Source organism: Plecotus auritus, assembly GCF_963455305.1.
Source record: "Plecotus auritus genome assembly, chromosome: 1".
NCBI lineage: Eukaryota > Metazoa > Chordata > Mammalia > Chiroptera > Vespertilionidae > Plecotus > Plecotus auritus.
In genome coordinates this window covers 187,631,354-187,752,407 of record NC_137770.1, presented here as the reverse complement: position 1 = coordinate 187,752,407, position 121,054 = coordinate 187,631,354, and the positions used below count along the sequence as shown (strand labels likewise).

The 121,054-nt window shown below is 42.0% G+C and overlaps 1 protein-coding gene and 1 pseudogene across 2 annotated transcripts; one reads left to right on the top strand and one right to left on the bottom strand.

The window, feature by feature from the left end:
- Positions 1-43,807: 43,807 nt before the first annotated feature.
- Positions 43,808-107,194, top strand: HERC6 (HECT and RLD domain containing E3 ubiquitin protein ligase family member 6; the record flags this gene model as incomplete). The annotated part of the gene is made up of 23 exons (XM_080661057.1): positions 43,808-44,000; positions 49,043-49,202; positions 50,714-50,790; positions 56,868-57,095; positions 58,404-58,498; positions 64,201-64,328; positions 66,002-66,138; positions 66,686-66,753; positions 69,945-70,066; positions 71,661-71,720; positions 75,488-75,581; positions 78,591-78,780; positions 80,760-80,914; positions 88,141-88,254; positions 88,616-88,723; positions 95,031-95,156; positions 97,190-97,333; positions 99,147-99,313; positions 100,719-100,785; positions 102,102-102,172; positions 103,497-103,680; positions 103,768-103,870; positions 106,453-107,194. 23 exons carry the CDS (start codon positions 43,808-43,810, stop codon positions 106,677-106,679), a joined length of 3,018 nt encoding a protein of 1,005 aa, XP_080517183.1. The 3' UTR covers positions 106,680-107,194.
- On the bottom strand, positions 62,248-64,114 carry LOC308255688 (eukaryotic translation initiation factor 1-like; annotated as a pseudogene). The gene is made up of 2 exons: positions 64,085-64,114; positions 62,248-62,589 (listed from the first exon to the last, which is right to left on the bottom strand). The product of its transcript is annotated as a eukaryotic translation initiation factor 1-like (transcript).
- Positions 107,195-121,054: the final 13,860 nt, after the last annotated feature.

Here is a 121,054-nt window from a genome sequence, read left to right as displayed (position 1 = left end):
CACCCCAAAATATGCCTTTTGATATAAAAAATTATTTTGAACTGAATGAAAGTGATTAAAAAGCAGCAAGTAGCCCAGCCCACATGGCTCAGTAAGTTGAGCGTCGACCTATGAACCAGGAGGTCAAGGTTCAGTTCTCGGTCAGGGAACTGACCGAGTTGTGGGCTCAATCCCCAGATGGGGCGTGCAGAAGGCAGCCAATCAATGAGTCTCTCATCATTGATGTTTCTATCTCTAGCTCCCTCTCCCTTCCTCTCTGAAGTCAATAAAAAATATATTTAAAAAAAAACACATAGTCCCTATCTCTCATGGAGTTTACAGTAATTCTCTCTCCATGAACAGTAACAACAATAACTAATACATCAAGAGTATTTTCTATATGCCATCCACTCTTCTAAGCAATTTACATTTATTAACTAATCTTAACACAACTATAAAGGTATTATTTTCACCATTTTGTAGTTGAGGAAACTGAGGCACAGAGCGAGTGAGAAATGCGCCCAAACTCACACAGCTACAGTGGTGGAATCTGTATACTATTTGCCTCTCCTTTACTGTACTTACTCTCCTACCAATGTAGATGTCACTTGAGGTGTTACATTAATCCATTCATTTATTACTTTATTCACTCACCACTCTGCTATTAAACATCTTTGATGTGCCAGACATGTGGGTTAACAAAGAATTACATGTTTAAGGATCTGTCATTGAGTAGATTACAGTTGATTGAGAAAGTCAGATCCTTAAACATATAATTCCAGCATAACATGTTAAGTACAAAGGAGGAGCTATGTACCAATTAAAATGGAAACAGAGAGGAGGAAATGACTAGCTTTGCCTGGGGTTGCTGAGAAAGATTTTACAGAAGAGGAAATCTTTTATTAGTGTCTTTAAAGCTAAATAGCCACTCATTAAAGAATAACAGGCAGATCAATCCAGAGAAAGGAGAGAACACATGGAAAGGCCTGGAGTCGTGCCAGTGCAAGGTATGGACTGGCTATGATGATGTAGGTGGATGGGAAAGAGAAGGATTTAAGGATAAGAGGTTGAGCTTGAAATAGAGTGGCTGTTTAGGCTGAAGATTTTAGAGAATCTGGCACCATTTGGAAGAATATCAGGACTAAACGATCCTAAGGACAAGGTAGAACCAGTTGGCGGCTATTACAGCCATCTAAGCAAGAAAGTCAATGAATCAACTAAAGCATTGAGAGAAATGAATGGATTTGAGACATATTGAGGAGGATGAAGCAACAGAACTTAGTGATTGCTTAAGGCTGGGCAAAAGGAGTGATTAGGTGACAGGGCGAATAGTGATGACAACTAAAGAAGTATCTCAAATTCTACAAGATTATTTCTGAGCCACAATCTGCTCAAGTTACATTCAAACAGCATCAATTGGATTATGAAGACCCAGAAAAATAATAGCTAAATCACACATAGATAGCTATGTAGCTCTGAGAACATAGTCAGGCATTGTTTCAATTATGGAGCAGAATTAATTCCATTAATCCTCACAACTTCTGTAAAGTAGGCATGACCATTTCAGCATTTTTACAGATGAGAAAAATCAATGAACAGAGAGGTACACTGACTTGCCTAAAGCAATCCAGTCAGTAAATGGAGGAGTCAGATCTCAAATTGGCAGTCTGTTTTCATACTGCTTTGTTGGGGGGTGCAGCACATTACAAGGCAAACTTTCCTATAGACCCCCTTTAAACAGCTCTCTCTCTTCCCAAAGTTTACACTCACTGTGGCTACTAATCTCTTTCTCCTCTGCTGTAGGGGGCTACTGCTGCTACACTGCTCTTCTTTTTTTTTTTCTCCCCTTTTTATTTATTTACTTATTTAATATATATATATTTTAAATATATATATATATATATTTCAGAGAGGAAGAGATAGAAACATCAATGATGAGAGAGAATCATTGATCAGCTGCCTCCTGCACGCCTCCCACTGGGGATTGAGTCTGAAACCCGAGCATATGCCCTGACCAGAATCAAACTGTGACCTCCTGGCTCATAGGTCAATGCTCAACCACTGAGCCATGCCAGCCAGGCAGTATTTTTCTTTTTAATTTTTGACAGTATTACAGATGTCCCCATTTCCGCCACCCTTTGCCCCCCTCTATCCAGCCCCTACCCCACTCCAGGTCTTCACCACACTATTGTCTGTGTCAATGGGCTATGCATATCCTATCTAATAAAAGAGTAGTATGCAAATTGACCATACCTCCACTACACCCACAAGCCATGCCCACCAGCCAATCAGGAGCGAGTATGCAAATTAACCCAACCAAGATGGCTGCAGCTGCAGAGAGAGCAGAAGGCTTGGGTTTCCCTGGCAATGGAGGAAGCCAAGCTTTCCGCCTGCCCTGGCCTGCCTTGGCCTCCGCTTAAGGCTACAAACTTTCAATTATAGAAGATAAATAAATCCCAACAAAAATGTCTGCAGCCATGGAGTGAGCAGGAGGCTTGGCTCCACTGAAGGCTACAAAGTTTCAATTATAGAAGATAAGTAAATCCCAGATACCAGGGCCTCCGCTTGGGTCGCCGGGTGGCGTGGCCTGCCTGCAAACCACCACAGGCCCCTTGCCCAGGCCACCCCATGCCCCAAGGGAACCCCCACCCTGATCCGGGACACCCTTCAGTGCAAACCAGCTGGCCCCCACCTGTGCACCAGGCCTCTATCCTATCTAATCCTATCTAATAAAAGAATAATATGCAAATTGACAATCGCTCCAACACACAAGATGGCTGCCCCCATGTGGACACAAGATGGCCACCACAAGATGGCCAGCAGGGGAGGGCAGTTGGGAGGGACCAGGCCTGCAAGGCAGGTCAGTTGGGGGTGATCAAGCCTGCAGGGGAGGGCTGTTAGGGGTGACCAGGCCTGCAGGTGAGGACAGTTAGGGGTGACCAGGCCTGCAGGAGAGGGTAATTAGGGGCAAAGAGGCTGGCAGGGGAGCAGTTAGGCATCAATCAGGCTTGCAGGGGAGTGGTTAGGGGGTGATCAGGAAGGCAAGCAGGCGAGCAGTTGGGAGGGTGCAGGCTGGGCTGAGGGACACACACCCCCATGCACAAATTTTGTGCACTGGGCCTCTAGTAAGTATATAAATTCTTCAATTAATCTCTTCCAATCCCCCTCCCTGCCCCTCTGATATTTGTCAGTCTGTTCCTTGCCTCTGTGCCTCGACCTATTTTGTTGGTCAGGAGAATACTATGCTAAGTGAAATACCAGTAAGCCAGTCAGAGAAAGGCAAATATCACGTGACCGCACTTATCTGTGGAATCTACTAGTAATGTACACTGATCTTGAGAGCTTCCTCCTTCTGCCTGGCAGTTGATGTTTCACTTCGTTTTGAGAATGTAACACTCTTGGCCTCGAAACCCTCCTGGAGGAAGTGAAATCCTTTCCAGAGCTGACTGTTTTTTTTTTCTGGAGAGAATCAAACCCTGCTTTTCATTTCAGAGGAAGGTGGGAAGAGAAGAAGTCTGGGAATGTGAAGAGGCTAAGATATTGGATTGGATTTGGGGCCTGTTTTGTTTATGGTGTCTCAAGGATATTCAAGTGGAGATGAGAAAAGGAACCACAAGGAAAGAAAGTCAGAAGTTTGAAGTTCTTCTTTGGAAAATACTTACCAAGTGTTTGGTTTCAGACATAATAGTTGAACAGCATCTTCCTGGTCATTACTTCTAGTTTTTGTGAAGCAACCCTGTGCATAACTAAATATTTTTTCTAAATAACTTTGAAAAAGAAATTAAACCAAGTATGCATCAATGGCCAAGGTTGTGAGGCCTATTTTTTTTCACACAGGTTTTTTTCTGAAGGTAGTTTATAATTCAAATTCTGAAATTTTCCATTTGCTCATGAGTAAAGACCCACATAGGAACATGTGTCATAATATATGTATGAAAAATGTGACGAATACATGTATGAAAAGGTTGTCATTTTATTTTTTAAATTTTCCTAATTATGAAAAAATGCATGTTGGCCATAGAGAATATAAAATACAGAAGCCAAAAAGTTCATCTTACTGTTAAATGCAAGTATCGTGAGCATTTTAAATGTATTCTCTTCCCAGCTGTCTTCTTTTTCTTTCTTTTTGATTACTGCATTTCTTTTGTTTTATAATTACAACTAATGGCCCAGTGCATTAATTCGTGCACATTGAAAGAAAATTAATTAAAATTCCTGGGGTGGCACCGCAGCTGGAAGGGCGTCTGTGGAGTGTGTGTGTGTGGTGGGGGCCGGGGGCCGAGAAAACTCATGCTGGAGTCTTCTGGCTCACAGCGCTGGCTCTAGTGCAGGGACTAATGCAGGCGGTCCCAGGTGGTGGCCGGCAGGGCAGGACTGGGCGAGAGGGGCCGGGCATGCCCTGGAGCCAGCCTCCCCCAGTCCCTCCCCAGCCACCAGTCACACCTGGGGCTGCACTGCGGCTGGAAGGACATCTGTGGAGTGAGCAGGGTCCCTCTAGCAGGTGGGGTCCCTCAGTCTGGCCTGCGGGGATTTGGGCAAAACTGGCTCTTCAACATCCCCTGAGGGGTCCCAGAGTGCAAGAGGGCACTCTGCAAAGTTGCTGTCTTACAGGGTACGGAACGCAAACGCAAGTGTGCAATAAACCAGATTCAGGGCTGACAGGGCCCCAGCAACAACATAACCCACAGCCGAAGGTGGAATTGTGCAGCTCCACTAGGAATCGGGCTCCCTTCTCTCTGGTTCTGAGATGCTGTGGGAACCCCTTTCACGTCCCGCGTGGTTCAGGGTTCCGGTTCAGGGTTCGGGTTCTGGAGAAGGCCGCACACAAATGAAAAGAGACTTGGAAAAGAGTTAATTTGGAAATATTGGGGGGCCAGGCGGGAGCCCACCTCTAGTGGGAGGACTACCGCTAGGCTCTGGCCTTGCTATCCCTTTTATTGAGGCTATGGGATACACCCATTACCCTTAAGCAGCTTTGGGAAACACCCATAGCCCTTAAGCAGGTAATAAGCGGATTATCATATCAGTAAGGATTTACATGATTACAAGATGGGGAAGTTGCCTCAATTACCATTGTCTCAATTAGATAGGGAGTGGTTGGCTCTGACCTTTCAGAGCTTCAAGGTTGACCAGCCTTCCAAGGTTCCTTGTCCACACCTTTCTGATTAGTGAGACAATGATCGGTTTCCGGCATCTCCCCCGTTTCTTTCCTTAAAAGAAAATCTTGCATTTGCAGACTAGGAATAAATGTATGAGAACAAAAATGTTTGAGTCCCAATTTCAATGTCCAACGGTTCTGAGTCCCAGTTTCAATGTCAAACAGTTCCTTATGTGTACATGTCAGCAATGATTATTTCAGTTCTGGATGGTGGACAAATGGTGTTAATGCAGGTCCGACCCTCTCTGGTTTGGTCCTGGGCAACCTGCAGCGACGCACAGCTGCTGACTGCTAGCATGGCAAGCCGTCGTCAGCATCTTCCATCTCTGGACTGTTTCTCATCTTGTCTTCGTGGTTGGAGCAGACCTGTCAATTCCTCTCTGTTGTAGGAATCCACATGGTCTTGGAGTTGTTTTCTGAAAATATACAAACATATTCTCGACCAAAAGTTAATAAAGGTGTCTTTTCTATAAATTTGACTTGGGATCCTTTTTATTTTTTGCCCAAATGATTTTCCTTTGGCCTATTTTGATACCATGTGTGTTTTTCATGGGTGTCTTGCTGTTAGCATTATAAATGAAAATTAATTTTCAAAGTAAAAATTTTTCTAGATGTAATTTACTTACAAGATTTTTCCTTACATGCTATTTTTCCACTATCCCCCCCTTTTTTTTTTTTTGATTAATGGAGGCTTTTAGAAATTTTATAATGCAGTCTTGATAACTTTAAATTTTAATTTTTTGCACAAAAATATGACTGCTTTAGGTTCTTTGCATGTTAAGCAATTTTACCATGAGATGAACTACCAATAGAAATTTTAGTTAATACTTTAGGAACAACTTTTTGTCCAGTACAATTAAATTTTCTTGAATATTCACTTATTTCAATTAGCCAATTTAAATTAATCTGAAAACTTGACTATTTTACTGTCAAATTTAATACTTTAACAACAATTTTAGTTAATGGAAAGGATTATATGCATCCTTGAGAAAGCCCTGAGCACTCCTGGATTTAGGCTAGATTTAGGTATAGGGCAGCTGCCATCAACCACTTCTCTGTTGCCTGGGTCTTAGTCTTAGCTGGGCCAAGTCTCTTGTTGCCTGGGTCCCAATCTGAGCTGGGCATGGGAAGCACGAAGCAGCCATGGGGCAGGAGACCTCCCTCAGAAGGGGCGAGTGTTCAAACCCCTGTAATGTTGGGGGGGTGAGGATCTGTGCCACACCTCTGTTGACCCCCAAGTTCTCTCCTGATGGCCCCCTGCGACTGTGCCTGTCTTAGGTTGCCCCTCCCTTGAGGAGTCTTACCCGTCATTGACTAACCAGCCATCCTCCGGGGCCAAGCAGGGTTCATTTCTATCTCCTTGGTAGTCTGCCCCCGTGGCCTCCACGCCCAGCACCTGCCTTGGGATCCCCTCGCCTGCTGGCGGGGTCCCGGCACTGATCACATATCTTGGGGAACCCAGGTTTCTTCTCCAGAGAGGGCCCAGATCATACCATTGTGGGAGAGACAGATCCATGGTACCAGCCACTACGAGGCTTCGACCTAAAGCTCAGGCAACAGCTGTGGGCAATTGGATTGTGAGAAGAGGGTCCCTCTTGGCAAAACGGCCAGTATAGAATGCTCAAGTGCCTTCCCAGGGAGGCCTCAATTCCTTTCTGGAAGGGATTAAATCCTTTCATGTCCTTTATATTACTGCCAATCATTCAAAGAATTAGTTTGTCAGTTTGTTTGGAACAATTGTACAACATGCTGTTGTAAAATATCAAAAATTATGATGACATTGTAGAATAATATCACGTAAGGATATTCTTTGCTCTAGGCCATGGCAATTCAATTTCAAACTGGCTGTCAATTTTTCTTTGTATAGACAAGGTCTAGTTACATTTTCTGCACCTCTCAAATTTCTCCTTTTTTATTAAGCTGGAATTTTATTTTTTAAGAGTATCCCCATTAGCTAATTTGCATATACAGAGGGATCATGGGAAGCCTTCAGTAACTTTCTTAGAATACTTAATCAAATTGCTTACAAAGACATTGGCTTATTCCAAAGGAAAGGGTTGGCCCCTATGGCTTCCAAGGAGACCAGCAAGCCATGTGGCCATCATGGTGGCTGTCTAATCTGTTCTTTTAAAAGACAGTCAAATTTATATTGCAGACAAACAAAAATCTCACTAGCTGTTTCTGGTCTTTATTAGAATTGTTTATAAAAATATTGGCTTTTCATTTAGCTGAAAAGCTTGATTATAATTTAAAAAGCTAAATTATTTAATTAAAGTAGGTATCTTCATTTAAAAAGCAAAGCAAATTTAGTAAATGTTTATGTCTGATTCACAAGCAGCAAATGTTGCCCCGCCTCTTAGCTTAATTAAGAATGCAAGCGGCTATGGGCTTTTTGTCATTTTAAATTCTGCTGTTGGATTATAAGAAATATTTAGTTACTTCATTTTGCCCTTCTTAGAGGACAAAACCTTCATAACATTTAAAATATATTTTATTAATTTTTATTTGATAAGGCTTTCCATGCAATTTCAAGTATATTAGATCTGTTAAATTTAAAAAGATTTCCTTTAAGAAGAGAGAATAAATTTCTTGTATTACTCCGGGCCCTTAGAGTTTTCCAAGAATCATCTAGGTTAAAGCCTTGAAATTTTAACATGGAAAAAAAACCATCAAATATATATATATCCATATATGATTTAAAGATTATAATACTTTTTATAATTATCTTAAGATATCAATTAGATTTTAAACTAGATTTTGCCTAGAAAAATTTGAATTAATCCTTTTCTAATTAGACCAATAATAAGCAACTTATTTTGAATTCCTAATTATTAGAGAAAACACAACATTTTATTTTCTCAAAAATAAGTTCTTATACTTTAGACATTTAATTACCACAACTATATAATTTCTCCCAATTTAATTTGCACTTTGAACTTTTAAAGCTGGCAAGTCAAATATATTTAGTATTTCCTAGATTAATAACACTTTACATTTTTAAGAAAAAATACAAGACATAATCAATTAATAGATTCAATTCTGTCCTCTAGGTTTTTTATGAGGCAAATTTAAACTTTACTTTTTATTTGCCAGTAGCTCTGTAAAACCCGGTTTGGTTTATTCTAATATAAATTACCACATTTTTCAAAGATGGTTCCTGGCAGGAAACTAGATTACCTGTCTGCTGGGGGAAGGGCGTCTACCCCTTCCTCCATTAACAAAGGGCGTAGCCAGTTACCTGGGCTACTTAGCTCTTTATAATTAATACATTATTTATCTATATTTCAACAATTTCTTTGAGATTCTAGAGTCAATTATAATTATTTTCAAGCATTCACTTTGGATAAATTCTATAACAGAGACAAATTTACTTATTTTCTTGAAGGCCTTAAAAGTTAACTTTGACCAAGGTTCATTAGCATTTTAAAAACTACTGTTGCTGGAATTAGCTTGAATTTCTTTCGAGAAGACTTTTTCGCCATTTTTCTTAGGAAAAAAGAACCAGTTCTGGGTTTCTCATTTTCTATAGCTTTTGCAGAGAGATTCCAGCTGAAGACAATCTAAATGTCCGAAATCGGACCATGCGCGCATTCTGTCTTATAGCTAGGTTCTCTCCCCACAAGCACAGAAATTCCAGACACATTTCTAAATTTTTAAGACTTTTTCATGGCGAGAAAGGAAACTTTAAATTAGCATACTGGGAGAGTGGGCTTCCATATTGGATCTCCACGTGTCTCCCTTCCCCCACGTCCTGCTTACTTCAGGGGAAGTTTCAGCAACAGATCTGGCCAAATTTCTTTTCATGCCTAAAAGATAGACAGATCTTAAATTTTTTCTTTCTTTTTCGCTTTCCAAAGTAATAACTAGCACCCAATTTGGCCAAGATTTGCATTTCCCTGCAAGTTCTTTTATAATTTTTAAAAGAAACCTTAAGTAATCTCATTGCGGGAGAGCGGATAGCCCTGCCCTCTCCTGCCACCTTTGAATTTCTCCACACCAGAGGTGGTTTTAGCAGTGGAGTTTCATTTCTTATTACAGATTTTAAATTCCAAATACCAATTAAGATTTTTATTTGAACAAGAAGCCACATTATTTTATAACCTAATTCTTCCCCATTAGCCTGGCTGAAAAAGACGTTCCCACCCTACTTACAGTTCGCGACTCTGCAGCTAGTCCGTGGGCTTTGCGTGCGGTGAATTTCCCTCACCTTTTTCTGGTGAATTTCCACACCTTTTCTCGGTGTAATTTTTTTCCTTCCTTCGCTCTTAGGCGAAAAATACCTTCTCCTCCAGAAATCCCTCGTTGAAGGCGCCAGATGTGGGATCTCTTAACATGTTGGGCGCCAGATGTGGGAACCCCTTTCACGTCCCGCGTGGTTCAGGGCCCACTCAGGGTCTGGTTTCTGGAGAAGGCCGCACACAAATGAAAAGAGACTTGGAAAAGAGTTAATTTGGAGATATTGGGGGGCCAGGCGGGAGCCCACCTCTAGTGGGAGGACTACTGCTAGGCTCTGGCCTTGCTATCCCTTTTATTGAGGCTATGGGATACACCCATTACCCTTAAGCAGCTTTGGGAAACACCCATAGCCCTTAAGCAGGTAATAAGCGGATTATCATATCAGTAAGGATTTACATGATTACAAGATGGGGAAGTTGCCTCAATTACCATTGTCTCAATTAGATAGGGAGTGGTTGGCTCTGACCTTTCAGAGCTTCAAGGTTGACCAGCCTTCCAAGGTTCCTTGTCCACACCTTTCTGATTAGTGAGACAATGATCGGTTTCCGGCAAGATGCATCATCCAAGAACCTTCGCTGCCAAGTCATCACAGTTCGGCAGCTCCTGCACTGAGCATCTGCCCCATGGTTGTCAGTCCGCATCATAGATACCAGCTGGTCGGACAGTCAAACGGTCGCACAGTTGCTTAGTCTGTTTATAGATAGATAGATAGATAGATAGATAGATAGATAGATAGATAGATAGATAGATTTCTGGTGTTCCATTTCAAATGTAGTTATTTCTTCCACATGGTGAATAACTTCTTACCTTAAAAAATTATATGATACATTCCATTGTAAAAAGATTTTTTTTAAATCATGCAATAACAAGTATCTCTAGAGGCAAAAGTATGCTACCTGTCCTTTCCCTGGTCCATTCCTCACAGTCCCTTAAACAACAGCTTGATTAAATCTACAAGTTTTTCCAAAAGTAAAACAATTCTTGGGGTTATTTATTCCCTCTCATAACTATAATCTAAATAAAAATACAGATAGTTTCTCTAAAACATTTTAGTGTTTTTTAATTTGTTTTTATTGACTTGAGAGAGAGAAACATCAGTTTGTTGTTCCACTTATTTATGCATTCATTGGTTAATTCTTGAATGTTTGAGAAGTTCCCTGATGGGGCATCAAGCCCACAACCTTGGCCTATTAAGATGACGCTCTAACCAACTGAGCTACCAGGCCTGGGTTTAGTGGGATGTTTTTTTATTAATGGTTTTTCTTTTTCTTTTCTTTCTTTTTTTAAACAAGAAATTTACTTAAACAAGACATTTGACTTGAAGGGGAAACTATCTAGAATTCATTTCTTTTAGAGTAATTTAGCCCCTACTTAGAGCCTGCCCTACATACAAAAAAAGTTATAAAATTGTCGTTGGTTTTATAATAATGGATGAAAAACATTAAAATTCTCCAATCAAACAAGGCATACAAGGATTTTTATGTGTGTTTTTTTTTAAACAGTGAGAACAAAATAACTTACTGGAATATAAAATAAGAGCGACATGAGCATGCCAGTAATGGAGAAAGGGGTATTTTCACAGAACCAGTATTTCCCACATTCACCTCTATTTACTGTCGATCAAAACATTGGCCATTGACTTTTAAAAAATGCAAATGCTTGTGCACATACATCAATTACTTTATGCACAATACAGGAACGGGAAGGGAAAAGTGAAAGAATAGGAAAAACCAGTACAGTAGTAGTCGGGATGCAGTGGAACAGATTACGGTGTTCTAAATGAGAATGTCTTCTTGGTCTATAGGAACCAGGTTCTGGAGTAAAGTAGCAGGCTCCTCCTTTATCAGACACCACCTGCCTGCTGCTGGAACACACCATCCTCCATTTCCAACTATGCAGGTGTATCTCTTTCATTGATTGGAAGGCAGTCAAATCATAATCTGATCTGCATCATTGACAAACCCTGTCATTCGCAACAGACTTGCATTAGTTTACTAAATGGGTATGTGTCTTAATCTTTTTAAAACTTATTTTTAATATTTTTATTGATTTCAGAAAGGAAGGGAGGAGAGAAAAATAGATGAGAATTATTGATCAGCTGCCTCCTGCATGTCCCCTAATGGGGGCGGAGCCTGAAACCCATGCATGTGCCCTGACCAGGAATTGAACCATGACCTCCTGGTTCATAGGTCAACATTCAACCATTGAACCACACCAGTTGGGCAAAAGTCAAGTATTTCCACATCTGCCTTGCATCATCATTTTGTATGTGTATGTTTATGTGTTAACACCTTCTAGACACATGTTTCTCAAATTATTGTTCAGGAATCACCTGTATTAGAATCACCTACCTTAAAACAATGAAGATTCTCAGACGTCAGGGCCAAAAATTTATTTAATAAGTCTGGAAGAGGCCCCAGAATCTGTATTTAAGATCCTAAGGGATATTATACATATTAAAGTTTGAGGGCAAAGTTCTAATCTAGACAGTTGCTACATAAGCAGTAGGTGCTGTGTTTGTGTGTGAAAAGCCATGTCCTGCATGGCTTAGGGTTCAGGATCTGGAGAAGGGCCTCGGGCAAATGATGAGACAAGACAAGAAATAATTTGGAAACTGGGGAGCCAAGCAGAGAGTCCAATGCAAGGGGAAGGACTTCACTGGTGCCCAGGCCTTGCCAGCCTTTTATTAAATTTTGGATACACATATTGCCCTTAGTCAGGCAGGCAATTCCGGTAACAGACAGACTATCTTAAAGATCAGTAAATATTAGTAAATATTTTCTTTGAGACTATTTGGTCAGGAAGTTGCTTGAGCCACCATTGTCTTGACTAAACAATTGGTGCATAGCTCTGGCCCTTGCCAGAGCTCAAGGTTCACCAGCGTTCCAGGCTCCTTGTTTACACTTTTCTGATAGTGAAGACAATGGGTAGCTTCCAACATTTGTGTCCTGCTTGTCTTCACTCCCTGTGAATTAAATGATAGCAATTATGTTTAGGGCTGTCTATGTCATAGATGATCCCACTGTGAAGAATTTGCAAATAAAAAGTACACGTGGTAATATGAATAGAGATCATTTTTCTTGTGTTGTCAAATAGCAGTTTACCCCCAGTCTCCATATATGTTTTCTCTTTTTATTTCTATTACTATTACTAGAAATCATATGGGCTTACTTACCATCTTGTAAGCACTGATTTCCAAGTGGTCAATTAAGATAGCATAGTGCCCTAGCTGGTTGCTCAGTGGTTAGAGCGTTGGCTCATGGACTGAATGGGGTTCGATTTCCTGTCAAGGGCACATACATCATTTGTGGGTTTGATCCTTGGCCCAGTCAGGCGAGTGCAGGAGACAACTAATTAATGTTTCTCTCTCCTTCTCCCCACCCGCTCCTCCCTTCCACTCTGTCTGAGAATCAATGAAAAAAATATCCTCAGGTGAGGATTAAAAAAAATAAATAAAAAGATAGAATAGTACTGTACCCAGACACAAGGGTTTTCCAGCAAACAGCAATAAATAGATAGAAATGCTCTAAGATTTCTTTTGTCTTTGGAATTAAAATTCAGGAATATCATACTTCATTGTGTTGATAAAATGCAGGAGGTAAATACAGATAGAATTATAGTCAACCTCATTTATCCAGTATACTTTTTTTGTAATGTTTATTCACAATGGCCCACAATTAGAAACAATTTTGATGTCTCTCAACTGGTGAGCTGTCAAACAAACTGGTAGGTCCATACCATGGAACACTGCCCAGCAACAGAAAGGAGTGAACTATTGATTCATGTGACAATCTGGATGAATCTCCAGAGAACCATACCAAATGAGAAAGCCAATCAGAATATGTTATATACTGTATGACTCATATTTGTAACATTCTAGAAATGGCAAATTTATAAACATGAAGTAGAGATTAGTGGTTGTCAGGGGTTAAGGAAGAAGTGGGTATAGAACAAATGAGTGTGGCTTGTCCAGTACACTTTTGATAATTTGTTGTGGATTACAATTTTTAAAACTGTTTTACTTATGAATAACATATGTATGTACACATATATTTATGAATATATATAAACTAGAGGCCCGGTGCATGGGTGGGGTCCCTCAGCCTGGCTGGCAATCAGGGCCAATTGGGACTGCAGGAGATTGGCTGGCTGCGGAAGGTTGGCTGTGGGAGCGCACTGACCACCAGGGGGCAGCTCCTGCATTGAGCATCTGACCCCTGGTGGTCAGTGTGTCATCATAGCTACTGGTCAACCATAACAGTCGCTTAGGCTCTTATATATATACTAGGGGCCCCGTGGGGAGCGGGCCTAAGCCACAGTCTGGCCTCCCTTTGTGGGAGGCGACTAGGCTGATCAGGGAAAGGCACCAGCCCCATCACCCCGCTGCTGCAGCCACTGCCGGTCACCACAGCCACCAAGGTGTTTTCATCAACACGGACTCCGGTCCCTTCACCATGAAAAAATGACAACTTTCTTTAGGCATTTTCAAGATGTGTCTTTCATAGGATAGGACATTTCTTTCTCTCTTTCTTTCTTTCTTTTCTTTCTTTCTTTCTTTCTTTCTTTCTTTCTTTCTTTCTTTCTTTCTTTCTTTCTTTCTTTCTTTCTTTCTTTCTTTCTTTCTTTCTTTCTTTCTTTCTTTCTTTCTTTTCTTTCTTTCTTTCTTTCTTTCTTTCTCCTCACCTGAGGATATGTTTCCATTGATTTTTAGAGAATGTGGAAGAGAAAGGGAAAGACAGAGAGAAACATCAAAGTGAGAGGGACACTTTGATTGGTTGCCTCCTGCATGAGCCCTGACCTGGGCCCCAGCCAGGGAGGAGCCTGCAACCTAGGTACATGCCCTTGATCAGAATCTAACTCGGACCCTGCGGTTGGCAAACCTAGGCATTATCCACTGAGCCAAACCGCCTAGGGCAGGATATGACATTTCTTAGCCCTCCAGCAGCGGACCTTCATTTTTTTCTCCAGTAGTGTGGTGGAAAAGCTCTAGATCACCTTTTGGATTCTTATACCCAAGTTACTAAGAATATTACCAGTGGCATACAGGGAGCTTAGCCAATGAGCGGTAAGAAAAGGTGTTTCCTCTATAGTTCACACCTATCTCCTCCGATCTCCGGCTCAACCCCTGCCAAGGCCTAAAGCCTCAGGGACTGGGCAGGGGCCCCCCAGTAACCTCCAATCACTGGCTCTGTCCCTGCCAAGGCCTAAAGCCTCCGGCCCTGGGCGGGGGACCCCCAGCTCCCTCCAATCGCCCGGCTCAGCCCCCGGCCAAGGCCGGCAAGGGCAGGCGGAAAGCTTGGCTTCCTCCATTGCCGGGGAAACCCAAGCCTCCTTTCTGCTCTCTGTGCCATCTTGGTTGGGTTTATTTGCATATTTGCTCCTGATTGGCTGGTGGGCGTGGCTTGTGGTTGTAGTGGATGTACAGTCAATTTGCATATTACTCTTTTATTAGATAGGACTAGAGGCCCGGTGCACAAAATTCATGCATGGGGAGGAGGGTCCCCTCAGTCCAGCCTGCACCCTCTCCAATTCGGGAACCCTCGGGGAATGTCCGACTGCTGGTTTAGGCCAGATCCCGGAGATCAAGCCTAAACCAGCAGTTGGACATCCCTCTCACAATCCTGGACCGCTGGCCCCTAACCACTCACCTGCCTGCCTGCCTGATCACCCCTAACTGCCTCAGCCTGCCAGCCTGATTGCCCCTTACTGCCCTCCCACCGGCCTGGTTGCCTCTAACTGCCCCCCTGCCAGCCTGATCACCCCTAACTGCCTCTGCCTGCCAGCCTGATTGCCCCCAACTGCCCCCTCCCCCCCCACTGGCCTGGTTGCCCCCAACTGCCCCCCTGCCAGCCTGGTAGCCCCATGCAGCCTGTTCAGTCGTCCGTTCTGTTGCAATGGTCACTTAGGCTTTTATACAGATAGACATGTGCACAAGTTGTTAATCATAAATATGCAGTTCAATCAATTTTTAATATGTATATGTACACCCAGGTAATTTTCATTCAGATCAACATGTAGTCCTTCATAAGATACAACTTTTATTTCATTTTAGAATAATATATTTAAATTATAATTAAAATAAATGAAACATATTTAAGTATTTGACTTGTTAAAATATTTAAATAAAATGTGATCACACATTACAGAAAACTTGAAAAATTAAGAGAAGAAAATAATCAACCATGTTTTGCCACCTTAATAAAAATATTTTAATTTCCAATAACTTCATTCAAGTCTTTTTTCATATAAATGTACATATATATACATGTATATACACATATATACATATATACCTATTTCTTCAATTGTAAGCAGAGCAATATATATAAATTTTCAAATGCTGTTTTTTTATCTAACATTATAAATATGCATTTTTCATGCTGTTTTATGATTCCTTGTATTCGTAATTATTTGATCCTGCATAATATTTCATTGAAAACATACTATAATTTTCTTAATTATTCTTCAACTATTAGAAATGAAGCTTGTTCCAAGATTTTGCTCTTTGCTGTGAATACCTTTGTGTATTCACAAATTTTTCAATTTCGTAAATGGGTTTTCAAATATCCATTTTACTAAAAACAAACAGTCTTTCTTTTAGTACTATAGGGCAGGAACAAACTTTCCTCTACCCTCAAGGTACTTTTGACTGGTCTAATAATAAAATAGACATGAACAGATTAACAAGAGAACATGACCTGATTTAATACATACATATGTATGGGAACTCCACATATGTGAGAGAGTCAGAGATTCCCACATGCAACAGAGGTTCAGAGACAGAAGTAGAACATAGGACATTTAGAGCTAGGGATGAGGTAAAGCACCTTGAGCTTCAGAAGGTAATTGCAGGGAGAGTACTTGTTTTGCATGGCCAATGTTTAGTGCTACTTCTGCTAGAAGCACCTCAATTTCCTTGTTTCTCTTTAGAAACTACTCCCTCCCAGTATTACATTTTATAATTTAGATGGAGTTAAATCTACTAGCTCTAGAAGTGGGCCATAATTGTGAAATCATATTTGCATATTTAACATTATCATGGAGAGCTAGAGAAAGCCCAAGACTCAAAAGTTATTCACTCACAGTACCAAGTGGTATCAGGCAGCATAAAAGATACATGTCAGGATTCCTGTTGTAAGGTGTGATCCAGGCACTCAAATGATGTCCTCAGAACATTGTCTTTCCCATCCATCTCTAGCCTGTACTTTTCTCTTTTCATTCTCAGGTAACTATGAAGTGACTTCAAGTTATAAGAGTTTAGTTTAGCAACACCAACAGGAAGAGCTCACCATAGTGCTAGCACCCTCTTCTGGCCTCTCCCAACCCCGTTTCAGCTTGGCTTGTACGGTATGCACACCTCTGAAAAAATAATTGTTTCCAGAGTTGTTACTCTTCCAAGGCTGGTCTGGATAACATTCCCACTTCTAGAGCCAGTAGATTTAACTCCATCTAAATTATAAAATGTAATACTGGGAGGGAGTTGCTTATAAAGGGAGATAAGGAAATTGAGCTTGTAAGGCAAGTCGCTTACTTCCCTGATGTATAGAAGATAGGTGCAAAGTTATTTCTGGTGATCACTCCTATCCTGGGCCAGGCTCCTAATTCAATTCTTCTAGGTAAGGTTGGGGGCAGGGTCTTGGTGGCCTTTACCTCACAATAATCCACATACCACTGAGGCACATCTTGGGGTGGCTCATTCTGAACTTCTATAATACCCTGGCCACGACATTGACTTTCTATTCAACAAATATAGGATCACAGTACAAAAGTCTGAAAAGTACCAGTTTTGCCTAATTTCTATAAAATTTCCTAGAGATGGTATAACAGAGTGAAGTGCTCTGTCTCTCTGATTCCATCAAGTCTGCTTCATTGCCCGGACTTTCAGGCTAATAGCTCTTGTGTAGACATGCTAATTGTTAGAAGAGTTCTGCTTGGGGCTTGAATTTTTACAAAGATAGGCCATCCCATGTTCCCTTCCCTTGACATAAAAGAAGCCTGAACTCTATACTTTCTTAAGATGGACCTGAGGAACTACTAGGGCTCCCATCTTTTTGGTTGGAATGGTTGATCTTTCTCAATCAATAAAACTTTCTTCCTCCAAACTCCGATGTTTTGAGTTTTGGCTTTTCTAAACAGTGGGCACACAGACTTTGGACTGGTAATACCCAACTTTAGTATGATCACTCCACTGGTTTTAGGATTTCTATTGCCATATTCATCATGGACACATAAAACTAATGCACAAGTTTTTGAGCCAGCCTCTCTGGCTTCCTTATATGAAACCATTGCAACCACCCCACCCCCATTCCAGTAACTTTTATCCACTTATTTTAGTTATTTATTTACCATTCTTCCTCTTTGTACTCACTGTGTTCCGTTTCTCTCTGGTTCCTCCCCACCCTTCTCCACCCTGCTTTCTGAAGCCCGAGGCTGGCCTGGAAGTACTAAATCAGCTCTTGGCTGATGGGGCTCCCAGTAAGGAAGGCATGTGAAGGGAGGGTATTTACTCTGCCGGTGGTCTCCCTGCAGGATCATTTAAAGCTGGCTGTGTCCTTCCATTAAAGGTGATCTTCTTCACAAAACTTTTTTGAGTTCCTCTTTCTGGGTTTGGTTAAGTGATCTCGCACAAGTCCCTTCAGACCTAAGAGTAATAGCTTCAGGGTATTGCACTGTTCTTGTCCCTTTAACAATCAATTTGGACTATCTTAATTTGAGCAAGCCATCTGTTTCCTGTTTTCCGCTGGGATGTGTCTGATTTACTCTACATACTCCTACTAAATGTAACCAGATTGTCACAAAACTGGAGTTATGACTACTTGCCTGGTTGATAACTGATAGTTGAAGGGTCCAGAGCACACTGGCATGGCTCGCTCTGCTCACCTCTAATATTCACCACTGCGTCGCTAAGTTAATTCACAATTCTCTGTCAGAATGAAAAAGAACCTTCACTGAACCTTTTAGATGATAATGTTAATCTTCAATGGCTTATGAACTTAAAAGAGTTTGCATTACTTTCCTTTAAAGCTCAGATTTTTATCTTATGAAAATTTTTACGTTAGATAAGTATCTGTGCCTGAGCTATTTGAATAATAGCATGAATAGATGGCATGAGAGATAAATGTGTATTTTTCCTTGGTGAGTGTTCAGTGCCTAACGGGCTATGGATAAAGCAGTAACTCTGGTAATCACAACTTGGAAAAAAAAAAAAGCCAACTTCTCTGAGTGCTCCAGTTATTCCATATCTGTAAGACACCCTCCTGTAGAAACTGATGTAATTCTTCCAAGCCTTTAGTGGAGCATTATTTGGCAAGTTACTTTTTGGGCATGCTTAATATAAGTTTTCATTTTATAGGGAAAATGTTTTTAGTATTAAAGACATACTAAAGGGATCAAGGCATACTAGCATTGCTAGGTTAATTATTTCCTTTTAGAAAGAATGCTTGAAATGGATAAAAAGAAGCAACTGAAGATATCTCAAGTGTTAATTCATTATGTCATTTTCTTGATATGGTTCTTCTTCTGATTACCAGTTGGACTTGTTTTGTTCTTACCGAAGAGAGGGTTTGGATTAGTGAGTGAAAAAAAATACATAAAGGGCTGAGTCAAGGCCAAGGAAAACTTGGCTTCCTCACTGTGTATTGGGCAATCTTCTCTTCTCACTCTTTCCTTTCCTTACTAAATCTCACCCATTTCCATGTCTCCAATTACCACTTATTACAGACGACTCCCAAAATAAATCTCAGCACAGACCTATAGGAGCTCCAGACCCATAAATATAACTATCTTCTTGACATTGTCAAGTGGAGGTATCTCAAAATACCTCAAATTCACAGACTTCATTCCCCCATTCAGGTTTGCTTCTCTTTCTGTGTTCTCTATGTCAGAGAATGACATCACCATCTACCCAGTTACACAGGCCAGACACCAAGGAATCACCCTTGACACATCATTATCCTCATCCCCTCATCACTCTTCATCCACTTTCTCCCCAAAGTATATCTCAAACACATCACCTCTGTCCTCCGGGGCCAACTCCCTAGTCCTGCTACCATGACCTCTTGCTCTTGCCCAGGCAACAGTAGTCACCTCCTTACTGGTTTCTCAATATCTACTCTTTCTATCTTTCCAACTAGTTCTCATACTACAGCTTGAGTGATTGTTTTGAAATGTAACTATGTTCTTGTTACACACACACACACACACAGCTTTTCTCCTTCATTTGTACTCAATGATTTCCTTTTACTCTTATCATAAAAATAAAAAATTTTAATGTGGTTTATAAATCACTGCATCTTCTGTTCCTGTTCTACTTCTCCAAACGAATCTTACTTCCATTCTACCACTTACTGACTGTATAACCTTGGATAAGTTACTTCTTTGTGCCTCAGTTTCTTCATGTGTAAAATGAGAATTATACTAATATTTCCACTTAGGATTGTTGTAAGGATCAATGTAAAGTGCTTAGGACTTACTTAGTAGGTATGTAACAAATGTTAGCTCTTATTAGCGTATCTTAACTCTTTCAGTCACTCTGAAATGAGAAAGAACCTTCACTCATGAATTTAAAAGATAATGTTTATCTTCAATGGCTTATGAACTAAGAGTTTGCTTTGCTTTCCCTCAGGAGTGTTATGCATCCTTTCACCACAGGACCTTTGCACAATTGGTTCATTGTAGGTTTTATTTAGGCACTAATCCCTTCCACATAAACTGGCATCATTTCCTCCAGGAATTCTTCATGATCTCATTTACTAGATCAAGTCATTCTATTACATGATTTCAGAGCAACAACACCTTTCCTTAATAGCACTTATCATGGTTATATTTTTACATTTATTTAGGTAACCACATGACTAATGTCTTTCTCTCTCTCTTGATTGTAAGTCCATGAGACAAGGGAAGATGGGATCATTGTTCTCTTTTAATGTTGTATCCTTAGCCCATAGCATCTTGCCTGGCACTGAATAGTTATTAAATAAGCACAAATTCAATGAATGGAAAAGAATCGTATTGTACCCTGAGAGGAGTTCAAGGCAAGGGGGCTCTCTGACATGGTCCACGGCTGCCTTGCCCTCTGCCAGAAAGCAGCACTATAGTGAGTAAGAATGGGTGTTTCTCAAGGAAGCTCTCCTGACCATAGACCCCTTAAGTTTCTCCAGGATGTTGATGATTATCCCCTTCCCTATGTGTAGGTCATCCCTAAGAGGACTATTTATAGTAGACATATGGTTCCAAAATTATGCCTCTTGATAAGGCCAAACCTAAATACACAAACAGTAACATCCATTTGAAGTGTCTCTGTAGGAGAGGTTAGCCATTGAAATCTGTCTTGAGCAGGAGATGTCCGACAAGTGGTTGTACTGGCACCTTTGATTGCCTTTTTCTCTGGCCTGGTGCTAGTCTGCTCCATTTTAACTTGCTCCTTTATAGACCTCCTCAAGGGTGAAATAATAACAACAGCTTACACTTATTGGGTGTTGGTGTTTGCTATTGCTAGGCAGTATGCTATGCATTCTCTATGTTATTTCACTAATTCTTAATTGGAGAAAGGAAGCCTCTCAGGTAAATGCTATTATCCTCATTTCACAGTTGAGAATGTGGAAGTTTGGAGAGATGAAGAAACCTGCCTAGCCCTAAACCTTGGTTGCGGGCACATCCCCAGTAGGAGGTGTGCAGGAGGCAGCTGATCGATGTTTCTCTCTCATCGATGTTTCTAACTCTCTATCCCTCTCCCTTCCTCTCTGTAAAAAAATCAATAAAAAAAATATATATTTTTGAAAGTATTTTTTTAAAAAAAGAAACCTGCCTAATGCTAGAGGGCCGGATTTTGAACCCAGGTAATCTGATGCCATGGCCTGCACCTTTATGTGCTGCATCGCACCGCTTAGCTACAGAGAGTGATGGCTTACTGACCTTAACTCATTAGCCTCTCATCCAGTTGGGTAAGCTCCACAGATCATTTAAATTACCTTCCTAAACATCCACACACATTGTGAACACGAACATCATACACCTTTGGGTCAGATGGCCAAGTTACCCAGATTCACAAAATAAATCTTGGTCTGTGATTGGTATATCACGAGTGCTGGCACAATATAGGCACTCAATAAATATTTATTGGATGAATAAATGGATCATACTGTTTATACTGCTACACACCCTTTAATTGGGTTATGAATATTTTCCCATACAATTTCTCCACAATTCAGAGTCCTCTCCTCTCCAAAAGTGTTAAATGAAGGATTTTCTTCTTAATTTATTCTCTATATTCCAGACAATCTGATCATAACTGCAAAAACTTGATAACCATCCATCAATCCATTCCACAACTATTTATTGACCAAGATACAGTGGTATGTCCTGCTTTTGCCTCACTAGAGAATGGACTCATTCTTCTCTGATGACTATGCATCCTGGCATCCCTTCTGTCTTCTCTCCTCTCATAGTCAAGCCTGTCCAGTGCTTCTCTCTGTGATGGTCCACACAAGCATGCAAGTTTCACCTGTTATTGTTACTGTTACTACTACCCAAGCCCTTCTCTCTCAAGTCTGACCTCTATTCTACCGTAACAGGTACCTTGCTGTAGATTCCATAGTGACTATTAGAAACCATTTCCACCTGAAGTAAACTCATTGTAATAAAAAGTAGTCCTTTTCTCTTATTATGATAAAAATGTATTCATTGCATAAATTTAAAAAAAAATCCTTATAAGCCCCCAAAATGACTATAATATAGATAATATTTAAAGAGCCTGTACTATATGTTAAATACTGAGCTAACAAAATGACATTACTATGCCAGTGTTACAGAAAATCCACTTAAGGATAAAAAGACATCCTTAAGGTCCTTAGCTGGAATGTGTGAATCTGGATTTACATTCGGGTCTATCCAGTTCTAATGCCAACAATCTCACCACTGACAACATCTTTTTAATGGTCAGTTTGTATTCTGTTGTATAGCTGTACCAAATACCTAGCACTGTCTTCTCTATTATTGGATTTTCGGGTTGTTTCCAATTTTTAAAGTATAGCACTTGATGAACATGTTTGAAGTAAAAATAGTATTATTGTTGTTCTTTCAGGAGTATACAAGTAAACTATGCTAACTGTAAAAAAAATCAAGAAATACATAAAGTTATACAGAAGAAAGTAAACATCATTTGTAATAGCTACCCATTAGCATTTTGCCAATCACAGTTTTTATGTCACACATGTACACCATATATTATTATCTCTATATATAAAGAAGTAATATGAAAATTAGGCTGGGACTCTGTAACGGGTCACGACCAGACAGGAGGTGGTCGCCCGCACAGGTGAGGCCTGGAGCAGAGACAGAGACAGAGGCACGGGGGCCTGCCCGAGCCTGCATGGTGGCTCAGGCGGCCCCAGAGCGGACACAGGTGGGGGTCCGGCGCTGCGTGGCGCTGGGCTCACAGCAGCCATGGACTCAGGCAGCTGCGAGGCCCATGGCTCAGGCAGCCGTGAGCTCAAGGCAGCCATAGGCTCAGGCAGCTGAGGGTTCAGGCAGCTGTGGGTTCAGGCAGCTGCGAGGCCCAGGGCTCAGGCCTTGCAGCCCCTGCGGCTTGCAGTGGCAGCAGCAGCAGCAGGATGATGGGGGCGGCGCCTTCCCTGATCAGCCCGGTTGCCTCCCACAGAGGGAGTCCAGACTGTGGCTTTGGCCCAATCCCTGAGCTGTCAGTAGGACAATCCCCTGAGGGCTCCAGGACTGTGAGAGGGAGCAGGCCGGGCTGAGGGGCCCCTCCCCTCCAATGCACAAATTTTCATGCACCAGGCCTCTAGTTTTACATATGTCCCTGCTTCTTTTCACCATTCCTTATGACTCCAATAAATCTTATGTGTGAAAGTAGACAGGAGGTTCATTATTTATTTTAGAAAACTTGGATTGTTTATTTTACAAAAATCGGAAAGAGGAATCACTTCTCTCCAATTTGCTCTTCTCACTTAAAGATATGTCATGACAATTTCTCCAAAAATACTGGTTTAGATCTAACTCACTTGTTTTAATGACTCCATAATCATTTTACTGTGGCATGTATTCAATCATTCCTCTATTAAAACAAATTTCACTTCGTTTTTTTTCTCCTGACAATCCAAAGAAGTTTTAATTGACATCCTTATACAAATATCTTACTTAAAAAATATGCCTTTACTTATATGGGATAGATTCCCTAAGATTATCATCTTGTGTGACTTCTAAAACTAGGCAGGGCTTGACAAACTTTGGCCCATGAGTCAAATCTGGCCAGCTCCCCACTCCCCCATTTCTGTATAGCCTGTGACCTAGGAATGGACTTTTCTTTTTTTAGTCGTTGAAAACAATAACAATAGAATAATATTTTGTGACACATGAAAGTTATTTAAAAAGTAAATTTTAGTGTATAAATAAAATTGCATTGGACACAGCAATATTCGTTTATTTATATACCATCTGTGCTATTTCCATGCTACCATGGCATAGTTGAATAATTGTGACAGAGAATGTAGGACCTGCAAAGCCCAAAATATTTTCTATCTGGCCCTATATCTGACTGAGCCTCAGCATATAGAAGTTTACTGACACTTGACCTAGGCAATTAATATTTTTCTCTTATTGTTATTAAATAAGGGCAGGGTAATCATTTAAAAAATTTTTAGGGCAGGAGAGGGAAAAATTAATAGCTAAGAAGTTTGGGAATATATTTAAGGCCATATTGCAAAAGTATATATTTTAATTATTCCCTCTGTATAAAAATAACTTTAATATTCAGATTTTAATAATTATCAGCATAGGAATAACATGTAGAGTGATGGGAAGGTACATTCTTTGAACAGGTTGCAATTAGGAAAAAAAGACCTTTGTTTCTTTAATTGTAAGATTAAGGACAGAAACCTTAGAGGCAAGTTTGGTTTATTTGTTCCTTCTTCCTGTCTACCCGACCCACAATGCTTTTTACCTGCCTGGGAATGGGCAGGCATTCATCTGCTACTTTGCACATCAGGCTAAAATAAGCAGGGGCTCAATGTGAGAAGGTGCTGTTGAAAAGTGTAAGCTAGCAGGCTGGCTGACTTACAACTGACTGAGACGTGGCAGAATCACCAAGAGGATACTGGAATGCAGATGGATTTCCTTAGCTCTGGACACAAAGGCCTGCATGATAGCGGAGCCAAGGAAAATGCCAGCAGGGGAAAAACATATTTTTTATGGCTAAACAGAAAAATAACTGATTTTCCTTTTCTGCAGAAGTGTCTCTCAGGTTGGCTGTTGTGATTAAAGTTGCCCTTAAAAAATGCAATGGAAACTAATACAAAATAATACTGAATGTAAGCTGTAATTGAAAAATAAAATTTTAAAAAGGGAAAGCAATTAAGTTAGGATTTTACAGAAGACATGACCTCCAGTTGAGCCTCAAGCTGGACCAAAGCAATCAGAAGCTCTTCACTTCCTTTTGAAGGATGCAGCCCTGAGAGACCAATGTGCTGTTAAGACCATTGCACTATATACATAACTGAACCTCTTTAAGGCCTCTAAATAAACTCCTGAGATTCTGGGTGCAGAGATCTACTGTCTTGTGGTTGTCCAATACAAGCCTCATATGTAAGTTCCCTTGCTTTTTTTACAAAATTATTAATCCTCAACCAAGGATATTTTTCCACCAATTTTCAGAGAGTGGAAGGGAGCGGGAGAGACAGAGAGAGAGAGAGAAACATCCATGTGACAGAGACACATCAATTGGTTGCCTCCAGCACCCCAACCAGGGCTGGGGATCTAGACTGCAACCAAGGTACATGCCCTTGATCCGAATCGAACCTGGGATCCTTTAGTCCAGCCGTGGGCAAACTACGGCCCGCGGGCCGGATCCGGCTGTTCTATCCCATTCTCTTGCTCTCCCCTCCGCTCCTTTACTTTGAATTTATATTAGTTCACACAAACACTCCATCCATGCTTTTGTTCCGGCCCTCCGGTCCAGTTTAAGAACCCATTGTGGCCCTCGAGTCAAAAAGTTTGCCCACCCCTGCGTTAGTCCGTTGTCCTCTGAGCAAAACCAGCTAGGGCTTCCTTGCTTATTAAACCTGCCACCTACCAAGTCTGGAGTGGCTGCCTCTTTCTTCAGTCTCTCCTTGCCCTCTGTGGGTGCAGGATCTAGTTTCAGATTTTAGCTGGGAAGCTCCCAAGGTTGCAAAACAGCACAGTACAGCCTTATTAAATTTGAATTTCATGTCATTGTCATGAAATAGTATTCTTCCTCATAACCCGTCCCCCCCCACCACCAATCATTGAAACATGTGAAAATCATTCCTAGCTCATGGGCTGTACAATACCAGGGGCAGATCGGGTGGGGAAGCCTAGATCTAAACAGTGGATGTCCTGAGAAAGCTCTTTCAAAGTACTGTTTTCTTACTTGTAGTTGCTCAAGCACCTCCAGGTTACTACACTGAGGGCAAACTCAGGGTCTCTGTGCTTTGGCCCTAGCTTTCCTCTGAAATGGTTTAGCCTCTCTTTCCCCAAATACGTACTCTGTGTGGCATCAGACCCAACAAACCAGATTCATTGTTTGCTACTTGCTTATGACCTTGTGGCTCTTTCTCTTTAACATCCACCCCTCCCTTCTCTCTCCAGCATCCCTACAAGGCCATATTTCTTTTCTGACTCTACTGGCCTCTTTTTTTGAACTCCTACAGCTGTTAGCAGTAATACCCCCATTTAGTTCTTAATTATAGTGTATCTTTATTTTCCTGTTTTACACATGTGAAGTGTGTTCCACATGAGATTCCTATCCTCTGTAATTCCTTTAGAGTGCCTAGGCCAGAGCTGAGCACATGGTGGGAGCTTGATACTCAGAAACTGACTAATACTCCCTAGTATTATCATGTCTGCTCTTAAAACTGAATAGTAGAACGGGACTACTGACATTCTTGGCACCCTGAATTTGGGGCGTGATTATTTGATTGGGTGCAGATCATCTATGCTCTTTCACCTCCTTTACCCTGTGATTAGTGGCACTTTTGTTTTTGTCATTTATAAGATTGCTATCACATCGCCTTCATACCACCTACTTTTCCCTGACTCGCCAGTTGACAAAAGGAAACATTCAGATGAAACAGAGACCTGTTTGACCACTTTCAGTTAATACTCAAGGAAAAAGGGAGAGTGGTGGATAGGAAATGAAACACTCAGGAGGCAACTGTAAAGGAATTTTAAGAGCTTTAACCTCTTTGACAGGATTGAGGAAGTCAGCTCTTTTCCTGTATTTGCCTGGTCTCTGTATCTCCCCCTTCCTATCTTCACTCCTACCAAACCATCTAAAATCAATGCTGCATTATGAGATAACTAGAGGGCAGTTCCCCGCCGCCCCCTGGTGGTCAGCACATGTCATAGCAAGTGACCGAACTCTTGAGGGGACACTTTGCATATTAAGCTTTTATATATATAGACTAGGGGCCTGGTGCACGAAATTCATGCATAGGTGGGGGTCCCTCAGCCCGCCTGCACCCTCTCCAACCTGGGAGTCCTCAGGGGATGTCCTACTGACAGCTTAGGCCTACTCCCCATGGTTCTCTGCTCTCTGTGGACCTGCCTGCTTGACGCCACCACAGGCCCTGGTGTCTGCTCTCTGTGGGGGCCCTGCGGGGGACTGCTTGCCCCTCGCTGCCACGGCCAGGGGCAAGCAGGGCCCTGCTGTCTGCTCGCTCGCTGCGTGGGACATTCCCACCCCACCCCCGGCCACTTGTGCGCACACCGGCTCAGAGCGCCTGGGCCCCAGGGATGTTCCCACCCCGCCCCCGGCTACTCCACACCTGCGCGCATAGGCCAGGAGAGGCCAGGGGTTTGTTCCGGGACCCCAGCCACTCCGGGACCACGCGCAGGCCTACAGGCTCAGAGCGGCCTGGCTCCTGAGGACTCCTGTCCCCGGGATGCAGGCCACTTGGTGCCAGCATGCGCACAAGCAGCCACCCTGTCCCCAGCCACTCCATGCCTGTGTATGCAAATTAACCCGCCATCTTTGTTGGGTTAATTTGCATACTCACTCCTGATTGACATGTGGGCGTCACGGAGGTATGGTCAATTTGCATGTTTCTCTTTTATTAGTGTAGATGTGTAAAGCTCACAGCACAGTCTGACACATGATTCTTACTCCAAAAGTGTTGTTTTCTCCTTCTTAATCTCTTCTACCTCTATCCCCCAACCTCTACATACCTCTTTAAAGTTGAATGGCTCTTTAAAAGCCATATCTAAATTCTAACTAATATTATGAGTTATCAAATTACATTTAAGGTAGAAAGTCAAAAGGGCAAATATTTAAATGTATGAGCTCCAGGGCATGTAACCTAGAACCTGATATTTGCTCTGCAAATTCTTGCAGAACTACATTGGCACTTGAGAAATTTCTCTAGATTTCAATGTAAAACAATCAGGTCTCATTTGACTGAATCATGGTGTTCTTGTGTTCTACTCCTTTCACCGGTTCCCTACAGTTTAACAAGTTCATTTTGAGGCCTGGCCTGTCAAACCTACCATGGCCTCTTCTCTTTCCAGCTGGTCACCCACACTTCATAATCATTCTCGGCCCCAGGTAAATTGGTCTAGTCAACCTCTTCAGACAAAAGGGTTTAAAGTTCTTTGACTGTTTTACTTTAAAGCATAAATTTATTTAGGAAAACACTCTATGTACCTCACCTTATCTGTTTCTTTGTTTATGCTATTTCTCCATTTCTAATTCCTTTGCATTCATTTCTGTCCGTTGAAATCTTCTACATTCCCTAAGGCACTTTGCAGTGGCAACATTATGAAACTTAACCTGATTTCCTGGGCAGAAAGTGATTTCCCCATTCCATATCTAAGTGTCCAGACCTTTTGTTTGCTCCCCAAACATGACAGTCTTCTCAGATAACCTTTACTATAGTTATTAGTGTCCATATCTCCTCTGATCTGTTAGATTTAATCATCTCGAAGCAGAAATTCCTTAGTTTCTCAAGTGGTATGTTGTATGAGTGGGTTACTCAGCAAATGACCCTATATAATGAAAGCCTAATATGCTCAGTGTCCTGTCATCTGTTCAACCAATCAAGCATAATATGCTAATGGTATGCTAAGGCCACTCAACCGCTCGCTATGATGTGCACTGACCACCAGGGGGCAGAGGCTCCAACTGGTAGGTCAGCTTGCTGCTGGGGTCATCGATTGGGACTGAGATGGGCCAGACATGCCCTGGAGCCCTCCTGCACTCTCTCCCTGGCTGGCCAACTTCCTGTGTCCCTTCCCGGCCCCAATTGTGCACCAGTGGGGTCCCTCGGCCTGGCCTGCGCCCTCTCGCAATCCAGGACCCCTCGGGGGATATTGGAGAGCTGGTTTTGGCCCAATCCCATAGGCCAGGCCGAGGGACCCCCCCACACTGGTGCACAAATTCATGCACCAGGCCTCTAGTAATTAAATGAATGAATGAATGGAGAGTGAACACAAGAATGATGTTGGTAGTTTACTCCCCCTTTTAGAGAAGACATTAAACTACTCTATAAACTACTTATAGGCAATACTTCCTTAAGCAGAGAGTGATATGTGTTTTTTTAGCTAGGAAACAATTTTTGATGGAACCTGAAATTTGGAGGTAAATATATATTTTTAATATTTTATAAATTTGCCCTAGCTGGTTTGACTCAGTGGATAGAGCGTCGGCCTACAGACTGAAGGGTCCCAGGTTCAATTCCAGTCAAGAGCACATGTCTGGATTGCAGGCTCGATCCCCAGTAGGGGGTAGCCGATCAGTGAGAGGAAAGGAGAGGGAGAGAGAGAGAACTGAGCGACATCAGCCTGGAAGGAGGGAAATATTTTAAAGTTCAGCTGAGAAAGAAGAACAAGTGTCAATCAGTTTATTAACTGCAAATATTTCAATAAGCAAAGTTACCAATTGTAGTGCAGCTTATCAGAACACAATAGTATTTGAGTCCTTAGCATTACTCCTAAAATGGAAGTGATGAGTAAATATTAATGAGACCTCTGCTTCAGCTGGGGGGGGGGGGGGGGGGAGGGTCTTAGAATAAATAATCTTCAGCTTCTGATGTAACAACTTAAAAAAAATAAAAAAACAAGGGTGTTGGGGAAAATGTTTTAAGTAAATTGAGCTCTGATCACAAGGTGGGTGGCTAGTGGTTGTTATATATAACTCGTTTATTTTTTATTTTATTGCTTTGAGAGGGAGAAGGAGGATGGAGAGAGAGAGAGAGAGAGAGAGAGAGAGAGAGAGAGAGAGAGAGAGAGAGAGAACTTGTTCCATTTATTCATGCATTCATTTGTTGATTCTTATACGTGCCCATGTGCCCTGACCAGAATCAAACCTGAAATATTTTTTTTACTTTTTATTTATTTACTAGTGGCCCGGTGCACAAAATTCGTGCAGTGGGGGGTGGTAATCCCTCAGCCCAGTCTGCACCCTTTCCAATCTGACCCCTCGAAGGATATCCTACTGCTGGTTTACAGGGAACAGGCCTAAACTGGCAGTCGGACATCCCTTTCACAATCCGGGACTGCTGGCTCCTAACCACTCATCTGCCTGCCTGCCTGATTGCCCCTAACCACTCTGCCTGCTAGCCTTCTCACTCCCAACTGCCCCCCACCACCATCCTGCTCTCCCCCAAATGACCCCCGCCAGCCTGATCACCCCCAACTGTCCCTGTGACAGTGTGCTCGCCCCCAACTGCCCCCCCACTGGCCTGCTCGCCCCCAACTGCTCCCCTGCTGGCCTGCTCACTCCAAACTGCGCACCCCCCCACCCCCCCGCTGTCCTGATCATCCCAACTGACCCCCACTGATGGCCTGCTCGCCCCCAACTGGCCCTCCTGCTGGTCTGCTCACCCCCAACTGCCCCCTCGCTGGCCTGATCAACCACAACTGCCCTCCCCTCTTGGCCTCTAACCACCTCTACCTTGGCCCCGCCACCATGGCTTTGTCCAGAAGAATGTCCAGAAGGTCTCCTGGAAGGTCTCCCAGTCTAATTAGCATATTACCTTTTATTAGTATAGAGGCCTGGTGCATGGGTGGGGGCAGGCTGGTTTGCCCTGAAGAGTGTCCCAGATCAGGGTGGAGTTCCCTTGGGGCGTGGGGTGGCTGGGGCGAGGGGCCTGTGGTGGTTTGCAGGCCAGCCATGCCCCCATGGGGTGAAGGTCCCGCTGGGGGGGTGTGGCCAGCCTGGGTGAGGGGCTGAGGGCTGTTTTCAAGCTGGCCACACCCCTTTCAGGGTAGGGGTTCCCACTGGGGTGCCTGCCCAGCCTGGGTGAGGGGCTGATGGCTGTTTGCAGGCTGGCCATGCTCCCCAGCAGAGACCCTCACCCAATGGGGGCATGGCTAGCCTGGGTGAGGGGCTGATGGCTGTTTGCAGGCTGGCCATGCTCCCCAGCGGAGACCCTCACCCCATGGGTGCCTGGCCAGCCTGGGTGAAGGACTGAGGGCTGTTTGAAGGCTGGCCACACCCCCTTCAGAGTAGGGGTCCCCACTAGAGTGCCTGGCCAGCCTGGGTGAGGGGCTGATGGCTGTTTGAAGGCTGGCCAACCTCCCCAGCAGGGACCCTCACCCCATGGGGGCGTGGCCAGCCTGGGTGAGGGGCTGCTGGCCATGCTCCCCAGCTACCCAGCCCCTCCTTTTTTTTTTTTTTCTCCAGCCCCTCCTTGAGCAGAGGCCAGAGTCACCTGGAAGCTTGGGTCACCCCCAGCTACTCATTGAGCGGGGGCCAAGGCGGTCGGGAAGCTTGGCTTCCTCTGTCGCCGGGAGCAACCCAAGCTTCCTGCTCACTCCAGCTTTGTGGCTGCCGCCATCTTTGTTGGGTTAATTTGCATACTCACTCCTCATTGGCTGGTGGGCATAGCAGAGGGACAGTCAATTTGCATGTTTTTTATTAGTGTAGATTTACTGTCTAAAGTTTTACATGTCTTTTTTTTCCCCAATTGACCCCCCGCCAGCCATTCCCACCCTGGGCAAGCCCCACCGCCCCAGTGTCTGTGTCCATTGGTTATGCTAATATGCATGCATACAAGTCCTTTGCAAACCTGAAATCTTTGCAGGATGACACTCTAACTGGGTCAGGGCCTATATATAACTAGTTTTAAATGAGTCCTTAAATCGAACCTTACTTCTTTCTTAACTGTCCTGTAAGCAGTTTCTGACTGAGAGTGTGAAAATGACTTGTGATCTATTCCCAGGAAAAGTCCAGGAGAATAGGAGAGAAAATGGGAAGGGGAGGCCAAGAAGAGATAGATATTGAGCAAAGTCCTATGGAGGGTAACTGTGGCTCAATCCCCTAAGTCCTGGAGACAAGGCAAGCCACATATGTCATTTTTAATGTTGAACTATCCAAATTCAAAAAGGTGAAATTATTTTAATGTTTTACTTAACCCACTTATATAAAAAGCATTATCACTTCAATGTCTAATCAGCTAAAAATTATTGACGAGATGCTTTACATTCTTCATACTAATTCTTTGAAATCCAGTCTGTGTTTTATACCTTCTGCACATCATGATATGGACATTTCACATTTCAAGTACTCGGTGGCCACATATGCTGGCTACTGTATTGGACAGAACAGGTCTAGATGATTCCTCAATTATCCTGATCAGGTTATAAGGGAGCTGAAGTCTTTTCATCGCTCCAGTCCTTGGTTAAGGGCAGCCCCTGGGCATGCAATCCCAGGTACTTCAGTGTTCTTTGCAGGCAGACCATCTGAGGTAAGTCCTACAGCCTAGGAGAAATGAGTACTTCTCTACTAGCTTCAAGTTTTTAAAATCCCAAGGGAAAAATACACACACTCTGATTGGCCTGATTTGGGTTTTCTGTTCATTCTTTGAACCCAGCTAAAGAGGCCAGGAGAGTTAGCATCATAATTTGTTCAGTGGGTCTCGTAGTCATGTAAGGAAGAATACTTTTCTCTTTATCCTCCTGAGCTCTTAGCTGAGACACCTGTAGCAAAAGACATATTCACGAGAGAAAGACAGGAAGTTATTAACAGGTACACTTCATATATACATGGGAGATACCCAGGGAAAGATGAGTAACTCTCTGAGGTAGTTTTGAATTCAGGCTTAAATACCATCTTAATGGGAAAAGAAAGTGGGGAATGTAGGCATCTTAAGGGAGAGCAAATGAATTTTAGGGAACAAGAATGGGCCCTTAGGAGACTAGATGGAAGTTATGATAGTTTGTGGCAAGATTTGCCTAGGTGTGGTGTCTTCTAGTCTCCTCTCCTGTGATAAGAGTCAATCCTCCCTGGTTGATGAAACTTCAGGGAAGAGGATTTAAAACAACTGAGTTCCCTTTGGAGGACCTGTTTTTAGGCAGATAAGGGAGTTCAGAGAAAACCTCTCCATGCATTTGCTGTTTTTCATGTGCCTACAGCTCAAAATAACATGCCAAAGGGCCATATATTGAGGTGGCATGTCCTGAACTCCTAGTCATGTTTTGGGGTGGCACATTCTACTACTCTTCACTCACTTGTAACCAAGAGAAAACAGTGTTATGCTGATTATTACTGAGTTGAAGTCAGAAGGCATAATATAGATATAGTCACTGAGGACAATTATATTATCTACACACCCATCCCAATGTGTTCGCGTCTAATTTTTTCTTAAACAGAATATCAGAAATCCATTATTTTATATAGAATTATACAGTTCAGGCTTAATTTTATACAACACAGCTATTGGTGTTTGAAAGACTGATTTGTTTTTGAGACACATAGGAACATTTCTATTCTGAATTCATATTTATTTCATGGGTGGTAGTTCTTAGTGTGTTTTGTTCTTTTTTAAAGAAATTCCCAGAAAAATAATGTAATTTTTACGAAACTAGAAAGACAGGATTTTTAGGCAGTTACATATCTGTCTCTATTATTTCAAAGTTACTGTAGTTTCGTGGGATCCATAGTCCCTTTCTGGTCTTCCTGCAGTCCAAAGCTCCCCAGACGTTTGATGATTTAAGTGCATCTTGAAGTTCACACTTTCACGGAAGTCCCCATATATTTAAATTGTGACTCATTTATCACTCTTTTCTTATGGTATGATTTTATATCCATCAAATACCTCTGCAAGTCTTTAAGATTCCATTGCAGTCAAGTCAATGCACTAATGGAAATATGTTCTGTAAATTTAATTTAATTATAAATAAATTCCTGCGTTTCCTTGCAAAGAGTAGGACACTTTACGTGTACCAAGAGTGGAGGTTCTGGAATTAGACTGTCTGGGATAATATACCAGCCATGCCACTTAGTTGTGCGACTTTGGGCAAATTACTCCTTAATGTCTCAGTTCCATCTTAGGTGAAATAGGGATAATAATTGTATCTACTTCCTAGTGTTGTTGTGATGATACAACAGGATATTTCATGTGACTCTCTAATGACAGTGCCCGTCACTTAGAAAGCACTTAATAAGTATTAACTAGTGGGCAGAAGTAAGATGTATCATGGTTTGAGTTTCTCAGACTTCAACAGGAGGCAATTTATTATATCCCTTAAATGATTTTCCATTAACTCGACTATCTGAATTTCTGATTCAACTTCTCTTACATGTTAGAAACTGGTGGTAAAGGACACAAGTGTGAAGAAAATTCTCATAAACTTCATGACACAATGATGAACTCTCCTGGTGAACACTATATTATGAACAACCTTTTATTTCAAGTTGAATACATTGCTTTATCCTTTCCCTTCAACCTTTTATTATAGTTCCCGTAATGACAAAGGACTTGGGCGAGTGGAAAGGAAGAAAAACATCTAGAAAATACAGTATTTACCTGAAGAACAACAGTTCAAACAAGAAGAGATGGAGAATGTAAAATGATCAGTTTAAGATCCCTGCCCAAAAACTAGCACAGAAGCTTGAGAATCAATTTAGGGAAGTTCTAGAGAATAAATTGTTTTGCAGTCTGACTGAATTTTTAAACCCTGCATCAGTGCTAACTTCATAATTTGTGGGGCCCAGCACAAAACGAAACGCAGAGCTTCTTGTTCAAAAAATAGGGCGGGGGGGAAGGAAAGTAAAGGTACTAAAATGTAAAACTTTTTCTTTTCTTCCAAGATCTCAAATTTGTCATGGTGTTATTGCTTCTTAATGTTGTTCTAACTAAAGAAAATTAGAATTTTAAGATATGAGCATAAATTTTACCATTCATCGTTAAATTGTGCAATGCAAATTTTAAATGCAAACAAGCTATTAATTCATAAGCAAAAGAATCAAAACCATGTAATTTCTATTTTGTAGCTCTTATATTCACGTGTATTTAATTCTTACCAGAATGGTGGAGACACTGCACAAAACTAACCCAACTATTTTATTCCACTTCTTGATACCTGCATGTTCTACTAACACTCTAATTTTAGCCTAAGGATAAGAAAGGACTGAAAGGGAAATGAATTATGGGTTGCCCTAACTTTCCTTTTCTTTCTATATCATTTTCAGTACTACTTGTTGGCTAATACTGAGAAAAATGAGGACTAAGAAAGGGTCTGATAGGGTTCCTTGCTCATCTGTGTTTCTTCGAATGCCATTGCCTTCTTTCTGGATTAGAAGCCAAGTTCTGGTTCAAACGGAAAGTGTGGCCTCTAGGGGCTGTCAATGTCCTAGTTTACTCAGTCCTAGATGTAACCTACTTACCTTATCCTAGCTTTGAGCCTCATTGAACTCTCACACACCACGGATCCAATGGAATTTTATGCTTATGGTGGCATCTGGAATACCATATGCAAATAGGGTGGCAAGCAATAGCAGACATATTGCATGTATCTCCTCTGCTCTCACAATACTCCAGTGTTCCAACAAACTTCACTTACAAAACACAGGTTCAAAGTGAAAATTGTTAAGGATTTCAAGACAGAGACAGCAGCACATTAAACTAAGTGCAGGCCTTCTGAAAGAGCCCTATGCAACTAACTGCACTTGTCACACCCTGGTGACGCCGCCCTCCCATATGTAGGAACCAAACATCTCAAATTCCTTGCTGGTTGGGGAGAGACCGCTCAGTGCAACCTAATAATTCACTCCTTCCTTGGTAACAGAACTCCAATTTTATTTAAGTTTTCCAGCATCTTCTGCAGCTACTATAGCCATGTGATTAAGTTTTGGTTAATCAGACATATGAGAAAGTGTTGTATGGGTTCTGGGAATAACCACCTCATTCCTCATTTCTAGCTGCCTGGAACAGAGTTGTGATAATACAACTCCAGTAGTCATCTTGGAATGTGAAGATTTGCTGTTAGGTTTTTGAAGATGACCTTGAAGATGGAAGTTAAGTTCCCAAAAAAACTGATAAAAGGTGCCCGAGTTCCTGCCACATGAGCCTTGGTTGCTTACCTCAAAGACTTTTTAATGTGTGAGAGAAGTAAACTTGAATCTTGTTAGCCATTATTATTTGACAGCATCATTGCATGCAGGTGAAATTTTCTAATTTACAAGAGAACACTCCACTAGCTCACATAGGCTAGCAAATTAAGTTAAACAATCCTATCTAATAAAAGAGTAATATGCAAATTGACCATCACTCCAACATACAAGATGGCTGCCCCCATGTGGTCAAAGGTGGCTGCCCCCATGTGGACACAAGATGGCCACCACAAGATGGCCGGCAGGGGAGGGCAGTTGTGGGCAATCAGGCCAGCAGGGGAGGGCAGTTGGGAGGGACTAGGCCTGCAAGGGAGGGCAGTTAGGGTTGACTGAGCCAGCAAGAGAAGGGCGGTTGGAAGCAACCAGGCCTGCAGAGGAGGGTAGTTGGGGGGAACCAGGCCTGAAGGGGAGGGTAGTTGGGGGCAACCAGGCCTGCAGGGGAGGCCAGTTGGAGGTGACTAAGCCTGCATGAAGAGCAGTTAGGGGCAACCAGGCCTGCAGGGGAGGGCAGTTGGAGGGGACCAGGCCTGTAGGGGAGGCCAGTTGGGAGGGACAAAGCCTGCAGGGGAGGGCGGTTGGGGGGGACCAGGCCTTCAGGGGAGGGCAGTTGGGGGGGACTAGACCTGCAGGAAAGGGCAGTTGGGGGCGACTAGACCAGTAGGGGAGGGCAGTTGGTGGGACCAGGCCTGCAGAGGAGGGCAGTTGGGGGTGACCGGGCTGGCAGAGGAGGGCAGTTGGGGGCAACCAGGCCTGTAGGGGAGGGCAGTTGGGGGCAACCAGGCCTGCAGGGGAGGGCAGTTGGGGGAGACCAGGTCTGCATGGAGGGCAGTTAGGGGCAACCAGGCCTGCAGGGGAGGGCAGTTAGGGGCAATTGGGCCAGCAGGAAAGCAATTAGGCGTCAATCAAGCTGGCATGGGAGTGGTTAGGGGTGATCAGACTGATAGGCAGAAGCAGTTAGGGGCAATCAGGCAGGCAGACAGGCAAGCGGTTGGGAGCCAGCAGTCCTGGATTGTGAGAGGGATGTTCAACTGCCCATTTAGGCCCGATCCCACCCCACCGGGATTGTGCCTAAATGGGCAGTCGGACATCCCTCAAGGAGTCCCAGATTGGAGAGGGTGCAGGCTGGGCTAAGGGACACCCCCCCCCCCGTGCACGAATTTCGTGCACCGGGCCTCTAGTGTTTAAATACAAGTCTTGGCCTGTCCTCAATTTATTACTGGGTAGCATGTTTAGAAGCCCCTGGCTGGAGGGGCAACCATTTCTAAGATTCAGTTACTTTTTCTTTTTTTCCCAGTTCAGGACTATATTCTGGAGCTTGGAGATTGCTGACAGACTCCAGATAAAAGCAGTGCTATAATGAAATGTCTTATGACAATAATGTAGTAATAATATAACATGTGAATATAACATTTTGTAGTTTCCTAAGTAATTTAACTATCAGTATCTCTAATAAGCATGAAAAAGAAAATCATAAAAATCTTTATGGATAATTTTAAGAATACATATAGAAAAGAGATGTCAACCATTAATCTGTCAACATAAAAAAAAAAAAAAATAGGTCAAGTTGTCTCCTAAGATTAAAGAAAAGAGCTTCACAGACAACAGTATGGTGACTGCCAGAGGGAAGGGGATTTGGGAGAGATAGAAGGTAAAGGGGGGATAAATGGTGATGGAAGGAGACTTGACTTGGGGTGATAAAAACACAATACAATATATAGAATTATATACCTGAAACCTGTATAATTTTATTAACCATTACCTCAATAAATTCAATTAAAAAAAAAAAAAAAAAAAGACTTCAAGTTGACTAATACCGCCATCTAGAGTTAAAAATCAAAATTACTATTTCTTATCTTGTAATAGGAGACTGAAAGGTTGGGTCTTGAACAGGTCTTTTTTTTTTCTCTCCCCCAACTTGTACTGGCTATCCTACCTATCTTGTCCATTTGTGGAGAACCGCTGGATGACATCTGCCATGGGGCCATCTGGAGGTAATTGGGATGGCATATGGAGTGTCCTCATAAAATTATACATGAAGTGCATTCCATTTGCCATTTGTCCAGTCTACGGGCTGTCCTGGCTAAGTAGCACATAGGATGGGCTTTGAACTCAGAAGCGGGGCTAGGAAGAGGGTGGTAGAGAAAAGCAACATAATTACAAGGTCTCTACTTCTTCTCACATGTCCTTCCAGCTGATCCTCAAGGATTGACCTCAGATCTAATTCTTCCCCTTCTGTCTGGTTTATTCTCTTTCCTCAAACCCATGTGATCCACAATGACCTTCTATAAGTTCTCCCTCTCTCTCATCCCCTTTCCAACATCCTTCTCACCTCGCTTTGAGTCAGTGCTGTTTGGTGGAAAGCAGGCAGAGAAGGTTTGAACCTGGGGTTCCCCCATTCATCTTACCATTTTTCTTTATCAAATCACTATGATTTTCTGAGACTCGAGTTATTCATATCTGTATGCAATATGGAACACAGAACTTGCAGGGTGGTTACAAAGCTTAACTGGGAAATGTATGGTAAAAGAAACCAGCATGTGGTGGCTAGCTAGAAAATTTTCTTTTCTTTCCCTTCTCTCATTCTCCTGTCCTCCATAAAACAGTTAGGAAAATTTAGTAAAAAAAGAAAAATAAGCTCCTTGCATGAGATATTAGCTATCAATAATCTTCAAAGTGTGATTTCCTGGATATGATGACAGTCCATTTTTATTGCTTCCTGTTTTTTACCTGAGAGTTCTCTGAGAAAGGGAAGCTCATCAGACATGGTTGCATAGTGCAAAGAAAAGCCATGGGCTGTTGCACGTACTTGTCATTTGAGACCAATCACTTTCACCCTCGGAGCCTGAGTTCTTCATCCCTGAAAAAGGGGTGGTATTCCTTCTCATGCCCACCTCCTCTAAGCTTAGGAGGTTAAAATAGCTGAAAGGATTTTGTAAAGCCTAAAGCGTGGTCGGCAAACTGCGGCTCTTTGGCCCCTTGAGTGTGACTCTTCCACAAAATACCACGGCCTGGGCGAGTCTATTTTGAAGAAGTGGCGTTAGAAGAAGTTTAAGTTTTAAAAATTTGGCTCTCAAAAGAAATTTCAATTGTTGTACTGTTGATATTTGGCTCTGTTAACTAATGAGTTTGCCGACCACTGGCCTAAAGTAAATATTAATGTGAGCAATTATTACATTTTGTTTGCTTCATGTCTTACCCATAAATGGACATTCAGTAAGGATTTAAAAATATGTATTAATCGTGAGTTTTACCTAATTAATTTATCTCATAGTCACTGAGTGCTGATTATCTCCTAAGCATCCTTCCCCCATGTCTTCCAGCAAGGCACTCTATTTAGCATGTTTTGTGTAAGAGATACTTTGCTAGGCTTTGGTGAGGCTATAAAGATGATTAAGGTCCCTCACAAAGTTGGTTAGCAAAGCCAGAACAATACAGCAATACAGAGTGTAATTAGTACCATGTCGAGGAGCATGTGCAGACTAAGGACATTGTTTGCTGTAGGAGCTCAGAAAGGAGTAATTGATGTGCGGAGTCCAAGGCTTCACAGAGATGAGGTATTTGAGACGTTATATTTTTTGTAAACAGAATTGGGGCGGGGGGAATCTAGGCAAAGATACAGAATGACAAAGGCATGGATATAGGAAAAAGCAAGTAGGAAAAGGCAAGTTGTTCATTGTGACTGGTCCCAGAGTGTGTGTGTGTGTGAGTGAGTGATGCCTATAATTGTTGGCGAAATGCAGCTGTAAAGATCAGTTAGAAGCAGATCATGGAGGGCCTTAAATTATACACAAAGGATTTTTTTCTGTAGTAATAAGCCTACAATCATTACAGAAAGTATGTGATGTGATCACAACTGTGTTTTCTGCAGATAACTCTTAGAATATAAAAGACTAGAGGCCTGGTACACAAATTTGTGCATGGGTGGAATCCCTTGACCTGGCCAGCGATTGAGGCCTATTGAGGGGGCCGAACAGCAGGGGGCGGGGAAGGGGAAAGGGAGGGGCCCGGGAGGTTAGCCGGCTGACCCCACCATCAGGGCGATCAGGGGGACCAGCCAAGATGGGGGGAGAGGGGCTGTGGGAGATTGGCTGTGGGAGCAAACTGACCACCAGGGGGTAGCTCCTGCATTGAGCATCTGCCCCCTGGTGATCAGTGCATGTCATAGCTACTGGTCAACCAGTTGTTCCGGTGGTAACAGTCACTTAGGCTTTTATACATATAGATACATTAGATATACCAGATATTAGAGATACAGACATGTGAGAGGTTATTGCAAAAGACCTGAACTAGGGTAGGAGTGGCAGAGATATAAAGAGAATAAAAAATAAGCTGCTGCTGATATGAGCCTACATCCTTCAGCAGCTAATTGGTTAGGGGAGGTTTTTCAATGGGGAGGAAATATAAGATGAACTGGAATTTTCTAGATGGAATAGTTGTGAGGATGTGCCGTTAACCTGAAGAGGACACTCAAGGAGGCATCAGGGACTAAAGAGTGGAAATTAGATAGGCTTTCTAGTCAAATTGACTAGCGTTAAAATTCTGCCACTTACATGCCATGTAACTTCAAACAAGTTACCAAGGCTCTTTGAACCTTGATTCCGTACCCACAAAACGGAAATTATATTAATACTTATTCTACATGATTGATGTAGAGGATACATGTTGCTTATCTCCTCGGCAGAAAGATCTACCAGGTGATTGACTCCATCACCTGGCATCCACAGTGACTGGCTCAGGGGTAGACCTGTGACCCAGATTTGGCCACTGAGGACATCACGACTAAACTTGCCACCTCAGAGGAGATTCAGGAACCGTGGAGTACACTGTGTGGAGCCTGAAGAGGAAGCCCTCATAACAAGAGGCAGAGTAAAGGGATACAGAGAAATGGAATCATTAGGACATTAAGTCATTGTTGGCAGGAAGCAATCCCTGCCAATCATCCATGCTGACAGACTTTCAGTTATGGGACTGTCAGAAGAGGCTAAATTATGTTATTAGAGCAATAATACCTTCCTCTCCCCCAAATCTCAGGACCTGACAGCCACAAAGATTCATTTCTCACTTTTGCTTCATAGATTAGCTGCAACTCTGCTAAATTACTGTTTTAATCCGGGACCCAGGATGATGGAGTAATCTCTATCTGGAAACCACCAGTTGTTGTAATAGGGGGGAAAGGGTGGGGAAAGAGAGTAGGAGAGTAAGTACTGGCTCTTAAACCATCTGCCTGGAAGATGCCTCCTGTTTGCACATCATTGGCCAGAATAAATTCATGTGCTCAGGCTTGATGCCATAGGAAAGAGAGGGGCAGCAAATATTTTAGAAAAATAATAATGCGATCTATCAGTAAACTTCTGATTAAGCAAGTTTAGGTCATATTTTCTGTCACTTGCAATCAAACCTGTCTTAACTGAAAAAAAAAAAAAAGCAGAATAAAGAATTAAATTAGACATCCCATCTAATAAAGAGGGAATATGCAAATTAACCATCACACTGTCACAAAGATGGAAGCGCCCATAGCCACAAGATGGTGGCGCCCAGTCCCCTCATTCCTGCCAGAGTCCCCCAGTCCTTTCAGCCTGCTGGGGGGGCAGGAGTTGCAGGGGGGGGTGGCAGGTGCGTGGTGCAGCTGAACCCGCCCTCAGCACCCCAGCTGCCCAGAGCCGGCCCAAGGCACAGGCAAGCCTCGGAAGTTGGCTGCCCAGCCAACACACAAGGCGCAGGCAAGACTTGATGTCTGCTGCCCAGCTGACGCCTGAGGCATAGGCAAGCCTCAGATGTCGGCTGCCCAGCTGATGCCCAAGTTGCAGGCAAGCCTCAGATGGTGGCTGCCCAGCTGCCCAAGGCTCAGGTAACCAGGGCCAGCTGAGGCTTGCACTGCCGGCAGTGGCAGCAGCAGAGGTGGGATGGGGGCATCGCCTTTCCCTGATTGCCGGGTCACCTCCTGCCCCTGAGGGCTCCCAGACTGTGAGAGGGGGCAGGCCAAGCTGAAGGACCCCCCTGCTCCAGTGCATGAATTTTCATGCACTGGGCCTCTAGTTTTATATAAAATTGTCAACACATGGTAAGCATTCAATAAATGGGAGCTACTATTTCCAAGTGCATGAACACAGCTGAATGGATAATTATATCTTTCTCAAGCACTAAAAGTACAATCAATTTATTTAATTTACCTTTTATTCACTTAACTCACTAACATGTATTGAGTTCTTTTAATGTGGTAGACACTATACTGTGTGGTAGTGACACAAAATGAGCATAATACATTTACATTGTAGTTCAGTAAATTTTTTAAAAAGTAATAACTTAATACGAGGGCTCAGTGTCTTAGGCTGATAATATCAAATTCTCACTGTTGTGTCAGAGGAAAGTACTACACATTTGGGAAATTTCTGTTCAGAAAAGGGTAGATAGTAAATGGCATATTGTAAAATGGAGCCAGAAGTATGAATGCTAATTCATTTACTTACCACACATCAACCCATTTGTCCAATACCTGCCTTCTAGCATCTACTATGTGCCAGGCACTCTTAAGAGCGAAAAACGTTTATTCTCATCTTGAGAGAACTTAAAATGTAGTAGTAATGAGAGGTGAGCTGAGAGTACTATAAAGAATACTATACAAATAAAACAATAATGCTGATGATGGCGAACACTGTCAGTCACCAATGACCTCCATTTTTGCCAAACCTAAAGATCAACTTGCTGGACAAACAATACACGGAGTTGATCATTCTCTTCTTCACTTGCTTCTCACACACCAGCCCTCCTGGGTTTCTTCCTAGGATCTATTCTCTGTTATATGCTAGCCACACCCACCCCCTGGGGCTCTCAGTCAGCCAGCCAGCCATCTGGCTTCCAATATTATCTCTGCACTGAGGACTGCCAATAGCAGGGCTCCGCCCCGACTTCTCTCCACAACTCTGAACTGGCTTACCTTATTGCCTCATTTTATACCAAGCATCTCTCAGTTATTACCAGACTGGACTCCTGACCCACCAGTCCCAAACTGGCACCTCCCTGAAGGCCCCCCCTCCCAGTAAAGGCTACCACTGTTCACCCAGTTGCTCAAGCCAACCTTGCAGAAATCCTAATTCTTTTCCTTCTTTCCTCACATTTCCAATCCAGCAGCAAATCTGTGGACTCTGGCTTTCAAAACATCTTGACTGTGATCATTTCTTCTCTCCTCCCCTCCAGGACATCACTTTAGTGCCAGCATCATCCTCGTGACCTGGACTCCTGCAGCCACCTCTCCCAACTGGCTTTTCTGCTTCCATGTTTATTCTCTTATCTTCTACCCAGCAGCCAGAGTGATTCTTTTAAAACTACAGTCAGACCATGTCACTTCTCTGTTCAAAACTTTTCAATTGCTCTCCCAGCAACCTCTGCCCTTACATAGGAGCATGATTCATTTCCCAAGTTCCATTTTATACCTTCTCTGATATCTTACCAAAAACAATAGTTCCTTCTGTCCCCACCTTCTATTGCTTTACTGTTTTATTTTTCTTAATGTTGCTAAGTAACATTAAGTTGTTTGACCTTATGCTAAGTATTTATCTGTTTATAAATAGGGGAATGTAAGCACCATGAGGATTTTGCATTTCTATTGCCAAAAACAGTTGAAGGTTGGCACTCGGAGGCTTTTATGAAAGCACTCTAGTAATTATTCTAACACGTTACTAATGAGCTATTAAATTGTCCTGACGTATTAGATTTGCTGTATTACTGTCCACATTTCATAGACACGGTAGGTGAGGCACAGAATCGTTGTCACCTGCCCCAAGTCCCACAGCTCATAAGCGGCTTAGCTAGGATGTCAATCTGGGTGTTTTTCCTCTCTGAGAAAAGCGGGGAAGTCCCTCTCTGCTCCTGGGCACTTGGGACTCCTGTTTGAAACCCGAAAAAATGTATGGGGAGGCGTCGGATGACGTAGTGCTCCAAGACAGCCCTCGTTGGGGCGAGTTCCACAGCTGGCTGGCTGAGACCAGAGTGGGGCTGACCTCCGGTCACTAACCTCTGGGAGCCGGAGGAGACCTGGCAGATAGACCTGGGCAGGCGGCCAGCGCGGGAGCGGAATGTACTTCTGCTGGGGCCCGGGCCCCGGGAGGCTGCAGCGCCGGGAACTGTCGGGCAGAGCCGAGCTGCGGCAGGCGGCCAGCGGGGAGCGCCACTCGCTGCTGCTGCTGAGCGATGGCACCGTCCACGCGTGCGGGGACAACAGCCGGGGCCAGCTGGGCCGGAGGGACGCGCCGCGAGGGCACGGGCCAGGTGAGCGCGGGACACAGGTGAAGGCGCGGCGCCGGCGAGTGGGGGCGCTGGGAAGCCTAGGTCCTCTGCGCAGGAGCCTGGAAACGGCGCCCTGCGCCAGCTGAGCGCAACTTCATCAGTTTCGCTTTTCCAGATGCGCCTCGGTTTAGTTTCGGTTTCCAATTCCTCTTAAAAGATAAATTGAAAGCGAAACCGTAAGTGGAACTAAACTGGACTGCTCTCCTCTGAAGGGTGCTGTGGTCCCGCCCACTTTTCTTTCGAGACCAATCCTTGTCTGCGTGAAGCTCTCAGGAACAGTGACCTTCCAAATGTGGTTTTTTGGGTTTGATACCTGTGAGTCCCTCAGCAATGCCCTAGGGCGTCTTTTTTCTTAAAATTAAAAAAATATGTAATAGCATTTTTACCATTACTAATTGTTGTAGAAACACAGGGGAAGAAATAGCCGATAGTTCCAATACCCAAAGACAACTACTAATACTTTGATGCATTATCTTTTTGCTTTTTTTATATATTATGTATTTAATTTTTATTAAGTCATGTCATTATTCCGTTTCGTAAACCCAGTATTTATATAATTCTGTAAATTGCATTTTCACCGAACATAATATCATGAACTTAATTGCCTTTTTATTGCATATTTTTGAAAATACATTTCAAATTGTAGCATAACATTCCAGGTTCTTACATTATTCTCCTTCTGTTGAAATTAGTATGTGTTGTTGGTTTTTTTTCATTAAGGGCTTTTATAAATAATACTAGAGGCCCGGTGCATGAAATTTGTGCACGGGGGGTGTGTCCCTCAGCCCAGCCTGCACCCTCTCCAATCTGGGATCCCTTGAGGGATGTCCGGCTGCCTACCAGGATCGGGCCTAAATGGGCAGCCAGACATCCTTCTCACAATCCAGAACTGCTGGCTCCCAACTGCTCACCTGCCTGCTTTCCTGATTTTCCCTAACTGCTTCTGCCGGCCAGCCTGATCACCCCCTAACCACTCCCCTGCCAGCCTGATTGATGCCTAACTGCTCCTCTGCCAGCCTGATTGCCCCTAACTGCCCTCCCCTGCAGGCTTGGTCACCCCTAACTGCCCTCCCCTGCAGGCCTGGTCACCCCTAACTGCCCTCCCCTGCAGGCCTGGTCCCCCCTCCAACTGCTCTCCCCTGCAGTCCTGGGTCCCCCCCAACTTCCCTTCCCTGCAGGCCCAGTCACCCACAACTTCCCTCCTCTGCCGGCCTGGTCACCCCTAACTGCCCTCCACTGCAGGCTTGATTGCCCCCAACTGCCCCCCCTTGCTGGCCTGATTGCCCACAACTGCCCTCCCCTGCTGGCCATCTTGTAGTGGCCATCTTGTGTCCACATGAGGGCAGCCATCTTTGACCACATGGGAGCAGCCATCTTGTGTGTTGGAGTGATGGTCAATTTGCATATTACTCTTTTATTAGATAGGATAGAGGCCTGGTGCACGGGTGGGGGCCTGCTGGTTTGCCCTGAAGTGTGTCTTGGATCAGGGTGGGGGTTCCCTTGGGGCGTGGGGCGGCCTGGGCGAGGGGCCTGTGGTGGTTTTCAGGCCGGCCACATGCCCCAACGACCCAAGCAGAGGCCCTGGGATCTGGGATTTATTTATCTTCTATAACTGAAACTTTGTAGCCTTGCGCAGAGGCCAGTGCCTGCCAGGAAGTTTAGCTTCCTCCATCGCCATGGAAACCCAAGCCTCCTGCTTGCTCCGTGGCTGCAACCATTTTTGTTGGGATTTATTTATCTTCTATAATTTAAACTTTGTAGCCTTAAGCGGAGGCCTGGGCTGGCCAGGGTGTGCAGGAAGCTTGGCTTCCTCCATTGCCGGGGAAACCCAAGCCTCCTGCTCGCTCTGTGGCTGCAGCCATCTTGGTTGGGTTAATTTGCATACTCGCTCCTGATTGGCTGGTGTGCATGGCTTGTTGGTATAGCAGATGTATGGTCAATTTGCATTTTACTCTTTTATTAGATAGGATTATGATTGACATTACTGTAGATATTATTTGATGAAGTTTCTGATTCCTTACTAAGAATAAATTCTAAGAGTTGTGTTTAGGAGGAAAAACTTTTCCTCTACCCTCTTAGTCGGGAGGATCTGCAAACTTAGACAAGAGAAGAAGCATGCAATTTTATCAATAGTTTTGGTGCATAGGAGTTCACAGGAAAGAAGTTAAGAAGTCCTGATATTCAGGGACTTATATGCAATTTAAACAAAAATAAAGCATTTGGGCTTTGAGGGATATTCAGTTGTGAGGAAGTGACTTGGTAGTATATGGGGGGGAACTAATGGAAGGCAAAGGTTAATTTAGTAAGGGTTGTTTATTCAGACTTCTCAGTGCCAGCTCCGGTGATGAGTCGCTCTTGTGAAGGGGAACACCTTCACAAGGAAAAATTTACGCCTGCTGTTAGGTGGATAAGGGGAGGGAAGAGAACTCTTCCTGCATCTGCTGATTTGCAGTTGCCTTCTGCTCAAAATAATCCTTATGCCAAAGCCGCACATTTTGGGGTGGCACATCCTGATTCCCTTCAGGTGGAAACGAGGGGCAACATGATACTTAATGCCCAGGTGTTATTCTGGAAGGTGGTACTGATTCAGGTTATTTTCTTGAGCAGGATGCAAGGGTAATTTCTTTCTCGGGTCCTTGTCCAGATGGATTTGAAGAATGAAGCCACTGGACAAAAGGTGGTAAATGAAAGGGTGGAAATTTATTGGAAGCAAATACAGACTCCCACGTAGGAAGGGGATAGCAAGGGGGTAACCCACTAAGCTCCTTTTTTTTAAGGTTCATAAAGGCTGTAGTTCTTTGTTTCTTCATACTGCCTTCTAATTGGCCACTCTTTTGCAGAATATCAGCTTCAAATCCTAAAACCCCATGTAGTTACCTCTCCCCCTTCAGTGGTAGAATTCTCTATCCCCTGTGAACATCTGTTTTCCTCTTTCTCCCATTTTTCGGCATTTCTCTATCCTCTGTGAAAGTTTGTTTCCTTTTTTCCCCATACCCTGTGGCTTTTCCCTATCTTCTGTGAATGGATGTCTTCCTCTCCCCTTATCCTGTGGAATCCTTTTTTTTCCCCTCTGTGAATGTATGCCTTTTGGCAGCTCCAAGCCCTCACCTATGCCTTCTGCCCCCATGAACCCTCTTTATTCCTAAAACTTCCTAAACCTGCCTATTTTATCCCTAAAACTCCTTTCAGAACCAGTTTTTACCTCTGTGAGTGTATCAATCTTAGGGAAATTTTTAAATTGTTGTGTAGTTTGAAAGTAAATCATTGAAAAGGATAAGATCACAAAGATTTTTACAAAGAAAACTTGTGTTAACAAAAACTTCACTTATAATTATTCTACTTAACTCCAACCCTTTGATAATTCAGAGACAACACTTTGGGAAAGAATCTAGATTGGCTTGCAGGGAAATGTGATCAGGTTTTCATGTGTGGGCCCAGTTGGCCCATTTAGAGGCATATCACTGCACTCTTCATTGTGTGATCTGGCTTCTGCCTCCCACACTCATGAGACAGGCTCCCTGCTTTTTCCTCCTGAGCAAGGGATTAATTCCCTGTTTTCACTGTTCAGGTCTGGGGACCCAAAAGAGTAGAAGCAATCCATCTTCTTTCCAACTCCCTTCATTTTGCTGGGTTTTGCCACCACCATCATAGAAAAAAACATTAGCTCAAGTGTCATAGTTCCTACAGGTTCCCCTCTTCTGCGATTCCCACCCTTTTGAATACCAGTTATCCTATCTAACAAAGAGGGGATATGCAAATTGACCGTCACACCGTCACAAAGATGGAGGCACCCACAGCAGAGGTGGGTTTTCTGTGACACAAGATGGCTGCACCCACAGCGAGTTTCTGTAACGAGCCTTAACAAGCAATCAGCAGGGACCTGAGACTGCGCCCCCCACCTGGTGGGGCTTGATGGGGGACCTGAGGCCACACCCCCCACCCTGGCTCCAGCCTGGGGGACTTGAGGACCCACCCCCCCGCCCGGTGGGGCTTGACAGGGGACCTGAGGCTGCACCTCCACCCGCCGCGGGACCGGGGCCCTGAGGCTCCAGCCCCCACCTGGCGAGGCTTGACGCGGGACCTGAGGCTGTACCCCCCTCCCAGCGGGGCTTGACAGGGGACCTGAGGCTGCACACCCCTGCCCGGCGCCAGGCTGGGGGAACCTGAGGCTGTGCCCCCTGCCAGGCAGGACTTGACAAGGGATCTCAGACCGTGCCCCCCCGCCTGGTGGGGCTTGAGGGGGTACCTCAGGCTGTGCCCCCCGCCTGGCGGGGCTTTACAGGGGATCTCAGGCTGCATTCCCCACCTGGCAGGGTTTGACGGGGGATTTCAAGGCACACCCCCCCACCCCAGCACTGGGCTGGTGACCTCAGGCCGTGCCCCCCGCCCGGCGGGGCTTGACGGGGGACCTCAGGCCGCGCCCCCACCCCAGTGCTGGGCCGAGGGACCTCAGGCCGCACCCCCCGCCCCGGCTCCAGGCTGGGGGACCTGAGGGTGCACTGGGGGACCTGAGGCTGTGCCCCCCACCCAGTGGGGCTTGACAAGGGTGGGGCCGGCCGGGTCTGGATCTCGCCCAATGGGGGCAGGGCCGGCTGGGTCTGGGTCTCGCGCGATTTTGAGGCGCTGCGGGTGGGCTGGGACTTGACTCTCTGTCCTGCGGCACACCCCAGACTCTGACAGGAGGAACATTTTCATATACATTTTACTAATTTTCTTTCATCTCTGCACTTCTATTATAGATAAAGGGCAAATAGCAATATTAAAATATTTCCTCTAATTAATCCCCTTTTAATGTGCGCGAATTTTGTGCACCGGGCCACTAGTATTCCCATAAAGATAGTATAACACACATTGAGCTATTTCCTTCAGACCTTTAACATGGATTTTAGGCGTGATTTAAAGGCCTGATGGAAGAGACAAGCAATCTGAATGACCCTTCTTTTTGAAGAAAAGTATTGTCTTGAACTTTCTGTTAAATTAATAATCTGTGGGGGGTTTGTTTTGCTTTGTTTTTGTTCCTAAAGAACCCATTAAGGCACTGGAAACTCTACACGTTGGTTTCGTGAGCTGTGGAAAGGAGCACTCCCTGGCTATTTGTCACCAAGGAAGGGTCTTTGCATGGGGAGCTGGTTCTGACGGACAACTGGGGATTGAAGAATTTAAGGAAATAATTTTTACACCTAAGTAAGTATTTCAGTTCATTCATTCATTCATTCATTCAATATTTTTTAGTTCCACCTGCCAGGTACCATGCAAGATGCCAGGGTACAAAGATGACTATGCCAACAAACACAGTCTCTAACCTCAACCATTACAGTGTATTGCAGGGAGGAGGCAGGGAAAAACTTATAACACCAATTATTATTTAAAGTACTATGAAGGAGAAGGGCATGGTGAATGCAAACATGTGACCCTTCGGTCTTAATCTAATCTATTGGAAATACCTATACAACTTGGACTCCCTGAGTTGGCATAAAGATTAAAGTAATCTGCAACTGTTAATTCTCAGTTGCCTTCAGCTCAAACATTTGAGCTACTGAAGATGCAGAAATCAACTTATCTGAATTTTCCTATCTGACTAAAGCAGTGCCTCCTAAAATTCAGCTACCATTCACCCTCCTAGCAAGGAGTTCCCTGTGAATTCAGCTGCCCTATCAGCACCAAAAAAAAAAAAAGAAAAAGAAACTTCCATACTCTTCCATTGAAGTTCTAACTGTTCCCCCCCCACCCCAAACCCTGACTTTCGTTATGTTGATATATATAAACTTTTACTCTGGCTATTCCACAAAGTTTCTATTACTGGGAGCTCCCATGTGTACATATAAATAAGCCATGTTTTTTCTACTGTTAATCTGTCTATTGTCAATTAATGGCAGGTCCTCAAATCACTGCACCCAAATTGGAAAAAGAAGTTTTTCTCTCAACATAACCTTTTTGTTATAATCACTGGCTCCTAATATTTTACTTAGTAAAATGGAGAGGTGAAATCATATCCTCACAAAAAGTTTTCTAGGACAAATGATATGACAGGCAGTCTGAATTTTGTGTTCATGAATTACACGCTTTGGAAATGTTCAAGAGCATGTTTTCTAATACTAGGAAGTTACCTTATTACCCCCTGTGGTCATTAAATCATGTGAGAAATTGCTGTGGCTTGAGGAATGATCATTGAACTTGAAACAAAAAGACCAAGGTTTGAGTCTAGTTCTACAACTTGAAACATATCTGACTTCTTTGAGTTCTAGGTTCAACCATGTGAAATTGCCAATAGTTACGTTTTGATCCTGTGGAGGCAATTCAACCCAATGGTTTATTTTTCTCACAGGGATTAAAATAGTATCCTATAAATTCTAAAGCCCTGTGCTATATGTGTGTGAAGAAAGTTATTTTTATATCAATAAGTATAGAATAAAAGTTGACACATTATATAATGCATTAAAAGTCCAGTAAAAATCACTTTTGCGTTATATACTGTTTTGAATTCTGCCCTGCACCTTTGTACATGTTGATGTCATGTTAAAAACAGTTCAGAGCTTTGAAAAAAAGACACTACAGAAATACAAGAACATTACATTGTTTTTCTAAACCAAATGTATTACCTGGGATGTTTTAAATATCTGTGGTCCTCTTAGTGATACATTCTAAAGAACAATTAATAGAGTTTGTATATTTTTTATGTCTCATTTTTATTACAGGAAGATAAAAACTCTGAATGGTATAAAAATAATACAAGTTTCCTGTGGAGACTACCATTCCCTGGCATTATCGGAAGGTAAAAAAGGCTTTTTCGATCTCCTGTTGGCTTTTAAGGCATTGGGGTTCACTTTAATGCATTTAGAAGTTTTTAGCTCTCCAGATTTCAGAAGAGATGTTGTTTTCATATGTTTTTTCAATTTTCTTTGTTCTTATTATACTCTAAGTATTGCCTAATTTATATTTCACTGCCATAAAGACTATCTCTGCTTACCTGATCTGATTGGCTGACTCTCTCAGAACCCAGCAGTGGTTTTATTTCCAGCATTTTGCCTTGTTGAATGGCTTGTCTTCAATGGCAAGTTCAGGTAGACAAAGAGGCCTATTCTCTTTTTTACTTAGATCAAAGAAAGAAAAATCAAAATCATGACTCTACTTTTTTTTTTTTTTTTTTTTTTTACCAACATCCTCAATCCTTTGTCCATCCTCCTGCCAAATTTCAATGGGAAGTGTCAGGGAGGAAAAACTTTTCCTTTACTCCTTAGTTTCAGTACCTGGAGGGCTACAAACATAAGAAACGACAAATTACTAAGAAAAAAGGCACATGATTTTTATTGATACTTTCATGCATGGGAGTTCACAGAAAAGAAGTGAAACCCAGGAAGTGGTTAGATTCTGGGGCTTATATACCATGTGAACAAAGGAAAGGAGGTTTGAGCTAGGAGAGAGAAATTGTGGGAAAGTGACTTGGAAATATGTGGAGGGAACTAATGGAAGATGAGGGTTATTTTACTAAGGGTTGTTATGCACCCTAATGTCAATGCTGACTCTCCATCTCTGGTGATGAGTCCCTCTCCCATTCCTGGTACAAAGAGGATGTCTTCACAAAAGGAAATTTATGCCTTGCCTTTGGGTGGATAAACGGAGGGCAGAGAACCCTTTCTGCAACTGTTAATTCTCAGTTGCCTTCACCCCAAATAATCTTCCAAACGTGGCATATTCTGATCCCCTTCAGGAGACATCTGACATCTGTGTGTCCTCTGGTGGTTTCGTGTGCATAACTGCCATTGTGACACCGGGGCCAGGGGCAGCCAACATTTCTTAGTTGCCTTCTATGTGCTCCTCTTAAATGCTTTACATGTGTTGTCTCATGTAATTGCCTAAAACACAGAAGCTAGGGCCCTGGCCAGTGTGGCTGAATTGGTTGAAGTGTCGTCCTGTGCACCAAAAGGTGGTGGGTTCCACACGGTCAGGACACATACCCAGGTTTCGGGTTCGATCCCTGTTGGGCCACATGCGTGCGGGAAGCAACCGATCAATGTTTCTCTCACACATCAATGTTTCTCTCTCTCTTTCTCTCTCTAAGATCAATAAAAATTTTAAATAAATATAAATAAAAACATGCAACCTAGATATTATTCGTATCCTTATTTCAGAAATGAGGACATTTGGGCTCAGAGACTTTCACTATGTTTATATCCCAATCTTAAATTCTTTTTTTATTTTTTATTTATTTATTTTTTTTAAATAAATCTTTATTCAGATTATTACAATTATTTCTCCTTTTTCCCCCCATAGCTCCCCTCCACCCATTTCCCACCCCACCTTCTGCCCTTACCTACCCCCCACTGTCCTCATCCATAGGTGTATGATTTTTGTCCAGTCTCTTCATGAACCCCCCATACCCCTTTCCCCCTGAGAATTATCAGTCCACTCCCTTTCTATGCCCCTGATTCTATTATATTCACCAGATTATTCTGTTCCTCAGGTTTTTAATTCACTTGATTTTTAGGTTCACTTGTTGATAGATATGTATTTGTTGTTCATAATTTTTATCTTTCCTTTTTTCTTCTTCCTCTTCTTTAAGAATACCTTTCAGCATTTCATATAATACTGGTTTGGTGGTGATGAACTCCTTTAGCTTTTTCTTGTCTGTGAAACTCTTTATCTGCCCTTCAATTCTGAATGATAGCTTTGCTGGGTAGAGTAATCTTGGTTGTAGGTTCTTGCTATTCATCACATTGAAAATTTCTTGCCACTCCCGTCTGGCCTGCATAGTTTCTGTTGAAAAGTCGGCTGACAGGAGTATGGGTGCTCCCTTGTAGGTAACTAACTGTTTTTCTCTTGCTGCTTTTAATATTCTCTCTTTGTCTTTTGCTCTTGGCATTTTAATTATGATGTGTCTTGGTGTAGTCCTTTTTGGATTCCTTTTGTTTGGGGTTCTGTGGGCTTCCTGGACTTGTAAGTCTATTTCTTTCACCAGGTGGGGGAAGTTTTCGGTCATTATTTCTTCAAATAGGTTTTCAGTATCTTGCTCTCTCTCTTCTTCTGGCACCCCCATAATTCTGATGTTGGTATGCTTGAAGTTGTCCCAGAGTCTTCTTACATTATCTTCAACTTTTTGGATTTTTTTTTTTGCTTTTTGCTTTTTCGGTTGAGTGTTTTTTGCTTCTTTGTATTTCAATTCTTTGACTTGATTTTTGTGTTCCTCTTGTCTGTTTTTGGGTCTCTGTATAATATTTTTTATTTCAGTCAGTGTATGTTTAATTTCTAGTTGGTCCTTTTTCATATCTTTGAGGGTCTCGTTATATTTATCGGCCTTTTCTAGGATATTCTTAAAAAGCCTTATAACCGTGGTTTTGAATTCTATATCCAGTCGTTTGTTTTCCTCCATTTCTTTCGTTTGTGAACTGATTCTTTCACGCCGCATTTTCACTGCTTCCCTGAGTTGGTAAGCACTTTCAGTCCTCCGCCTCCCCCGGCTCCCGAGTCTCCGCCTGAGAGTCCAGACTCCCCCCACAAGAGCGTGGGTCCCCAGGGGCTCGCCTGGAACTGGGGTTCACTGCAGTCAGAACTGGGGCTCACTTCAGTCAGAACTGGGGCTCAGTGCCGTCAGGAGCCTCTGACTCCCTTCCACTAGGGAAAGCCTGTGGCAACCTCCGCAGCCTTTGTGCGCACTGGCGCGCGTGGACTTTCAGTCCTCCTCCTTCCCCGGCTCCCGAGTCTCCGCCTGAGAGTCCAGACTCCCCCCACAAGAGCGTGGGTCCCCAGGGGCTCGCCCGGAACGGGGGTTCAGTGCAGTCAGAACTGGGGTTCAGTGCAGTCGGGGGCTCCCTTCCCCCTTCCGCCAGAGAAAGTCAGCCAGGCTCTCAGCCGCCCTTCCTCTCTGCACGCACAAAGACCCTTTGCCGTACCTCCAATTCTCTGTGAGCTTTTCTCTATCCTTCTAGTTGTAGAATTTTCACTCAGCCAGCTTTCCTGTGGTTCTGGATGGTGTCCGTTCTGTCTTTTAGTTGTAGTTTTGAAATTGTTGTGCGAGGCAGCAGTTTAGGTGTTTACCTATGCCGCCATCTTGGTTTTCCTCAGTAATCCTTAAATTCTTTTTTTATTTTTTAATATATTTTATTGCTTTTTTACAGAGAGGAAGGGAGAGGAATAGAGAGTTAGAAACATTGATGAGAGAGAAACATCGATCAGCTGCCTCCTGCACACCTCCTACTGGGGATGTGCCTGCAACCAAGGTACATGCCCTTGATCGGAATCGAACCTGAGACCTTTCAGTCTGCAGGCCAACGCTCTATCCACTAAGCCAAACCGGTTAGGGCCCATTCTTAAATTCTTAATCACTGTGCCATGTAGGCTGTGCAACCAAGACCAGGGTATAGTGTGCTTCCTTCTACCTACCACTTCTAGCTATTTGATCTAAGGCAAGTTATTTAACTTCACTGAGTCTCAGTTTTCTCATCTGTAGGAATATTGATGAATAACTTAAAAGCTGTTTTAGAAGATTCAGTGAGAAAAGGTACACAATTTATCCTGAACAGTCCATAGCATATAGGGCACAATGAATATTAGTTTTTTTTCCTTGCTTCTTTTTCTTCTTTTCTTAAAATTAGAAAATGTATGTTTTTATTGTGGGTATAATTGACATACAACATTATTTAGTGTCAGGTGTACAACATAATGATTAATATTTGTATACACTGTGAAATAATCACAATAAATCTAGTTAGCATCTGTCACCAAACATAGTTACAGAATTTTTTTATTGTAATGAGAATTTTTAAGATTTATTCTCTTTGCAACTTTCAATTATGCAATACAGTATTATTAACTCTGGTGGCCATGCTATACATTACATTCCCATGACATTTATTTTATAACTAGAAGTTTGTATCTTTTGACTCCCTTCACCCATTTTATCCCTACCTCCTGGCAACCACCACTCTGTTCTTAGTATTCATGAGTTGTTGGTGTGTTTTTTTTAAGATTCAACATGTAAGTGAGATCATACAGTATTTGTCTTTGTCTGCTTGTTTCACATAACATAATGCCCTCAAAATACATCCATGTTGTCTCAAATGGTCCTTTTTTTTTAAATGTTTTTATTGATTTCAGAGAGGAAGGGAGAGGGAGGGGGAAAGAGATAGAAACATCAATGATGAGAGAGAATCAATGACCAGCTACTTCCTGCATTCCCCCTGCTGAGGATTGAGCTTGTAACCTGGGCATGTGCCCTGACCCGGGAATCAAAACATGACCTCCTGGTTCATAAGCTGCTGCTCAACCACTGAACAAATGGGCCTCCTTATTTACGGAAATGATTTGAATTTTTTCCATGGAGCATTGATTTGTCTTTACATTGATCTGGAACATAAAAGCTGTGTAGAACCCAGCACTCAATGCATTTGCTATGGTGAACTGTGAGTTCTCATACACTTTCATGACACTTTGACATTTTGCAGCGTGTTCTCAAAAATTATTTTCAGTGATAGGAATAACTTAGAAGAGTTCAAAATAAAAGTTAGATATAATAATTTAAAAATCTGAGATGTGTGGCGTTTCTCTGGACAAATAATTAAGCATTAGAGCAACTTTTTAAAAATTTGATATTAATTTTCCCACTCTGGTAAAATTCAACATAAAATGTTGGTTCCCACCCCCTCCCCACCATGGAGTCATTTCACAAATATTTACCAAGTGCCTGCAATGTTTCTAACAAAGGAATATAGCAGTGAACGAACCTAAGACCCTGCTTTCAGGGAGCTTATATTCAGAAGGGAAGTAGGAGAAGAGACCCTTAAACACAGAGACAAATAGCTATGTAGTATAACAGATAAGGATAGGGGTCTGAAGAAAAGTGAGTGAGGGTAAGGGGACAGAGAGCAAGTGCTTGGGTGAAGGAAAGGGGTCTTTCTATTTATACAGGAAGTCAGGGAAGCTATCTCTTATTAGGTGACACATGAGCAGAGACCGAAAGGGAGTGAAGGAGATATGATGCTAAGGTGATGATCCTGAAGAATGATCCCAAAACAAAGGCGATGAGGTAGGGGGCATGCCCAGTGGTGTGCTCAGCAAGAGCAGGGGGTATGGAGAGGCATGAGTAAGGGGAAGATGAGGTCTGAGAAGTGGTCGTGGGAAATACTGGGCACGAGGGGCTTGTGAGTTGTGGTAAGAATCAGTCTATTATTGAGTGACATAGCAAGCTCCTAAAGGGTTCGATCTGACTCATATTTTAAAAGGTCACTCACTCTGGCTCAGGGGTCCTCAAACTTTTTAAACAGGGGGCCAGTTCACTGTCCCTCAGATCGTTGGAGGGCCAAACTATAGTTTAAAAAAAAAACTATGAACAAATTCCTATGCGCACTGTGGGCCCGGGACGAGTCGGCTGCTAAGCAGGACAGGCAGCGGCACCGCCATAGTTTGAGGACGCCTGCAACAGACTGCTGGGGGCAAAGGTGGGATCTGGGAGTCCAGCAAGGTGCTGTTGTAATTTTCCAGGACAGAAATGATGGTGATTTGGCCACTGAGGAGCTAACAGTGGGGAGGTGAGAAGTAGTTGGATTCTGTATAAACTCTGACGGTAGAGGCTTTGGGATCTGCTGGGTTGGAAGATGTAAAAGAAAGCGAGGAGTCAAGGATGACTCCCAGATTTTTGGCCTGAGCACCTGAAAGAACACAGTTGCCCTTTACGTGGAAGGAGAAGAGGAGTGGATGTTGTTAGAGGGGACTTCTGAAGGCGATCTTGACCATCCCCTTTGCCTTTAACCAGAATACTTTAACCTTATTTAACCCTGTTTTATTTTGTAAACATTTTTTGAATTAGGGTGGCAGTTTCTACTTGCAATTCTGAATTTCTCTTCTTTATTTCTGTAGATGGCCAAGTGTTTTCCTGGGGAAAGAACAGCCAAGGTCAGCTGGGCCTGGGGAAGGAGTTTCCCTCCCAAGCCAGCCCGCAGAGGGTGCGGTCCCTGGAGGGGATCCCGCTGGCTCAGGTGGCTGCAGGAGGGGCCCACAGCTTTGCTCTGTCTCTCTCTGGGACTTCATATGGCTGGGGAAGCAACAATGCAGGGCAGCTGGCCCTCAGCGGGAAAAATGTCTCAGGTAAGGAGATAATCTTGTTCCTGCAATAAATTCTTTCTTTCCGGTTGGAAGACCAACTCTGCAAAGGGCAGTCTCAGAGGTTAGAACAGTGTTTCCCAAACTTTATGGCACATTAGAATCACCTGGGGGCTACATTAATTTTTTTATGGTTGCTGTAACAAATTTCCACAAACTTAGTGGCTTAAAACAGCACAGTTGTGTAATCTTATTGTTCTGGTGGTCTGAAGTCTGGTGTGGGTCTCACGGGGCTAAAATCAAGGTGTCAGCAGGGCTGTGTTCCTTTCTGGAGGCTCTAGGGCAGAAGCCATTTTCTTGCCTTTTCCAGCTTCTAAAGACCACCTGCATTCCTTCACTCAGCCCCCTTTCTTCTTCAGAACCAGCAATTGCTGGTTAAGTCTTTCTCAAGTCACATTATTCTGACATTGACACGTCTGCCTCCCATTTCTTCAGTTAAAGGACTCTGGTGATCTCCCTGTTTTAAGGTCAACTGATTAGCAGCTTTGATTCCATCTGCTTCCTTAAATCCCCTTTGACATGTACCCTAACAAGTTCTCAGGCTCTGGAAAAAGGACATGGCCCTCTTTGGGAAGCCATTACTCTGTCTACCAGTAGAGCATTTAAAAATCCCAAAGTCCTGGTTGGACCCTCTACCAATTAAATCAGGATGTTTGGGGATGGAAGTCAGGCATCAATCATTAACAAAGATCCCATGAGTGATTCCGTTGTGCAAAATTTTGGAACCACTGGAACCGCTGGATTAGAAGCCTGCTAGCAGTAGGAGAAATAACCAGTTCCTTTGGCAACCTTTAAACAAAACTCACTGTGAAGTCTTCCCCATGGACCCTGTCCTCCTCTGTTCAATTTTTTACATTCAGCTAACGTGTCTTTAGCAACTGTTCAGCGCTAGTACCATGCTGAGCACTTACATCTATTTTCATTTAACTCTGTCAGCATGAAGTAGGTTCTTTTATTTTGTTAACTACTATTACATATTTGCAAAATACCTACTGTGTGACAGAAACGAACACAACATGATGACACTATAATTAGAATGAAGGTCTTAAAGCTTAGCTTTCCGGGGCAATAGACTCAGGCATTACCGAAGATTAAATAGTTTCCAGAAATACATGCTAAAAAGACTGCTTTTCTTTCCCCAAGCAGGGCTTTCCCTTTGTTTTATAATACCTCTGGTTATTTATTCACTTCTAAAAATTACGTTAATTAATTATAAGGTAATAAAATATTAAAAACTATAAAAATATAAAAACTTATGATAACTGAGTCTGCTTCTTATACTTCTTTCAACAGTGCAAAGCTACAAGCCTTTTTCAGTTGGTAAACTGAAGAGTCTAGATGTGATTTATATCAGCTGTGGTTATGAACACACTGCAGTGCTTACCCAGGTAATCCAAAATGTCTTGCTATTTTTCAAAATCAAATGTTACCACAAGGTTCAGTTACTAATTATTGTTGAAATCAAGAGGTGGGTCAATATCTCAATATATCCATTCAGTGTACAAATCTTTAAAAGGAGAAGTTACCCAATATTAACCATGAAATTTTCAAGATCCTATAACAAAAGATAATTTTAGCTTTAGGATATAGTTTTAGATACCCACTAAATTAGATTAATAGGGGAGAATCCTTTTAGCAACTATTCATAATGTGGTTCTACATATAAAAATTATTATAGAAACACAGAGTAATTTTTACAATTTTCAATAACCCACATTACAAACTAGAACATATATTGTTCCACTTCTTGCTTGGTACAGATATGAGCTGGTTTCCTGAATGTTTTCCTCCTCTTTTTATACTGGCTATATAGTACATTCCTTTGTGATGAACTTTTTCCATAGCCATAAGTTATAGACTTGAAAACTGTGGTTGAAATTTAAAGACTAAATATCTAAAATAATTTTTACTATTTGTTTGAAAAGCATATTTGAATTATATCATTCTTAGTTGACAAGATAAATCTAGAATCGTTTTAATCAAGAATCATCTTTTGGAGATACCTAGAGGCAAATGAAAAGGAATACACAATGACCCAAAATTTATGGGACATGGTCAAAGCATTTCTAAGAGGGAAATTCATAGCAAAACAGACTTATTTCAAGAAACAAGAAAAATCTCAAATAATCTAAGGTTACATCTAAAGGAATTAGAAAAAGAAGAACAAAACCCAAAATGAGTAGAAAGAAAGAAATCATAAAAGAACAGAAATAAATGAAATAGATGCTAAAAAACAAAAAAAGAAAACACACACACAATAGAAAAGATCAATGAAATCAAGAACTGGTTCTTTGAAAGATAGATAAAAGATAAAATTGATAAACCAGACTCATTAAGAAAAAAAAGAGAGAGAACTCAAATAAATAAAATCAGAAATGAAAGAGAAGTGAGTTAAAATGAAATATAAAAATCATAGGATCATATCAATAGATGCAGAAAAAGCATTTGAAAATATCCAACATCCATTTATGATAAAAACTCTCAACAAAGTGGAGATAAAGGGAATATGTCAACATAATAAAGACAGTATATGACAAACCCACAGCTAACATTATAGTCAATGGTGAAAAGTTGAGAGCTTTTTCTTTAAGAACAGGAACAAGACAGGAATGTCTACTTTCACCACTCCTAATTCATCATAGTAGTGGAAGTCCTAGCCACAGCAGTCAAACAAGAAAAAGGAAATGTATCCAAATTTGAAAAGAAGTAAAACTGCCATTATTTACAGATGATATGATACTATAGAGAGAGAACCCTAAAGATGCCTCCAAAACACAATTAGTACTTAAATGAGTTTAGTAAAGTAGCAGGATACAAAATTAATATTCAGAAAGTGGTTGCATTTTTATACACCAATATTGAGCTTCGTTGTGCTGTGCCAGCACAGCCAAGGGTTCAGCAAGCCTGAGGGAGGGCGGCGAAGGATGTAGAAAAGACAGACAAAGAGGATAAGCTGGATCTAGGTGGATCTCCTGTGCCTGGCTAAGGCCACAGAGAAAAGATCCAGATGGCAAGCTGATGCTTTATTTTATAGCCAGAGGTAAACAAGGTAGTGGTCAACATAGTTACAATGTTTTTGTGAGTTCACTTGTTTTGGCAGCACTTGCTGCACCTCTCAACCCATTAGCTACCCAGGAAGGATCTAGGGAGTGTCATAAGGTCAAGCTTAATTATGCTAAGAGGGCTGTGCCCTCTAAGCTGGGACTTGTTTGTGGCTTTGCCAACGGGTCAGTCCAAGGCTTAACCCTATAGCTTCTCCCTACATCTCACCCTTTTTATTATTTTTAAACTACCATAATGAAAGTAAAACTTAAACATTAAGGACAAAGCTCTGACTATTAATAACAAAACAATGTCAATGCAAACCCCAGTAACAAAACAATGCCAATGCAAAACCCAAAACACAGACATGTTAACATTTTAAAACTTAAACATTGAGAGCAAAACTCTGGGCTATTAACAAAACAATGCCAATGCAACACAACAATAGAGAAATCAAACTACAGTAACATTTTCCTACTAAATGAAAGTTTCTTTTGCTGCTTTACTCAAGAGTCCTCGGACTTGGCTGCACAAAAGTTTGCAGAAGACTGGCAGCTAACCAATGCTAGCATGGCCAGAAACATGATTGAGGGAGTAGCTTCCACTTCTTTTCTGCCATCTGCTGGGCCTCGGTTGTTAACTTCTTCAGCTGACCCCATGTTGGCACCTCAGTCTTTTGTGGAGCCTTCGTCATCTTCCTTTTCCACTTTGCTGTCATCAGGGCAACTCTCAGTCTTTTGAATGAAGGGACAAGGAGCTTCTCTGGGTCCATTTGGTGATGCACGTAATTCTCTGGCACCCATATTGGCTGCTCTGCTCCTTCTGGAAAGATACAAAACACAACCTCCTCCCCACATCATTACTAGCCTTTCACCGGGCTAACCTGGCAGAGGCTATTGTACAGGCAGCCCGATGAACACATAACATCCTTCTCCCTCCCCCCTTTTTTTTCTGAAGTATCTTCCCCAGCCTGCCTGGCCTCATGCAGAGTTCCCCGGAGTAGAGACAAAGGCACCATTCTTATTTCTGCTTGTTTAGGGGGTAAAAGGAGAGGCTTATGAGCAAAAGTAAGCTTCATCCCAGACCCTCTGGCACTGTTCCCTTGCTTCCTCCAATCCTCGGTCATATTTGGGAGGAAGTGCATCGTCCGGAGGGCTCTCTCCCACAGGAGCTGTAGCCCCAGGGACTGGAGGAGGCAGCGGAGGTGCCGATGGTGGAGTCAGAAGCCTCTGGCAGCCTTCCCCCATCTGTCTTGATTCCCCTGCCACATTTATCCACTCCCTTTCTGGAGTGGGCTCTAGGCAGTCCCGAATCAGGGTCCACAGAACGAAAGTAGAAGCAGGCATTTCCTCTGGACCTTCAGCAATATAATGATCTCGAAGTTGTTTTCCTACCTTCTCCCATGCCTCTATATTTATCTTTCCTTCCTCAGAAAAACATGGGCAGGTTTTACTCACAAAATCCAACAAATCGAAAAGCTGTCCATACCTCACAGAACAGCCCCATGCTTGGAGAATAGCCTTAGGCATGGATCCGTATACATTCTTTACCTGTGATCCTGAATTTCCCATGTTTTACACCTAGTTATATCACTAAACTTCGCTCCTTACCTTCCTTTTTGCTTTCTGCACGTGCTTCACTGGAGCTTCCTTTCACCTGACAACTGTAGTTCCCCCGAACTCAGCCCCACATTGGGCGCCACATGTGCCATGCCAGCACAGCTAAGGGTTCAGCAAGCCTGGAAGTGTTATAAGGTCAAGCCTGGGAGTGTTATAAGGAGGCTGTGCCCTGTAAGCTGGGACTTGTTTGTGGCTTTGCCAACAGGTCAGTCCAAGGCTTAACCCTATAGCCACTCCCTATACTTTGTAAGAAAGAGAAATTAAGAAAACAATTGCATCAAAAAAATACCTAGGAATAAATTTAACAAAAGAGGTAAAAGACCTGTACTCAGAAAACTATAAGACACTGAAGAAAGAAATTGAAGAAGATCATACCCCCCCCCCCTTTTCTCTCTCTCTCAAATCAATTTTACAATTAAACTTGTGAAAAGGGTTGCAAGGAAATTCTCACTTAAGCTTCAGTGAGCCACAAGCACTTAAAACCCATGAACCTTCAGCTGGTCATCCTTAGCCAGTGCACTCTCTATGAAGAATTGGCGTATGTTCTTGTACTGGTCCTCCTGTAGCTGAATTACTTATCTGTATCTTGGATGCTCAATTACAGTACTATTGCAAGCAAATTTCTTCTTAAACACCTTCACTAGTTTCTCTTTATCGTAATCATCAGTGATCCCTTGGACAGTAGTAAGGTTCTTCCTGCTATTTCTCTGTTGAATTCTTATATGGACATAATCCTCTGTGCCAGCAGGAAGCAGATATTCACCCTTACTTGCTTCAGCAAAGGGGTTGAAAGAGTGGAGGCTCTGGATAGCAAACACCTAATATGATTTCTTTTCCTGGGGGTGGGAGAAGCAGGAGCGGGGGACTGGGTGAAAAAGGTGAAGGGATTAAGAAGGTATAAAATTAGTTATAATTGCCAGTTATAAAAATAGCCATGGGGATGTAAAGTACAGCATAGGGTATATAATCAATAATATTTTGTGTTTGGTGTGAGATGGGTAGTAGACTTACTGGGGTGATCACTTTTTAAGGTATATAAATGTCTAATCATATGTTGTACATGTGACACTAAAATAATATTGTATGTATACTGTAAAAATATAATTAAAATATTGAAAAATAAAATTAAAAAATAATTCTTTTGAAAAGAGATTATTTTCAGAAGAATGCACAAATAAATAAAGCAACCCCATTCTACATGTTAGTGTAATTTTTAAACCAATTAATTTGTCCATCCATTCGTTGTACAAATATGTATTAAACTAGGGGCCCGGTGCACAAAATTTGTGCACTGGGGAGGGGTCCCTTAGCCCAGCCTGCCCCCTCTCACATACTGGGAGCCCTCAAGGGATGTCCTACTGATGGCTTAGGCCTGCTCTCCGTTGGGAGTGGACCTAAGCCGCAGTCTGGCTGCCCTTTGCGGGAGGTGACCAGGCTGATCAGGGGAAGGCACCAGCCCCATCACCCCGCTGCTGCAGCCACTGCCAATCACCGCAGCCGCCAAGTTATTTTCATCAAAACGGACTCCAGTCCCTTCACCATGAAAAAATGACAACTTTCTTTAGGCATTTTCAAGATCTGTCTTTAATAGGATATGACATTTCTTTCTTTATTTTTCTTTTTATCCTCACCTGAGGATATGTTTCCATTGATTTTTTTCCCCTTCCCTTTGATCCCAGGCTCGGTCCCTGCCCAAGCCTAAAGCCTCCACCCCAGGCTTTAGGCTTGGGAAGGGGTTCCCTCCCAACACCTCCGATCGCAGGCTCAGCCCCTTCCCACCCCTCCAATTGTAGGCTCGGCCCCTTCCCAAGCCCCTCCGATCACAGGCTCGGCCCCTTCCCACCCCTCCAATTGTAGGCTCGGCCCCTTCCCAAGCCCCTCCGATCGCAGGCTCAGCCCCTTCCCACCCCTCCAATTGTAGGCTCGGCCCCTTCCCAAGCCCCTCCGATCACAGGCTCGGCCCCTTCCGAAGCCTAAAGCCTCCACTTGATGGTCGGCTGGGAGTGACCTGGGTGCCGAGGAGGTTCCTGGGACCCAGGTATGTATGCAAATTAACCGCCATCTTTGTTGGGTTAATTTGCATGCTCACTCTGATTGGCTGTGGGCATAGCAGAGGTAAAGTCAATTTACATGTTTCTCTATTATTAGGTAAGACTAGAGGCCTGGTGCACGAAATTCGTGCACGGGGGTGTGTGTCCCTCAGCCCAGCCTGGACCTCTCTAATCTGGGACCCCTTGAGGGATGTCCGACTGCCCATTTAGGCCCAATCCCGGTAGAATCAGGCCTAAATGGGCAGTTGGACATCCCTCTCACAATCCAGGATATTTCACATAGTGCTCTCATATACCTCTTATGATACGTAGTCTTTAACTTTTTAATTACTTTTTTTTTTTACCTGAAATTAGTTCTATTTCTCCTTTTTTAAACAGAATGGCAAAGTGTTCACATTTGGAGACAATTGCTTTGGACAGCTGGGACACAGCCCCACTGCTAAGAAGAGTGGTCCACAAGAAGTGGAAAGAATTGATGGCCTAGTTTCACAGATAGATTGTGGAAGGTAATAAACTCCCTTCCTTCCTTCCTCCCTCCCTCCCTCCCTCCCTCCCTCCCTTCCTTTCTTTCTTTTGTGTGTGTATATATATATATATACACACACACACACACACACACACACACATATACACACACACTAGAGGCCTGGTGCATGAAATTTTGTGCACTGGGGATGGGGGGGTCCCTCAGCCCGGCCTGAGCCCTCTCACAGTCTGGGACCCCTCTGGGGATGTCTGGGAACTCTTGCTCCTTACCGCCAGCCTACAGCAGAGGCAGAAGAGACTCCCACCACTGCTGCTGCGCTTGCCAGCCATGAACCCGGCTTATGGCTGAGCAGCACTCCCCCTGTGGGAGTGCACTGACTACCAGGGGGCAGCTCCTACGTTGACTGTCTGCCCCCTGGTGGTCAGTGCACGTCATAGCAACCAGTCATTCAGCTGTTCGGTTGATTTGCATATTAGGGTTTTATTATATACTGGAGGCCCAATGCACAAAATTTGTGCAAGGGGCTCGGCCCTCACAGCTGTAGTGGCTGCCTTGGCCCTCGCAGCCCTGGCTTCGTCCAGAAGGTCGTCCAGAAGAACATCCAGAAGGTCATTCAGCTGTCTGGTCTAATTAGCATATTATGCTTTTATTATTATAGACTAGAGGCCTGATGCACAAAATTTGTGCAAGAGTAGGCCTTCCTACCCCTGGCTGCCGACACTGGCTTCCCTCTGGCACCCAGGACCCAGGCTTCCCTCGCAGCCCTGGCTTCGTCCAGAAGGTTGTCTGTCCTTATTAGCATATTACACTTTTATTATTACAGAGGATATGACTTAGATATGACTCATATGGTCCTGGCCATTGTGGCTCAGTTGGTTGGGCATCATCCTGTGCACCAAATGTTTGCCAGTTCAATTCCTGGTCAGGGCATATGTGGAGTTGTGGGCTCAATCTCTGATAGGGGACATGCAGGAGGCAACCAATCAATGTTTCTCTCTCATATCGATGTTTCTCTGTCTCTAAAAATCAAATAAAAATCTTTAAAAAAAAAAGAAATAACTCATATGGGATGTTATCAAAGCTTACAACCCTAAAATATGACAATTCTTTTTATAGATCATTTTCTTTTCTGAAATTTACTTTTTTCAAATATAGGTTAATTTTTTCATTATTTTATTTTTCATCCTAGGCATTTATTTTATGGGGATTATTTTGAAGTTTACTGTGTAGAGACCACCTAACTAGGTGCTGGAGGATGGGGAGTGTATAACAAAAACAGTGGTACTTGGTAATCTCATGCTCATGCATGTAGAAGATGATGTATATTTGTATGTATATTCAGAGTTTTGCATAAACTAGTTATGAGAACACTTTGAGTATCATTTACCTACTAGTAATTCATAAAATAAAACACTTGCATTTAAAACACAAATTATAGAAACCATAGTAAAGATCCATCAATAATATTCTATGTTTAAGGTTAGTAATGTTCACCTCCCATTTGTTTAGCCACATCATTTGGTACCCTCTAACACTGACATTGTGATAAGGGATCTGCATAGTTAGAGTAAGATAAATCTGTGTGTGTGTGTGTGTGTGTGTGTGTGTGTGTGTGTGTGTGTTAAGAGACATCATCTTTCTCAGAAAGCATGAGTATCCTGACCTTCACTATATGTGTTCTCTCTCCTGCAGTTACCACACCCTGGCGTATGTCTACACCACTGGTAAGGTGTTGTCTTTTGGCCATGGATCAAGTTGCACAAGCAGCCCACCTCGTCCGGAGGCCCAGACAGAAAACTCTGACATTAGCTGCCTGATTTCTGCTGATGGTATAAATGGTCCCACTAACCCATGATTTTCTGTTAATTGATGCCACTGAGGAAAAATATTCAGCATCCTCTCAAAGGAGGGTACAGAACTATGGTTCATCTAGTGCTGTTATTTTTCATTTGTACAATATGCATTTTTTCTTATGTAGTGATTCCTAGAGTATTTGATAACCTTTTCTAAAGATTAAGGTAATACAAAAGAAGATCCCAAATCAGTTACTTAAGCATCAGAGCAATACACTTTTATATATTTAATCAAACCTCTTGTAAAGCACATTAGCCTGGCTTCTTGACTCAAATGCATGTAAAATTAAATGTTCAGCCAAGTGAATATATGACATGTAACCTGTTCAAAATTAATCTTTTCTTTCATTTGTAGTCAAAATCCATTTAGAAGATTATAAATTGCCTATAAGTAAGTCAATTTAGCTTGGTAATAATCAGATTTTTTAAAGACTATTTTTTAAGAGACGTTTTAGATTTACATCAAAAGATTTATTTTTTTGCTTATAAAAGCAATAAGCATGGATTTATCACTTTCTTTTAGACCTTGTGGATGTTCAAGTCAAACACATTTTTGCTGGAACACATGCCAACTTTGTGACAACTTATCAGGTATCTATTAATTTTGTTTATTTAAAAAACATTTTATTCCTCTAGATTTCAAAGCAGTATTGTATCATTTGTGTATATTCAAATTTCTTAGAATGCTTTTTTAAAATATTATGTAATTCTCACTTCCTCATTTGGTTTCCTAATGATGAGACACCCCCCCCCCCAAATTCATTGCTTTCCCATGTACTTTTTATTATTAAGTAAGAATTTGAGAATGACAATAACAGTAATGACTAATGTCAGTTGTAGTCATTGTTCATTAGGCACCAATTCGAGTACTCCAAGTGGATCAACCCATTTAATCTTCATATCAACTCCAGTTGGCATTGTTTCCTCCACGTTACAGATGAAAACAATGAGTCTCAGAGAGGTGGACTCGCCCAAAGTTGCGCTAAGTAGCAGAGTTGGCCCTAACCAGTTTGGCTCAGTGGATAGAGCGTCGGCCTGCGGACTGAGGGGTCCCAGGTTCGATTCGGGTCAAGGGCATGTGTCTTGGTTGCGGTCACATCCCCAGTGGGGGGCGTGCAGGAGGCAGCTGATCGATGTTTCTCTCTCATCAATGTTTCTAACTCTCTATCTCTCTCCCTTCCTCTCTGTGAAAAATCAATAAAGCATATTAAAAAAAAAATAAAGAAGTAGCAGAGTTGGATTCCAACCCAGGCAATCCAACCAGCTTCAGAGCTCACACCACTGTCCACCATGCCGATGCCTGCCTAATTGTTAACAGAGAGGGTTTTATTATTTTACTTCCGGATGAGTTCTGAAATGTTTTGTGTGGAGGGAGACAAGCATACATAGTTATTTTTCTAACTTGTACTTTTCTCTATTATCAGGGATGTTTTAAACTTGACATCCATATAGACTCTTACTGTGCTGTCTGGGGCAGAAAATGGTGAAAGGCAAAGGTCTCTGTGTTGCTGGGCTAATCAGGAGGTTGTTCTTGGTTGCTCTGTCATAGCCATTCAATCAGCCAGTCAACAAACACCTCCTGTGCCTCCTGCACAGCTCTTAGCACTTGAGATGAAAGTGAATAATACAAGGATTCTATTATTTGTATCCTAGAAGGTTTCCCTCATTCATGGTGTTTGGAGTCTACAGAGAAGGAAAGATAATAAACATAGAAATAAGATTTTGTTAGAGAGTGAGAAGTGCTCTGAAGAAAACCAAACAGGTCTTTTGAGGTGGGCTTCTTTCGAAATGTCAGTCCGAGAAGGCCTGGCAGAGGCACTGACATCGGAGCAGCTTAGAAACAGAGAAAGCATTTCAGGTAGAGGGAACGACGGGTAGAAAGCCCTGGTGCATGAACACTTTTACCCGTGTGAGGAACAGAAAGAAAGCCAGTCAGACAGAGCTTGGTAGGAAAGGATAAAGAATCCTCTGAGATGGAGCCAGGGACGTAAGGCAAGGTCAGTTATGTGAGTGGGGCCACTTTGAAATGTCCTTGGAGCGGTGATGCGGAGTTTAGTTGGATGTCTGAATCTGGAGCGCAGGGAGGATGTCAGCGCTAGGATATAAACATGGTTTCAAACTCTAGATGGTATCTAAAGCCAGGGGCCTGGATGAAAGGTCACCTAGAGGGAAAGTAAAAATGAAGAGAAGGGGGATAACATCCAGGTTGGAGGGACTTCTCCATTTAGAAATCAGGCAGGGAGGAGGAGCCAGGAGAAGAGGCTGAGAAGGACCAGTTTCTCTAGCAGAAAACCAGGGAGGGTGCCTCATCAGGCCAACAGAAGAAACTGTTTCTAGAAGGAGGAAGTGGCCAATTCCATCACATCCTGCTGAGAGGTGAAGTAAGATGAACACAGAGTTTGTTTTTGCTCTGTTAAGACTGAGTCATGGGGGGTGGAGTGGAGGCGGGGGGGGGGGGGCGCGGGACGGGTGATGACACCTGATTTAGTGGGATAGACAGAGAATAGGAGGGGAACAGGTAGAAATCATGGCTGTGACACGTTGGAGTTTTGTTGTGAAGGGGAGTAGAGAATTGTGGGAGGGTTTTGCTATTGTCTAGAGAGGTGAATTAAGGTATGTTTGTGTGCCAGTGAGAATGATCCATTTTATATGGAGAAAGTAATGCATGAGAAAGAGCGATTAATTGTCATAACTGCAGTGAGACATGCATGGTGGGGGCGGCTGCTACTGCCATACAGGGGGTAGAGGCCAGGGATGCTGCTCAACATCCTACAGTGCACGAAACGGTCCCTCACAGCAAAAAATTATCTGACTCAAAATGTCAGAAGCATTGGTTTAGAAACCCTGATTGAGGGCATGAGTGGCTGAGGTGGAGCAGAGGAAAAGTCTGGAGATGAGATCAAGAACTAAGAGATCAAGGTGGGAAATAAATTGTGTTAATTCTGAAGTTGCCAAGAATGACAGGAAGAAAAATGACAGGCGTGGTGGTGCTGAGCAAGACAGTCAGCAAGGTGCCAGAGTTGTCAATGATTGAAGGGTAGTGACTAGGACATTGGGAGATGATTATAGAAGAAAAGGAGGCAGAGTATACAGTCTGATGTCATGCCCTTCAGAGGAGTCGGGATCAATTGCATTCACAATGTTGTAGAATGCAACTATCAACACTATCCATCTCCAAAACTTTTTCATCATTCCAAACAAAATCTGTAAACATTAAATATTAACTCCCCATCCCTTCATTATTCCCATCCCCAGGTAACCCCTAATCTACTTTTTGTGCATAATTTGCCTTCTTTATATAAGTGAAACCACAATTTGTCCTTTCATATCTGGTATATTTCACTTAGCATGTTTTCAACATTCATCCATGTTGTAGCATGTATCAGAATTTCATTCCTTTTATGGTTAAATAATATTCCATTGCATGTATATACAGCATTCATCTGTTGATGCTGTTGGTGGACATGGGTTGTTTATGTCTTTTGGCTATTGAGAATAATGCTGCAATAAATATTGGCCTACAAGTATCTGTTTGAGTTCCTGTTTTTAATATTTTGTATTATCCCATTTTTTAAGTGCTAAATTAAGGCTCAGACCAAGCAAAGTGGCCAAAGTTAGGAACGGGACCAGACCAGTCTGATGCCATAGCTCCTCCCACCAAACCCCACTGCCTAAGAGGGCTGGTCCTATCTACAGCCTGTGCCACAAGCTCTGTGGGATTGCCTGTTACTCAGCATGTGTGTGTGTTTTCCTGATGGTTCTTTTATTTTTCTTCCTTGAAGGATACTGGTTCCACAAATGTTTCCAAGAAAACCTTGCCAGAAATAAGCCAAATTAACCAGTCCCGGACAGAACAGTGGATGGCAATGACAAGTAGAAGTAATGAATGTGAAGCGACTAAGAGGTGGCTCTGTCTAATAATTACCTAACACTTTTATTTGGTTCTGCAGCCATGGTCACTTTATCCTAAACCTAACAATGAGGGTTTGGCTTTCTTGTGAAGGCATTTGCATTTTAGCCTTCTCTTCTGCCACCTCTTACTTTGAAGAAGTGATTGATTGATTTATTGATTCATTGTCGACTTAACAGATGTATACAGGGTGGGGGGAAAGTAGGTTTACAGTTGCTCATATGGAAAATTAATACAATAATTAATAAATAATGCAAGAATAAACTCTGTTTCATGAACTCACAACTATAAACCTACATTTTCCCAACCCTATTGAGGACGTACAATATTCCAGACACCTAGATAGGTGAGGGAGATGTAGAAGTGATTTTTATATCTTCACTAGAGACCCAGTGCACATATTCATGCACTAGTGGGAGTCCCTCAGCCTGGCCTGCGGGGATCGGCCAAAACCGGAGTCCAACATCCCCCAAGGGATGTAGCAGTGCTCGAAGCAGCAGGCGGCCAGGGAGGAGCCCAAGCCCCACTGCGCCTGCCGTTGCCGCTCAGTAGGCTCGCTGCTGCTCCGCTATGGTCTCCCCGCACCAGCCCTAGGGCGACACTGGCGCGCCAATGACCGAAGAGCAGCCGCGGGTTCATGCCCAGTCAGTCACGATGCCGGTCCCGATCCCAGTCCCAGTCCAGATCCCAGTCCCAGTCCAGATCGGTGAGGGGCACAAAGGGGGAGTGTCCATGGGAGAGGTTTGCGCCACTGCAGCTGCGCTCCCCAGCCATAAGCCCAGCGTCTGGTGCCTGTTGGTCAGCTGAGCGGCACTCTCACTGTGGGCGCACACTGACCACCAGGGGGCAGCTCCTGCATTGAGTGTCTGCCCCCTGGTGTCCAGTGCTGTCATAGCTACCACTTGACCAGTCGAATGGTCACTTAGGCTTTTATATATACACTAGTGGCCCGGTGCATGAAATTCATGCACGGGGGGGGGGGGGGGGGGTGTCCCTCAGCCCGGCCTGCACCCTCTCCAATCTGGGACCCCTTGGGGGATGTCCGACTGCTGGTTTAGGCCCGATACACAGGGACATCCATCTCACAATCCGGGACCGCTGTCTCCTAACCACTCACCTGCCTGCCTGCCTGATCACCCCTAACCACTCTGCCTGCTGGCCTGATCACCCCCAACTGCCCTCCCCTCCTGGCCTGATCACCCCTAACCACCTCTGCCTCAGCCCCACCATCATGGCTTTGTCTGGAAGGATGTCCAGAAGGTCTCCCGGAAGGTCTCCCGGTCTAATTAGCATATTACCCTTTTATTAGTATAGATAGATAGTTTATTCTCTGGAGTTCCATAGTTTGTGTTCAGAAGGATGGATTTATTAAACTCTAGATTACTTGATCAAATCAGCTATGAAGGCTGTTGATAAGTTGTAGCAGTCACATGCACAAAGCATAACCAGCATTTGGAGGACTCTTAGAAGAATCGTTATTTTCGTTAAAAATGATTCCACATCATCAATTCTATATTCAGACATGAGATAAAAGGAGGCATGCTTTTCTGTATGTTATGACTTAACCCTTATGTTATTGCTTTTGCAGTGAAATTAGGAAGATATTTTCATCTCCTGCTTGTCTGACTGCAAGTTTTTTAAAGAAAAGGTAATATTTACATAAGATTTACCTTCGTTTAAAACACTGGGGAATTTTTTAAATGAAGTCTTTCAAGTCAGTCATTTCAATTTGTGAATTTTGTTATCTATGAACAAAAAAGTCCAACATAGAAAACTCCATGAGTTGTTACAGAATTCTTCCATTTTGTAAAGTAATTTTCTATTAATAGTGGTAAAGTAATTTTACTACTATTAAGTTGTAATTCCTATTTTACATTGTTTACTTCCTTGACCCTGCCCTCCTCTGTTCTCTGACTGGGAGGAATGGCGTTTTTTTCTGGATCTTTGTTTCCATGAGTATTATCTCATTGCCTTTGTACTTAGAGGCCAAGGCTGTACTTGGCAGTTCTTATTGTGGTGGGATCAGTAAGGAAAACGGATCCTATTTATCTTATCTTTAACGAGTGTCTCTACTGCAGAGGAAAATCTAACTTTATATTTGGTTTGACACTTGGTCTGACCTAGTAGTTTAAATAATCCCTTTGCAACATACTCAATATTTTGTCTTCTATTTCTTTCCCTCCTTCTATGCTCAGCAGTACTGTGACTAAGAACCATGAAAAGATAACCTAGGCTTTTTAAACATCTTAAGAGTTTACTTGAACAAATATTGATTCAAATGGGGTAGTGCCAAACTGGAAGTGGTTAGAAGCGTACTGCAAACAGGCAGCCAAGGGAAAGACTGACATAGAGAAAGTGCAGAAACAAAGAAAGGAAATTATTGATTGGCTATAGCTTTAAGCCTCGTTGGCTGTTTGTGAATGCTTGTCCTTAGGTTTTGATTTCATAACTTTGAGGCATTTATAGGCTTCGAGTTTGTTTCTTCTCCATGCCATTAGAGCCACCACAGTTCAATGGCTTTCCTGTTAATTAAACAGTATACAAAGAGAGGTGAAGGTACAATAGCAACATGAAGGGACCCTTAGGCTGCTCTCTGCTTTCTCTGGAGGAGGGTGCCCTGGAGTCTATTTGCAGCCAATAGAACTCATTCCAGTCCTTTACTAGGCCAGGTCCCATCCCTCCCCTTGTTGAGTTGGCCTCAAGTTGGCTCGCTGGTTCAGAAGATACTGGGTGTATACATCTTGTAACCCCTCCTGGCCACTAGGTGGTGCTTGCTTGACCCCAGCTGCAGGTATTCCTTGCCCCTGCACAGCTCGGTTGTTCCATTGGTTCATTTTTTCTTTTTAATTTTTTCAATTACAGTTTACATTCAACATTATTTTGTACTATTGTCCCATTGGTTCTTAATCTAGCTGCACTCTCAGCCACTCCAACAACTTCACCTGGGCACCAGAGCAGCCCAGCGCAGTTAACTGGCATGGCTTCCCACTGGCATCTCATTAGGCAGTATATTTCTAGAGCTCAAAAAAGCATTCCTGTTCATCTCTATGCACATGGACAGCGGTGGGAGAAGAGAAGTCGGGACATTGCTTCTCCCTGCCGTTCCTCCCATTCGCTTTCCTCTTCTTGCCGTCCTTCCAGGCTGAAAGTGAGGGACTCTGCCGTACAGTGTATCTTCTTTCTTCCCCACTCTAGTCTCTTCCACACTAAGAATAGCTTTTTTTTTCCAGTTCTTTTTATTTATTTTTTAATATATTTTATTGATTTTTTACAGAGAGGAAGGGAGAGGGATAGAGAGTTAGAAACATCCATGAGAGAGAAACATCGATCAGCTGCCTCCTGCACACTCCCTACTAGGTTTGTGCCCGCAACCAAGGTACATGCCCTTGACCAGAATCGGACCTGGGACCCTGGAGTCCGCAGGCTGATGCTCTACCCACTGAGCCAAACCGGTTAGGGCCAGTTTTGTGTGTTTTTTAAATCTATTGTTGACAGTATTACAGATGTCCCCTATTTTCCACTCCTTTCCTTCCACCCAGCCCCCACCGCACCCCAGGCCTTTCCTCACACTATTGTCTGTGTCCATGGGCTATGCATATATGCGTATATGTTCTTTGATGAAACTCTTCTCATTCCCTCCACCCCTCTGCCCTCTAAAATCTGTCATTCTGTTCCATTCATCCAGAGGGGGAACTCAGGGACATGGGCACCGGGCCTCGTGTGTGTGTGTGTGTGTGTGTGTGTGTGTGTGTGTGTGTGTGTGTGTGTATTTTGTTGTTGTTGTTGTTATTGTTGTTGTTAATCCTCACCCAAGGATGTTTTTCCATTGATTTTTAGAGAGAGTAGAAGGGAAGGGGGAGAGACAGAGAGAATGAAACATCGATTTGAGAGAGACACATCTGAGAGAGAGACATCGATTGGTTGGCTCCCGCATGAGCCTGACCAGGGGCAGGGATCGAGCCTAAACCAGCGGTACCTGCCCTTAACCAGAATCTAACCTGAGACTCTTCAATCCTTGGGCCAACGCTCTATCCACTGAGCAAAACTGGCTAGGGCTATAAATATTTTTTTTCCAATTAGCCATAATCATGCCTCGGATAAACCTCATTGGCTACGATACTGCCACTGCACAAAGCTATATATATATATATATATATATATATATATATATATATATATATATATATATATAATTTTTTAAAGTGGAAATGTATCCTTCCAGGAGTGATGAACCTCAAGGTTTTGTCTTAAGATGTCAAAGGCTGGCCCTAGCCGGTTTGGCTCAGTGGATAGAATGTTGGCCTGTGGACTCAAGGGCCCCTGGTTGGATTCCAGTCAAGGGCACATGCCTGGGTTGCAGGCTCAATTCCCACTAGGGGGCGTGCAAGAGGCAGCCAATCAATGATTCTCATCATTGATCTTTCTATCTCTCTCTCCCTCTCCCTTCCTCTCTGAAATCAATAAAAATATATTTTAAAAAAATAAAAAATATATATCAAAGGCTGAAAAGAATGTACCTTACAATACTTTGATTTAGTACTTGCATAATATTTTTAGCCTTTTGGTTACTATTGATTTGTTAATCCAGCAAGCATGAAGTGTTTATTGATAGAACATAAAGACAAACTGTTTGGCAGAATGCATGTTCCTCAATATCACCAACACAACCCAGGGAGGCAGGACACCTTTACAGGGCTTTGATAGTGCTTCTGAGGGGAAAGCCAGGTTGGAATTTATTAAGAACTGGCAGTTTGGTTTAAGGCAAGTTTTTCAGTCTGGAAAGGGGACTTGGTTATGATTGGGAAAAGATACAAGGATCTTGGATGGATGGAAACTGCAAGGCAAGGATTCTGAGGCAAGAGGTTCAAAGAACTTGCATAAACTATCTGTTGATGCTTCCCATGGGAGAGGTCATGGGTCTTTTCAGGAAGTTCCTATAATGAACAATCAAGCCATTTGCTTGGGCAGTGTCTCTAGGAATAGTAAAATCATGCTAATGAAACAGTAGAATCCCAAAGTAATGTAACTGTAGATGGTAAGGAATGTGTGTATATGTGTTCATGTGTGTGGGGGGTGGGGATGGGAGGAATATGTAGTTTCAGTTCCCTGTGTACTGGCTGAGTGGGGGTAAATGCTATCAGTTCTCAGACGCAGCATATAAAACTTTGCTATTACTGCAGCCCAAATTTGTAGCTACTCTAGAGATAGTACATTGTTACTCCCCTCTTTTAGGAGAACATAAATTTCATGGCGTTTTTTATGCCAAGGAAATGGATTATTTTTAAAGGAGGCAAGCTTTAAGAGAAAAGTTTATATTTCATATGTACCAAAATAAACCTAAATAATGTTATATGAAGTTTAGAAATGTTCCTTTCCATTTGTTTATGCGTGTTTTTGCATTTCTTGTATCCGAAGAGAATCTGGAGAAATGAATTCCATTGATGTGGACTTACAAATGGCAAAAGATACCTTTGAGAAGTTAACAAAAAAGGAATGGATTTCTTTCACGGTAATGTTATCAGTGAAAGTGGTGGATCCCATTTCCCACTGGGTGCTGGGGGTCAGGTCCTTACCATATCTCGAGAAAAAGAATTTTCTGAGACTCACACAGGAGGATGAGTGGTTTTTATTTGGATGAATTACACCCTTGGGTTTGCAAAGTCCCACTTCCCTTAATCCAGTCCTGAAAGATATGCAGCTGGAGCTTGGGCAGAGCTAGAAGCAAAGCCAGAGTCCAAAGTTCCATCCAATGGTGGAGCTGGGTCTGGGACAGCATTAGGCTTGTTGCAGTCCATTAGTCCATTGTGTGTGGGGTCCACATGGCTGTGGGCCCTGTGGGCGAAGGCAAAGGAGCCGAGGGTGCGCCCCCTGCAACAAGAGTCCCAAGAGCAAAAGGGAGACAAGAGCAATAAGAGAGTGAACTTCTTTGTTTAAGAGATTAAGCACCTCAAATCTTCCTGCTCTTGCAGTGTCCATGTCTACTCTAGCCAATGACCTGTTCCCAGGTATGACTGACAGACAAGTACCTTCCCTATTTCACCCAGACCTTACTGGGCACGTGTCCTCTCCCTGTCCAGTCCCTTCCCCCCGTGGGGACAAACCAGTGGCTTCCTGGGGAGTGTTAAACCACAGCTTTCTGGCAAAGCTGTACAAATGGCAAGCCGATACCATCTGACCTTCTCTTTGCTCCTTTCCAGTTATTAATAACGGGGCTAAATTATAACGGTATCAGTAAATGTCAGTATTTACTTGGGAAACAGAGCAATAGAATTTCCTTACAGGAACCATTATGATTGCAGTTTTTGTTGGGAGTTGAGTGAGGGGGACCTGATGGAGGGAGAGGACAATGTTCATTTTGTGGTTATTATATTTCAGATGCTGTATTAAGCACTGTCTCTTACTTTCTCTTTGAACACTTAAATGTACAATAGATGACAATACTTTAATTTTCTTTCTTTCTTGATTATAAATTTTATTTAAAACATATTTTTATTGATTTTTAGAGAGAGGAAGGGGGAGAGAGAGAGAAACATCAATCATTGCCACCTGCACAGGCCCCAAATGGGGATCAAAGTCGCAACTTAAGGTATGTTCCCTGACCGGGAATTGAATCTGCCACTTTTGGTGTACAGGATGATGCTCCAACCAACCAAGCAGGGTAACAATATGTTTATTTTCAATATGAGAAAACCATTACTTGAGAAGTAAATAACCTCTATCATGTTTGGGAAGCAGGATAATCCTGGACTAAGAGACCAAAAAGGCTGATCTCAATTTTTTTAGATGAATTTCAAATCTAGGTGTGGTCACTCTGCTACTGATTCATCCCTTATCCTGAGAAAACTAATTGTAAGAACACGGATATAATAATAATAATATATAGTACTTTACAGCTTATTGTTGCATATATCATCTTACTTAACCTTTATGTCATGTAGAGGCAGACACTATAGTTAAGAGTATCTAAGATCTACTAGATAGAATAAATAATGCTAGCTGTTATCACAAACAACTTCTAAACCTCAGTGGCGTAATACAATGAAGATTTATTTTCCACATCATAGTTCCATGAGGATTGAAGATATGAGGTACCTATAGGGAGAAATTGTTTTCCCCTCTATCCATCTTAGTTTCACTGGGTGAGACCCTACAAAATAGACTGAGAAAAGGCAGGTTAGTAGGTGAAAAACAAACCCAAGTTTATTTACGTGTGCATCCTTCATATACACTCAGTGATGAGAAATTTAATGGGGTGGTTAGAACTTGGGCTTATATAGCATCTTAGCAAAGTACAATCGTTTTGTAGAGAAGTGACCAGACAAAGGAAAAGGACTTTGAGCTTCCCAAATTGTGGGAAGGCAAATATATGGGGAGATGAATGGTAGAAAAGGGCCAGTTAGTAAGATTTGTTTGTGTGGATTTTCTCAGTGCCAGCTCATCTCTGCTGTAAGGTTGTTATCCTCTTCCTGGTACAGAAAGTTGGGGGCAGGAGGACACCTTCACAAAAGAAATTTATATTCAGTTGTCGGGTAAATAGAGGGGAAGCCAGAAAGCTTGTTCTAGTCTGTTTTTTTCTTACTTGCCTTCAGCTCAAAATGATACTCAAGCCCAGCCAGCATGGCTTAGTGGTTGAGTGTCGACCTATGAACCAGGAGGCCACAGTTCAGTTCCCAGCCAGGGCACATGCCTGGGTTGCGGGCTTGATCTCCAGTGGGGGGAGTGGGGCTTGTGCAGGAGGCAGCCGATCAATGATTCGCTCTCATCATTGATGTTCCTATGTCTTGCTCCCTCTCCCTTCCTCCCTGAAATAAATTAAGTATATATATTTAAAATGATCCTTGTGCCAGAGGGGCATATTTTGGGATGGCATAGTCTGCTACCCTTCCAACCTCTGCATAATAACAACAGTTGAATTCAGGAGTGGCACAGGCTCCTTCTTTCTGGGTTCTGGGGCCATGAAATCCTCCAGCAGATGTTCTGAGTTTGGTTGGCAGGTTAGGAAAGAGAGTCTGTAAGGTCATGTGAGAGGTCTCAGGGGGGGCATGCCTCGAAGTGTCATACATCACCTTCACTCACATTGCATTAGCTAGAACTCAGCCACATGGCCCCACTAACTGTGGGGGAGGCTAGAAAATACAATCTTCCTGCGAACCCAGGAGGAAGCTGCAACAGGACTGGAGAAGGTAAGACATGGCATTTTCTCTGCTGGGGCAGATTTTAGCCCAGACAGATCTGGGTACGGATCCCTGCTCTGCCACCTTCTAATTGAACAGCCTCCACAAGTCGCTCAGCACCGACAAGCACATGTGATTCACTTTTATTTCCTTGTGCACCCCAATATAAAATCAGAACGATGGCTCTCACATACTACTTCAGGGGCATTTGGGATGCAAGGAATGATGAACAACAGGTTTCAGGAAAACTAAATGGTTATTCTAATTGGAAAGCAGTGGAATGAAACCCCTGGTCCCAAAACTTACCCTGGGCCTTTCTTTCTCTGATCCCGTTTCAACTGCAGATAACTACATGTCTCAGGGATAATCTACTCGGAGCTCTTCCATGCCGTTCTCCACACCAAGAAGCGTTATCAGTTTTCCTTCTGCTCCCACAATGTCCTGTGATGCATGATCCTAGGAACTGGGAAAGTCTGGTGGTTCCGTTTGCACAGGCTGTTTGTAAAATGAGTGACCGATCTTTACGAGTCCTGAGTAAGTTTGATTACTTTCATGTTACTTTATTTGAACTCTCAATAGAGTCACTGTCTGAAGTAGAAGTTGTAGCAAGTTTTGAATAGGTTTCAAAATATGCAAATACTTAAGTACATGCTATGTGAATTATTGAAAAGATAAACCTAAAGCAATTATAATCATTACTGTTACACAAGGCATGTATAATTCTTAGACTTGGACATGGCTTTGACATCAGAGTTTAGTAACCGTAGAGGATCCAGTCATGATAAATCCATTTTAAAACTTTTTGCTCGTGCTGTTTTAAAACTTTAGACATTTTAACCAGAGGGGATGAAAACAAATGGTAAGCTTTGTGTTCTTATTGTTTATTTTACTCACTACAATAGGATGTCTTTTTACAATTTTAAGCTAGTGTTCAAGGTCCAAAACTTAAAAGGAACAAAGGATATATACAGTGAAATATAAGCCACCTAGTTCCCCTCTCAGAAAGCAATTACTGAATATAGTTTCTTGTGTAACCTTTAAAAGATATTATGTATAAAAACATATAGAAAAGCATTTTTTAATGGTAGCATACCATTCACATTCTTTGGCAACTTGCTTTTCCCCATTTAATAGTATATCATGGAGAGCATTCTGCTGTTGGACCTATAGAACTGCCTTATTCTATGTAATGTCTGAATAGTTTCTATTGGGAATATATACTATGAATAGTTGTTTCTAATCTTTTGCTATCATAACAGTGCTAACATGCATTTCTTTGTACACATATAAATGTACACAGTCAGGGAAAATTCCAGAAAGCAAAATTACTAAGTCTAATTGCATATGCATTTTAAATTTTGAGAGATTTTGCCAAATGACCCTCCACGGAAGTCTGGGCCACCAGGTAGCCCACCATCCATACTGTAGTCTAAGTAAAAGGCACCCCTGGAGTTGGGCAAAGTAGCCACCAGGACAGAGGAGGTTTCAAACTATATGGCAGCTAATCCTTTATCAACAATATGAGTTACACATTTTTTCTTTAGGTTATTAAAATGGATTTTACTTTGTGGTATTTTTGCCATGCATGATTATTCTTAAACATGTTTATGAAAGCCTACTATATTAGCATTTTCCTTTATGGTTTCTGAGTTTGGGTCAGACTTCAAAAAGACTATCTCACTCTCAAACAAGGAAACAAAAACATTCCCATTCTCCAACTAGAATTTTTATTGTTTCATTTTTATGTTTACATCTTTGATCCATATGGAGTTTATCTTGATTAAATTTTTTTCTAGATCAGTTTCCACTTGTCCCCAGACATTTATTGAATGATCTGTTTCATTTCCATTAATATGCAATGCCACCTTTATCATATACTAACCTCTCATGTGCATTTGGATACATTTAAGGAATTGTGCTACATTGATCGGCTTTTCATGCATTTGGGTCATACTATTTTAATGACATTACTTTGATAATATATTGTAACATTTGGTAGCTTTATTTTCTGAGAATTGTCCTGTAAAGGTACAATCTAGATTGTAACCTCAGTAATATTAAAATATTGTTATTGATATAATTTTATATAAAAATATATCCGTATATACCAGGTGTGTATAAAATCTGAAGACATAGATATTATTTTTTACAGATTAAAAATATCCTTGATGACATTGTATGTGTATGTGTATTCACCTATGTATATTCTCAGACTTTATAAATAACCTATAGAACTTTCAGTTTGAAAATCATGAAATCAATCAAGTAATCAAGCATAAATATGAACTATCAACACATTTCTTTAGAATCCCGAATTTGAGTTTTTAATTCCAATGATAGTTAATCAGGGAAAATATTTTTTCTGTAGTAAATGTTGTCCAGGATGATATCCTTAGAAAACATACTTTATGGATTTTATAATCATAAATGGAAAATATCTATTTCTCACATTAAAGAACCCAGTAGAAACTGAGGGAGTATATATTTATCATGGCTGATTTTGCATCCCTCAGAGAAGTGTTGGGCATCTTTGCAAGTGTCTTCTCTCAACACACTGGTCCAGATGCTTAAATCAGCCATCATTGCTCAAATGACTTATTGGAATGAAACACATCAGAATAACTGCAATGTTAAAGCTCTTCTAGAAATGATGAAAGAAGTGTATGAGGTAAGTGTGCATTTAAAGGAATGTATATACCATCTTGCTAAATACAAATCTCTTAGGTCTCAGCCAATTGGAGTCTTGTTCTGTTATGTTTTTCATTACAGAAAGAGAATATTTTATTCAGCCTTAATAATTCAAAATGTTACTTGTTTTGCTAACTGGATAGACTCTGGAGGAATATATTACATGTAATATATTAGATGCACAAACACTACTCAAATATGAGAGTGGTTTAGTATTTTCATTAGAGTGCACAGCATAATCTAGAAATAACCTAAGGTTAGGCTACTAACAAACTTAATATTGTTAGGGGACAGGAGAGGAGCCAGAGCATTTTCAATAAACAAGAGAATTCAGTTGATATCATTCCATTAAAAATTAGCTAAAATAGGAATCTTTTACAAATAAATTGCTAAATGGCAATCAGAGCAAAGTTCACCATAAAATATCAATCTCAATAGGAGAAAATATTACATACAAGAGTTAATGCTTTTCAGAAGTCCTATTATAGTACTATTTCTAAAGTAGTATATTTCTTTTTTTTCCAGCTTTATTGAGATATAATTGACATATAACATTGTGTAACTTTAAGGTGTGCAGTGTGTTGATTTGATACACTTTATATATTACAAAAATGATTAACACCATAGCTTTAGCTAACACCTCCATCACCTCATGTAATTACTATTTGTTTATTGTGGTGATGACACTTAAGATCTACTTTCAACTTTCAAGAACATAGTATAGTGCAGTTGACTGTAATCACCATGTTGTACATTAGATCCACAGAACTTATTCATTTTATAATTGGAAGATTGTACCCTTTGACCAACATCTCCCCTTTTTCCTCACCCCCAAGTCCCTGACAGCCATCATTCTATTTTCTGTTTCTATTAGTTCAGCTTTTTTAACTTCCACATATAAGTGAATTCATGCAGCCTTTGTCTTTCTCTGTCTGCCTTATCCCACTTAGCATAATGTCCTCAAGGTCCATCCATGTTGTCCCAAATGTAAGGATTTCCTTCTTTTTCATGATTAAATAATATTTCATTATATATGTGAAAAGAAGTGTATAAGATAGATGAATGAACATCACATATTCTTCATTCATTCATCCACCCATGGATGCTTAGGTTGTTTCTTTCTTAGCTACTGTAAACAAGACTGCAATAAACATGGGGGTGCAGATATCTCTTTGAGAGAGTGATTTAATTTCCCTTAGATATATACCCAGAAGTGGGATTACTGGATCATATGATAGTTCTGTTTTTAATTTTTTGAGAAACTTCCATGTTGTTTCCATAGTTCCCTTTTCTTCACATCTTCACCAACACTTGTTATCTCTTGTCATTTTGATGGTAGCCATCCTAACAGGTGTGAAGTGTTATCTCCTTGTGGTCTTGATTTGAATAGAAATATCTATTCAGTTCTCTTCTCATTTTATTTTTTAAATAAATTTTTATTGATTTCAGAGAGGAAGGGAGAGATAGAAACATCAATGATGAAAGAGAATCATTGATTGGCTGCCTCCTGCATGCCCCCTACTGCGGATCGAGCCCACAACCAGGGTATGTGCCCTTGACTTGAATCAAATCCGGGTCCCTTCAGTCTACAGGCCGATGCTCTTTCCACTCAGCCAAACCGGCTAGGGCTCCTCTGCTCATTTTATTTTTTTACATTTTGAAATTTTATCTTTATTGTTGAAAGCTTTACAGATGTTTCCTTCCCCCCACCCCACCCCTTTGACCCTTTCTAGCTCATACCCACCCCCATCCTCAGGCCTTCACCACTCTATTGTCTGCATCCATTGCTTATGCTTATATGCTTACATGTTTTTACTTTATTTTTTTCTTTAGGATCACAGTATATTTCTTTTAATTCTTTATTGTTTAAAGTATTACATATAGTATTACATATGTCTCCTTTTTTCCCCACTGACCTCTGTCCAGCCACCCCCATCACCCAGCACATGCCTTCACTCCCCTAGTGTCTGTGTGCATTGGTTATGCTTATATGCATGCATACAAGTCCTTTGGTTGAGCTCTTACCCCCCACCCTCACCCTCCTTTGCCTTCCCTCTGAAGATTGCTGGACTGTTTGATGCTTCTATGTCTCTGGATCTATTTTTGTTCATCAGTTTATGTTCATTATATTTCACAAATGAGTGAGATCATGTGATCATTTTTCTCCAACTGGCTTATTTCGCTTAGCATAATGCTCTCCAGGTCCATCCATGCTGTGTCAAATGGTAAGAGTTCTTTCTTTTTTACAGCAGCATAGTATTCCATTGTGTAGATGTACCACAAGTTTTTAATCCACTCATCTGCTGATGGACACTAGGTTGTTTCCAAATCTTGGCTATTGTAAATTGTGCTGCTATGAACATAGGGGTGTGCAAATGTCCTTTATGAATGGTGTTTCTGGTTTCTTGGGATATATTCCTAGAAGTGGGATTACTGGATCAAATGGGAGTTCCATTTTTAATTTTGTGAGGAAACTCCATACTGTTTTCCACAGTGGCTACAGCAGTCTGCATTCCCACGAACAGTGCACAAGGGTTCCTTTTTCTCCACATCCTTGCCAGCACTTGTCGTTTGTCAATTTGTTGATGATAGCCATTCTGACAGGTGTGAGATGGTATCTCATTGTCATTTTAATTTGCAACTCTCAGTGACTTTGAGCATGTTTTCAGAAAAAGCATTTGACAAAATCCAACACCCTTTCTTGATAAAAACTCTCAGCAAAATGGGAATAGAGAGATCATATCTCAACATAATAAAAGCTTTATATGACAACCAACATCATAGCAATGGGAAAAAACTAGAATCATTTCCCCCAAGAACAGGAACAAGACAGGGATGCCCACTCTCACCACTACTGTTCAACATAGTACTGGAAGTGCTAGCCATAGCCATCAGACAAGAAGAAATAAAAGTATCCAAATTGGAAAAGAAGAAGTAAAACTGTCACTATTCGCAGATGACATGATATTGTACATTGAAAACCCTAAAGACTTCATCAAAAAACTACTCGATTTAATAAATGAATTCGGCAATGTAGCAGAATACAAAATTAGCACCCAGAAATCTACAGCATTTTTATACACCAATAATGAACCCACAGAAAGTGAAACACAAACACACTCCCATTTACCATCACAGCAAAAAAATTAAGATACCTAGGAATAAACTTAACTAAGGAGGTAAAAGACCTGTACTCGGAAAACTACAGGACATTGTAAAAAGAGAGAGAGGAAGACATAAACAAATGGAAGAATATACCTTGTTCATGGACTGTTAGAATCAACATCATTAAAATGTCCATTCTACCCAAAGCAATCTATAGATTTAATGCAATCCCCATTAAAATACCAACAGCATATTTTACAGACCTAGAAAAAACTCTCCAAAAATTCATATTGACCAAAAAATGACCCCGAATATCCGCAGTAATCTTGAGAAAGAAGAACTATGTTGGAGGATCACAATACCAGATTTCAAGCTATATTACAAAGCCACTATTCTCAAAACTGCCTGGTACTGGCACAAGAACAGACATATAGACCAGTGGAACAGAACAGAGAACCCAGAAATCATCCCAAGCCATAATGCTCAATTAATATTTGACAAAGGAGGCAAGAGCATACGATTGAGTCAAAACAATTTCTTCAATAAATGCTGTTGGGAAAACTGGACAGATACATGCAAAACAATAAAAGTAGACCACCAACTTACACCATACACAAAAATAAACTCAAAATAGATACAGGACTTAAATGTAAAATGGGAAATCCTCTGCTCATTTTATAATCAGATTGGTTTTTTGCTCATTTTTATGAGTTCTGTATATATTTTGGATATTAATCTCTTATCACATACATGATTTGCAAATGTTTTCTCCCATTCCATAGGCTGCCTTTTCATTTTGTTGACTGTTTCTTTTGCTGTGCAGAGGCTTCTTCATTTGATGTAGTTCATTTATCTCATTTGCCTTTGTTGCTTGTGCTTTTGGTCTTATATCCAAAAAATCATTGCCAAGACTAATGTCAAGGACCTTTTTCCTATGTTTCCTTCTAGGAGTTTTATGGGTTTAGGTTTTATGTTTAAGTCTTTAATATATATGTATATATTAGTAGCCTTGCGCACGAATCCATGCGCCAGTAGCTCTCTGTGGGGCCTGGCTGCTCCACGCCCGCTGCCCAGAGGCTCTCCGCGGCCCTGAGGCTCTCCACGGCCGAAGCAGGATGCTTGCTGCAGTGACGAAGCAAGCATTCCACCAGGCCGCTCATGCTGCCCACTCTCAGTGGCCTCCCTCCCCCAGGACTGTGGGACTCCAGTGGGGCTGAGGGGACTGGGCACCGCCATCTTTGTGACAGAGTGACAGCTAATTTGCATATTACCCTTTTATTAGATAGGATGACCCTAATATGCAAATAGACTGAATGGTGGAACAACTGAACCACCGAACAACCGGTCGCTATGACATGCGCTGACCACCAGGGGTTGCACATGGAACATGGCAGACGTCAGCCATGGCAGGATGGTGGAGCAAGTGAGCAGGGGCACCAGACCAAGGCGCGGTGCCAGTTGCTGTCATCAGGGCAAGCCTCTGGTGGTTACTGAAAATTCTTTGCTCCCATGTGCCATGGTCCTGCCTGGCACTCGCACCTGTTGCTGGCGCCGGCCCTGCTCACACCTGCTGGCGCCAGAGCCACCGCTCGCACCCGCTGCCAGCACCTGGCGCTGGTCCCGATCGCTCGGCACCGTCAGCAGGTGCGAGCAGCAGCTGCAGGTCCCAATCACCCCTCAGGGCTTCTCCCCTCCCCCTGCTCCTGAGGGGTGATCGGGACAGCAGCCGCCGCTCCCACCCACTGACGGCGCCAGTCCCGCTCACACCCACTGCTGGCACTGGCCCCAATTGCTCCACCATCAGCGCATGGGAGCGGTGGCGGCAGGAGCGGGGCTGCCAGCAGACAGGGGACCGGAGGCCGTGGTGGGAGGGGATGGGCAGGGGCACAGAGGATGGGCCGAGACTGCCCCTGTGCCCACCATATCCTCATGGCCCACAGTTCCTTGCAAGGTGCACGAATTCATGCTCTGGGCCCCTAGAATGTATGTGTATGTGTGTGTGTATGTATGTGTGTGTGTATCTTTATTGATTTCAGAGAGGGAGGAAGGGAGAGGGAGAGAGAAATAGAAACATCATTGATGTGAGAGAATCACTGATTGGCTGCCTCTTACATGCCCCTCACTGGGTATCAAGCCCACTACTTGGGTGTGCCCTGACCGGAATTGAACCATGACCTTCTGGTTCATAGGTCGAAGCTCAACCACTAAGCCACGCCAGTCAGGCAGTCTTTAATCCATTTTGAGTTAATTTTGCTGAGTGGTGTAAGATAGGGTTCTAATTTTATTCTTCTGCCCGTGGTTATCCAGTTGTCCCTGCTGCATTTGTTGAGGAAACTATCCTTTCCCTATTGAGTATTCTTGACTCCCTTGTCAAATATGCAAAGATTTATTTCTGGGTTCTTGATTGTGTTCTACTAGTCTATGTGTCTATTTTTATTCCAGTGCCATACAGTTTTGATTACTATAGCTTTGTAGTATAGTTATAAATCAGGAGGTGTGATACCTCCAGCTTTGTTCTTCTTTCTCAGGAAAGCTTTAACTATTCAGGGTCTTTTATAATTCCATACAATTTTAGAATTTTTTTTCTACTTACGTAAAAAATGCCATTAGAATTTTGAGAGGAATTGCATTAAATCTATAAATGACTTCATGTAGAATGGACATTTTAACAATATTAGTTTTTCTAGTCCATGAACACAGGATATCTTTCCATTTCCTTGTGTTTTCTTCAACTTCTTTTTATCAAAGTCTTATAGTTCTCAGTGTACGGGTCTTTCATGTGCTTGGCTAAATTGATTCCTAAGTATTTCATTGGTTTTGATGCTATTGTGAATGATCAATTGGAATCTTAAGAAGACAAATATGAATCATGTGGAGTTGTAATGTATAAAAGGGGAATGTTTGGCATAAAATAATTGATTTAACAAGTGAGAAACTTTATGAGGACTTAAAGATGTTTTGTAATGGACCTCTCTCTGTGATGTGTACTTTTCATTTCCAATATTGGTTATTTGCTTTTTCTTCTGGATCAGTTTTACCAGGAAGCTGGGGGTCTGTTGTTGTTGTTTGTTTTTAAAAACCAACATTTAAAAATTTATGTATTTATTATTTTAAATTATGGTTACATTCAATATTATTCTGTATTAGATTCAGATGTACAGCAAAGTGGTTAGAAAAAGAGGGACTTTACAGAGTAGTTCCTCCCTCCCCCACCCCCGCCCCTGCTGCTTCAAGTACCCAAGAAACAACCATTTTATTTGTTGATCCTCACTCCTGTACATCTGGTTTCTCTCTCCCTAATTTATGTTCTTAGATTCATTTCCTGCCTTCCATCTTTTGAATTCATTCGATTTGATGGAGCTTTATTTAGATTACTGATTTGCCAACATGTCTTCTTCTGAAAGACCTTCTTGAACCCTTTAATTCCTTCTCCAATGAGAAACTGTATCCCTGATGCCTGATTACTTGTTGTTTTCACCTACTACGTCATGGATCACCAGTTGGCTGTTTATACCCATGGGCAGCTTATTGAAACACATCCACACTCACTTGTTTACATATTGTCTATGACTATTTTGTGCTATAAAATGTCAGGGTTGAATAGCTGCAGCAGAGACTGTATAGTCCCAATCTCAAAATATTTACTATCCAGATTTAAGAAAGGGTTTGCTAACTATTGTACTAGACAGTAAGCTTCTTGTAAGCTAGGACGATTTTTACCTTATGTTTTCTCCCACACCTAGCAAATAGTGTGCACTAAATTATAATTCATTAATTAATGGAAAAAGGGCTGAATTTTTATGGTGCTTTTATTCTCAAGATCTGGGAACTGTTTCCAGAAAACTTGTGCCCTAAGAATTGCTGTACTATCTCCATTGCCAATTGGAGAAATTATAGATTTTTTAAAATGGAAGTTTTATAGAATTCTACTTCATCATTAATAAATGCATTGGGTTTATAGAGCTCTATTCTGATTATCTATGTAATAGCTCTCTCTCTCCCATATATATACAGTGTGTGTGTGTGTGTGTGTGTGTGTGTATGAGAGATTACATCATTTGTTAATAGAAAATGATATTCACAGGTCATATTATCTTTAAGGTAAACAAAGCTACTTGTCAACTACCAGAGAATACTTTCATCATAAATGAACTCTCCACTAAGTTGAACTTTATTGCAGAAAGAAGAAGAATGTCCCATAGAGATAACAACCTGGTAAGAGAAACATTTTTCACTTCTGAGTGAAAATACCAAGAGGGCTCTGAATATTTTCATACTTTAAAGGGGGACACATTAGTAGCTATGTAGGTATGTCAGTATCACGTTGACAAATCAACATTTGAAAATGTCCTTACTGGAATGTTGAATATGCTAAGTTAGATAATCATTGAAAACTTAAACATCTTTCACTCACAGAACAAATGCATTTTCTTAGAAATTTGTTTCTAAGTAATTTGGATTCTTAAAAACAGATTCTAGAAAAATATAGAGGGAAATAATTTAAGGTGATGAAGTAAAGGAATGACATTTTTCTCTTCTTTTAATTATCAAAACTGTTACCTGTTTTGTTTCTTAGATAACTGCAGGAAACTTCAGTCCCATTATTTTCAGTGAATTTCCATTTATCTTTAATTTGCTATCCAAAATTCAATTATGGCAAGCTGATTGCTTTATGAAAAAACTGGTATGTATGCCTTACATTTTTATTATGTAAAATTTCAAACATATACAAAATAGAAATAATGGTGTAATGAATCCCATCACCAAGTTTTAGCAGTCATCAACATTTTGCTATACTTTTATTTATTACTTTTGTTGTTTTGTAGTTGTCAGTATTTTTGCTGAATTATTTTGAAGCAAACCCCAGACCCACCTTCTTCACCTCTCCATACTTCAGTGCATTATTTCTGGTTGTTTCACTCTTATTTATGCTGAGATTCATCAGTGGGTTCAGTTGGTAACCACATGGTATTTCCATTGTAATGTTTCCCATTAACCTTGTATTTAATTATTCCATCCATTGTTTTGGTTAAAGTTTGCAAAACAGCAACATTTCTAATGTTATCATTTCTTCCAAAGTTATGAACTGCAAAGAACATTTACTTTTTTACTTTTTCTGTAAAAAACTTTTTCTCATCAATCAGGGCTATTTGACTCCCCTGAAAAATCATCCATATAGGAAGGTAGACCAATGCTTAATCCTTTACCATAAATAGCAGTTGTACCAATTTATGTTACCACCAGCAATGCATGAAATGCTTCTTTTACACTATAACCAATGCAGAAAAGCTCTGTGATCTTTTCCAATTCGATGGATTGCCCATGATATTCCAATTTAATTTTTTTAATTATGTTTTTATTTGTTTCAGAGACAGGAAGGGAGAGGGAGAGAGAGAGAGAGAGAAACATCAATGATGAGAATCATTGATTGGCTGTCCCCTGCACACCCCACACTGGGGATCAAGCTTGCAACCCAGGCATGTGCCCTGACCAGGAATCAACCTCTTGGTTCATGGGTCAAAGCTCAACCACTGAGCAACACCAGCCAGCTCAATTTAATTTTAATTTACGTTTCTCATCTATATATATAAAAGCCTAAGTGACCGTTACAACCAAATGACCGGAATGACTAGAACGACTGGTTGACCAGTTGCTATGACGCACACTGACCACCAGGGGGCAGACACTCAACAGAGGAGCTGCCCCCTGGTGGTCAGTGTGCTCCCACAGCCAACCTCCCGCAGTCAGCCAACCACCCCCGGTCCCTCCCTGTGGCCAGCCAACCTCCCGTGGTCCTTCCCCCCAAGAAGCTGCAGTCCCTCCCCCTGTTGCTTCCCCTGGCCAGCAGGCCCTGATTGGCCCAGCCCTGATCAGCCCAGCCCCGATTGGGACTGAGTGAGATGGCCCTGATTGCCAGCCAGGCCTAGGGACCCCACCCATGCACAAATTCATGCACTGGGCCTCTAGTTATTATATAATGGGGAGGCCTCACTTTCTTTAGCTAATATCCATTGTTTTCCTACTATGAGCAATACTGAAATGATCAAATAAATGCTCTTTTTCTCTCCTCTACCCAGTTTTAGTAACTATACTAAGTTCTTAGTTGTTACTCTTTGGATTTTCATATCTGTTTAAGAGTCTTGGAGCTTGAGCCCTGGCCGGGTAGCTCAGCTGATTAGAGCATCATCTCGATAGACCAAGATTGTGGGTTCGATCCCCAGTCATGGCATATACAAGGAGCAGTCAATGAATGAATAAATAAGTGGAACAATAAATCAGTGTTTCTCTCTCTCTTTCTCTCTCCCTCTTTCTCTCCCCCCCCCATCCTCTCTCTCTAAAATCAATAAATAACAATTTCTTTAAAAGTCTTGGAGCTTGATTTATAAGCCCCAACTGATATTCTTTTATTCCCAGTGAATTTATTCTGTTTTCCATTTATTCCCTTCCTTCTTTTCTTTTTCTGATAGTTGTATTATGCCCACAAAACACTTACATGGTATTTTTTCTCTCTTGTCACCATCAGCCTTAGGTCTCAGTTATACTCACCACACGCACCGACGTTATGCTAAAGATTTTCCAAACATTTTTTGATAGCTGAAGCTTGTTTTCTAGGCCATTCCTCAGGAAAGATTTGTATCTATTTTCTACAACATTTATAGAAAGAATGTAAGAGCCCTAGCCAGTTTGGCTCAGTGTGGACCAAAAGGTCCTGGGTTTGATTCTAGTCAAGGGCATGTATCTTGGTTGCAGGCTCCTCCCCAGCCTGAGAGGAAACCAATTGATGTGTTTCTCTCTCTTCTACTCTCCCTAAAAATCAATGGAAAAATATCCTCAGGTGAGGATTAGCAAAAGAAAAAAGAAAAAAAGAAAGACCATAAGAGAGACTTTAAAGACTTATAGGAATCAGAAACATACCCATTACTTTTGCTAATAATTCAAAGGAGATGGGCCATCTAAGTGAAAAGTCTGGGACATCACATGCACAAAAGGAGTCATTTCAGTAATAAAATATTTCCTTTTCATTCCCTATTAATTATAGAGCTTATATGACACTTTCCAATGAGCCATGCCTGATAAATCCATAAATACCACATCCTATATAATAAAAGCCTAATATGCAAATCAACCAAATGGTGGAACAACCGGTTGGTGGGGCCAGTGAGTGGGTGGTGCCAGACCAGCCAAAGCGGGTGCCAGCAAGCAGAGGGAGGGGACGGTGATCGGGGGTCGGCAGCGACTGGCAGTGGCGGAGGGGTGATCAGGGGCAGGGCCAGCAGTTCGCCAGCCAGTGCTGTCCCCCAATCGCCCTGCCAGTCACCTCCCACAGAGGGAGGCCAGACTGTGGCTTAGGCCCGCTCCCCAAGGGACATCCCCTGAGGGATTCCAGACTGAAGGCACAGGCCGGGCTGAGGGAACCCCTCCAGTGCACAAATTTACATGCACCAGGCCTCTAGTTTATTAATAACTAGAGCCCCAGTGCACGAAATTCATGCACGGGGGTGTGTGTCTCTCAGCCCAGCCTGGTGGGATCGGGCCTAAACGGGCAGTCGCACATCCCTCTCACAATCCAGGACTGCTGGCTCCCAACTGCTCACCTGCCTGCCTTCCTGATTGCCCCTAACCACTTCTGCCGGCCAGCCTGATCACCCCCTAACCACTCCCCTTCCAGCCTGATTGATGCCTAACTGCTGGCCTGTCAGCCTGTTTGCCCCTAACTGCCCTCCCCTGCAGGCCTGGTCACCCCCAACTGCTCTCCCCTGCAGGCCTGGTCCCCCCCAACTGCTCTCCCCTGCAGGCCTGGGTCCCCCCCAACTGCCTTCCCCTGCAGGCCTGATCACCCCTAACTGCCCTCCCCTGCAGGCCATCTTGTGGTGGCCATCTTGTGTCCACATGGGGGCAGGATCTTTGACCACATGGGAGCAGCCATCTTGTGTGTTGGAGTGATGGTAAATCTGCATATTACTCTTTTATTAGATAGGATAGAGGCCTGGTGCATGGGTGGGGGGCAGCTGGTTTGCCCTGAAGGGTGTCCCGGATCAGGGTGGGGGTTCTCTTGGGGCATGGGGGGGTCTGAGCGAGGGGCCTGTGGTGGTTTGCAGGTTGGCCACGCACCCTGGCGACCCAAGCGGAGGCCCTGGTATCTGGGGTATATTTATCTTCTACAATTGAAACTTTGTAGCCTTAAGCGAGGCCTGGGCCAGCCAGGGTGTGCGGAAAGCTTGGCTTCCTCCATCGCCAGGGGCAACCCTAGCCTCTTGCTCTTTCCAGCTCCATGGCTGCCGCCATTTCTATTTGGGTTTATGTATCTTCTATCATTGAAACTTTGTAGCCTTGAGTGGAGGCCCAGGCTGGCAAGGGCAGGCAGAAAGCTTGGCTTCCTCCATTGCCAGGGAAACCCAAGCCTCACTCCTGCTCTCTGTGGCCGTAGCCATCTTGGTTGGGTTTATTTGCATATTCGCTCCTGATTGGCTTGTGGGGGTGGCTGGTGGGCGTGGCTTGTGGGTGTAGCGGAGTGATGGTTAATTTGCATATTACTCTTCTATTAGATAGGAGGATAATCAACCTAGAGGGACAAAGTACATCCTGCTAAAAGCATTACATAGTTAAGGATGCTCCCTTTAGTTACTGCTATTAGTGTCTATCATCAGATTGACTTGGTTATCTCTTCTGTTTCCCAGCCACATTTTTTTTTTTCAATTTTCCTGACATTCCTGGTAATGGGAGAAAATAGATTAAATCTTTCCTTCCTAAACCTAACTTTCCCTTAAGTTCCCTATAAGCAAAATTTTCCCTCTACATTATTTTCTTCTATAGAAATTTTCTGTCTAACCTGTCTACTCTGTTAGTGAGGGTCGAGTGGATAGTGGACCCAGGCAAGTTACATACCATGAAGGATTGGGAAATGTTTGAGGACAAGAAAATTCTTTTTTTTTTTTTTAATATATTTCATTGATCTTCTACAGAGAGGAAGGGAGAGGGAGAGAGAGCAAGAAACATCGATGAGAGAGACCTCCTGCACACCCCGCACTGGGGATGTGCCCGCAACCAAGGCACATGCCCCTGACGGGAATCGAACCTGGGACCCTTGCGTCCGCAGGCCATCGCTCTATCCACTGAGCCAAGCCGGTTAGGGCAGGACAAGAAAATTCTTAGTTGTAGTTGTCATGGGTGAAGTCACAAAGCAGGTTCCACAATCCTGTCCTCCAGAGGAGAGATGATGGACATAGTCAAAATTGTAAGCTCCAAACTAGATGATCAATCCAAATGCACAAATGTAGAAATGGGAAACCAATACATGGAGAATCGGAGTAGAGAAACTGGAAAATAAGATATACAGGTTTCAAGTCCAATTCTTGGGTAGGTGAGAGAAGCCTGGGCCGACACCAGGACGCATACACCTTTCCCTGTTATAGTCAGTGCAGGGTATTGCTGGCCCCTCCCTGTCACTCAGAGCCACAGGACATGTAGCTTTGCAGTCAATATGCTGCAGTGTCCCAGACCTGCAGATTCCAAGGCCACAGGAGGAGATGACCCACCACCAGAAAGGACTAGAAATGGCACTTGTTCCATCTCCCTACAAATGTGGAGCTTCTTGTTTTTTTTGTTTGTTTTAATATATTTTTTATTGATTTCAGAGAAGAAGGGAGAGGGAGAAAGATAGAAACATCAATGATGAGAAAGAATCATTGATCGGTTGCCTCCTGCACATCCCCTTACTGGGGATTGAGTCTGTAACCCGGGCATGTGCCCTTGACCGGAATTGAATCCGGGACCTTTCAGTCTGCAGGCCAACGCTCTATCCACTGAGCCAAACCAGCTAGGGCTGTGGAGCTTCTTTACAACAAAGATCTTAGGGGAAAACCAGAAGAATCTAGTGGAATCACATATAATTTCTCAGTATATAGTAGTAGCAGAGATCTGGGATAGGGCTTCCCCAAGCCCAGAGCCATATGCATGCATTTCTCTGAGATGCTTGTATAGAGTGCTAATATGGGTAACCACACGCAGTCTGGAAACCTGGAATAGGGTAGTTATTATCCACCTGTCTTGCTGTCGCAATGGTGGCATTGGTTTATGAGTCCTAAATACTCTTTCATTGTCCTTGTAATATAGCAGAAGTCCTAGAGGAAAGTTAAAGGTCAAAGCAAGGATAGTAATTCCAACACTAGATTTCTAATCCCAGGGAGTTCAGCAGAAACAAGAGCAGGGAGCTGAAATGGTGAGGGCATGCTGAGAATTTAGAAAAGCTTCATGGAAGTACTATGTAGGGTAACAGAGAACAATTTTCTCTGAGCAACTCTTTCCTCTAGTCTGTTCCTACATCTCACATTATCCCTGAGCTTCTAAACTGCCCTTATATTTTTGAGAATTATTATGCTAACACTCTTCTTAAAAACTGGTGGGAGGCCCTAACCAGCTTGGCTCAGTGGCTAGAGTGTCGGCCTGCAGACTCAAGGGTCCCAGGTTCGGTTCCAGTCAAGGGCATGTACCTTGATTGCGGGCATATACCCAGTAGGGAGTGTGCAGGAGGCAGCTGATCGCTGTTTCTCTTTCATCAATGTTTCTCGCTCTCTATCCCTCTCCCTTCCTCTCTGTAAAAAATCAATAAAATATATATATTAAAAAAATAAAAAATAAAAAATTTAATAAAACTGGCGGGAGAATGTATCTGCATGGTGATCACCACTATTACTTTTAAGGATCATGTTTACTAAAATAAGTGATCAGAGATAACTTTTAATTACTTAGCTGTACATCCACGATGATTAACCCCCTGTACAAAATTCCTAGATAGCAATTTCACAGATTCTACCAGCTTTTTATCTTCAACAGTGTACATATGATGCTCTTTTCCTTAAATACTGTAATTACAATATGAGCATATATAGCAATGATAGGCATAATTATGTGTTAGACAAAATGGGTTTATCTGAAATGTTAAATATTTCCTAATATTCCTGTGAAGATTCCTAAAATATTTCTTTTTCTAGGAGTCACAAATTATGCATATGATTTCACCCAAATTTTTATTTCGAGTCAGACGAAGTCACCTAGTTGATGATGCTCTGCGTCAATTAAACCAAGCTGAAGTCACTGACCTTCGGAAAGGATTGGTGGTACGGTAAAAAAAAAAAGTCTCATTGGACATTTTTACTAATGTGGGAGAGAAGCAATTATTTAATGTAGCCAAGGAAGAGCCTGCATTTGCAACTATAGTTATCAGCCTTATGATTTCCAGAATTCCTTGCTTACTCTTCAGAGAAAAGCAATGGGATGTTTAATTGAACACTGGGATTATAAATTAACTAGTTACCTATGGCTATAATGAACCATCCCAAAGCTTAATGACTTAAAATAACAACAATTTATTTTATCTGCAGTTCATTTGAAGACCTCCTGATTTAGGTTGAACTTATCTGGGTGGTTTTGCAGATTTTGTATGCACCTGTTGACATGTTTGGGAGTTGGCTAAGGATAGACTGATCTAGGTTAGGCCTGGCTGGGGAAGTTTGGCTCTGCTTCCTGTTTTTCATCTTCTTCCTGGGACCAGCAAGATGTTCTTCTCACAACAGTGCCAGAGGTACAAAATAACAAGCCCAGTCACACAACAAACATTGCTTTAGTCAAAGCAAGTCATATGGCTGAACCTACATCAAGAGCTGGTGAAATATACTCAGCCTCTTTAATGGGCGGAACTGCAAAGTCACATGCAAGGACTTGGGTCAAGGAGGGGCGAAGAATTGGGGCTGTCAATGCAATCCACAAGCAGCAGGTGGAACAGACACTTCTCCTACATTTTGGCTCTACTTTTACTAGCAGCTATAGAACTTCCACTACTATATTGGTTCTAACTATCCTTCCTTCATCCTTTGTGGGCACCTGTAGGAATTTTATTGTGTGGTACCTCAGATTATTAGCCTTATTGAGGCCTTAAAATAATGACTAACTCTAGATTCTAGCAGGAGTCTGTTCAGAAAGGAGTAGATTTTCTTGATATCAGCCGTGAGGGGAAGAGTTAGGTTCTCAGAGAAGAAACCAGAACCTAGAGGATGAGACTCACACAGGAGAGGGATATTTCTCAGCATGGGAATCCAATGGGAAACAAAATATTCTATAAGCCAGACTTTCTAGTTGTATGTCTCCCTCTGTACCTACTTTCCTTTAAATCTTGATTATGTGGAAATGAATTGAAAATGATTCTGCTACAGGAGATGATAAAGAGGTAAGAACGTAAGAGAGATCTGATCAAAATATAGACCCTGAACAAGGCAAGGTCCATGATGAGTGTGTCCTGACCCCGGCAGAGGCAGACTTGCTAGGGTAAATGAGCAGAAATGAGAAAATCAGAAGTAAGCTTAATTTGTTATTGGGATATCCAGATGGAATGGGAGGCAGGCCCTTGGAGATGACCATCTAGGGCCAAGGAATCAGTTGATCAAAGTGGCAATAGATAAGATCTTCCAGGCAAAAAGAGAACTCTTAGTCAAGCTTAATGATGCTTGTATTAAAAAGATAAAAAGAAATTATCCAGAAGTAGAGAGGGAGTAGTTAGAGAGGAAATGTGGGAGTATACTCATCCACAAAGTCCAAAAGTGGACTTTAGAAAAGAGGGACTCGTTCATATTGATTTCCCACACAAGGGATATGGGCAGTTAGATCTCATGGTTCCTGGAAAGATGCCATGCCCAAGCTGACTGTAAGGGCTTTTATCAAAAGTCCTAATGAGGGGAGAGGTGGGAGAAATCTAACAGTTGTTGATTGGAGCCAAAGCTGTAAAGTCTGAATGATGCAATGAAGACAGATAACATAGAAGAATCAGAGGATTTAGTGGCCCAGAGGAATAAAGCACATAAAAATTTGGCTTAAGACACTGGTCAACATAATTGGTGAATGCTGAGTCTTGCTAGAATCCTCTCCACTTGGTTCATGTGGCAGTGTAAAGGCCCCATGCACTCAGTATACAATAATCTAACAATAAATAGGTTCATGGCAGCTGCTGCTCAGTAGCAAATTGAGGGAGAACAAACAGATTGCAGTGAAGTAAGGGATGTGAGATTCTGGGAATTCTGGTGACTGCAGGAGGTTTGAAACTTTTCTACAAAAGGTCAAGGCATTATATTTTAACTCTGGGAGTGTTCTCTTTCCTCAGATTGAATTTATTAACGAAATTCGTTCTATGGGTGATGGGGTAAAGTCTGAATTCTTCTACTTCATATTTGAAAAGATGACCAAGACAGAATATGGAATGTTCATATATCCTGAAGAGGGTTCCTACATGTGGTTTCCTATCAGTGTAAGTCTTTTATTTATTTTCTTATGTTTTTTTTTTCAGAACAGAAAAAGTATACCATATACTACAACACGAGAACCATACATAATCATGTAAAATTAGGTCCCGGACAGTGGGGCTGAGTTGGTTGGAGCATCGTCCATGCACTGGAAGGTCATGAATTTGATTTCCAGTCAGGGGTAATACCTAGGTTGTGGATGCCATCCAAGTTAAGGCATGGTCAGACATGTATGGGAGGCAACTAATCCAATCAGTGTTATCTCTTTCACATTGATGCCTCTCCCTTCTTTTCTCCCTCTCTAAAATCAATTTTTAAAAGTGACACTATTTTAAGTAAATAAATAATGTAAAATTAGGGATTCTTTATTAGAGAGAAAGTAATCAAGGGGAACTGACGTAATTGGAGAAAGTGTAATGAAAAAGTGGAGACCTGAGGTTAATGTTGAAGGATAGGGACAAAATAGATCAAAGAGATGCAAGCAGGGGATGTACTGTTGACCTTTGAACAACCTGGGGTTTAGGGGTGCTGATCCCTTTCTTCCACACACAATGGAAAGTCTGTGTTTAAATTTTGACTCTCCAAACATAACTAATAGCATACTGCTGACCCTTTACATCAACTCTGTGAGGTAGATAGTTTGTCCCCATTTTACAGATAAATAAACAGGTTCAAAGAGAGAGGGAGAGAGAGAAAGAAACATCAATGACGAGAGAGAATCATTGATCGGCTGCCTCCTACACACACACCCCACTGGGGATCTAGCCCAAAACCCAGGCATGTGTCCTGACCAGGAATCAAACTATCACCTTCTGGTTCATAGGCGGACACTCAACCACTGGACAACACCAGCCAGGCCAAACCCCTTACTCTTAAGCATTGTGTTATACTGCTGGATAGAAAACAAACAAAAGTCTGATTCACGTATGGCTCAGTGAAGAGACTAAATCAACTAGAACCAGGGGACACATTACAGATACAGGAAATAAAAACTGAACAGGTTAAAGGAGGCTACCTTTGGAGTATACTTGCATTGTTATTTTTAACTCATTTTCAAAAATCAAGGACATTTTAACATTTATCCTCACAATTACTCTAAGAAGAAAATAGGACAAGTAGATTGTGGTCCAGAGTCATATACCTACTAACAGCAAGGCTGTTGCTGGAATAGAAATCTTAAAAGAATTAGCAGGTTAATGATCTCTTGGTGGGGCTGTAGTGAGACTCTGGCCCGATGTGGCCAGTGCAGAGAGGAGAGTGAAGCCAATATCATCAGGACTCTCACCTTCCTTCCACTCACCTTTTCTGACCTGTATGCTTGTCCGTGTAAGGACACCTTGGTTGAGGGTTATATTGCCCAAGGGCCACCACTCATCTGACACACATCTGGCATGCCTGATGCTGGCTCAAAGTATAGACAAAGTTCACCCTTTCTTCCACAGTGTTGTTTTTCTACATGAATTTGAAGGCAAAGACTGTAAAATTAAATATGGAAAATCTTAGTTTATAAGGTTATCTGAGCATATTTTTAATATTCTAGATATGCTATTACTAACAAAAAGTAAATTCATTTATTTAATATTGTGAATTCTTAATTTGTATTTTAACTTACGGAAGAACTTTGAACTGTAATGCAACCAGAGGAAAAACCTTCAATTTTTATTTCCTTGAAACCCCTTTTGTTTCTAATTTGTGATCTTAGAAAAGGGAACCAAAAACATTTTTTGCTAATCTAATTTCCCAGTGATTATTGATTATTTATAATACATTACGGCTGATTGTTTGTTTTGTTTTGTTTTTTTCCTTCTTTCTTTCTAGCCTAAATTTGAGAAGAAGAGATATTTCCTCTTTGGGATGCTGTGTGGACTCTCCCTGTACCATTTAAATGTTGCCGATATTCCTTTCCCACTGGCTCTGTTTAAGAAACTTCTGGACCAAAAACCATCATTGGAAGATTTAAAAGAACTCAGTCCCCTTTTGGGAAAGTAAGTAAATGTTTCTCCAGGACTTTATCTAGTAAGTCTTAGTTGTCTCGGCATAAATGATGTCCCACACAGAGACACAGACACACAAAAGGCCTTCAATTTCAATAAATGTATGCTGTTTAGATGAATTTGAATTTTAGCATGACTCATAATCAAGTAAATCTTCAAAAATGGAAAAAGGCCAAATGTTCCTCTAATTATTGACCAGTACAATAAACAACGCCTGGTGTCTTCAGTTTATCCAGATGGAAAGTTGCTTTAGACAGTACACAGTATTCTTAATGTGAATCATACATACTATATTTATTTTGAATAAATTGTATTTAATCATATTTATTTTATTTAAAGAAATCAGCATGTCATCAACTTTATTTTTAAGGGTTGAAAAATGCTGGTTCTAAGTTAAAAGTAAACTATATTCTGTGAAGAAAATACTGGCAACATATGATAGACAAAGTATTAGTATCTCTGATGTATAAATATACAGAGGTGGGCAAAAGTAGGTTAAATTACCAGCCATCATTATCTAAAAGATAAATCAAAAGTAAGGATACAAAATAATAACAATAAGACAATAATAAATAAACTCAGTGTTTCACATACTTACAACTGTAAACCTTCTTTTGCCAACCCATGTATATGTGTCATCACACATATGTATATACTAGTATATGGTTAATCAAAAAATGAAAATATGCTCAACCTTACTAGCAATCAAGGAAATACAAATGAAAATGAAATGTCATTTTTCGCTTTATAGATTGACAGCTATCAAAAGGTTTTTCATAAAATACAGAGTTGACAGCCAGATTGGGGAAAAGGATTCTCCTCTCATGTACTGTTAGTGGAAGAACAAACTGGCTAGATTTATACTGTATGCCCTGTATTGTCAATGTAGAGCAGGGGTTGAGAAACCCCTGGCATTTTTGTCTGGATAATCCTTTGTTGTGGAAGGCTGTCCTGGGTATTGTAGGATGTTGAGCTGCATAAGGGCTTACTACCCACTAGATGCCAGTAGCAACCCTCTAATTGCTGTTTTGTTTTGTTTTGTGACCCTCCTCTAATTATGACAACCAAAGATGTCTCCAGATTTTTCCAAATATCCATGGGGGGGGCGGGGGCGGGCGACAAAATCACCCTAGTTGAGAATCACTAGTCTAGAGGAAGGGGCTTTTTATTGTAACTTATACCAAGACACAGCAGTGTCTGTGTTGGCAGTGGTTCAAGCAATCAAAACTATAAATAGAGGTTAACTCTAGGAAGAGGGAGTGGGAAGGTGCAGGAGAGGAAATTTACATGGCATTTTATATACTTCTGTAGTGCCCCCAATTTTTCCATTGAACATTTATTACTTTTCAAATGTTATGATCAATAAATAAAAATTTTAAACCAAAATTTTCATTAGGAATTTGCAAGAAGTTCTAAATTATAAGGCTGATGACATTGGAGAAGCACTTTGCATATATTTTTCTGTGAGTACTGTCAACCCATGGTTATTGGCGTCAATTCAGTGCCAACAGGAATTCCCAACTTGGTGTGCATGAAGGAAACTATTCAGTGCAAAACAGCTCAACTGATACAGCACAGCTGTGAAAACAGCATGGCTTTGAGGCAGCCCTGGGGCCAGGCCCCTCTCTGCTAGACAGCTCTGCTCTGCTCTGCTCTCCTCCTCACTGGTTTGCTCTGCTCTGGTCTGCTCCTTGCGGGTCTGCTTTGGGCTGGGCTACTCTGCTTTGCTCTACTCTGGTCTGCTCCATTCTGTGCAGTCTGTTTTTGTCTGTGCTGGTCTGCTCCGCTCCGCTCCAGTTAGACATCTTTGGTGTTCAGCTCAGTCTGGGAAACATAGTCCTGCCTTCAGTGGAAAGGAAAAGTACACTCCCGCAGCCAGAGAGGAGCTGGCTTATATAGACAGAAGTCCCCAACCCCGGTCCCTGATTAATCCATCCTCATGCAAATGAGGACTCTATATGCTCACAGTTTGCTTGGTCCAAAAGGCATTGCCCTGATTGGTCCGTGAACATGTTGATGGGGATATTGTTGTGTTGCTCCAATTGGATGGAGAAAGCCTCAATCCTATTGGTTAAAAATAGGATTCCAGGAACTCTTTTAGAAGGGCTGGTTCAGATGACAGAAACACTGTGTAAGCAGGTAGTTCAGTGCAAGCTTCTTCCTTAGGTTCAATTTGCATGACAGGTCCCTGTGTAGAAACAGCTGATAGGCTGTTTTTTTTTTTAAATTTATCCACAAGGAGCCCTTCTTAGTAGGCATCTTCTTTCTCAGGATTCACAGTACTAGTGAACACCAAATTATATTTTAGCTTTAGTCCTTTTAAAAAATAATTTTATTATAATATCTCAAATATGGGATTCCTTTTTTGAATGGTACTTTACTTCTGTACTGTAAGACTTTCTCCCTACCTGCTCCTCATTTTTTATCTATGTAAATAACTAAATGGATCAATGTATGCTTAAAAGCAATTTACAACTTATACTAGGGTAGGTTTTAAAATGTTTTATGTATTTAAAAGGCTAAACTGCATAAGTAATTATTTAGCACCCAGTTATTTAAATTCTGTTAGGGAAGAACACAGAGTGTCCCAAAAAATGTATACACATTTTGAATAATTATTCATTCCAATGGGGTAAATCTGAAAAGAAAGCAACATCAGTTGAGCTATCAGCTGTTAAAGTGTGTATGCATTTTTTGGATATCCTATAAATTGGCAATAATGGTAATATGGCTGATTATTAAGACTTTCTTTCTTGTTTGCTACCTGAATATATTACAGCTACGATGGGACCAACATAATGTTGATTTAATTCCAAATGGGATCTCTATACTTGTGGACCAAACTAACAAGTAAGTTTTGAGACCTAGAATATATGCTTTGAATAAACATAAAATGTTTATGTCACATTATAAATGTATTTTAGCTTCTCAGATGATCATTTTAGTTCCTCATCTTTTAGAAAGATAAAACAGCTATAGGGTAAGAGAAGAGGAGAAAGGAGTCAGAATTAAATATTTCCTTTGTAGCACTTTTCACTAGTTATTCATTTAACAATTATTTTGATTTCCTACTATGTACTAGACCATATTCTAGGAGCTGGAGATATAGCAGTGAAAAAGACAAAATATAGAGCTTAAATAGTAGGACTGAAAGACAGTACAAGAATAAATTATTATGTAATGGAATGTCAGATAAGGATAAGTACTCTGAAGAATATTAAATCCAATTATGAGACTAGAGTTATAGGCTGGAGGTATGCTGGAGGCAGCTGGTACCAGCTTGTGAGAGCTGATGGATTGTTAAATTTTCAAAAATGTTGAGAGTTTATTATTAAAGTGTTTGTAGCTTGAAATCAGCCATAGTGGGAATATTTAGACCACAGAAATTGGCAAATGCTACCAATGAGCATTTCCTTTTTCGCTTTCCCTTCGGATAACTGATTTTTAAACATTTACCAGCATGCCACTGGTTACAGGGGAGGGCAGAGAGGGATTGATATAGATAGGCTAGTCCAGGAAGGATGCTCAAGGGATGGGAGACTATCATGTTTCTGGTGGAAATACCTCCAGTAGCAACCCTGCCATCAGGAAATTCTTCATGTAGTGGAGAGGACAGGCTTTGCATAAATAATTTTCACACAATGACATGCAAGTGTGGAGGGAAAGAGGAACAGAGGACCAACCCTGAGAAAGACATACTCATATTGATGAGTGATAAAAGCTGTAGGAAAGGGGAAAGCACCGCATGCTGTGGCCTAACTACAAGACAGTGAGGCCAGAGATTCAAATAAAAGTGGGAAGAGGCTGGAGGGTAGGGTAACGGTCAGATTGTGGAGGGCTTTCTGATCCTGCTGTGGAGGTTGTGCTCAGCCTTTGAAACTTTGCAAGCAGGAGAATGGAATGTTTTAGTGTTTTTAAAATATGATCCTGTCTGCAGCTAGGAAAATGGCAGTAAAACAAAGTCTTAGTCCTTCTACTATATGCTCCAAGGTTCCTTCTTTTAGCTGATCAGATGTTTTTATATCTTAGAGTAGTACTGGGTTGTATGCTAAGCAGAAGGAATTTACTTTTCTTTCTTAATAGAAATGGTAAAAAGGGCAAAATAAAGAATATTTTAGGCACTTGATAAAGTATGTTATTGGACTTTTTTTTTTTTTTTTTCGTTTCCTTCAAGGACCGACTATGTTTCTCAGTGTGTTGATTACATTTTCAACACTTCTGTAAAGGCCGTTTATGAGGAATTTCAGAGAGGATTTTATAAAGTCTGTGACAAAGAGATACTTAGACTTTTCCACCCTGAAGAACTAAGGACAGCAGTAGTTGGAAATACTGATTATGACTGGAAACAATTTGAAAAGGTCGGTAATAACTAACTGCCCCCAATTCTTCAGAAATACGTTTATATGTTCTCCCCTAAAACCCATTTTCTCCCTCTTTTTCTCAAGAATTCAATATATGAGCAGGAATACCATGAATCACATCCTACTATACAGATGTTTTGGAAAGCTTTCCACAGATTAACTTTAGATGAAAAGAGAAAATTCCTCTGTAAGTATTATGGTAATAGAAGGATCTATAAATATATATATATATATTTTAAAGATAAGTATCTTATTTGTGGTGGATCAAGTGTGTTAACAGGGGTTATAACCCAACTTCCTTCTGGACCAATGGTTTTTCTCTTACCTAAGCCTGTTCCACATTTTTAAAAATTATAATAAAGATATCACTATTTTACTACCTTCTCTACACTGACTCTAATCCCACCTCCAATTTTAGTTTGCAACCACTTTCCTCATTCTAGTTGGCTCCTAATCAAGCCTTTTTATCTTACCTTCAGTTAATAATCTAAGTCCTATGGAATCAGGACAATGTAAACTGCCTCTAATATTATTTTAGAAATAATAATAGCAATGACCAGTGATGATGATAACAGCATTTATTGTGTGCTTACTCTATGCCAGCCATTGTACTGATCACATTGTATCTATTAACACCCTTTGTCCCAATAGCAACCTAATGAGGAGGTACTTATTTTCTCCATCTGAGGAAAAAGAGGGTTGGAGCATTAGTAGCTTCCTATGTTCAGATACCTGGTTAGTGTCAGAACCAGAATTTGAACACTGCAGGCTAATCCAAAGCCCAGGCTATTGACCACTAAGCTCTGTGTCCTTGGGCTATACAAACTTTTCCTCGTGGGAACCCTAAGGTTTCCCTACAACACACAATGACATTCTCTCACCTCCTTATCCCATTTTTCAGCTCCTCTTTCTTCTTGCTATTTTTGTTGCTACTGAGGATGCTGGAGGACAATTACAACTTCTCCACAAACCCAACCTACTTTTCCACAAACCCAAACTACCTTTCCAGTATGCTCTCTTAATGGGAAACATGTACTTCAACCCAGTGGTTCCACTACCTGTACATTCAGGTCTGTACATTCAGTGAGTTCATGTACATCTTCCTATTTCAGGCATTCTTCCTTAGGATTCCTTCCCACCCCACTCAACTCTTCTCCTTGAGAATTAACTAGCCAGATGTGACCTCTGTGAAGTCTCCCTAGGTACCCCAGCCTGGCCCTTCTCTCCCTGCCCTCAGTCTTAGGGCTTTCATCAGGCTCTTCACCTCATACTTCTTGGTTGTGCTAAAATAAATTTCCCTGTACCTTGCTATTATCTTTCCATGTGCTGTTGGCCCTTGAACAACCTGGGGGTTAGGGGCACTGATTCCAGCCCACACATACAATGGAAAGTCTCTGTATAACTTTTGACTCCCCCCAAACTTAACTACTAATAGCCTAATGTTGACCAGAAGCCTTACTGATAACATAAACAATCGACTAACACATACTTTCTATTACATACACACACACACACACACACACACACACACACACACACACAGACCCACATAGTTCAAACCCATGCTGTTCAAGTGTCCTATATGTAATTTCCCACCAACTAGACTATGAACTCACTGAGGACAAAGACCAAATGTCATGATTTTTCTATGCTCCGCATAGTCTCAGGTAGTTCTCTCCACACAAGAGTATTCAATAAATATTTACTGAATTAAGTGATTAATTTCTTCCTTTTCATTTTAAACTAGAGGCCCAGTGCATGACTCAGGGGATGTCCGACTGCCGGTTTAGGGATTGAGCCTGTGAGATCGGGCCTAAACCAGCAGTTGGACATCCCTCTTGCAATCCGGGACCACTGGCTCTAAGCACTCGCCTGCCTGCCTGCCTGCCTACCTGCCTGATCGCCCCTAACTGCCTCTGCCTGCCGACCTGATTGCCCCTGCCAGCCTGATCACCCCCTAACGGCTCCCCTGCTGGCCTGATCGCCCCTAATTGCCCTCCTCTGCCAGCCTGATCACCCCTAACTGCCTCTGCCTCGGCTCCTGCCACTGTGGCTTTGTCCAGAAGGATGTCCAGAAGATGTCCAATCTAATTAGCATATTACCCTTTTATTAGTATAGACTAGAGGCCTGGTGCACGAAAATTTGTGCACTGGAGGGGGGTCCCTCAGCCTGGCCTGCCCCCTCTCACAGTCCGGGAGCCCTCAGGGGATGTCATACTGATGGCTTAGGCCTGCTCCCCACAGTCTGGCCTCCCTCTGCAGGAGGCAACTGGGCCGAACAGGAGAAGGCGCCACCCCCATCACCCTGCTGCTGCTGCCACTGCCGGCCGCAGCGGCTGCGAGGCCTGAGCCCTGGGCCTCGCAGCTGCCAGAGCTCATGGCTGCCTGAGACCCAGGCCTTGCAGCCGCTGGGGTTCACGGCTGCCATGAGTCCCAGGCCTCGCAGCTGCTGTGGCTGTCTGGATGGATGTCCACCCTAATTAGCATATTACCCTTTTATTAGTATAGATTTTGCTCTTCTAAGGAATATCTTTTTTTTTGAATATGTTTTTTTATTTCAGAGAGGAAGTGAGAGGGAGAGATAAAAATATCAATGATGAGAGAGAATTATCAATTGGCTGCCTCCTGCACACCCACACTGGGGATCAAACCAGGCATGTGTCTAAACAGGAATCTAACCATGACATCCTGGTTCATAGGTCGATGCTCAACCACTGAGCCACGCCAGCTGGGCACTATGGAATATCTTAACCAAAGATTCCTTTCCAGTTTTTCTTACAGGAAATGATAGGCAGACTGCAAGAGGATTACAAGAAATGAGAATCATATTTCGCTGTCCTGAAACGTTGAGTGAAAGCGATTACCCAAGATCACTTGTATGTCATAGTATTCTGGACCTCCCTAAATATTCTACAATGGAAAGACTGGAGGAAGCACTTCAAGTAGCCATCAACAGCAACAGTGGATTTGTCTTGCCCACAGTCAAACAGAGATAATGACCCTGGGAGTCTCAGCGAGGCCTCAGATTCCCAGGTTCTCTCACTCTTCAATTCAGATGTTCTTCTTTAGTTAGTTCTAATTAGTACAAAGAGTTGATGATTTTAATTAGAATTAATAAATAAATGTTGAGATAAGCAAAAAGTGATTAATTAAGATAATATTTTAGTGAATCAACATTTCCTAATCCATAAACTTGCTATCCTAATATTTGCCTTTTAGTGAATTACTTCCTGAACAATAATTACCATTTAAAAATAAGCTGAATATTAAAACCAAACAGCTGATTTTTAAAATATTGTGCATCTAATAAACACTGCCTGCAAATATGAACGTTTAAAAAAATAAACAAAAATATAAACTGATTTAACTTCATTTTGAGACATGTAGTTGTATATTTTATATTATTAAATGACTCCATAGTTTTTATTTTAACCAACTGCTGAATAATTTACTTGAAAAATCTAAGTGTTAAGGGATTTGTTCATTCATTAAATAAATACTTATGTTCAGTACCATGTTCCAAGAATCATTCCAAATGGACAAGGGAACGGAGAACCTATTCAAACAAGTAGTTGATGAGAATTTCCCAAACCTATGGAAAAAAAACAAATCCTCAAAGCCAAGAAGCAAACAGAACACCAAGTTACCTCAATCCAAAGAGGCCTTCTCCAAGGCACATTTTATTAAAACTGTCAAAAATTAATGACAAAAAAAGAATTCCCAAGGCAGCCAAGGAAAAGAAAAAAGTAACCTATAAAGGAAAGCCCATTAGGTTATCATCAGACTTCTCAGCAGGAACTCCACAAGCCAGAAGAGAGTGGAACCAAATATTCAAACTATGAAAAAGAGAAATTACCAGCCAAGAATAATATATTCTGCTCTGGCTGGTGTGGCTCAGTTGGTTGGGCATCATGCCATGCACCAAATGGTTGCTGGTTTGATTCCCAGTCAAGGGCACATGCCTGGGTTGAGGGCTCAATCCCTGGTAGGGGGTGTGTAGGAGGCTGCTGATCGATATTGGGCTCTCACATCAATGTTTCTCTCCTTCCCCCTCCCCCTTCTCTCTCGAAAATTAATTAAAAATATATATTTTTAAAAAGACTAATATAACTAAAGACTTTCCCAGACATACAGAAATTGAGGAAATTTGTATCCAGAAGACCTCCATTGCAGGAAATACTCAAGGGTGTTATGCTATCTGAAACAAAGAACCAAAGGTCACAATACTATGAGTAAAATCACAAAAAACTTACAGCACAAAAAGGGATAATCTGTGACAACAAAAACATAAAAGGGGTGGGGGTAAAGGTCTGAATTTGCAAAGAAGGATGAAGGTCAGATGCATTCAAAAGAAAAAGGATTACTGTATATAATGAAACTTTCTTTTTCATAAACCTAATGGTAACCACACACACACACACACACACACACACACACACACACACAACATCCAAACTGGGACAAATAGCTTAAACAAAAGAGAAAACAGAGGGAAGAAGTATGGAATACCACCAAACAAAAATGACTGAAACATAAAGGAAAAGAACTGCTGGAGGCACAGAGCTACCAGGAAGCAAAAGATTAAATGGCTATAGGAAATCCTCATACATCAGTAATTACCCTAAATATAAATGGACTGAATTCACCAAAAAAGAGGCACAGAGTAGCAGATTGGATCAAAGAACAAAACTCAACCATATGCTGCCTTCAGGAGACACATCTAAGCTACAAACACAGTTAGACTCAAAGTGAAAGGGTGGAAAATGATTTCTCCAAGAAAATAACATACATAGAAAACTAGGTATAGCTATAATTATATCTGACAAAATAGATTTCATGATAACAGGTAATAAGAGACAAAGATGGACATTTTATAACAATAAAGGGGACACTAGATCAAGAATACATAACACTTCTTAATATATGTGCACCCAATCAGGGAGCAAAAATATATAAAGCAACTACTAACAGAACTAAAGGAGAAACATACAAAAATAAAACCACAGTTGGAGTCCTTATTACTCTACTGACAGCCCTAGATAGATCATCCAAACAGAAAATCAATAAAGAAATATCATCCTTAAATGACACATTAGACCAAATGGACATAATTGACATTTACAGAGCCTTTCATCCCAGAATATCAGATTATAGATTTTTCTCCAGTGCACATGGAGCATTCCAAGGATAGACCATATGTTGTGTCACAATACTAGCCTCAACAAATTCAAGATTGAAATTATAGCAAGCATATTCTCTGACCATAATGCATGGAATTAGAAATCAACAGCAACAAGGAAGTAAACAAACCCACAAATATGAGGAGAATAAACAAGATACTACTAAAAAAAATGACTGAGTCAAAGAATAAATAAAAGGTGAGATCAATATATCGAGACAAACAAGAATATGATATATCAAAATGACTGAGATGCAGCAAAAGTAGTAATAAGAGGGAAGTTTATCATTACAGGCACATCTCAATAATGAGAGAAATCCCAAGTAAACAACCTAACATTACATCTTTAAAGAACTAGAAAAAGCAAAAGCAACTCAAAATCAGCAGAAGAAATGAAATAATAAAAATTAGAGCAGAATTAAATGAAACAGAAAACAAAAAGACTATACAAAAAATTAATGCAACAAAGAGCTGGCCCTAGCCGGTTTGGCTCGGTGGATAGAGCACTGGCCTGCGGACCAAAGGGTCCTGGGTTTGAATCTGATCAAGGGCATGTACCTTGGCTGCAGGCTCCTCCCTGACCCAGACCCTGGCGGGGGCTCTCTTCCATTCTCCCTAAAAATCAATGGGAAAATATCCTCAGGTGAGGATTAACAAAAACAACAACAACAACAAAGAGCTGGTTCTTTGAAAAGATTATTAAAACTAACAAACCCCTGGTAAGACTCACTAAGGAAAGAAGAGGAAAGACTCATATAAACTAAATCAGAAATGAAAGAAGTTACCACAGACATCCAGATATACAAAGGATCATACTGAAAGGAGTTGTTAGGGGTAAAAAAAAAAAAAAGGCAGGTTTAGGGAATTTTAGGAATGAGGGGGTCCATGGAGGAGAACTGCAGGGCTGCAAAGTTGGGAGCCCCCAGAAGACATACATTCACAGAGTAAAGAGGCTGGGAGCTGCCAAAAGCTATACATTTACAGAATAAAGGGAGAGGAAGCCACTCATTCAGAGAAGGAAGAGGAAGGCCAAAAAGAGTAGAAAAACCAATGGGAGGAAAAAAAGGGGAACCCCACAGGGGGTTTGAGCTCTGAAGCTGTTACAGTGACCAATCAGAGGGCATATCAGGACACAAAGAACTGCAGCCTTTATAAACCTTAGAAAAGAGGGACTTAGTGGGTCTCTCTTCCCCTCCCTGCATGGGAGTCTGTGCTTGTTTCCCAATAAATTTCCACCTTTTCCTATACCACCTTTTGTCCGTGGCTTCATTCTTCGAATCCACCTGGACAAGAACCCAGGAAGAGACCTTTGCATCTTGCCCAGAGGAACATCACGCATTCCAGTTTAATTTCCGCCTTTCAATACTAGAATACTATGAAAGATTATATGCCACAAAATTCAACAACCTAGAAGACATGGATAGGTTCCTAGAAATATATAACCTTCCTAGACTGAATCATGAAGATTTGGAAAATCTAGCACACCTATCAACAGGAAATTGAAACAACCATCAAAAATCTAACACACCTATCAACAGGAAATTGAAACAACCATCAAAAATCTCCCAAATAGTAAAAATCCAAGACAAGATGGCTTCACTAGTAAATTCTACCAAACGATCAAAGCTTTGATATCTGTCCTTCTCAAACTCTTCCCAAAAACTAAAGAAGAGGCAAAACTTCCTAACACCTTTTATGAGGTCATCACAACCCTGATATCAAAACCTGGCAAGGGTAACATGATAAAAGAAAGCTATAGACCAACATCTCTGATGAATACAAATGCAAAAATCCTACATGAAATACTAGCAAATCAAATACAACAATACATTTTAAAAAATAATACATCATGCCCGACCAGTGTGTCTCAGTGGTTGAGCATTGACCCAGGAATCAAGAGGTCACTGGTTTGATTCCCAGTCAGGGCACATCCACGGTTTGGGCTCAATCCCCAGTAGGGGGCTGGCAGGAGGCAGCCAATCAATGAAGTTTCTTTCTCATCCATGTTTCTATCTCTCTATCCCGCTCCCTTCCTCTCTCTCTAAAAATCAATTTTAAAAATATTTCTTCTAATTAATTTCCTTTCAATGTGCACGAATTCATGCACCATGCCTCTAAAGTACAAATAATTTTCAACAAAGGAGCCAAAGAGAAAAGAAAATCCTCTTCACTAATTGGTGCTGGGAAAATTTCAAAACCACATGCAAAAGAATGAAGCTAGAAAACAGTGTGTCCCCATGTTGTAGTAAAATATAGAAATGTTTGAAAAAGCTTAAAGTATGTGAGAAAAGTTAAAAATGTTTGAGTTAACTTCCCTTAAAACTTAGAGTCTGATATTAAAGATACATTCCCCACTGCCCTGAAGTGTGTGTACCCCAGAGATAAGGATTTGAACTGATGCAGAGTGACTTGTGTCAAGATAAACACTTGCCTGAGTGACGTACTCTCCTTAGCCCCCTCTCCGTGTTTAAGATTAACATATATGCATTGACGTAAATCATTGATAGCCACCTGGGCTGCTACGGGTATGAACAAGCCTTAAATATGGACCCCTGCCAGCCAACGATGCTCGTCTTGTCAAGACATTACAAAGACCCGTCCTTTTGTCGTTCTGACAAGCGACGCCGCTCCACGCTCCTCTTCCTGCCAGATGACAGAAGAACGGCCAGTAATCCCCAATTGAGACGTGACCGAGCTCTTGGGAGAAGAACGCTGGCCCTTTGCACCTGGACCAGCCCAGCCCAGCTGCCGGACCACATAGGACAACACTACAGGGATCCCTAACTAAGCTAGTACCCGCAGCCGCTCAGGAATTTGTGTAAGTAATAAAAAGCTGTGTGATTTGCAACTGCATATGTTTCATGTGGTGTAATTCCTCCGGCAGTTAATTGAATTTGCACACGCTTAAACTTAAATTAAAGCCTCTGGTCTTTGTTGGTCCTAAGCCTGCCACTCTGGTCCTGCTTTCGTAAGAGCAGTCTCTTCACTAGCAACTACTTGAATGTCCCACACCTGCACGGTTAAATTTATCTCAAGGGACGCCTTAGATAAACATCCCAGATCCTTTCCCGGGATCTACTTGGGACACCCCATATACAAAAATTAATTCAAAATGGATCAAAGACCTAAGTATAAGACCTGAAACATTAAATTAAATAGAAGAAAACATAGGTACTAAACTTATGGACCTTGGTCATAGAGAACATTTTGAGTTTGACCCCAAAGGCAAGGGAAGTGAAGGCAAAAATAAATAAATGGGACTATATCAAACTAAAAAGCTTCCACATAGCAAAAGAAACTGACAACAAAACAGAAAGGCAACCACTCTAATGGGAGATGATATTTGCCAACAACAGCTCTGAGAAGGAGTTAATATCCAAAATATCTGAAGAACTCATACAACTCCACACCAAACAAACAAGCAATCCAATCAAAAAGTGGGCAGAGACCTGAACAGACACCTCTCCCAAGAAGATATACACCTTCACTAGCTATTAAGGAAATGCAAATCAAAATTACAATGGGATATCACCTTACACCCGTTAGAATGGCTATTATAAAAACACAAGAAAACAAGTGCTGGAGAGGTTGTGCAGACAAAGGAACCCTCATTCACTGCTGGTGGGAATGTAAACTAGTACAACCACTATGAAAAACAGTATGGCAGTTCCTCAAAAAAATTAAGAACAGAGTTACCATGTGGCCCAGCAATCCTTCTTCTGAATATCTACCATAAAAACTTGAGGACATTTATTTTTCAAACATATATGCACCCCTATGTTCACTGCAGCATTATTCATAATGGCCAAGACATGGAGACCATCAAAGTATCTTTTAAGGCTTTTGTAAAGAATGTTTTTTTACTGAGAGAGGAAGGGAGAGGAATAGAGAGAAAGAAACATAGATGAGAGAGAAACATCATCACCTCCTGCACACCCCTCACTGAGGATGGAACCTGAAACTCAGGTATGTGCCCTGACGGAGAACTGAACCCATGACCTCTTGGTTCATGGGTCAACACTCAATCACTGAGCTACTGGCCAGGCCAAAGTATTTTTTGATAGAGGATTAGATAAAGATGTGGTACATATATACCATGGAATACTACTTAGTCATAAGAAGAGATGAAATGCTGCCATTTGTGACAACATGGATGGCCCTTGAGGCTATTATGCTAAGTGAAATAAGTCAGAAAAAAGCCAATAACCATATGATTTCATTCATATGTGGTATATAAAACTGAAACTCATAGACATAGACAACAGTATGGTGGTTACCAGAGGAAAGGGAGTGGGGCAGTTAGTAAAGCATAAAGGGGGTCAAATATAAGATGACAAAAAATGAATTGACTTTGGGTAGTGGAAACATGCAATTTACAGATCATGTATCATAGAAATGTGTAGTTGAAACCTATATGATCCTATTAACCAATGTCACTGCAATAAATTTATTTTATTTTATTTTTAATATATTTTATTGATTTTTTTACAGAGAGGAAGGGAGAGGGATAGAGAAGTAGAAACATCAATGAGAGAGAAACATCAATCTCCTGCACAGCCCCTACTGGGGATGTGCCCGCAACCAAGGTACATGCACTAGTCCAGAATCGAACCTGGAACCCTTCAGTCTGCAGGCCAACACTCTATCCACTGAGCCAAACTGGTTAGGGCCCAATAAATTTATTTTAAAAATTAAAATAAATGCAGATATCGTCATTTTGGTTAAATGCTGAGCCCAACCAGGAACTCTCATCTTATTATAGTTGGGGAAATGTGAAGAACCTGAAATATGTCTCAATATCACAGCTATAGAATGGATTAAAGAAGAGATATAGAGAGGATCCAAGATGGCGGCGTAGGTAAACACCTAAACTGCTGCCTCGCACAACAATTTCAAAACTACAACTAAAAGACAAAATGTCTATCACCCAGAACCACGGGAAAGCTGGCTGAGTGGAAGTTCTACAACTAGAAGGAAAGAGAAAAGAGCATTGAGACACGCACAAGCGCTGAAAAGCCGAGGTACAGGGGCACGCGATCCGGGCTGGCAGCAGGCGTTGCTTTTTTTCAACCCGAAGGGAGACAAGCCCCCGATTACTCTGAAATCCAGTTTCTGGGGAGACGCGGGGGACCCAAACTCCTATGGGGAGAAGCTGGACTGTCTGCCATCGGGTCGGAAAGTGAGGGTGGCTTGATTGCAGAGCTGCGCGCAGGAATAATTGTTTACTGCACTGGGGCGCGGAATGTGGGGACCCGGTCTGAGACGCAGAGCCGGCTAACTGGCAGCCATCGCTGTTTGCCACGCCCTAGCCTAGTGACGCCCTGAGACCCCGCTCCGCACAACCTACAAACCCACCCAAGCTCCAAGCAGCGGCTTTAGCATATGAATGGGCTGCCCTATCCCAGCGTAACCTAACAAACTTGCAGCCCGGGTCAGAAAGCTCCAAAACCTCCAAACACCAAGCAAAGAGGAGAAAACTGTAGTTCTCGCTGTAGCTCCTGCTGGGTGGCCTCAGACAGTAGCTGACCTGCACCCCATTGGAGATCCAGAAGCCAGTGTACCTAGTGGTCAGTGTGAGAAACCAAATTTCAACTCCTCACATCCATAAGTGACACATTCAAGAGGCAGACTCAGTGAGCACCAAAGCCCCACAGAAACAAGTCCTGCCCCATAAGCGTGTCTCCAGCGCAGCAGTTCTTCCATTATAGACACAGCAGGTCCTCACGGCCAATTGGCCTTGAGGTCAATTCCTCCCAGTGTACCAACAGCAATCAAGGCTTAACTACAACAAGACTTTGCACTCAGCCCACAAAGGGGTGTACCAAGAGCGTCCACCTCAGGTGATTGGGGAGGCTGAGCTACTGGCCCCTATAGGTCACCTACCACACAAAGCCACTCCATCATCACAGGGAAGCAGCAAAATGCGGAGACCAAGAAACATGTCACAAATGAGAGAAATGGAGGAAAGCGAACTACTGGACGACATAGAATTCAGAACCACATTTATAAGGTTACTCAAGAATCTTCTAAAAACCTCTGAGGAACTTAGTGAGACCTTTAAGGATCTTAATGAGAATGCCAAAAAAAAAATGGAAAAGAACCAGTCAGAAATTAAGCATACACTGTCTAAAGTAAAGAATATATAGAAACTCAACTGTAGATCAACGTACCCCAAGAATCAAACCAAAGGTCTGAAATATGAGGAAACAAAAAACACCCAACCAGCAAAACAAAAAGAAAAAAGAATCCAAAAATATGAAGATAGTGTAAGGAGCCTCTGGGACAACTTCAAGCATACAAACAGCCGAATTATGGGGGTGCCAGAAGAAGAGAGTGAGCAAGATACTGAAAACCTATTTGAAGAAATAATGACTGAAAACTTCCCCCACCTGTTGAAAGAAATACACTTACAAGTCCAGGAAGCGCAGAGAACCCCAAACAAAAGGAATCCTAAGAGGATCACACTAAGACACATCATAATTCAAATGCCAAGGGCAAAAGACAAAGAGAGAATATTAAAAGCAGCAAGAGAAAAACAGTTTGGGAGAAACCAAGATGGCGGCATAGGTAAGCACCTAAACTGCTGCCCTGCACAACAATTTCAAAACTACAACTAAAAGAACGGACACCATCCAGAACCACAGGAAAGCTGGCTGAGTGGAAATTCTACAACTAGAAGGAAAGAGGAAATCTCACGGAGAAGGAGCGGCAAAGAGCTGAGGTACGGAGACACACGCGCGCAGAGAGGAAGGGTGGCGGAGTGCCTGGCTGGCTTTCTCTGGCGGGAGGGGGAAAGAAGCCCCCAACTGCACTGAACCCCAGTTCCGACTGCACTGAACCTCAGTTCTGGGCGAAACCCTGTGGACCCAGGCTCATACAGGGGGAGTTTGGACTGTCAGGTAGAGAGAAAGGCACACGGAGACTCGGAGACTCGGAGACTCAGGGGAGCCGCGGCGGCAGGGGTCTGGAGGCGCGAGTGCGCACAAAGACTGACTGCGGAGGTTACCCCAGGCTATCCCTAGCGGAAGGGAGTCGGAAGCTCCTGACGGCACTGAACCCCAGTTCCGACTGCACTGAACCGCAGTTCAGGGCGAGCCCCTGGGGACCCATGCTCTTACGGGGGAAATCTGGACTGTAAGGCGGAAACTCGGGAACCGCGAAAGGCAGAGGTCTGAAGGTGCATGCGCAAGGGCAGGGCTGACGGGAAGCCAAGGCTGTCTGCCTCGCCCTGAGACTCCACCCCTTCCAAGCTGAGCACAGAGGCTTTTGCAATCTGGCAAGGCTAATCCTATAAGGCTGTCTCCAGCACCGAAAATCTCCCAGTGTAGATACAGCTGATCCTCACAGCCAACTGGCCTTCAGGTCAATTCCTCCCAGTGATACCAACAACAATCAAGACTTAACTACAACAAGGCTGTACACACAGTCCACAAAGGGGTGCACCAAGAGTGTCCACCTCAGGTTAACTGGGGAGGCTGACCCACTGGGCCACATAGGAAATCTAGCACACAAAGCTACTCTACCAACTCAGGGAAGCAGTGAAAAATGGGGAGACGAAGAAACAGATCACAAACGAAAGAAATGGAGGAAAACAAACGACTGGATATAGAATTCAAAACCACGGTTATAAGGCTCTTCAAGAATATCCTAGAAAAGACCGATAAATATAACGAGACCCTCGAAGATATGAAAAAGGACCAACTAGAAATTAAACATACACTGACTGAAATAAAAAATATTATACAGAGACCTAACAGCAGACTAGAGGATTGCAAGAATCAAGTCAAAGATTTGAAATATAAAGAAGCAAAAAACACTCAACCGGAAAAGCAAAAAAAGGAAAAAGAATCCAAAAAGTTGAAGATAGTGTAAGAAGCCTCTAGGACAACTTCAAGCTTACCAACATCAGAATTATGGGGGTGCCAGAAGAAGAGAGAGAGCAAGATACTGAAAACCTATTTGAAGAAATAATGACAGAAAACTTCCCCGCCTGGTGAAAGAAATAGACTTACAAGTCCAGGAAGCACACAGAACCCCAAACAAAAGGAATCCAAAGAGGACCACACCAAGACACATCATAATTAAAATGCCAAGAACAAAAGACAAAGAGAGAATATTAAAAGCAGCAAGAGAAAAACAGTTAATTACCTACAAGGGAGCACCCATACGATTGTCAGCAGATTTCTCAACAGAAACTATGCAGGCCAGATGGGAGTGGCAAGAAATATTCAAAGTGATAAATAGCAAGAACCTACAACCAAGACTACTCTACCCAGAAAAGCTATTATTCAGAATGGAAGGTCAGATAAAGAGCTTCACAGATAAGAAAAAGCTAAAGGAGTTCATCACCACCAAACCAGTATTATATGAAGTGCTGAAAGGTATTCTTTAAGAAGAGGAAGAAGAAAAAAGTAAAGAGAAAAATTATGAACAACAAATACCTATCTATCAACAAGTGAACCTAAAAATCAAGTGAATTAAAAATCTGATTAACAGAATAAATTGGTGAATATAATAGAATCAGGGGCATAGAAAGGGAGTGGACTGATAATTCTCAGGGGGAAAGGGGTGTGGGGGGTGTGGGAAGAGACTGGACAAAAACCGTACACCTATGTATGTGTGGGGGAGGTAAGGGCAAAGGCTGGGGTGGGAACCGGGTGGAGGGGAGCTATGGGGGGAAAAAGGAGAAACAATTGTAATAATCTGAACAATAAAGATTTATTAAATTTTTTTAAAAAAAGAGAAAAACAGTTTGTTACCTACAAGGGAGCAGCCATACGATTGTCAGCTGATTTCTCAACAGAAACTATGCAGGCCAGACGGGAGTGGCAAGAAATATTCAAAGTGATGAATAGCAAGAACCTACAACCAAGATTACTCTGCCCAGCAAAGCTATCATTCAGAATTGAAGGGCAGATAAAGAGCTTCACAGATAAGAAAAAGCTAAAGGAGTTCATCACCGCCAAACCAGTATTATATGAAATGCTGAAAAGTATCCTTTAAGAAGAGGAAGAAGAAGAAAAAGATAAAGATAAAAATTATGAACAACAAACACATATCTATCAACAAGTGAATCTAAAAATCTAGTGAATAAAAAAATCTGATGAACAGAATAAACTGCTGAATATAACAGAATCAGGGGCATAGAAAGGGAGTGGACTGACAATACTCAGGGGGAAAGGGGTGTGGGGGGTGCGGGAAGAGACTGGACAAAAATCGTACACCTATGGATGAGGACAGTGCGGGGGTTGGGGTAAGGGCAGAGGGAGGGGTGGGAACCGGGTGGAGGGGAGCTATGGGGGGAAAAAAGAGGAACAATTGTAATAATCTGAACAATAAAGATTTATTTAAAAAAATATGCCCAACTATATCCTGAAAACTAGAAAATATAGCTGAAAGAAATTAAAGAAGCTTTAAATTAATGGAGAGATATGCACATGGACAGAAGAATCAATGTTATCAGCATGTCAATCCTTCCTAAATTGATCTCAGTTAGTGTAATCTCAAATACCTGCAGTCTGTTTTGTAGAAGTTGATAAACTTATCCTGAAATATATACAAACATGCAGAGGACCTAGGATAGTCAAATGACAGTGAAGAAGGACAATGGTGAAGCACTTGCATGGTTTTGAGACTTACTCAGAATCTTCAGGAATCAAGGCAGTACAGTACTGGAGTAACAATAGATCAATAGAACACAATAAAAAGTTCATAAATAAACCTAAACATATATGTATGAACAGAATTCTGACAAAAATACTAAGACAATTCAATGGGGAAAGGCAAGCTAGAACAATTGGAAATCCATAGGGGAAAAAATAATAAACCTCTACCCTTAACTCACACCATAAAGAATAATTACTTTGAAATGACAAAGACCTAAAACTATAAAACTTCTAGAAGATAATATTTAAGAAAATCTTTGTAACCTTGGGTTAAGCAAAGATTTAGGTAGGACAAAAAAAAAAAAAAAAGGCATGAACTATGTAAAAGAAAAAAACCCCCACATTGCATCCAAATTAAAAACTTTAGCTCTTCAACACACTGTTAATGAAATTGAAAGGCAAGCCACAGCTGGTAGAAAACATTTCAAAATATAAAATAAAAGACTTATTATATATAACATAAAGAACCTATATCAAAAGCTTTTAGTTAATAAGCAATTGAATTAATAAATGGACAAAATATGTAAATAGACACTTCACCAAAGAAGAGATTAGCACTAATAAACACAGGAAAAGATGCTCAATATCATTAATCATTAGGGAAATGTACATTAAAGGTACAGTAAGATACCACTATAGAACACTTTTAAAATTTAAAAAGACTGACACTGCCAAATGTTGGTGAAGATACAGAACGACTGGTACTCCCATAAATTGCAGGAGGAAATGCAAAATGGTATAGCACTTGGAAAAGTTTTGGCAGTTTTTATAATGATATCTATGTACTTACCACACATCAAGACAATTCTATTTTTAGGTGGTTCCCCTCCTCCCCCAAATGAAAACATTTATCTACTAAAAGACTGGTTCACAATATTTATGGCACCTCTATTCATTGTAGTCAGAATTTGTAAAGGACTGAAATGTCCCTCAATGGTGAATAGATTGTGGTCTATTCATATGGAATACCACTCAATTATAACAAAGAGAGAACTTTTAACTAAACATAACAGGATGAATTTCAAAAGCATTACGCAAGACAGTCTCTTAAAGAAATGGTGCTGGAAAAACTAGACAGACACATGCAAAAAGATGAAACTAGACCACCAACTTACACCATACACAAGAATAAACTCAAGGTGGATAAAAGACTTAAATGTAAGGGATGAAACCATAAACATCTTAGAGAACATAGGCAGTAAAATCTCAGACATCTCACATAGCAATCTGTTTATGGATACATGCAGTGGTCGGCAAACTGCGGCTTGCGAGCTGCGATTTGCTGCTCTGTTGACTAATGAGTTTGCCGACCACTGATCTAGGGCAAAGGAAACTGAGGAGAAAAATAAACAAATGAGACTACATCAAAATAAGTTTCTGCACAGCAAAAGAAACCACCATCAAAATGAAAAGGAAGCCCATTGTGTGGAAGAACATATTTGCCAATGATACATCTGATAAGGGGTTAATATCCAAAATACATAAAGTACTCATACAATTCAACAAAAGGAAGACCAACAATCCAATTAAAAAATGGGCAAAGAGCCAAAACCGGTTTGGCTCAGTGGGTAGAGCGTCGGCCTGTGGACTGAAAGGTCCCAGGTTCGATTCCGGTCAGGGGTACGTAACTTGGTTGCGGGCACATCCCCAGTAGGAGGTGTGCAGGAGGCAGCTGATCGATGTTTCTAACTCTCTATCCCTCTTCCTTCCTCTCTGTAAAAAAGCAATAAAATATATTTTTTAAAAAAAATGGGCAAAGGACCTAAACAGAAATTTCTCAAAAGTGGACATACAGAAGGGCAAGAGACATATGAAAAAATGCTCAAAGTCATTAATCATCAGAGAAATGCAAATTAAAACCACAATGAGATATCACCTCACACCTGTCAGAGTGGCTATCATCAAAAAAATCAACAAGTGCTGGCGAGAATGTGGAGAAAAGGGAACCCTAGTACACTGCTGGTGGGAATGCAGACTGATGCAGCCACAATGGAAAACAGCATAGTTTCCTCAAAAAATTAAAAATACATAACTGCCATTTGACCCAGTGATCCCACTTCTGGGAATATATCCTAAAAAAAACAAAACACCAATCAGAAAGAATATATGCACCCCTATGTTCATAGCAGCGTTATTTACAATAGCTAAGATTTGGAAACAGACCAAGTGCCCATCAGTAGATGAATGAATAAAAAGGCTGTGGGATATTTACACTAAGAAATACTGAGCAGCTGTAAAAAAGAGGGATCTCTTACCCTTTGGGATAGCATGGATGGACCTGGAAAATATTATGCTAGGTGAAATAAGCCAAACTGAGAAAGTCAAACATCACATGATCTCACTTATGTGTGGAATCTAATGAACAAAATGAATTGACCAACCAAGTAAGACCCAAAGCAGGGAGGCATGGAACAGGCTGACATACCTCCATGTGGGGTTGGGGGTCCAGAGAGATAAACCAAAGAACTTACATACTTATACGCATAGCCCATGGACACCGGGAATAAGGTGAAGACCTGAGCGGTGA